The 144,179-nt window shown below is 43.4% G+C and overlaps 1 protein-coding gene across 1 annotated transcript; it reads left to right on the top strand.

Moving 5' to 3' along the window:
• The first annotated feature begins 22,737 nt into the window (after positions 1-22,737).
• Positions 22,738-81,699, top strand: FGF9 (fibroblast growth factor 9). The gene is made up of 3 exons (XM_036252466.1): positions 22,738-23,112; positions 31,813-31,916; positions 80,948-81,699. The coding sequence occupies exons 1-3, from the start codon at positions 22,836-22,838 to the stop codon at positions 81,191-81,193; spliced, it is 627 nt and encodes a 208-aa protein (XP_036108359.1). The 5' UTR covers positions 22,738-22,835; the 3' UTR covers positions 81,194-81,699.
• The last annotated feature ends 62,480 nt before the right edge of the window (positions 81,700-144,179 follow it).

The following is a 144,179-nucleotide window of genomic DNA, read 5'->3' as shown; positions in this document are numbered from 1 at the left end:
ACACACCATATGTATAATTATGTTTAAAGTTTTAATAGTTAAACTATAATCAATAACAATAATTGTCACTTAGAACATTAGAATTTTCAGCTAACTAAAAAATGGACGTATTCTCTTCTTCTTACCCTTCCAAAATCACTACAAGTCTGCCATGATTTTAAAGGGCAATTTCAGCAGTCTGGAAACAAATGGTGAAGAAAATTTAACAAGCGTCTTTTCTTCATAGATCTAGTTTTTGAGGATCTTGATTGGAATTTGTAGCAGAATTCTCACTAGTATGGTCTAGACCAGGGTTCTTGGCCCGATGGACATTGGGACTGGATACTTCTTTGTTGTGTGGTCCTGTCTTGTACATTGTAGGCTGTTTAGCAGCACTTTGACCTCCACCCTGCAGATTCCAGTAGCACCCCACACCCCCTAATTTTGTCAACCAACAAATGTTTCCAGACACTGCCTTCAGTCCCCTGGGAGGCAAAATGCCCAGTTGAGAACCACTGGGGGTTAGATATGTAGGGCATGAGAAAGACCAGCCATGTAAATAAGTAAGGCACCACAGCCTAAACTAAATTTAAATAAATAAGAAATTGTCTAATAAAAATAAAGTTCAATAAAGGAAAACTATCACAAAGTGTTTGGAGCCCACAGTGTGGGGTACACAGCCAGACTCCACATTTTCTCTCCTGACATTTGACCTCATGGTTAATAGGAAGTGGATGTTGCTTTTCATTGACTTTTTTAATGCCCCTCTCTCTTGGTTTCAACCAGTATTAAAGCAACAGCCTACCCAAAATAAGAATACTGGCCCTGGCTGGTTGCTCAGTGGTTAGAGTGTCGGCCTATGGTCCAGAGAGGCCCGGGTTCGGTTCCCGCTAAGGGCACGTACCTCGGTTGCAGTTTGTCCCCAGCCCTGGTTGGGTCGTGAGTGCGGAAGGCAGCCACTTGATGTGTCCCTTTCACGTTGATGTTTCTCTCTCTCTCTCTTTTCCTCTCTCTCCCTCCCACTCTATCTGAACAAAAAATGGAAAAATGTCCTCATGTGAGGACAAAAATAAATATAAAAATAAAAAACAAAATAAGAATGCTGTCCTAATTTGTTAAGGCATTCACTAGCTTTTAAACCTCAGTAATGATGACTCTGTGTTTGAGTTGAGGATGGTCCAGCAAGGTGTAACTTTCCAATCCACCCAGTGTTGTGTCAAGTGGGCCTTGGGAAGGGAGATGGGGTGCAGCAAGGACAGTATTTCCTGAGTATGCTGATTTTGGTGGGGTCTGATGAGCCGAGATTTGGTAGCTTTAAATAAACTAGGAAGTTGAAGACAATAAAGGAAATGTTGAGTGACTGTGAGGTTCAGTTAGATGTGTCCACTTAACCAGGCTACAGACTCCAGTTCTTTGAACAGCCGTCTAGGAGTTGCACAGTTGTCCTGCAGATGTAGGTGACACCTATGGTCAGCTGATTTTAAGTAAATGAGAGTGTCCCAGATAAGCTGGTGGGCATGATCCAATCCATTTCATGGCCTTAGAAGCAGAATTGAGACTTCCCTAAGATAGGAGACATTCAGAGTTTGTAGCCTGCAGGCCTGCCCTACAGATTTTGAATTTGCCCCAGCAGCCCCCAGTTCTTTGGGGTCTATCTCTCCTCTGCCCCCACTCCTTCTGTACCCCTGTAAGATGTAATGAACACACTGATTTATAACAGTAGAAGCACTACCATCCTTATTATCAAGGGGCATAAATGAGAAAAAGACAGTATTTCATTTATTTTGTGTCTTCTAGAGTCTGGTCCAGGCTCTTGATAAATGATGAATTGAATGAAATCATTATTAGCACTCATGTAAAACAGCTCTGAAGTATATAGAACAATATTTTGCATGTCTTTGTTAGGAAGTAGATAATTTCTACAAAAAAAGACATCATTTAGCTTTCAAGATTAAAAAAAATACATATTTTTCCATTATATAAGTAACATTAAGCACACTATTGAAAATCTTGAAAAAGAGAACAGGGAAGATGGCGGTGGGCAGGGTGGGAGGGAGGGTGAGTGTGTGAGAGAGTGTGAATGGACGTGAAGGTGGACGACCAAACCTGAGCAGTGCAGAGCCACGGAGCAGAAGGTCCCTGTGCTGTGGATGGAGCAGCCGGCTACCGCGGTGAGCAGCCCTTCAGGGCCCTTCTCCCTGACCCGCCGGGAGGTCCTACCATTTTGGAAGATTCCAGGTCTTCCCTGGGAGGAGGCAGTGGGAGCGGCTAGGGCCCAGCAACCTGAGCCCACCAGCACACGAGACACCATCGGACCAGTGGACACTCTATGTCAACACAGACAAGAACACAGTAGTGGAGCTGTCAAGGTGCTGGTCTCCAAAGCCTCAGACAGCTGGGAGCCCAGCACCATCCCCCATAGTAGGAGCCTGATCAGAGCCAATATATACCCCCAGCAACAGAGACTGGGGAATAGACATCCATCCCCAGGCAACAGATGCACAGACCAGCAGTTGAGACCCATCCCAAAAAACTACAGCAAAAACTGAGCAGGAGTTGAGTTTCATATGGCAGCAGCACTCCCCAGCCACCAGCTGCAGGACCTGGGGCTCCACATAGGCCTGTGCAGTCCAGTAGCCCACAAGAACAGTGGGAAGCCGGAAACCTAGAGAGACTGGTGTGATCCAGCTGCTTGCCCATGGGAACTGCAGGGTGACGGGGCACCAGAGAGACCTGTGCGACCCAGCAGGGACTGTGCCATCCAGTTACCCACAGCACCTGGGGGGTGCTGAAGCACCAGAAAGGCCTGTGCAACCCAGCAGCCCATAACATAGGCATAGAGCCCTAGCCCCAAAGGGATAGTGCAATCTAGTTACCCAGGGGACCTGCAGGGTACGGGGGCACCAGAAAGGCCTGTGCAATCCAGCTGTGCACAAGATAGGCATAGAGGATGTGAAAATGGAGGCGGAGTGAATAGAAGCTACGCAGATGATCTCCCAGGACCAAACAGGAATTACAACTAAAATAAAGACAAATCCTTAGAAAAAAGCAACAGAAAAGCAGCAGGACAGGACCATATAACCATATAACAAAACAGGGACACTGGTAGGATATGCGGAGGCATGGGAGGGTGGCAAGCTGGGAGCCCACCGATAGCAGCAGTTTAGCTGTGAGCAGCGCCCTTGGGGAATAAAAACCAAGCCTACTCCACAGCGCAGAGAGCTGGGAGAGTGCTAAAATAGCCACAGCCACTCACCTGGTGGCTATGGCAGAGGGAGGACAGACTGGGATGGAACTCTGTGGGGACAACCGGGATTTGGAGGGTACTAAGAGTTTTTGCTGAGTTGTAGCCACAAAGGACAATGGCCAGTGTGCTCTTTCCCAGAGCTGTGGGGAAAAGCAGCTGTCCCCCCCCCCCCACACACACACCTTGGAGATTCAGCCTTTCCCAGGTGAGGCAAAGAAGTGCAAATTGAGGCTCATTAACAACCAGCCTCTATCCCCCCTCTGGAAATCCTCTTATGCAGAACGCCAGGGCTACATTCCAAGGCACTGAGTAACTGAGACCATTAGCCACCAGAAAAAAGCTAGAGGATAACTGAACCTTTCCTGGGCTTGCAAATCTACCCAGGAAAGTAAGAACTGACAGTGGTGTTTAACGTGTACCCACCCAGGCTCATCCAAACCCAGTAGAGGGAGCCACAAACAGCAGAACACCAACATCCACAGGGATTTGACAGGTTCCAAAACCCATTAAGATAGCCAAAATGGTGAAACAAAGAAACAAATCAAAATGAAAGAACAAGAGAACTCTATTGAAGATGAGATCAATAAAATGCCGCTAAGCAAATTATCAGAGATAGAGTTCGGAGCCATGATCTTGAGGAAGCTCAACAGCATGAGTAAGGACAGCAGCACCATGAGTAAAAATATAGAAACAATGAAAACCAACCAAGTGGACATGAAGAATGACATAGTGGGAAAAAGGAACACATTGGAATGGCTAATCAGCAGAGTAGAGGAAGCTGAGGACCGGATCAGTGAGTTAGAAGACAGGGTAGAAAAAAATCAACCAATCAGAAAACCAAAAGGAAAAAACAATTAAAAACCAGAGAGACAGCTTAAGAGAACTGTGGGACAAGTGGAAACGTAATAATATGCACATCATAGAAGTCCCTGACGAGGAAGGAAATGGGCAAGGGTTAGAGAACATATCTGAAGAAATAGTGATAGAAAACTTTCCTAACTTGGTGAAGGAAGAAGGCATTCACATTCAAGAAGCACAGAGAGCCCCTAGTAAGAAAAACCCAAACAGGCCCACACCAAGACACATAGTAATTAAAATGCCAAAATTTAAAGACAAAGAGAGAATCCTAAAGGCAGCAAGAGATAAGCAACAAGTTACCTACAAAGGAAACCTCATAAGGCTCTCAGCTGACTTCTCAACAGAAACACTACAGGCCAGAAGGGAGTGGGATGAAGTAATCAAGGTCATGAAAAACAAGAATCTCAATCCAAGACTACTTTATCCAGCAGGGCTATCATTCAAAATAGAAGGTAAAATAAAGAGCTTCCCAGACAAAAAAAGGCTAAGGGAATATATTAACACCAAACCAGCACTGCAAGATATAGTAAAAGGACTGCTGTAATTGGTAGAAGAAATAGGAAGGAAAATAGACCACACTAAAGAAAAATGGTAATAAATAAGTACATACCAATTATCACCTTAAATGTGAATGATTCGAATGCTCTGATAAAAAGACACAGAGTAGCTGATTGGATAAGAAAGCATGACTCACATATATGTTGTTTACAAGAGTCCCACCTCACAACAAAATACTCACAGAGGTTGAAAGTGAAGGGATGGAAAAAAATCTTCCAAGCAAATATGAAGGAAAAAGAAGCTGGGGTAGCAATACTCATATCTGATAAAATAGATTTCAAAATTAAGACCATAACTAGAGACAAAGAACGCCACAACCTAATATTGAAAGGATCTATCCAACAGGAAGACATAACCTTGATAAATATATATGCAACCAATATAGGAGCACCAAAATATATTAAAAATCTTCTGGAAGACTTCAAAGGAGAAATCGATAGCAATACAATCATAGCAGGGGACTTCAATACCCCGTTGACAGCACTGGATAGATCCTCTAGACAAAAAATTAGCAAGGAAACAGAGTCTAAATGAAGCACTAGACCAAATGGATTTAATAGATATCTACAGAGAATTACACCCCAAAACTACAGAGTTCACATTCTTCTCAATTGCACATGGGAAATTCTCAAAGATAGACCACATGTTAGGACAGAAACTAAGTCTCTATAAGTTCAAGAAGACTGAAATCATATCAAGCATCTTCTCAGATCACAATGGCATGAAACTAGAAATCATTTGCAACAAGAACATGCAAAGACATTTGAACAAATGGAGGCTAAATAGCATGTTATCAAACAATGAATGGGTCACTGAGGAGATCAAGGAAGAAATAAAAAACTTCATGGAAACCAATGAAAATGAACACACAACACAAAACCTATGGGATACAGTGAAAGCAGGTCTGAGAGGGAAGTTTATAGCACTACAGGCCTACCTCAAGAAGCAAGAAAACAACAACAACAACAACAACAACAAAAAACAAAAAACCCAATTCAAAGGATCAATGAAACAAAGAGCTGGTTCTTTGAAAAGATAAACAAGATCGATTGACCCTTAGCTAGACTCACCAAGAAACAAAGAGAGAACCCAAATACACAAAATCAGAAATGAAAGAGAAGTAACAATTGATACCACAGAAATACAGAAGATTGTTAACAACTGTGAACAATTATATGGCAACAAATTCGACAATCTAAGTGAAATGTACAAATTTCTAGAAACACAGTCTCCCAAAACTGGACCAGGAACAGATAGAAAACTTGAACAGACCAATAACAACAGAAGAAATTGAAGATGTAATCAAGACTCTCCCAGCAAACAAAAGCTCAGGGCTGGATGGCTTCACAGGGGAGTTTTACCAAATATTCAAAAAAGAACTAACACCTATTCTCCTCAAACTATTTCAAAAAATTCAAGAAGAAGGAAGACTCCCAAACTCATTTTATGAAGCCAGCATAATTCTAATTCCAAAACCAGAAAAAGACTCAACAAAGAAAGAAAACTATAGGCCAATATTCCTGATGAACATAGACACCAAAATTCTGAACAAAATACTAGCAAATCTGATCCAGCAACACATCAAAAAAATTATTCACCATGACCAAGTGGGATGCATCCCAGGGATACATGGCTGGCACAATATTCACAAATCAATCAATGTGATACACCACATATACAAAATGAAGAATAAAAACAACATGATCATATCAATAGATGCCGAAAAAGCCTTCGACAAAATCCAGCATCCATTTCTGATAAAAACGCTCAGCAATGTGGGAATAGAGGGATCATATCTAGACACAATAAAGGCCACAGATGAAAGACCTACAGCCAACATCATACTCAATGGGCAAAAACTAAAAGCATTTCCCTTAAGAACAGGAACAAGGCAAGGATGCCCACTTTTGCCACTCTTATTTAACATAGTACTGGAAGTCTTAGCCACAGCAATCAGACAGGAAGAAAAAATAAAAAGGATCCAAATTGGAAAGAAGGAAGTGAAACTGTCATTATTCGCAGATGACTATACGTAGAAAACCCCAAAGACTCCATCAAAAATTTACTAGACTTAATCAATGAATTTGGCAAAGTAGCAGGATACAAAATTCACGTCAAGAAATCAATGGCATTCTTATATACCAATAATGAACTCAAAGAAAGAGAAACTAAAAAAAACAACAAAAAAAACTCATTTACCATAGCGACAAAAAAGAAAAAGAAAAAAGATACCTAGGAATAAACTTAACCAAGAAATAAAGGACCTATTCGCAGAGAACTACAGGTCTTTGAAAAAAGAAATAGAGGAAGATATAAAAAAGTCGAAGCACATACCTTGTTCATGGATTGGAAGAATTACATCGTTAAAATGTCCATACTACCCAAAGCAATCTATAGATTCAAAACAATGCCCATAAAAATACCTACAACGTATCTCACAAAACTAGAACAAATAGTTCAAAATTTCATATAGAATGAACAAAGACTTCAAATTCTTCTTGAACAAGGACAAAAAAGTTGGAGGGATCACATTACCAGATTTCAGGTTATACTACAAAGCCACTGTAATCAAAACAGCCTGGCACTGGCACAAGAACAGGCACATGACCAGTGGAACAGAACCCAGAACCCAGAAATGGACCAAAGGCAATATGCTCAATTAATATTTGACAAAGGTGGCAAGAGCATACAGTGGAGTGAGGACAGCCTCTTTAATAAATGGTGTTGGTATAATTGGACAGCTACATGCCAATAAATGAAACTAGACCCTCAACTTACACCACACACAAGAATAAACTCAAAATGAATAAAAGACTTCAATGTGACCCATTAATCTATAAAATCCTAGAAGAGACTGTAGGCAACAAAATTTCAGACATCCACGCAGCAGAATTTTCACTGATACATCACCTAAGGCAACAGAAACAAAGGAGGAAATGAACACGTGGGACTACATCAAACTAAAAAACTTCTGCACAGAAAAGATAGTCATCAAAATGGAAAGGCAACCCACTGTATGGGAGAGCATAATTGGCCATGATATATCAGATAAGGGGTTAATTTCCAATATATATAGAGTGCTTATACAACTCAACAAAAGGAAGACGAAGAACCCAATTAAAAAATGGGCGGAGGAACTAAATAGACACCTCTCCAAACAGGACATACAAATGGCCGAGAGACATATGAAGAAATGCTCAACATCACTAATCATCAGAGAGCTGCAAATTAAAACAGCAATGAGGTATCACCTCACACCTGTCAGAATGGCCGCCATCAACAAATCATCAAGTAACAAGTGTTGGCGAGGGTGTGGAGAAAAGGGGACTCTAGTACACTGCCGGTGGGAATGCAGACTGGTGCAGCCACTATGGAAAACAATATGGTGTTTTCTCAAAAAATCAAAAATTGAACTTCCATTTGACCCATTGATCCCACTTCTAGGAATATACCCTAAGAATCCTGAAACTCCAATCAGAAAGAATATATGTACCCCCATGTTCGTAGCAGCACTATTTACACTAGCTAAGATCTGGAAACAGCCCAAATGTCCATCAGTAGAGGAATGGATAAAAAAGCTGTGGTACATATACACAATGGAGTACTATGCTGCTGTAAGAAAGAAAGATCTCTTATCCTTTGAGATGAGATGGAGGGACCTGGAAAGTATTTTCCTAATTGAAACAAGCCAAACAGAGAAAGTCAAGTATCATATGATCTCACTTATTTGGAATATAATGAACATAGCAGACTGAGGAATGGGGTAGTCCCAGAGACATGGAAGTGGGGTACAGACTGACAATCCCCAGAAGAGGGTGGGGGGAGAGATAAAACACAGAACTTATATGTATGTATGCGTGAACAATGGACATGGACAGCAAAGCTGGGGACAGGGCGGGGAGGGAGGGGGAGTGGGAAATCAGTGGGGTAAAAGGAGAAACATCTGTTACAAAAATAAATAAATTAATTAAAAAAAAAAGGATTTTCAAAGGTAAAAGAAAAAAAAAAGAAAATAGAGAACAGCCCTGGCCGATTTGGCTCAGCTGTTATAGCATCGGCCTGCGGTCCGGAGAGACCCGGTTTCAGTTCCTGCTAAGGGCATGTTCCTCGGTGCAGTTTGTCCCCAGGCCTGGTTGGGTCGTGTGGGTGGCAACCAGTTGATGTGTCCCTTTTACGTCGATGTTTCTCTCTCCCTCCCACTCTCTCTGAACAAAATATCGAAAAATGTCCTCCGGTGAGGATTAAAAAAAAAGAAAGAAAATAGAGAACGAAAAAAACCAGTCAGTTCATGATAATAACCACTGGTGCCAGCATTCTGGTGTCTTCCCTTGGGCTTTGCTCCGAAATCTCCACCCAAAGCCGATTTAGTTTTTGTATATTACTAATCATACTGCATTTAAATTTTTTTCTGCTTTTCCCTTTGTTATTACATAATCTTTATAAATATTATTTTCTCTTTATTTTTCCCTGTTGAAAATAGCTTTACTATTTAGGTAAAATTAATGTATGCTCATAATGTACTTTTATTAAGCCCTTTTTGTTTTATTTTTAAATTTAGTTTAAGTTAATTATTGTATTTATTTTTTAATCCACACCCAAGAACATATTTTCCATTGATTTTTAGAAAGTGGAAGAGAGGGGAGAGGGAGCGAGAGCAAGAGAGCAGAGGGAGAGAGAGAAACAGTGCTATGAGAGAGACACATCTATTGATTGCCTCCCGCACCCATTGGGGGCTGGGAATCAAACCTGTGACCTTCCAGTGCAGTGAGGCAGATGCACTGGAATACACCTCCCAGGGCTTGAGCCGTTTTTAGGTACCAGGCATTTGACCTGGTCTATTTTCACCCACAAAACAACTCTGTGGCACGTATAATTATCATCCTTAGTGTACAGATGAGGACATTAGTCTTGGAACTGCTAATGAGCCTGTCCAGTCTGATAGCATAAGAGTCCTTGAGGAATCTGCTTTTTCTACTTTGCCATACTTTCTTGTTTTGCTCATTTCACATGATCTTTTCTTGGTGGATAAGAGGATTTATGAATTATGGGAGAGCATTTCTTTTCCTCTTGTTCTGTGGGAGAGACTGTGTGCAAAGACCCCATCGCTGCCTCTACACTGTATTGTGCACTTTGTTTTTCCGACACTCAGCAGAGCCTTTTTCCCTTTAGGTGCATGACCACTGATGTTTATGTTTTCAAATTTAGTCCACATTCCATAGTGTTAGGCTTTGGGTTAGTTACCAGTTAGTCAGTAACCAGTAACTGTCCCACTTGGAATTTGCATAGTCAGACGCATACTTGATAGTGCCAGAAACGTGCTAAGCAGACACCCAACCACGTGGAGTCTGAGAAGGAGAATAAGAGAGCGAGTAAGTCGACAGTAAGTAAAATGCAGTCATCAGAGCAACTTTCAAAGATTAGGCCAAGCAGGCACTGAGTCTCCCTGTAGTTTCCACATGACAGCTGATTCAAAATGCAGCACTCTCTGTGGCTGGGCACACTTAGAAACATAAGAAACTGTTTTGTCCTTTTACTGTGTGTTCAACACAAAGTAAATAGTGCCACACTAAACAACCCCACGTATGGTCAGTCCAGTTCAACACAGACATAACCAATTGCAGCATGGTGAAGGAGGCATCGCTGTGGCTGGCATTTTAAAACATGCCTTTGTTTCCTTTGACTTCAAGTAGGTCTTGTACATTGAAAATAAAAATGGCTCACCAACTACAACTGTCTGCAGCAGCTTGGTCAGCTGGGGTTGTCATCATTCCCTACTTTTCTTTAAACTCATGCTAATTAATTATTCTTGCTATTAACAGTGTATCTTCTGGGCTGGTTTTCTCCCCAAGATATTTTCTGAGTTCTTAGGATTCCTAGGATACTGGGGAGTGGGGCTGAAAGTTCCTAAAGGGCACATGAGAACTCCCACGGGCTATGTTCCTAAGAAACAAGAAGCCCCTAGACTGGAGGATGGGGCCTGCTTCAGGCACATGGTTGTTCTCCCGGAAGGCCTTGGCCAGGCTTTGAAACATTGTGTGGCCAGCTCCAACCCATTTCAATTCCTGCAAGATTCAGTTGCTCATTTCCTCACCTGGTCTAAGAAAATAAAAGGATACACTCTCCCATGGAATCGTCATTGTTAGTCTCCACTACTCCAAATACATTATCTGACACACAATCAGCAACATGTAGACATTTAAAGAAGCAAGAAAATATGAGTGATGATAAAGACACAAAACAAACAAACAAACAAACAAACAAACAAACAAACAAGCAACCCAGCAGAAGCAGACTACATGATAAAACTATTGGATTTAATAGATAAGAATGTTTGCCCAGCCGGTGTGGCTCAGTGGACTGAGAGGTCCCTGTTTAATTCCTGGTCAGGACATGAGACAAAAGAAAATTTTAAAGCATCCCAATATGAAAGACACATTATCTGCAAAGTAGCAACAATAAGATTTACCGCTGATTTCTCGACTGACATTACAGAAGCGATAAGAAAGAAAATGACAACTTTAGAGTGGTAGGAAAGAACTGAGTGCCAACCAGGAATTCTATACCCATTGAAAATATCTTAAAAGATGCAGGTGAAATAAACACATTTTCTAACAAAACAAGGAATTTGTGGCCAGTAGTGTTCACAAAAAACTACAGACAGTTCTTTAGGTAGGAGGACAATGTTTCCAGGTGGAAACCGCGAAAAATGCAGGGGAAATAATGAAAAGGATAGATGCCCATCTCTTTACCCTTCTTCTTTTTTCTTTTTCACTCATCCTTCACCACATTTGATTCATGGCTGCTAGAAATTTAAGCCACACCTCTAATATTACTTTATTCCTTTTATTTTTTATTCCTCACTCAAGGATATTTTTCTATTTATCATTAGGTAGAGTGGGAGGGAGGGAGAGAGAGAAAGAGACAGAGAGACGCATCGACGTGATAGAAACACATCAGCTGGTTGCCTCCCACACAACCCTACCAGCGCTGGGGACAAACCACAACCGAGGCATGGGCCCTTGACCAGAGTTGAACCTGACACTCATCTGTCCATGGATCGACGATCTAACGGCTGAGCCAGCCTGGCCAGGGCACTTTATTCCTTTTAATATAATTTATGCTTTTTATAGTTTTTCTATTTTTTTTTATATCTTATGTTTTTAGGTAATTATTAAAAAAATGGTAATTTGGTAATTATCCATTGAATCACTAAAAAGCATAGGACTGTAACAAATGAAACAGATAAATGTTTCATTAAACTTAGCATTCTTATTAATGATAACAAAAAGCCAAGTTGGAAAACATTGAGAATATAAACAGATAACTCAGTGGGAGACTGATTACACATCAAGCTTATTTAGGGAACAGAAGGGGTGGAGAAATCTGGGGAAAAACACAGTCTTAGAAAAGAAGCCTGAGCCATAGAACTGCTGCTTAGAATCTATGTTTGAACGTGAAGTAATTGCATTGCGTCATCTGTGGATTCTTTTGAGGGCATCATCGTCAATCACCACGGTTGTCCATCACACTTGCAACAACACCTAACTCCTAGAAAATGTTGTTTAGGGGAAAGGAAAGGGCTGTAGTTGTAATCTGGGAAGTCTCAGCTAATGGATTATTTAAAGCCCTGGGAGATAAAATATAAAATCCTCTTGGAAGGGAGCACAGAGGAGAGTCTGAGGACCAAGCCTTTGGACACTAAACACTGGATGTTGAGCAGAGGAGGCTGGAGTAGAGGAAGATGCACGGGACACTGAGCAGAGGGTTGGTGAGCTGGGAGGGAAACAGAGAGGGTCTAATCGTGGAAGGTTTGAAAACATGTATGAAAGCCGAGAGTGATTAACAGTTGAGGTCAGCCAAAAGAGAGCAGTGCAGCAGACTAACTGACCCCTGGATTTACACAGTTGGACATTAATTTCAGGAGAATATGGGCAGCACCAATGAGAAGTAATTTGATTTTTGTTTTTAATCATATGTTGAGAATCCTGAGAGCATTCTATCAGCTATCAGGGAGAAGCAAGTGTTGAAGAGGCCTTTAGAAAAAAGGGGGAAGGAAGCTTTTTTCCCTTCATGGGTTAGATGTAAAAACCCCTAAGCTACCTATTTAACAGAAAAAACAACAACCCTATTTTAACTAAATTCCACAGGGTATTAAAGCAGCTGAGAACCCAGAATTTGATGTTGGAAGATGTGTGTTAGAATCCTGCTCCATCACTTCCTAGCTATGTGGCTTTGGTCAAATGTCTTCATTTGTCTAAGCCTCAGTTTCCTCAACCTTAACAAGCAGAGATAATAATGTCTAATTCATAGCATAATGAAGTTTAAATTAAATAATGTATGTGAAATATTTTCTATATAGTGAGTGTTTGATAAATGTTGTTGTTATCAGTTATACCACATGTATGTTCTAAAAGTAGGGAAATAGGCAAGAAAAGAAAAGTTAAAGGAATTATGCTAGAGTGACCTAGAGGAAAATGAAGAAAGAGGGAAAGAGGAGGGAAGGTCACATTAGGAAGGTGCTGGCTTTGCTGGCCACGAGGATGAACTCGGAGTGGGAGGCAGGTCATTTTGAACCAGCAAAATGATGTAACATTGGGACAATGGTAAGCGAAGGAAGTCCCAGGGCTTCATCAGCCACATTTTCTGAGAAACAGGCAGAGAGGCAGGAAGGTAAAGGGACAGGACAAAAAGCTGGACATGGCTAAGAGAAGACAAGAACGATGGGAAAGATGGGAAAGGGCAGCAGTTTGCAGAGCTTCCTTGGAGGCTGGATGAGTTCGGCTTTATTGCATTTTCAGTGATTGTCATTTGTGCACCTGGGCTGGTGTGGAGGCAGGTGGACCTTCATTCCAACATTTTCTGCAGTTGCTCTCGAGTTCTTTGCATCATGCACTGTACTTCCATTCTTCAAAGAGGAATATGTAGTTATTTTTAAAAACAAAACTGTGTTTATGTTTTTGTAAATAAATACTACATTTATATGGTTGAAAAAGGTAAGAAAGTGCATATAGTTAAAATTCTCCCTTCTGCCCCTTGTCCCTCAGCTCTATACAATCTCTTTTCCCAAAGGCAACCAAGGCTATTGTATTTGTTTCTTGTATATATTTCCAAAGATTTTACTCATATATGTATAAATATAAACGTTTACCCATTCGGACACAAATGATGGCATAACTTCTACATTGTTCAGGATTGTGTTTTTTCCTTAGCAATATTCTTTCAAGATTAGTTTATGGCAGAATACAAAAAGCTTCCCTATTTTTCCCCCTTTAACAAGCTGCTTAAGATTCTATTTTATGGGTTTATTATAATTCATGTAGCCAGTCATTCTTGATAGACACATGGGTTGTTTCCAATGTTTTGCTAACCACAAAGAGTGCAGTAATCAGGTGTCTTCTACACACATTATTTTGCACATGTATGCATAAGTATTTAAATATTAAGTTTTCAGAAGAGAGATTGCTGAGTCAAAGGAGCTGTGTATTTGTAATTTTAGTATATATTACCAAAGTGCCCTTCATAAAGTCTGTGTCAATTAAAAAAATATTTTTATTGATTTTTTTTTAGATAGAGAGGAAGGTAGAGAGACAGACAGAAACATCTATGTGGAAGAGAAACATCAATTGGCCCCCTCCTGCATGCTACCTACTGGGATCGAGCCTGAAACCTGGGCGTGTGCCCTGACTGGGATCAAACCAATGACCTCTTGGTGCATGGGACAACGCTCAACCACTGAGCCACACTGGCTGGGCAAGGCTGTGTCAATTTTTTTTTTTAATCCTCACCCGAGGACATTTTTCCATTTTTTATTCAGATAGAGTGGGAGGGAGAGAGAGGAAGAGAGAGAGAGAGAGAGACATTGACGTGAAGGGACACATCGAGTGGCTGCCACCCGCACGACCAACCAGGGTCGGGGACAAACTGCAACCGAAGTACATGCCCTCAGCGGGAACCGAACCCAGGTCTCTCTGGACCACAGGCCGATGCTCTAACCACTGAGCAAAACTGGCCAGGGCGAGGCTGTGTCAATTTTATCTCCACAGTAATATATAAGAGTACCTGAATTCTCTAAACTCAAACACAATGTTTTATATTATTTAAAAATATTTGTCAAATTTATAGGTAAAAATGGTATATCAGCACAGTTTTATTTTTCATTTTTTAAATTATAAATGGAGTTGATTATGTTTACTAATGTTTAAGAAACATTTGCCTTTCCTTTTCTGTAAACTATTTTATTCTATTGTTAGTATATTTTTTCTTTCAATATTTTAAATATTTAATTTTACTCTTTTCTTGCTTACCTTGTTTCTGAAGAGAACTCTGAAGTAATTCTTACCCTTTTTCCTCTAAGTCAGGGGTGGGGACAGGTCTGGCTCTCGGGCTGTATAAGGCCTATGAAATCATTTGGTCTGGCCCTGCCAAGGCAACCACAGGTGGGACTTGAAATTCAAAAATCTAAGAGCTTTTTTCATAGCAACATAAATTTATGTCAAGTGAATTATAATAATAACGTACATATTGAGGGACAAGCAAGGAATGTCCATTATGGGATAGACAGGACACATACCAGTACATGACAGGACAGACACGTGCTTCTCGTTGGCTGCCCGCGGCCCGTCTGCCTGTATTACAGTGACTCAGAGGACAGTGCCAGGCAGGTGGGAGTGTACATGGTGTAAAACTGTTAGCACACTGGAGAAACTATGGCGATCTGGTGATGATGAGATGAGATGTGATGAGATAATTCCTCACGACATTGATGACCTTGCCTCCAATGATTGACCACAATGTTGTCCACATATTCTCCATCAACAATCTTCTCAAAAACTGAATTTCAGGTGAAGATGAAGGAAATTACAGCACACAGAAAAGACCTCAAAATCGATGATATGAATGTTGAATATGTTCCAAATCCAAAATGCAGGATTAGAACAGAGATCAAAGCAAAATAATCATGTTGCTGGTGACACACACACCGGATAGTTATTAAAACTTAAGTGGTGTGACATCCTACAAATGGCGACTACAAAGAAAAAAAAAATTGATGCAGAGTGTTGATCTTTCCAAGAGAAATGGACAACTAATTATTTTTTTTGTTGAAGTCAAAGGCAAACTAGTGTGTGTAGTTTGTGGCAATGCATTAGCAGTAATGAAAAAAGCCAACCTGGAGCATCATTACAGCTAAACTCAAGGAATTGGGAGGCCAAATGCATCTGGATAAAATCAGTGCTCTTCACTGGAACTTGGAATCACAACAAGCCGATTTCACTGGGCCTCACTGTGACAGAGACAACGTTATTCAGATGAGTTATGTAGTGAGTGAACTAATCACAAAGCTGAGGCTCGTGCAGAGGGAGAGTGTGTGAAAGTGCATGGTGGCTGCTGCGGAGTTCTTAGCACCAGACAGAGTAAAATTGTTCCAGTGTTAGTTTGTCTCGGAGAACGGTCTCAGATCGGATTCCTGACTCAGCACAAGATATTGAAAAAGCACTTAAGGATTCTGCAGGAGATTTCCAAATTTTCTCTGTGGCTTGTGCTGAGATAATGGACATAACAAGTACTGCCCAAGTGGCCATTTTCGTTAGTGGGATAACTGCGGAGTTGGACCTGCAAGAGGAACTGCTGTCCCTGGAAGCCATGCGTGGCACTACAAGAGGTAAGGACTTGTTTAAGAGACTTGCTTTATCAATGAAAATACTAGAGCTAACATTTGAAGAGTTAAGTGGCCTTACTACAGATGGAGCTCCAGCCATGGTTGCCTCACAAAAAGGGTTAATTGCATTTGTCAAGAAAGAACTGAATCGTCTCAGTCTTGATCCAAGTGATTTAATTCTATGCCACTGCATCACACACCAAAAAAGTCTCTGTGCACAGACGTTGGGGCTCAACAATGTGATGTCAACAGTAGTGTCATGTATACATTTTGTCAAAAGCAGAGGGTTTAACAACCGCCAGTCTAAGGAGTTACTGAATGATCCTGACTCTGAGCACAGTGATCTTGCTTATCACTGTGAAGTGTGGTGGCTGAGTCTCAGGAACATGCTCATGAGGTTTTACAAACTGTGGGATGAAGTCAAGCAGTTCATGGAGATGAAGGGAAAACTTGTCAGGGAACTCAGTGATAGCAAGTGGCTGCGTGATTTAGTGTTCATGGTGGACATTGCCAACTACCTCTCAGAACGGAATGTCAAGCTGCAGGGCCTTATCCAGCTTCTCAGTTCCCTGCTTTCAAACATGAAATGATTTGAAACTAAATTAAAGCTGTAGAAAGTGCAATTCAAAAGGAGTAACATATTGCATTTCCCCACTCTGGAAGGACAAATGCCTTCTACGACACTTGAATATGATGGTGAATGTGTGAAAGTAATAGAGGCATTTAATTAAAGATTCAAGGACGTGAAAAGTAAATAAATGGAACTGAGCACCTTTGCTACACTGTTCAATGTGGCTGATAACCTACAACACAAAATCATTCAGTTGCAAAGCAATGATGAGCTGAAAGCTACGTACAACCACCTCCCACTGCTTGAGTTCTATAAATCTTACACGAGCAATAATGAATTTCCCACTTTGAGGATCATGCATTGAAATATGCATCTGTGTTTGGAACAACTTACTGCTGTAAGCAGTTCTTTTCAAAAGATACCATAGCAAAGAGTCAACTGCGCTCCAGACTGACTGACACAAACTTGGAAAAACAGTTGTGGTAGCAACATCATCAATACCAGCTAACATCAAACACCTCACCAAAGAGAAGCAGTTCCAGTCATCACATTAGGGGTGAGTTAAGTGAATGTTTGACCAAACACATCAGGCTAATTTTTAAATTGATAATTTTGAATGGCTCATGAATAATGTTATAAATACTTAAATGACCCTTGGCAGAAAAAAGTTTCCCCACCCCTGCTCTAAAAGCAAGTTTTTATCCCCCTCTCTGGACTTCTCCAAGATTTTATCTTTGTATTTGATTGTCTACACTGTAGGTATGGAATATATGTTGAATATGATAGACAGTGTAGATGTTTTAGTATTTGTCAGTTGTTTCAGAACCATTTGCTTAATAGTTCACTTTTCCCCATTGATTGATTATCATGTATTAAATTCCAATATGTATTTGGGTTAATTTCTGTAAATTTTATTCTATGTTATTGCTTTATCTATTTTTCATATGCTGATATGAATAATTCATATGATAATACTACTCTGTTTTAGTTAGTGTAGCTTTACGATGTTTAAAAATATTCTATGGCTAGTTACCCTTTTCTTTTTGTCAATTTCAACCTTTTTCTGTCAATTTAATTTTCTATATAAAATTTAGCATTAGTTTTTCCAATTTAAAAAAACTTTTTGGGCCCTGGCTGGTTTGGCTCAGCGGTTGGAGCTCCAGCCTGCAGACCAGAGAGTCCCGGGTTTGGTTCTCGCTAGGGGCATATACAAAAGATAGAAAGAAAGAAAGAAAGAAAGAAAGAAAGAAAGAAAGAAAGAAAGAAAGAAAGCTAAAATAATAATAATAAAAAACTTGTTGGTATTTTTATTGTGATTATGTTAAGTTCAAGTTTTTATGTTAATTTAGAACTGAGTATATATTTATGAAAATTGAGTTCTTTAAAATCTAAGAGTATTATATACCTTTCAGTTTGTTCCAAGCTTTCCTTTGTGTCCCTAGAGATTTAAATATATTTCTTCTTATAGATCTTGCACATTTTTGTTAATTTTGTTTCTAGAAATCTTACCTTTCTTTTCTTCTTTCCCTGTTGTAAGTGAAGTCTTATTCTTTCATTATGTCTCTTAACTTGTTGTTTATATATGTATGTAAGTTATGTATGTCTATATATTTATTTTTTGGAAACATGCTATTTATAAAAATTTAAAAGTATATGCTATTATAATGGAGGTCAGTGTGGCACAATGGAGGGCTGAGGTCTATGAACTTGGCTGTACCATTGATTAGCCCTATGGCAGTCGACAAGGTACTTCATCTTTAAAACCCAGTTTCCTCATGTGTCAAATGGGATAATAATAGTACTTACCTCATAAGGTAGTTTTGAGGATTAAAAAGATAAAGCACAAGATGCTTAGTAGCGAGTCTTAAACGTAGTAAGCAGTGAGTAAATGCTACAACAGTTCTGTGCTCTTACCATTGCAGCTTAGATCTAGTGCATGGGAGTCAGAGGGAGAACAGGTGTCAACTGTCCCAAGCCTCTCCCCTCCACGCACACTGCTCAGCTCCCAAACAACAGCCTGGACTGAACTGAGGGCTGCAGAGTGGGCAGGAGAACTGGGGGATGGAGATGTAATGCTAGAGGCCCAGGTACACCTTGTTGTGATAGAAAAGGAATAAAATGATTTGGTGGTGATTTGCATTGGGGGTGTCTAAGGAAATTGGAGGGGGAGACACATGTTTACAAACAAAGTAGTGGACGTGAACTGAGTACCTTTTCAAAATTGTTACCTTAAATTAGAAGGGACTTGATAGCTTACAGGCTACTTATACATACTTATATCATAAACCCATCTTGGCAGCAGCTCATTCGACCTATGAGGGAGGGGCTGGAAATCACAGGGTGTTGGGGAAGCCAGGTCCAGATCTGCTGACCTATGCTGGTGATCATTCCTCTTCATGTCTCTCTCTACTTCCCTTGTCATTTATTCCCATCTGGGTCTAAGTACTAAATTGTCAGCAGAAAAGACAGAGGACAAACTGGAAGAGGGGAAAACAGGAAGGATTAAAATATTTTGAGAAGAGATAGCCTAAGAGAGCTTGGGGTTGCAATAAAGAATAGTATTTGCTGAATACTCCTATATGCACAAATCCCTGGGGAACTATGTTAGTAATAGTATAATAATAGCAACCATGTCTTAAGTGTCTATTGTGTGCTGCCTGTTTTATGTGCATTTTTTCTTTTATTTTTAACAACAGTCTTTCAAGGCAGGTGTTATTATGCCAATTACACCACGTGTCTCTAGAAAGCCAGGCCTCAGTCTTCTTGGAGCTTACCATCTATACACTAATTGAAGAATACTTGTAAAACACACCTACAGGCCTGGACATAGGAGCTCCTAATCATGGCACAGCTGGTAGGGAATTGTGAAGAAGTCAGCCATAGCCAGTGGGGTGAGCTTCCAAGAAATGTGATGTGAGCAATGGAAAGAAGGACTGTGTTTCTATGACTGTAATAGGAAAGCAGGGAGAGAAACTGGATGGGTAAGTTAATGTGGCAAGGAGGCAGGGAAGTCTTCCTTCCTGCAGCTGGAGTTAGGGATGCGGATGTAGTGTGCACCAAGCCAACTGCAGTGGAAAAGGGATGCTCAGAGGAGCCTGCCTCTCAGTGGGAAAATGCTCCATCAGCACTTAGCTAGCTCTCCCCTTGCTGCATTGCTTTTTAAAGTGACAGTCACAAGGTTTCAGGATTCGTAAGCTGAAATGGTCTTTGGTCGTTGGCTGACAATCTAAATTCAGATAGAATGTAGTGAGAGACAGCTGGTAGAAATCGTCCCAGTCCAGCCCTCATTGGAAATGTCCACGTGCTGCTCGGCTGTCTCCTGGTCAAGTGTCTCCTCTCCATCTGTCTGTCTGACTGGCTCTCTTCCTTCATCAGTTTCATAAAAAAGTAACCACCCGGCACATTGTACCCAAGTGGTCCAGGCACACCCCTGCTTAACTCAGCATGGCTGGCTACCCCTGAGATGAATGCAGGCTACTCGGCTGGTTTATGGGAAGTGACACTTGCTCCCCAGCTTCTTGTATCCGCCACTCAGCAGTTAACGTGAAAGCCCACAGTGGATGTGACTGCTGGAAATACCCCTGAGCAGGGCGCTGGTGCTTCATGAACACGTGAGCAGGACGCGCAGAGGCAGCGCCAGACACCCCATGACCCAGGACTGCGACAAATGGGTGTGGGAATGGGAAGAAGGGAGGGTCACTTCGTCCCTGTCCTTGCTCCTCGCCCGCCCGAGCATGTCGTCCACGCGGGGGCAGGGTGAGGTCACCCCAGGTCGCCAGAGAATCTGCAATTTCATCGCTGCTTTTCATCTCCACAACCTTCCGTCCTGAGGGGGCCAGCCCGGCCCTTTCCCTTCAGCCCGAGACTGCCGCTAAGGCAGGTCCGACTTCTCCCCTAAAAAGACTCCGATTCCCCTTCCCGCCGCAGGGGTCCAGTCTCGGCTCAGACTTCGCTTCTCACCGCTCGCCCTGCAGTCTGGGGCTGGACGCAAGTCTCGCCAAGTTTCCCCATCCTGACCCGAGAGTCGGGTCCTTTCTAGGACAATGTGAACAAAGAGGAGCAGGGAGAGGGGCACGCGCACGGTTGCGGGGCGAATATGAGTGTGAGTGTGTGTGTGTTTGCGAGCGTGTGCGGTGGGGAACCACCTCAGGGACAAGGCACAGAGAGCGCCTAGCCTGGCCCCGCAGTGCCCCTCGCGGCTCCGGACGGCGGGTTGCTTTGTCCCGACCCAGCAGGGCGCAGAGGCCCCTCGCCGCGAGCAGAAACCCAAGTCCGGCTCTGGAGCCCAGGCTTCCACGTTGTCCCCGGGGCGGAGCGGGAAGCCTCCACGCGCCCGGCTCTCCCCGGCTCCAGCAGTGGAGGGGACCTTGTCCAAGCTCGCCCCAAGTAGCGTGGTCTGGGGACAGAGGGACCCACTGTAGCTCCCCACACCCACTCTCTGCGGACGCACGCTGGTCCAACTCCGGGACAGAGGCGGGTCTTGGGCGCCCCCCGCCGCCTACGCCGAAGCTGCCCGGACCGCGCGGGCGGGACCTGAACAGTGTCTACCGGAGATGCCCGGCGGAAAGGTCGGCCAAAACCGACCCGGAGGCCACATCTGTGTGTGTGTGTGTGTGTGTGTGTGTGTGTGTGTGTGTGTGAGAGAGAGAGAGAGAGAGAGAGAGAGAGAGAGAGAGAGAGAGAGAGAGAGATTGGGGTCGTGTCTGTCCGTCTCACCTGCAGTACAGTTTGCCTAGCAGAGGAATAAAAGAGAAACTGCCATGTCCATGCAATGTCATTAAATCAGCCCCATTCCCTCCAACACTCACAACTAAGTTGTATTTTTCATGCAACATTAGTGTCCAGCGAAACTACTTTCTCACTCCTGCCTGAACCTTCATCACTGCGCGGAGCCAGGTTTCAGGCTCCAGTTCCATAGGAAAACGTGGAGTCTCAGGGCTCGCGTCCTCTGCCTCTCTCCAGGCGTCTTTGTAACGCGGGGTTCCCTGGCGGTCCCGGGTGGTCGCGCCGGGCGGGCTGCGCTGGGCCTGCCGCAGCGCTTCGTGGAAGGGCAGGCACTAGGACCGCGGGGCGCGCGGGCGGCGCGGCGCTACCTTAAACCCGGCCCAATGCCGCTGCTGCGCCACTCTGCGCGCCGGCGGGGCTGCGCAGGACGAGCGCTCCACCCGTCACCAGGCTGGAGCCCGCGCGGCAACACCTGTTCGCGGCCGCAGGGCGCACGCGATCTGTGGACACCGCTCCCTCGCTCGCCGCTGGCCGCCCGCGCTGAACCAATGGACCTCCGCCGAGCCGCCGCACGATTCCGGATCCCAGCTTTGGACGCCTAAAGTTTTCTTCTTTTTGTTTTATTATATTATTATTGATTTTTTTTTGGAGGGGGAACGGGGAGGGGAGAGTCTTCAGCACCACCAACGTGAGGTTTTTTTTTTCTCCCTGGAAGGATTCCTGCTGATGTCTGCAGAGTCGGTTAGAGTAAAAACGGCGCATGCCTTCCCCGGAGTCAGGACCCGTGGATTCTGACGTAGCCCGTGCATCTTAAAATCCTATAATAACGCCTAGGCGTTGAAGTTGCTATGGTCATTCCGATCTGGAACCAAATGGAGAAACTACGAAATTTTTCCCGTCTGACGGCCGGCTGGGATGCAGACCTTCTTGACTGCTAGGAGCCGAGGCTCTACCCATAGAAATACATAGATGTGTTTATCAGTGTGTCGGTGTGTGAGTATACAGCGCTGGTTTCTTAGGCTATTAGTGGTTTGACCTTGAACCTGTGCCAGTGAAACGGCAGATTACTTTTATTTATGCATTTCATGGATTGAAGAAAAGAACGTGTTTTTTTTTTTTTTTTTTTCTTTCCTCTCTGCAACCGCAGTAAGGGAGGGGAGTTGGATATACCTCGCCTAAGATTTCCCGGGTTGGCACCATCATTATTGTTTATCCCTGTGCTCCAACAGCCCAGCCTTCTGATGGCTCCCTTAGGTGAAGTTGGGAACTATTTCGGTGTGCAGGATGCAGTACCGTTTGGGAATGTGCCCGTGTTGCCGGTGGACAGCCCGGTTTTGCTAAGTGACCACCTGGGTCAGTCGGAAGCAGGGGGGCTTCCCCGGGGACCCGCAGTCACGGACTTGGATCATTTAAAGGGGATTCTCAGGCGGAGGCAGCTCTACTGCAGGACTGGATTTCACTTGGAAATCTTCCCCAATGGTACTATCCAGGGAACCAGGAAAGACCACAGCCGATTTGGTAGGTATACCATTAACACTCTCGTGTCCGTGCTGTGACACATCGGGATTGTAACTACCAAGAAGGGGTGGCAGAAGCGTGGTGCGGGAAGGGTCTGTCCCTCTTTCTGCCTCTGTCTTGCCAGCTTAAAAAAAAAAAGAAGAATAAAAGAAAAAAAAAAGCCTCCAGAATTGCAGGTCTTCCGCTGGCACTGATGCAAGTCTACATTGAAAAGCTTACTTATTTATTTTTAAAGAAGGGCATGATTTATCAATAACACACAAGTCCACAAGTCCCTCTTCTTTTGCATCAGATAGTCAGGGAGATTGGGTTTAGGAAGTTGTGTGTGTGTGTTTGTGTGTGTGTGTGTGTGTTGTCCAGGAGTTTAAAGCTTTAATCATTAACCACCAAGAATTTAAAAATGCATTTTCCTGAAGGCATGGGTTATTATAATCTGATGCCCTAGTGAAGTTTTTGCCCCTTTCCCCATTTCTCTAACAAGTATCCTGCCTGAATTATAAATGAAACGTACTGATTCCCACTCTGAGGATCTGAAGCCCTTGTGCTAGGCTTGCTGACTGAGTGTTCTGGGAGAAGGACTAAAGTCCCATATTGGATTTGGGAAGGGTTAGGACTCTCACTGGGGGCGCTTGTCCTTCCAGCCATCAAGTTATCACCAATGCTCTGCAGTTTCCATAGTGTGCAGCCTACTTGGGGTTCCTGGGTGGCTCTCTGGTGTGAATGTGAATGTGCGCGCTCGTGCAAAAGCTGCTAGCTAATTCTAAAAGATTTCACTCCCTGAGGAGGGTACTTGTGACTCAGCATGGAGGCTACAGACCAGAGGGCTGGTGGGCGTCCTCTTTCATTTCTGCACACATGTGCCCACTGGGCCACCCTGAGCCCAACAGCCAGCACAGTCCAGGTGGGGGACTCTGGATTTTTTCCCCCTCTTACTTATTCAAAAAATAAATAAAAATAAAAAGCGCCAGTTTGGGCAACCAGGCTTGTTGGAAGAAGTTGACTTCTGAGTGGACCCACCTGACAACACTTAAAGTGGATCGTAAAAAACAAAGTCCCGCGGTGATTTTTTCCCCCTCAAGTTTTCATGCCAGATGTTGACCACAATCTAAACTATCTGTTTTAGGTTGGGGGCTGTAGATGAGGCCAGAAGGCAGGCAGGATTAAGGCCTGGGATGGGATGGCCCAGCATTTTGTCCCTTTGCTCCCCCGGAGCCTTAGCCCCAAGCTGAACCTGCTAATGCAAATATTCCTGGCTATCTTAAAAAAAAAAAAAAAAAAGGTAACTATTAGTCTTGCAATTATTCGGTTGAAAATAAATCCTCCCCACCCCCCAAGTAGACGCAGCTTGGGTGGTTGCACAGCAGACTAAACTTTACAAGTGCTGCCCTGGGGCCGCTGTGGGGGCTGCCACCCTGCCCAGCGTTCGCTCCAGGACACGGGCCTTGGGTGCTGTGCGGGGGACTGCGGGAGTGTCAGGGTCGCAGCCACCGCCCTGCGTCGAGGCAGCGCCCGGGGGGACTAGCGGCGGGGGCGGGTGCCTCCACGTGCCCAGCAGCCCAACGGGGTCCTTGCGCTGTCGGCTGGCAGGTGCCGGCTCTGCGGTCCCGGCCCGTGGCGCTTTCGGCGGTTGCCCGGCCAGCTCCGCGCGGTCCTAACGCGCTCCACGTGCGGCACCCTCTCCCCAGCTAGTGCGCCCTGCGGTGTTGCGGGGACTCCGGACTCTAGTCTGGGGGCCACGGGAGGTGGCTTGAGCACTTATGGCCGCGTTTGGGGAACCAGGTGTTGGGCCCGAGTTGAGCCTCTTCGTTTCTTTGTGTGTGTGTCCGCGGGGCTGACAGCCGCCGCCCCAGTTGCGCGGTGGTTTTCGGTGTGGGAACCACTGGAGGCGCGCGCCGCGGCGGGAGACTTGGTGGAGGGCACTGAGGACCGATTGGATATCGGAGCCTGACCTCCACCGTCCCATCCCGGATCCTTCTCCCTCTTTCGGAAGCGTACAGGCGGGGCTCCGAGAGTCGCTGGGCTCCGCGGTGCCCGGGAGGTGGGTCGGGGCCCCGGCCCCACAAGGCCGGAGCGCCGGGGAAGGGATGGGGAGACAAAGGCCAGGCGGAACGGCGGCAAGCTGTTGTTGCACTTCCCAGAGCCCAAATTACGGCCTGCGGCCCTCTGCCCGCTTTCCTGAGCCCGGGTGGACCGGATTCTAGGAGCGGGGATTCCGGGAGCACCGCGAGGGCACACCCCGCAGGGCAGGGCCGGGCCGGGTGCATTGTGTGAACTGGCCGAGTATGGTCTGTGAGGGACTCTCGGAACCAAGGTGCAGCGCGACTGGGCCTGGCTTGAAGAGATTATGGGATATGCCAAAGGGGCTCCCCCACATCTCAAGTTTATTATTATTATTTTAGTGCAGTCACTTTTAGGGTAGGACGTTTGCTACACGCAGTCGAGCCATTAGAAATCCAGTAATTGCCACTGGGAGAAAAGGATGCAAGGGAGAGGACGTGGGGACCACAAGAGTGGGGAGGAACCCGAGAGGCGCGTTCTAGGGTCAGCGGACAAGGACTGCTGGTACAGCGACTTGAATAAAGGCCGCAAAACAACGAAAAAACTAGACCTTGTCACCCCCCCACGCCCCCACATCCTGGAGGTGACATCTCTACCGTTTAGACTCGCTGGGCACTGTTGGCCCGGTTGGCAGGGTTATAGCGTGTGGGAAGGCGGGTAGCGGAGGCCCCCCGCCCGGGTCGGGTGTGGGGGGCGCGAAGCCGGGAGCTGGAGGGTCAGCAGGCGCCGGCGGCGGGGGAAGGGCGCGCCTGGCGTTCGGTGGCGTTGCTCTCTGCGGCTTGGATGGAGCTGAGTGGGTGGCTGTGCGCAGTGGGGGTGGGGAAAGGGTTATTTAAGTCTTTCATCCGGTTGCAGTGAGAACCGCCGCCAGGGTGACAGTAGTGCCGCGGTCTCCTGCTGCTAACGCTGCGGCAGGTCCCAATATTAGCAACCTCTGCAGCTCCGTGCGAGAGCCGGTCGCCTCCAGCTCTCCTTGCGCAGCCGCGCCCGGAGGAGCACGGCGGCACTAGGACCCGGCCCAGGGCGGGCGAGGGCTGCGGCAGCGCGTCACACCTGGCACGCGGCTCCCCACCTCTAGGCTCCTACCCCCGACTCTCTCGGGGGACAGCGTTCGTACTCTGTCTCCTCCCAGTCTCCAGGAAAGAGTAGTTGTGGGGCAGGGGTGGGCTGGTTTACAACTTGATAAATATAGAAGGTGCATCTTCCACCTGAAATGAGCCGGCAGGGGGAAATGTGCTGGAAAGTGCCCCCCGCCCCCACCCGCAGGTGACTGCGGCTTCAGGCACGCCAGGAGGTGACACAGCAGCGGTAGTGCAGGGGATGTGGGGGTGGGGTTCTTACCAGCGTCCCAGCAGGGGCCGCGGCGTTGACAACTTAGGTGAGACCTTGAGGGAGCCCAGTGTTTTTCTTTTTGGGAATGGTGGTGTGGAGATAAGGAATTGGGGATTGTGTCTCTGGGGTACAGGCTGGGGGAGCCAGATGTTTCATTTCCTATCTTTTTTTCTGTTTAAAGCACTTGCTAGGCAGAAAAAAGAGAGCAGACCATGGAGAAAATGGTCATGTAGAAGAATAAAAAAGTGAGCGTTGGGCCCAAACCTCTATTTTACTGCCTGAGCAGTTGACCCTGGCCTTGGTGGACAGATGGTCTGCTTCTCTGGCTGAGCCTTGGGGGCTGGCAGTGGTGGCCCTTCAAGGACCCCAGATGAGTACCCTAACTGGGGCTCCACTTCAAAGGGGCAGGTGTCAGGTGGAAGTTGTATTAGAGGGGAGAAATGATTTATTTTTTTAGAAGAGGTTAAAGCAATCTTATTTCCATTTATTTTTTCACTTTAAAAAATTCTGTGTATCTGGCTCTTTAGCATCTCACTAAGGGAAAGACCTGCCTATTTAAGGGGCTGTTTAGGACTGGTCCAGATTCTTGAAAAATTGGTGGGGTTGTAACTACCATTCAGGTAGTCATTTCTTAAGTAACTCTGAGATTTGCTCAAATTGCTCCTGACTGAACTTTCTGGGATGCAGGCCCTGAGATAAATGACTGGGCAGCCCTGGTGTGGGGTTGCTGACTGAGCAGGGCACTCTCTGTAGCAGGAGGGTTAACCTGTTTTCAAAGCCTCATGCCATGCCTCTCCCCACAGTCTGCATGCATTCTTGTCGTCTGAAGAATGCAGCTCTGTGAAGTGTTGGGGGCTGTTAGGCTGAAGGGCTGTTTAACATGGGCCAGAGTGGAGCAGCCTCTGTCCACCCTCCCTCTGCCCAGGGCTGGCCTTGTAATGGCCTTGGAGGTGAGGCCCAATACAGGGGGCTCTTGGGAGCTGGGTCAGCTTTGGGTTAATTGTCCATTTGAACAGAGCTCTGGGGCTGCTGATCACTATTACCTATTGAGTGCGGAGCAAGGATGAAGGTCTGGTGTGGTCATTTTCCTGAAGTGGTCCCAGGAACTGACCTGGCCTCTTGTGGACCAGGGATAACCTCAGATAGCATGAGACCCCCTGGAGCCCTGTGAGCTCATCCACATTGGGAACTTTTGGCTGCTGTGAAAGGGAATTGCCAAATGAAACTAGACATGGACCCTCTAGGTCCATGTTTTTCATGTACCTCCATCAATGCCCTTTACTTGAGAATGTCTAGGTTGTGTCTGCCTAAGAGGAGAGACAAGCCACAATGGTACACTCGTGAGGATCAGAGTTCTAATTTTAGACACAATTCCACCATTCCTTTCCCCCTTTCCTTCCTTTCTCCTTCTCTTCCTCTTTCCTTTTTTTTCCTTTTCTGTTGATCATTAAGCATTTAAATGTTTCTACACAGAAGCCTTCTCCTGGGCCTCCTCTGTGCAGAACACTCATATAAACAGATAATGGGCAGGGGGGTCATACTCAGATGAGTACAGTTGGAAGCATGTACTTAGCTGTGGCTCAGGCCAAAAGACAGGTGAGTTGACCTGGTTGAGGTTGTATGTTCACTGGGGACCAGATGGTACAATAAGTGGTAAGAATTCTACTCTGGCCTGGGTGTGTGTGTGTGTGTATGTGTGTGTGTGTAGATCTTGTTGCCAAGATGCTAGGTCTTTCTGACCTGGGGGAGTGGCCATGACTCAAACATTCGGTGTTCCATTGGCTCTCAGAGCTCTGAGATGATCTCATGAAAAGCTAGGCTATTCTTTTGAGGTCTTTACTTTTCAAGGAGTTGCAGAGATATGTTTAAGGTGATGAAATCTTTTCCACCTGCAGTCACTAGCTAGTTCCTTTTCACATGATGAGCCCATTGGAGACTTGTCCCAGGTGCTATTTTGTTTAAGAAGCCTCTTGACTCCCTTCCCAAGCCCATGTTTGGACACTGACTGCTCCCCAAACAGCCCCTCACTGCGTTCACCACATTTTTACCATATCCGTTTATTCGTTCTTCCTCCCACTTCATGGGGTGGCCTTTGAGGGTATAGGGCCTAGGTTATATCTAATTTATCCTTATACACTCAACAAATGGCCTGGTGCTTGGCTTACAGCAGTCACTCACTAATAGTTTGTTGATTGAATAAGTCAATACAATGAATTATAGTTATCTTGATGTGAGAAAAGAAACAGATATCTTAATACTTTTATTTTCAAAGTACATAATAACTTCAGAACTCAAGTTTTTTTTTAACAGAAGAAGCTATGTCCTATGTGCACATAAATGATTTGGGTAACCGTCTACACACAGAATATGCCTACCTTCCCGTCTGTGTGAGGAGGGCCCTGGCCCAGCGGCTGCCTGTTTTCATCTCCTCTGCTCCTCCCCGTCCTGCCCTGGGGTCTGTGGACTCTGACCTCGGCAACATCTTCTAGTCATTAGTCACAGAATAATCATATAAAAATAGTACAGAAATCACAGATCTGTGAGAAAAAGGTGAAACCAGTGGTAAGATGTGTGTAATGGATGAGGAGCTAGGCTTTTGAGTCTGGTTTCTTGGGGGCAAGTTACTCAACACCCTTAAACCTCAGTGTCCCCATTTGTAAACTGGAGATTAAAATATTGTAATGAGCCCTGGCCAATTGGTTGGAGCATCGTCCCATACACCAAAATACTATGGGTTCAATTCCCAGTCAGGGCCTATACTTAGGTTGTGGGTTTGATCCCCAGTCAGGGCGTGTATGGGAAGCAACCGATAGATGTTTTTCATTCATTCTCATTCTCCCTCATTCTCTCTCTCTCACTGTCTCCTCCTTCCTCTCTCTCTGAAATCAGTAAAACATACCCTCGGGTGGGGATTACAGAAATATTGTAATGAACAGGGTTGTTCTGAGGATTGAATGAGACGGCCTCTCATTTGGCACAGACTAAATTCTCAAGTGTTCTAGCTATTAATTAGATTGTCGTTGTTGTTATTCTTGATGTTCTGCATACCAGCCAGGCATGTGGTTTTGGGGGGTCACATATGCCCTGTTTCTTGTTGGGCCTGGTGGTCACCATTGGCCAGTATTCATCATTAGTTCTCAGAGCTGCTTCCTGTCTCAGGAAAGAAGAAAGGCCACCAGATACCTTCTTAGAAGAGGTGAGCATTTTTCAGTCTTATGATTGAGCCTTTCTCTATTGACATAGTTTACCTAATTGGCCAGACTTCCAAGGGAGCACTGTGTTTCCTGTCTTTCATTTCATAATGACAATTGGACATTCATGAATTCCTAACACTAATTTCAGGGTAACTGTGACTTATATTGTGCTGTGTTTTCAGGTAGCTAAGAAGAGATTCTCGTGTATGTGACTCTGAATAGAAATTAAATGCCACAGTTTTAATTTTTTTCAACCATTAGAGTTAGAAATAGTACAATAAAACAAACTGATTGCATCAGTAAGGGTGAAATGAGTCTCATGGAAATATTGCCTTATTTATCTTTTCATTTGCTTTATGAGGTAGGAAAGATTATTAATCAACTTGTTTATTTTTGGTGTATCTTCCATTATAGAGTCACAGAATATCAGATCCAAATATAATTTGTAATTTTGCTTTCTATTTTTCCATACAGTAGTTCACTGTCTATAAAAATAATTAGTTTGCAGGTTCTTTATAAGAAATATCTTGTCTTTCACATCACCTTGAAATCTTTGCTTTGTTATACTTATGTAGTTCATATATTTTATTTTTAAATTAAATTAATTGGGGTGACATTGGTTAATGACTTTATGTGAGTTTTAGGCATACAGTCTGTACTGTCATCTGTATACGTCGCTGTGTGCTCCCCACAAAAGTCTTGCCTCCTTTCGTCGCCACATTTTTGCCACTTCTTCTTCCTGCTGTAGCTCAGCCTGTTTGTGAGCGCTGAAAAATGAACTGTTTAGAAATCCATGTAAATGCTTTTTTATTAGTCATGTGAGACTAAGTATAGGCCAATGTTATTCTTAGTTTTTTTTCTAAACTCTAAAATGTAAGTAAATTTTTCAGCATTTGAATATTTAAAAAAATCTCAGTATTTGGTGTGCATGAATGCAAGGTCTTCACAAAGTCTAGCACTTTATAACAAAATTGAGAAAATAGCTAAGCACAAGTAACATTAGCATTGTCCCAAAGACCCTGTTAGGTAATCATGTTAAAACAACAATATAGTTAGAGAAATTGAAGCTGTTGTATGGCCATAAAATTCTGGATTCATGCCCAGCTTAGGTGTTGTTATTCTTAGAGAGGTAAGTAAGCAGAAACAAGGAAATAAAAGAAGATCATTATTTGTTTTTGGGATATAGTATTCCATGACTATTTTAATCATGACTATTTTGGAATCTACATTTTTTCCAGAATATTGTGCTATCTTAATTGCTTAAGTATCTCTATGAAGCATAGATAACTACAGCAAAAATAAATACTTTGTTTAAGCAGAAATACTTGGGATGTGTAAGCTATTTTAGTGTTCCAGACGGAGCTTGATGCAGTCAGTCATACAACAGATAGCTGGATAACTCCTGCATGAGCAAGTCAAGCCAGCACCCCATACTCTCTTTTTAAAAAAATATTTTTTCTTTATTGATTTAGAGAGAGAGAAAGGGAGAGGGAGAGAGAGAGATAGAAAGGTTGATGAGAGAGAACATCGATGGGCTGCCTCCTGCGTGCCCCCACTGGGGATCGGGCCGCAACCTGGGCATGTGTCCTGACCAGGAATGGAACCGGAACCGTGCACTTGTGGAGCAGGGTCAACGCTCCACCACTGAACCACACCGGCCGGGCAGCACCTCATACTCTTATTCTGAGGCACATAAGACCATTCCCTGAATAGAAATTTTTTCTGACCTATGCCCATACACAAATGCTTAATTCACATTTATCAACTAGAAGTAAAACTGGATGTTTTTCTCTCCAATTATACTCTTTTAAGTTAGTTAGAATACGTACACCGGTTTATGTCATATCATTTCTCAGTGTATCTACGTAAATACTAGCCCTTTATTTTTAAAATGTTATGCGTCATGCTGATAAGTATTTTTTTTATTATTATTATAAAAGTCAATTCTTTTAGACAGTTGTTTTAAGAGAAGACACTTTCTTGGTGAGTGTGAGATTATCCTGTTGGTAGCTAGTCTCAGACGTCTTTGAAACTTCTAGTGATGCTGAGACTCTGAGGTCTAAGGCAATGCTGTGTGCTCTGACCTGTCCTTCGCCCTCTGCCCTTTGTCTTGTAGGCATTCTGGAATTTATCAGTATAGCTGTGGGCCTGGTCAGCATCCGAGGCGTGGACAGTGGACTGTACCTCGGCATGAATGAGAAGGGGGAGCTGTATGGATCAGTAAGTACTGTGAGAGACTTCACAACCTCTGTCTCACATTGGCTTGAACACACTTTCTCTGGTTCTAGTAGCCTAGATGAGTTCTTGGGAAGCTTTTACTTTTTTGAGGCAAATTTAATTTTTATAAATAGATATTAGCCCTGGTACTTCAATAGACCAAAGTTTCTAAGAAAATGCTTTATTCATATGCCAAACCATTTTCATTATCAAGTACGTACAAAATTATGTGTGAAAAATCTAATCTTCTTGTATTGAATGGGAGTTATTTTTGAAATGAGCTGAAATTATTTTCTTCCAAGCTTTGCTAAGCATTGTAATTAAAACTAACAATAGACCATGCAGGGAGTATAAACCCTTTCTCCTTTCTCTGAGCTATATGAGATTTTCATTATAGAGTCAGAAGGGAGATGAAAATTATTGTCAGATATTCTTGTATGTGTATAAGAATATAAATATAATTATTTGGAAGTATTGAATTTCTTTTTTCCCCATCACTTCTCATCTTCATTGGTTGCAAGCTGCTTCAGGAAGGCAGTGAAGTATTTATGGTACCTACCAGGTGCCAGGCATCATTCTAGGTGCTCAGGGAAAGCCGTAGGTGACACAGGCCCCCTCGCAGTAAGAGGAGGGCCGACTTGGCAGCTTTGTATCTCTCAGTGGCGCTGGGACGGCTTCTGAAGTGGTGATGGTACATGGCGGGATTCAACACGTTTCTGCTAAGCTTATGAATCTGAATAACGGATCATTAATTAGCAGATACAAAGTTGAGTTTTCAACACAAAACTTGTAGTGTAATCAACCTTTAGTTTCTCATTCCCTTTATTGGTGGTTACATGGGAATTTAATCCGCATTCTCTGTCATATGAGAACTTGGAGTAGCATCTACAAAAAGTTGAAAAGAAGCTCAGGATGGAAGAAGTTCTGGAGCCTCTGTCGACAGGAATGAAGGGCATAGCACGTAGAATCAGGAGACATTTTCTGGAGCTAGCTCCCTTCCTGTCACATACCAGTAAGTGTGTGTGTGCCCACGTGCAAGGATTGGAAATAGTATCACATTTTCACTAAAAAATTCCAGATGACAATAAATTATGGCCTGTGTAATGTGAATATAGCACACGCCATTTTTAATGACACAAGGATGATTTTCCTGCCTTGGTAAAATTTGAACCAGGATTGGTTGATTTTGTTAGATAGTTAAGTCTTTTTTTTTTTTTTAATCATCACCCGAGGACATTTTTCCATCTTTTGTTCAGGTAGAGTGGGAGGGAGAGAGAGGAAGAGAGAGGGAGAGAAACATCGACGTGAAAGGAACACATCGAGTGGCTGCCACCCGCATAACCGACCAGGGCCGGGGACAAACTGCAACCGAGGTATGGGCCCTTAGCAGGAACCGAACCCGGGTCTCTCAGGACCACAGGCCGACGCTCTAACCGCTGAGCCAAACCGGCCAGGGCTAGTTAAGTCTTTTTAAAAAAATCTTTCCTTGAGAGAATAGATTATTTAAAAAAGTTTTTAAAAAATATTTTTTCTTTTTTGATTTTAAAGGAGGAAGGGAGAGGGAGAAAGAGATGAGCGAGAACATCAATTGGCCACCTCCTGCATGCCCCCCACTGGGGATTGGGCCCACAATCTGGGCATGTGCCCTGACCGGGAATTGAACCGGTGACCTCCTGGTGCATGGGTCGATGCTCAACCACTGAGCCACACTGGCCAGGCTTAAAATGTTTTAAAGCATAGAATTGAGTTCAGCTTTTTAAAAACAGTTCTTGGTTCTGATAAATTTATTTATTTCCTAAATTATTTTTGTTAGCATTTTAAGTGCAAAGACACAAGATGTAAGGAAGCTTTTCAATTTTTAAGTATAAACTGATGTTCTCCTTTTGTTCCCCCCTCAATTTTTTTTTAGGCATATAATGTGGATTTCAGTTGGTCCCAGTTAAATTCAATAAAATGCTTTTTGGCCCTGGCTGGTTTGACTCAGCGGTAGAGCGTCAGCCTGTGGTCCAGAGAGACCCAGGTTCGGTTTCCGCTAAGGGCATGTACCTCGGTTGCAGTTTATCCCCAGCCCTGGTTGGGTCAGGGCTGTGAGGGAGGCAGCCACTCGATGTGTCCCTTTCACGTCGATGTTTCTCTCTCTCTCTTTCTCTCTCCCTCCCACTCTATCTGAACAACAACAACAAAAAATGGAAAAGTGTCCTTGAGTGAGGATAAAAAAAAATGCTTTTTGTGTGTAGGATACAATCTGACTGTCATTGGATGGCAGAGACTATGACTTATCACTGTGATCTCCAAACATTTAAAATCATGCACCATCCCAAAATATGTTTTTGAGTATGGATTTCAACAATGTATATTAAATTATTTCAAAATTGCATATGTGAGATATAGTTCACGGGTGTTAGATTATAAAACATGTATTAAGGTAAACACTTTTCAAGGGTGTGATGACTGAGTCAACACAAATGGAGGCTGGACTGTTTGCCTCCTACTCTGGGGACCACCTTGCCCCTGCCCCTAGAGAGATACCCGTCTTTTAGATAAAATGGCTGCGTGACCGCCCCTGTGGTTTGCTGGTTGACAAGGAGCAGATGGAACTTTATATTCAGCACAGGAGCCTTCCGTTTGTTGTCCAGGCTCAGCCTGTCTCTCCTTCTGGATTCTTTTGGTGGCCTCTTTACCCTCCTCTCCTCTCCCCCAGCTGCCTCCTGTCTGTGTGGCCCAGTCTGTAGCACAGGCTGGGTACACAGTGAGGGCTTGGGCTCAGGGGACACCAGTGACGAGAGTTCTGGTCAAAGTGGCCAGGGACAGGAAGTTGGAGAACCCCATTGTGGCAGGTTTTCTGTGACTCCCAGCTGCATTGTTTGGGGCTTTTGGGGCCCATGAGTGGGGCTAAGAGTGAACTTCTCACCTCCAGTGCCCACAGCCACGTGGCCACGCTGCCACAGGACTAGTTGACAGTTCCTATCACAGCAAAGGAGATGAAGCTCTTCTTCCTTCTTGCTTGAGAAGTACCTGCCTTCTCACGTGTCCCTAAGGTTGGACACTCTCGGCGGAAAGTGTGACAAGGAACGTGTTTCTACACAGTGTTTCCTTGGTGGAAAAGTGTCTCAAGTGGCCTCTGTGCACCCTGCCTCCTCCATCTCCAATTTGTTCTCCACATGAAGGGGAGAATCACCTCCAAAACCCAGAGATGAATGTCCGCCTCAGCTCAGGCCCTTTCCCGGGCTTGCCTTTGAAGGCCAGTGCCCGTATTCTTTGGTGATGCCATCAGTGTTATTACAAACACCGTGCCAGGCCCGTCTCTTGTCCGCTTTCCCCATGAAATTTGAGTTGTCCCCTTGCTGTTATGTCTAATTTGTATGTGTGGTTAAGTTAACCCTTTTCTCCAGCATGTCTTTCTCTTATCTATTCTACCTGATGAGACGGCATTCTTTCTTTAAGATTCAATATTGCTTCTTCTGCAAAACCTTCAGCACACACCTAACTTGAACCCCAGTTATTCTGGTTAGCAGTCTGGTGTTTTCCTTTGGGCCCCTGGAGCACTGCCTATGGTTCCATGGTCACTGAAGTAACAGTACGACGTCCAGTGTAGTTCATTGTGTTACTGTATTCCCTAATGTTGCCCGACACATAGCCTTGGCCCTTGTGCATGGTAGGTGCTCAATAAATGCTTGTTGGGCTGAAATGAATGAGATATTGTGATTTCTTTTCATGCTTCATTAAACATCCAGGTGTGGAGCTCGTGGTCAGTGTGCCCTAGGATTCTGCTGGAAGGAAGAGTTGTATCAACCACAGCTATGCTGGGTCTGATAGGGATATGTCGTCCCTGGTGTGTCAAGCCCCAGGGGGATGTGGCTGAGCCTGGAGACAAAGAAAGGGAAGTCCTGTGAGCATGGGAACAGGAGTCAGGAGACCTGGGCTCTCCTCCTGTCTCTGCCACTAGCGAAGGGCTGGCCCTCGCTCTCATGTCTAAAACATTAAGTGTCACTTAGCTGTCTGGAATGTCTCCTCCTACTCTGCATGCCAGGAGTTTATGGTTTGGCTTTTTCAGGTCCACTCCTGAGGCTTGTCTGTCTGACCTGTGATATTCTCTGTGCACAGGAAATATGTGTGCATAGAATTTTCCCTCCTACATACAGAGCTGGGAAGAAAGCTCCCTGGGCAGCCAGGTTGCTTTTTCTGCAGTCTGTACCTGATGCAGGTGAACAGAAGAGAAAGGGTGACATCCACGCTCCTCTTGGCCAGGGACCACATTGTCCGTTGGCCTTGTTGTCATCACACTTGGCAATGAGGAGTGACCCAAGCATCACATTTCATTGTGATAAGATTCAAAGAAGGAAAGGAAAGAAACGGGTGATGCTTCCACATGAAACTAAAAATTGTGGCTTGAAGAATTTGCACCTGTGGGGAGCTGTGTGGCACTCAGTAAACTGAAGTGGAGGCTTAGTTTCCAAATGCTGAGGAAACCTCAAAAGGACTGACCTCATTGTGAAGGGAGGTAAAGAGAAGATGTGGAGAAATAGCAGTCACCTGTATAAAGCAAGTGAATGTGCAAACGTAGCAGAAATTAATTTAAGATGTGTTTTGGAAATTTGGGATTGTTTCTGTTTTCATCTCTGTCGTTCATTTCCAAGTTCACTTTAGGAATGGATTTAAAAGGTCGGAGGTGAATGTGGCGCTGTTACTTCAGAATAATATACATCTGGGATTCTGGTTTCCTGTTCGAATGTGGAAGTAGGAAAAACTGTATTGCTAATGTATATCCTGGTGTGTGATTTACAGAAAACATGAGTAATGCTAGCTCTGAGTGGAGCTGGATTATTGTATCATATGTTAATCATCCATGCACTCAGTGGCTCACTTATTCACAAACATTTATACCTACTGTGTTCTAAGGGCATACCAATGCAACAAATATGTCAGATTCTGGTAGGAGAAATGTAAGTAGTTCAGTGCAATGTGAAATGCACTATATTAGAGAAATGCAGAGGTATCTTGGATGTCCAGATAGTATTTGGGGAAACTGGGTGGTCACATTTAAACTGGGTCTTGAGGGATAAATAGGAGTCTCAGAAAAGGAATGGGACAATTTAGGGCACATAAGCCAGATGTAAAGATTAGAATATCATGCCTCTGTGAAGTCAAGAGAGCGTGTTAAATCTCTCTCTCTCTTTCTCTCTCTCTCACGCACACATATTTGGCCAGAAGATAAAAGTATTAGAATATGTTTACATTTGCCACTTCTGTTCTTGTCAAAGAGACTATAACGTTCAAATAGTTACTTTTAGGATCTTAATTCAAATTATCTGAGCGTTATCAAGATACTTCAAGAATAATTGACTGGGCTAAATATCTCATTAAAAAAGAATTCCATGAAAAAATTATTTTCCTTCAAAAAGCTTGAATGTAATGAAAGATATTTGACGTTTTCATTATAAAAAGGGGCATAGTGACTAAAGCCGTGAGGATGTGGGGAGGACGGCGGCCAGGACCCGGAGGAGCTGCGGAGCCGGGTGAGCAGCCTGCTCATGCCGCCTGCCGGCCGTGGGAGTCTCAGCGCTGTGGTCTTTCCCACTGTGTGCTTTGGAGCCAGAGTGTCTGTAGTCGTTCATTTCTCGGAGGCCCAGCAGGGCACATATGTGCGGAGGCACGTGGTCGCTCACCTGCTCCTCAGCCTGTCACTGCCCCCACACTGAGTCTGGCTGTACTTTGGTTTCCTGGGTTGACACACGACCTAGTATGTGGTTGTCCAGTTTGGAGTCTGGTGTTTCCATAGGAGGTACCTCATTCACTGGAACCGAAAACAAGGCAGGCGGAGTGCCTTGCTTACAGCTCGGAGCCGTGGGTGTCGGAGTGGGGATGGAAGCTGGTCCCTGGTGGGGTGCTTGTGAAATGGGTGTGCACTAGAGGGTTAGGTGGGACACGCGCAGACGCAGCTGGCCTGTTTGTGCATTCGCGTATCCAGTCGCTGAGGGTTGGTGGATTTGACTGCATTTGCCATGGTGTTTGCACAGTGTGGGGATCACAGAGGGGACCCTGGCAAGCCGCCTGCCCTAGATTGAAGGGGAAAACATCTCTCAGATCCTTGGAACCCCATATGGACTTAAATGATTTCATTATGTTATTTAAATATGCATGAACACGAACTCCTTATACCTCTTGCCAACGGCAATTCAAAACATACATTAAAACCCAGACTAACCTATAAGACCAGTAAAGGTCAAATTGGCATGCTTGGTCGATGAGATGGCTGGTGTTACCTGCTAGGGCTGTGGGGCCGCTGCATGTTTGTGTGGCTCTGTGCTGGGGCCCAGCTTCTCCTTAGCCAGCACACCTGGCACCTGGGAAGCCATTCTCTCCTACGTCTTCCTGTTCCTGTGACTGGGAGGCCAGGTGATGTCATCTGGTCTTCACCGATGTTCCATGCACGTTACTGCCTTTCCCCTTTAGTCCTGAAAGTAACTTTAAGAACAACTACACACTTGGGTGGCAGTACCTGGTGATAGGAGGTCATCTGCAGGGTCTAGAATAGCCTCACAATGATCCCTTAATTTTTTCATGAAATGAGAAGACAAAGTGAAAACATTCTTGTGGAAAACTTATAGCCCCAGGTTAGGTCCTTTGTCCTCTGGGACCCGCGGATCCAGTGTTGGAAACCTTGAGGTGGTGGGAGGTCCGAGCAGGAAGGATTTGCGCGCCGGGCCACAGCTCACCCTGGCTGTGTGCGGGATGCTGTTCCCAGTGGTGCTCTGCTGTGGCAGTTGTGAGCGAACTCTGACGAGCAGAGTGAGCTCTGTGCCCATGGAACAGGACACCGTAACACATCGCGTGTACCTCCCGGCTCAGCAGGGTGTCGCTGTATGTGCCACTTCGGGTTACTTTGACAGTAGACATCCAGGCATGTCCTATGTGTGGAGTTTCCAAGGAAGGTAATTCATATGAAGGAGATGGAAAGGGTCATTGTTGGCTTGAAAGCAGGCATGCTCAGGGGATGTTGGTTTTACACGCAGGTTCCGGGTGACGGAGCATCACCTTACACTGCATGTGTCTTCAAAGGACTGCGTGGTCTCTGAGGGTGGCAGGGCAGTGCCTCGGAAGAACATCGTCTGCCACACTGTTTGATTTTGTCACACAGTGCCCTTGTTTTAGGGATGAGGGTGACAGTGCCGTGGCTAGTGACATAGTCAAGGTCACACAAACAATAAGTGACAAATGATTTGAACGTGGGTGAATTGGTAAACCATGTCCAACATATATGTATAAGAGTGGCCATCCATTTCTGTGAATAAAAAATATTTTTTTACCAGAATTAACCACATATTAGAGCAGGATTTTAGTATCTCCTTGACAGATATGATTTGGAACAACTGTTTTTCTTTCTAGTAGCCTAGTTTTTATATACTGGTTTATTTACTGATCCTTAGCATCTATACTGCTGGCCATTAGTTAGTGGAAATCATCTTTTTAATAATGTATGTATTTATTTAATTTTAGTTCAGTTTATGTTGCTTAGCAGGGTAGCTACATTTTCTGATTGAGGCATGTTTAAAATGTCCAGGTCAGTAATGGCCAAAGTCGCAGGCCACAGGTCTGGAAACCTCACAGGCTCTGCAGAAGATTTGGTTTTAAGAGCTAACAGCTCCCTAGGTGGCATCATCCCCTTGGTGGTGAGGGTGCTGGGTGCCAGGGACAGGCTCTCTTCGGGCTCAGGAATCCCAGAGCAGTCTTCCTCCTGACCCGCACGGTTCTTAGATTGGTCCCCGCTCCTCTCTCCTCCTGCCGGTGTGATGGGTGTGATCGCGGTCCCTGCGCCACACCTGCTGCTCAGAGCCCCCGGCCAGGGGTCCGGGAGAGCCGGGGCCTGCTGGCGGAAGCCCCGCTGGGCAGGGCAGACTGGGGCCTGCAGTGGGGCCGGCCTCCCGCCCCGAGTTCTGCGGGGAGCGCGGTGCTCACCCCTTCCAAGGCGCTGCGTGCTTGACCGCGTCTTCATGCAGTCGGTCCTGGGTAAGTGTTGAACGTGAGACCACCGTCGATGGGATTTAGGTGCGTTATTTCTTGTTTTCCGTAGAAGAACAGGTAGCCCGTGGCTTACAGCCCCTCGTTTATGAATAGGTGTTTGAGGCTGGAAGAGGGGACGCAGACAGAGGGTTCCTGGTCATTTTGCATAGAAGGCTTCATTTTGGATAAAAAGTGGCAGGGAGTCCTCATGATGGTAATTGTACTTGTAAGTATCTTTTGACTGAAGAAAAACCTTCTGACACAAACTCCTGAGAATTTATGAGCATTTTTAAGCGAGTTGGTCACAGAGCAGCCCTTGCACACACTCGGGCGAGCAGCCCGTCCACGAGGTGTTTCCTTCAGGGCCGCTGCCTGTAGCCCCTGGTTTCCTGTCCCGGCCCGCACCCGCCTCCAGTGTTTGTAAGGGACGCGGAGGACACTTGGGACAAGCAGCCCTGGCTCCTGCCTCCCAGTGCGCCGCTCTCGCCCCCCCAGTCTGCCCGTCCTGGGCTCCTGGGACCACCCCACCCACCTCACCTCACTGGGCCCTTCCCCACAGAGGGCGGCGCTGAGCCTGTGCCGACCCCAGCGGCGTGCTTCCCGCCCCTCTCAGGGACAGGCTCCCCAGGCCCCAGCGATGCTGCGTGAGTGCTGGTCCGGAGCCCGGTGCTCTCAGTCACTGCCCCGCGCCCTGCTTCCCTGGCACGCCACGGGCTTGCTCACTCGAACACTCAGCCACGCTCACTCCCCGTTCACGGGCGCACCCACTCCCCTCTTCATCCAGTAGCACACTCACTCACGCTTCCATTCACTCACGTGTGCACTCACTCTTCCCTACACGCCTCCATTCACGTGCACGCTCACACTCATTCACTTGCACACTCATGCTTGCTTGCTTTCACAAAGTCCACAAGCATTATTGATGTCACCCCTTACTAACACGTACCAGGTAGTAGGTGCTAGAAAGACAGTTGATTCTCCTTATTTCTAGATTGCGTATTTGCCAATTTGTCTACTTGCCAAAATTTGTTGGTAACCCTAAAATGGTTCCTCGTGATACTTGGGGGTCATTTGCAAACATGCACAGCTGAGGTGCAGCCAGGCACCTCTGCCTTATCGGTTCAGTGCCCACTGTACACAGGTGCCTCGTCAGGACCTGGTGCGCCCACGCTCTCCACTTCTCTGTGTTTTTGTTGGTGATTTAAAATGCTCCCAGCATTGTGCTGAGTGCTGTCTGGTGTTCTGACAGCAAGGAGGCTGTGCTGTGTCTTACTGGGCAAATACATGTGTTCAAGCTTCGTTCAGGCACAGGTTACAGTGCTATTGGCTGTGAGTTTATTTTTACAGAATCAGCAACATTAACTTAAACAAAAACACATAAAACAGGGTTACGTATTGATTATTAGACACAAATGTCATGGCGAGAGGCTGGCAGGAACCGAGCCCTTTTCCCCTCAGGGCACGTGGTTCCGTTTTCACTAAGTCAGTGTTCACGAGACGCTGCAGAGCTCAACTACCGTGATGACAGGAATGGCCACCTGCAAACAGAAAGGGCACCTCCTCATGTGGGTGACCCTAGAACCGATTCCAGAAGAACTTGCAATTTTGTTGGGGAGTCAGATATGCAAACCAAAGATTATATTTGGTATGATAAATATTATAATAGAATTATTATGTACAAAAAGGGGCTTGGAGACACGGGCTGTTAGCTGTCTTCTGAAGATGTTATCTGTATTTTTTCTCCCCTGCCACGGGTCCTGTCTCTGCTTCTGATTCTCCAGCTGCTGCTGGAGGTAACTCTGCTGACATTGGGAGGGTCCTCCTTGCCTTTTGCCATCAGGGATGGTGCTGCTAAGTTGCTCTGTGTCCTGGCGCGGGAGGTGCCCTAGTGCTCTAGTGGAACCAAGTGGGAATCACTGCCCTGGGGGCAGCTTCTGCAGTGGCCTGGCCACCTCATCTCGACCTCCCGCAATGCCAGGGACCAAAGTGTACTCGTGCAAAGATCTTTTGTCACTCTGTTGACCTGGTGGCCTCAGCACATCCCAACAAGTGCTGAGAAAAGTGTCTGTATCCTTGCCACGCCTGCCACAGAGGGGTCTCCCAAGGACGAAAAGGTTGCAGCATTAAGTGGGAGAGACATGCATAGAACTGTCTTTCTTCGTCCTTTGTAAATGCTTCAGATCCTGACGTAAGTCGATCCCCCCTTTCCTAATCTCTTTTCTTGTGCTGCTGTGATTCTTCATGAGATCTCCAGTGTGATCTGCCTTTCCTTTGTGAAGTGCTCAGAGCTCGGTGAAGTATTCAAGAACAGGCTTGCCAAGGTCATGCCAAAGACACCCCTGTCCCTGCGGGGCATCTTGTTTGCGTGCTGTAGCACGGAGTGCTTTTTGCCTATTTAGCTGCCACATTACACTGTATATTCTCACGTAATTGCTGTTCCCTCTCAGCTGTAGGCTTCTTTCTAGTCTTCTGGTCCTTCTCTTTCCCTCCCCTCCCTTCCTTCCCTTCCTTCCCTCCTCTTCCTCCCCTCCTCTCCTCCTGGTTCCCTCCTTCCCTCCCTCCGTTTTCTACATCAATTGCTGTTTCAGATAGTTTTCTCTTGGCTTTTATTGTTCTTTTCTCTCTAGATCCTTCAAGTGGATTTTCAGTTTGCTGTGTTTTGATGGATTAGTCAAGCCCACACTTGCGTTGGGACCTGGTTGGACTTGAGCTAAGGCATGGCGTGGTGGGGCCCCAAGGCTCTGCTGGACTTGCTGAGGAGCCGCAGGGTGCACTGCGTGGGCAGCGGAGCGGTGTCCCGCTCACCGGGGCTGCTCCATGTCTGCTCAGCCCTGCTCCCCTTGTGCTCCTCCTGCGTGATGTGGAGATGACAGCAAAGCTGTCCTGTGCAACCTCTGAGACTGCTTCCCGGGGGGCAGAGGCACAGACATGATGCTGCTTGCAAGTTTCAATTTTGAGATAAGTATTTATGACATAGTCTATAAAAATAAATAAACATTTTTCTTCAGGTCAAATATGGCATCCCTCACCCGGCCCAAGTGGCTCAGTTGGTTGAATATCATCCTGTGCACCGAAAGGTTGCCAGTTTGATTCCCAGTCAGGGCACGTGCCTGGGTTGCAGGTTCGGTTCATGTGCGGAAGGCAACCATCAATGTTTCTCACATCGACATTTCTCTCTCTCTCTCTCTCTCTCTCTCTCTCTCTCCCATCCTCTCTCTAAGCATGTCCTCCAGTGAGGATTAAAAAATGACATCCCTTGAATTATACTTGAAAGTGTCATTTATCAATATTAATGTTATTTATTTATTTATTTTGCATTACAGTTATTGGGGTGACATTGGTTACTAGATGATATAAGTTTCAGGTGTACAGTTTTGTACTACATCTTCTGTAGATTACACTGTGTGCTTAAACCCAAAGTCTACTCCCTTTTTGTCACCGTACATTTGAACCCTTTACACTTTACTCCCTCCACCCTCTTTCCTCTTGTAACCACCATAACTGTTGTTTCTGAGTTTGTTTTGTTTGTTACTTTCTATTAAATATTCTACATATGAGTGAAATCATATGGTTCTTGCCCTTTCCAGTCCGACTTATTTACTTAGCATGATATTTTTAAGATCCACCCATATTGTCATAAATGACAGTATTTAATCTTTTTATGGCTAATATTCTATTGTATATATGTACAACATCTTCTTTCTTTAGTTATCTATTCATGGACACTTAGGCTGTTTCCATGTCTTGGCAAGGTTAATTTTGTATACTTTAATTGATTTGAGAAAGACAAAGACAAAGAGAAAGAGAGAGAAACATCAATTTGTTGTTCCAGTTATTTATGCATTCATTGAGTGATTCTTTTTTTTTTTTGTACATGCCCCTAGTGGGAACCGAACCTGGGACACACTGGTCCACAGGCCAATGCTCTAACCGCTGAGCCAAACCGGCCAGGGCCATTGGGTGATTCTTATATGTGCCCTGACCGAGGATTAAATTCACAACCTTGGTGTATCGGGATGATGCTCTAACCAACTGAGCTACCTGGCCAGGGCTTATTATTAATGTTCACATATTAGTGAACTCGCTAGGCTGTCACAGAGCCTGAAATATCTGCCATCAGCATTGATATTTTTCAGGGTTAAGGCTGTTTCAAAAAGGCCCATGTCAGCATGTGAGTATTGTGTCTTAGAGGAGGAAATTATTAGTCAATGGTATCAGCCCTGATAAGTGGGCTATTATGCACAAGCAGAGAGAGGGTCCCCAGGGAGATACAGTCACCTAGGTATGGCAGAGAGGAAGGGATGGAAGCCCTTGTCACTCTGAGAGAACAGGGTCATTCATATAACACACATTGGGGGTTGTGAGGAAGAGTTTGGTTCCAGACAAATCTGAGCTGACATGAATATAGATGGAACTAGGAGCTGGGGACCCACAGAGTAGAGAGGATGTTGGAGATAAACTTCACCTACCTGTGGTTTTATTAGGATTTCTCTGTGGGTGTTGGGCAGATGGGGTGCAGAGGGGCCATGCACATTGGCTGAGCGCATTTGAGAAATTCAAGAGTTTTGATATGATTTTTTCTTTGGTGTTGCATTTTATGTGCCTTGTACTTGTGTCCAGCTTCCCCAGGGTCTGTGACATTGCTGTCTTTTTTTTTTTAATCCTCACCCGAGGACATTTTTGCATTTATCTTCAGATAGAGCAGGAGGGAGAGAGGGAGGAAGAGAGAGAGAGAAACATCGACATGAGAGAGACACATTGAGTGGTTGCCACCCACATAACCCCAACTGGGGCCGGGGACAAACTGCAACCAAGGTAAGTGCCCTTAGCAGGAACTGAACCTGGGTCTCTCTGGTCCACAGGCTGATGCTCTATCTACTGAGCCAAACTGGCCAGGGCCATTGCTACCTTTTTGTTTTCTTACAGGATTTGGTGTTTCTTCCAAGTAAGTTCTTGTAGGGCAGCTCATGAGATAGGGTGTATTGTCAGGCATACATTCATTAGTGGGCCATGTTGATGGAGGTCAACATTGGGAAGAGGACAATAGCAGGTTCCAAATGCAAAGAAGTAGGCAAGACACCTCCCGGTGTCTTTAATGGTCTCTCAGGGAGGAGAGAGATTGGGCTCCCTGTACCACAGCAATATCTTCTTCCTTGTCCTTTGTTCCCTGAAGTAGCAACCTCATCCCCTTGGCTGCATTTCTGCCCTGCCGCCCTGAAGTGGGTAACTGATGCAGCACATTTTATTTGGGCTTCTTTCCCTGGTTTCCAACTACACTGCCGTTTCTTTGTCCATTTCCTATTTAGTGTGTCCTAGAGTTGTTTTGGGTACAACTCTGCTTTCCATATTTTGATCTAAAACCAGATCACTAGAATCTTAGAGTGAAAGAGACCTGAGACATTTCTTGGCCCAAGTCCCTAATTTTCTTTTATAAAAATGTATCTTTATTGTTGAATGTATTACAGATGTCTTTTTTTCCACCATTGGCTCCCTCCTCTGCACTCCCATCCCCCTTACCTTCACCACAATGTTGTCTGTGTCCATTGCTTATACATATATGCATATAAATTCATATCTTTCCCCCCAACACACACTCTTCCCTCAGAGTTTTGTCAGTCTGTTCCCTACTTCCATGTCTCAGGATCTATTTTGTTCGTTAGCTTATTCTGTTCATTATATACCACAAATAAGTGAGACCACGCGATATTTGCCTTTCTCTGGCTTATTTTGCTTAGCACAGCGTTCTCCAGGTCCCTCCATGTCATCTCAAAGGGTAAGAGAGCATTCTTTGTTATAGCTGCATAATGTTCCATTGTGTATATGTACCACAGCTTTTAAACCACTCATCTACTGATGGACATGGGCAGTTTCCAGATCTTAACTATTGTAAATAGCACTACTATGAACATGGGGTTGCATATATTATTTGGATTGGTGTTTCAGGCTTCTAAGGATGTAGTCCTAGAAGTAGGATCACTGGGTCAAATGGCAGTTCCATTTTTAATTTTTTGAGAAAACTCCATACTGTTTTCCATAGTGGCTGCACCAGTCTGCATTCCTACCAGCAGTGTACTAGAGTGCCCGTTTCTTCACACTTTTGCCAGCACTTGTTTGATGATTTGTTGATGGTGGCCATTATGGAAGATGTGAGGTCATTTTAATATGCATCTCTCTGATGATTAGTGATATTGAGCATTTTTCCTTATGTGTCTTGGCCACTTGTATGTCCTCTTTGGAGAATGTCTATTTAGGTCCTCTGTCCATTTTTAAATTGAATTATTTGTCTTCCTTTTGCTGCCTATTGAGTATGATGTTTGCTGTAGGTTTGTCATATGTGGCTCTTATTATGTTGAGGTATGATCCTTCTATTACCACTTTGCTGAACATTTTTATCAAAGATGGGTGCTGGATTTTGCCAAATGCTTTCTCAGTACCTCTTGATATGATCATATAATATTTATCTTTCACTTTGTTTATGTGGTGTATCACATTTATTGACTGCAAATATTGTACCAGCCTTACATCCCTGGAATGAATCCCACTTGGTTGTGGTGAATAATTCTTTGTTGGATCTGATCTGCTAATATTTTGTTGAGAATTTTGGCATTTATGTTCGTCAGGGATATTGGCCTGTAATTTTCTTTCTTCAAAGTGACTTTGTCGGTGTTGGAATTAGGATTATGCTGGCTTCATAATAATAGCTTGGAAGCCTTCCTTCTTGTTGAATTTTTTGGAATAGTTTGAGGAAGATAGGTGTTAGTCCTTCTTTGAATATTAGGTAAAACTCCCCCGTGTAGCTGTCTGGACCAGGGCTTTTGTTTGCTGGGAGTTTATTGATTAATGCTTTAATTTTTATTAGTTGTTATTTGTCTGTTTAGGTTTTCTGACTCTTCTTGGTTGAGTTTGGAAGGTTGTGTGATTCTAGGAATCTTTTCATTTAACTTAGGTTGTCCAGTTTGTTGGCATATAATTGTTCAAAGTATTTTCTTACAGTCTTTTGTATTTCTGTGTTGTCAGTTGTTACTACTCTTTCATTTCTGATTTTATTTTTTTAGGACCTTTCTCTTTGTTTCTTGGTAAGTCTGGCTAAAGGTTCATCAATCCTGTTTATCTTTTAAAAGAACCATCTTTTGGTTTCATTGACCTTTTTTTTTAGTCTCTATGTCATTTATATCTGTTATGATCTTTATTATTTCCTTCCTTTACTTACTCTGGGCTTTTGTTCTCTTTCTAATTCTTTAAGTTGTAGAGTTAGATGATTTATTAGAGATTTTTCTTATTTCTTGAGGTAGTTCTGTAATGCTCTGAACTTCTGTCTCAGGGCTGCTTTCACTGTGTCCTATAGATTTTGTGTTGTTGTGTGTTCATTTTCATTTGTTTCCAGGAAGTTTTTGATTTCTTCTTTGATCTCACGAATAATGCATTCATTGTTTAATAACAAGCTATGTAGCTTTTAGGTGTTTGAATGTTTTTATTGTAATTAATTTCTAGTTTCATGTGATCCAAGATAATGCTTGATATGATTTCTGATTTCAATCATCTTGAACTTCTAAAGACTTAGTTTGTTTCTTAATATATGGTCTGTCTATAAGAATGTCCCATGTGCATTTGAGAAGAATGTATACTCTTTAGCTTTGTGTTGAAATATTCTGTATACATCAATTAAATTAATATGATCTAGTGTGTCATTTGGGGTCTCTGTTTCCTTGTTGATTTTTGTCTAGAAGATCTATCTAGTGATGTCAGGGGTGTTAAAGTCCTCTACTATGATTGTATTGCTGTTGATATGTCCCTTAAAGTCCTCCAGCAGTTTTTAAATATATTTTCTCTTATATTGAGTGCATAAATGTTTACCAGTATTATATCCTCTTGTTGGATCGATTCCTTCAGTATTATGTAGTGCCATTCTTTGTCTCTTGTTATGGCCTTCATTTTGAAGTCTATTTGTCTTCAAATCTGAATCTGAGTATGAGTATTGCTACCCCAGCTTTTTAAAAAATTTCCATTTGCATAGAAATATATATATTTTTCCATCCCTTCACTTTCATCCTGTGTGAGTCTTTTGTTCTGAGGTGGGTCTCTTGTAGACAGCATATATATGGATCATGTTTTCTTCTATCCAGCTACCCCATGTCTTTGGATTGGAGCATTTAAGCCATTTACATTTAAGGGTATTATTGATAGGTACTTATTTATTGCCATTTTAATTCTTTATGCCCATGTTCTCTCTTTATTTCTTCTTATTATTACAACAGTCTCTTTTAGCATTTCTTGCAGTGCTGGTTTTGAGGTAGTAAACTCCTTTAGTCTTTTCTTTCATCTGGGAAGCCCTTTATTTCACCCTCTAATTTGAATGATGGCCTTGATGGATAGAGTTGTCTTGGATTCAGTCCATTCCTTTTCATTACTTTGTATACTGCATGCCTTTCCCTTCTGCCATGAAGTGTTTCTATTGAGATATCAGCTGAAAGTCTAATGGGAATTCCCCTGTGGGTAATTTTCTGTCTCTCTCTTCCTTTCTTTATGATTCTTTCTTTGTCTTTAACGTTTGCCATTTTACTTATAATGTGTCTAGGTGTGGGTCTTTTTGTGTTCATCTTAATTGGGACTCTCTGTGTTTCCTGGACTTCTGTGACTTTTTTTTTTTTTTTTTTTTTTTTTACCAATTTAGGGAAGTTTTCTGTGATTATTTTTTTCAATTTGTTTTCTTTTTTTTTTTTTTTTTTTGGTATGTGCCCCTAGCGGGAACTGAACCCAGGACACTCTGGTCCGCAGGCGAACGCTCCAACCACTGAGCCAAACCGGCCAGGGGATTATTTTTTTCAAACAGGTTCTCTATTCCTTTCTTTGATTTTTCTTCTTCTGGTACCCTTATGATGCAAATGTTGTTATGTTTTCATATTGTCCCACAGTTCCCTTAAACTCTCCTCTTGCTTTTTAATTTGTTTTCCCATTTGCTGCTCTAATTGGGTGTTTTTTCTACCTTGTCTTCTTCTTATTTTTTTTTAAATCCTCACCTGAGGATATTTTTCCGCTTATCTTCAGATAGAATGGGAGGATGAGAGAGAGAGAGAGAGAGAGAGAGAGAGAGAGAGAGAGAGAGACCCATGTGAGAGAGACACACTGATTGACTGCTTCCTGCATGACCCTGACCAGGGCCAGGGACTGAACTGTGACCAAGATACATGCCCTTGACTGGAATCAAGTCTGTGACTCTTTGGTCCACAGGCCAATGTTCTAACCACTGAGCAAAACCAGCCAGGGCTCTTCTAACTTGCTTATTTGGTTTTCACCTTTTTTTAATGTACTGTTGAGTCCTTCCAGGTTATTCTTTTTTTTTTTATCCTCACCTGAGGATATTTTTCCATTTTTTGTTCAGGTAGAGTGGGGGGGCGGGGGGGGGGGGAGAGAGGAACAGAGAGAGAGAGAGAAACATCGATGTGAAAGGGACACATCGAGTGGCTGCCACCCGCACAACCGACCAGGGCCAGGGACAAATTGCAACCGAGGTACATGCCCTTAGCGGGAACTAAACCCGGGTCTCTCAGGACCGCAGGCCGATGCTCTAACCGCTGAGCCAAACCAGCCAGGGCCAGGTTATTCTTTATTTCAGCTATGTCATTCTTCATTTTCACTTGATTCTTATTCACAGCTTCTACCTTTTTTCCTTATGCTGATGTAGTTCCCACCGAATCCTTTATAATTCCCATTGAGTTGCTTGTAATTCTCACTCTGTTTTTTGAGCACCCTTATAACCATTACTCTGAATCCTTTATTTGCTAAATTGCTTTCCTTTGGTTCATTTAGTTTCTTTACTGGCAATTACTCTTTTTCTTTCATTTGAAGGTTGTTTTTTTTTTGTCTCATCATTTTACTGGTCTGTTCCTCCAGACCAGTGAGGCAGGCTGGGTCATGGAGAAGGTTGGTTCATCTTGTGGTATCAGACTACAGTGGATCATGTGCTCTAGATCTTGGATCTGGTCCAGTCATCTAGGGGCACTTGCAAGTCTCAGAGGTAGTGGCTGTGGTGCTGAAGGTTCTTGGTGGCGGTGGCAGTAGCTGTTGGTGGTGGTGGAACCAGGGCCAGTGGTTCTTGGTGGTGGCCACAACATGGCCAGTGGCTCACAGCTGGCCCAGTAGCTTGTGCTGAGGCTGGTGGCTGCTGTGGTACTTTTGGTGGCTCTTGTTGACAGTGGTGGTGGTAGTGGGTCTGGTGGCTCTCTATAGCAGTGGTGGGGGACCTGCAGCTCTCTGCTGTAGTGGGTCTTGTGGCTCCAGCAGCCCTCTGGTGCTGTTGGGTCCCATGGGAGTGGGGCCCTCTGATGTTCTTAGGTCCCATAGGGGCAGCAGCCCTATCTTGCCAGAGGAGAGGCAGTGGGGCTGGGCATACCTGTCTGTGGCCATCTGGTGGCTGGGTCTCTGCTCTTCCTTTCAACCTTCTCCCAAGGAGGAGATCCTCCAAAATGGTGTGCTCTCTGATTACAAGCCGGGAGATGTGCCCAATCGGGGAGCATGCCTCTGTGACCAGTATCTCCCTCTGCCCGGAGTGCCCAAATAGCCTGCTCTGAGTTCCCCCACTGACAGGTGATGCCCATCCACACTCACACACTCAACCCTCACACACTCTGTCTCACACATGCTCACCCACTTACACTCTCGCCCACACTCCGGTCCTATCTGCCACCATGTTGGACTCATCAAAGTCACTTGTTTTTTGGAGAAGAAAATTGAGGCCCAGGGTCATTAATCAGCCAGCGACCAGGTTGTGTGTGTGTGTTTGTGGAAGGTTGGCATTCCTTTACTTAAGATAATTCTGGGAATCTTTGAGGTCTTCAAAAATTGTCTTTGGGCTTATATTGGCATTATATTGTTAATCTTTTACTTTCTCTAGTTGTGCTTCTACAAACCAAGTCCTGAATTTAACCATATATTTTTTTTATCCACTCATCTACTGATAGGTACTAGGGCTGCTTCTTGAGCTAGGCCTGTAATGCTATGAACTTCCCTCTCATGACTGTTTTTGCTGTGTCCCATAGATTTTGCATTGTTGTGTGTTCATTTTCATTTGTGTGTAGGTAATTTTTTATTTCTTCCTTGATCTCTTTGGCAACCCATTCATTATTTAATAACATACTATTTAGCCTGCATGTATTTGAATGTTTTTGAGTTTTTGTATTGTGGTTGATTTATAGTTTCATGCGATTTTGATCTGAGAAGATGCTTGATATGATTTTAACCTTCTTGAATTTGTTAAGACTTATTTTGTGTCCTAACATGTGGGCTATTCCTGAGAATGTTTCATGTGTACTTGAGAAGAATGTATATTATACTGCTTTGGGATGACATGTCCTGTAAATATTAATTAAATCCCTCATATCTAGTGTGTTTTTTAAGGTCATTGTTTCCTTGTTGACTTGTTTGTCTGGAAGATCTATCCATTGATGACAGTGGGGTGTTAAAGTCCCCTATTATGACTGTATTGCTGTTGATCTCTCAAAGTTCAGCAAGAGTTTTTAAAATGTATTTAGGTGCTCCTATATTTTGTGCCTATATGTTTATAAGGGTTATATCCTCTTGTTGGATTGATCATTAGTGTTATGTAGTGACCTTCTTTGTCTTTTGTCATGGCCTTTGTTTTGAAGTCTATTTTGTCAGAAATAAATATTGCTACCCCAGCTTTTTTTTTGTTTTCATTTTAATGGAATATTTTTTTCATCCCTTTCCTTTCAGTCTATGTGAATCTTTTGTTCTAACGTGGATCTCTTGTAGAAAGCATACATATGGGTTCTGTTTTCTTATCTATTCAGCTACCCTATGTCTTTCGGCTGGATCATTTGATCCATTTACATTTAAGGTTATTATTGATAGATACTTAACTTATTGCCATTTTTTTCTTTATGCCTAGGTCTCTTTCTCTCTTTATTTCTTCTTTTTCTTAAAGCAGTCCCTTTATTATTACTTGCAATACTGTATTGGTACTGAACTCCTTTAGTTTTCCTTTTCGGGAAGCTCTTCTATTTTACGTGATAGCCTTACTAGATAGAGCAGTCTTAGTTGCAGGTTCTTGCCTTCTATTACTTCAAATAATTCATGCTAATCCCTATTGGCCTGAAGTGTTTCTGTTGAGAAATCCACTGACAGCCTTATGTGAGCTACCTTATAGGTAATTAACTGTCTGTCTCTTGCTGCCTTTCAAAATCTCTTTGTTTCTAACCTTGGCCACTTTAATCATGATGTCTCTTGGTGTTAGTCTCTTTGGGTTCATCTTGATTGGGACTCTGTGTGCTGCCTGAACTTGTGTGACTTTTTCTTTCACCTGGTTAGGGAACTTTTCTGTCATTATTTCTTCTAACAGGCTTTCTAGTCATTGCTTGCTTACTTCTCCTTCTGGTACCCCTATGATGCATGTGGATGTTGTTTTATATTGTCCCAGAGTTTCTTTAAACTATCCTCATTATTTTTAATTATTTTTTTTCTGTTGTTGCTATGATTTGGTCTTTTTTCTACCTTGTATTTCAAATCACTGATTTGATCCTTTGCTTTGTCCTGCTTACTTTTAATTCCTTCTAGTGTATTCTTGATGTCAGATATGATATTCTTTATCTCTGACTGGTTTTTATTCATGGTTTCTGCATCCTTGTTCATGCTGATGTACTTCCCACTAAGTTCCTTATAGTTCTCATTAAGTTTCTTATAATTCTCACTAAGTTGTTTGAGCATCTTTATAATAATTACTTTGAATGTTACGCGTGATAAATTTGCTTACCCCCATTTCATTTAGCTCTTTTTATTTTTATTTTTGTTAAAATCCTCACGTGAGGATATTTTTCCATTTATCTTCACATAGAGTGCAAGGAGGGAGGGAGGGAGAGAAGGAAGGGGAAAGAGAGAAAGAGAAAGAGAGAGAGAGAGAGAGAGAGAGAGAGAGAGAGAGAGATACATTGATGTGAGAGACACACATCAACTGGTTGCCTCTCACATTACCCCAACCAGGGCTAAACTGAACCACAACCGAGGTATGTGCCCTTGACTGGAATTAAACCCACAACCTGACACTCCAACCACTGAGCCCAACTGGCCAGGGCCATTTAGCTCATTTTATGAAGATTTTTTCTTTTCTTTCATTTGGGGGTTTCTTTGTATCCTCATTTTAGCTGTCTCTTTGTGTTTGTTTTTCTGTATTAGGTAGAACTGCTATGCCTCCCAGTCCTCATAGGCTGGCCTTATGTAGTAAGTGTCCTGTGGGTCCCAGTGGTGCAGTCTCTTTGATCTCTTGTGCTGGATGCTCTAGGAATGACCATTTAGGCCATTCTGTTTTAATTGGGATTTGATTGCTGTTGGCCCCTTTGTAGGTAGAGTTAACCCTTCATGCTGGATGTCTATAAGGGTGAACATTGATTACTTTGTATGTGTAGGTGTGCAGAGTCTGCCCCATGTGGTGTAGTTGTTCCCAGCAAGGTCTGATTCTCCTTTCAGTGTGTCATTTCTGTGGGTGGTTGAGTTGAGCTCTGGTATGGTCTGAAGCCCATCACTGATTGTGTTGGTTCTGAGTCCATTTGGGTGGGGTTCAGTTACAGATTGCTGTCAGATGTTGTGTGTCACCAGGTTTGGGCTACTTGTGTGGAGCTTCCATGCCGTTCAGTGTTTGTGTCTGCATCTACTAAACCTGGGTGTGTATGGGAGGGGCCAGTCTGTGTAGGTGGGTCAGCTTACTGGAGCTCCGAGCTGGGGTCAGATCAATAAAAGACCAGAGCTCCCTGAGGTCGGTCCACCTGTTGGGTACTCGGCTTCCCCTCGAGGTTGACTAGGCTTCCTCCAGTTTCCTATGCAGAAAGGCTGTAGAGTGGGCCCAATGTGACCACATCCCACTGACCCTTCCACAGGGCTCAGGCTTGGTAGGTGGCGGCAACCAAGTTGGGCAGACAGGATTAGTGGGTCCCTCAGTTGGGGAAGCATGGTCTGGCTCTCAACAGGGAGAATGTGGGCCCTATTCCAGAAATATGTCATTCACATTCTGCCAGAGTCTTCAACTCCTTTTTCCCCAGAAGGAACACACTGCAGGCTCAGGTTGGGTGTAACCAGCTGCCTTCACTGCAGGAACAAGCTCAGCAGGACAAGATGGGTTAATAGGGATTTGGGCAAACAGATAAATAAAGCCTTCTTCTGGGGGTGACACCAGCTGTGCCATGGGAGAGTGGTGAGCTACTCTCCTTTTAGCTCCTTAGCCACTCTTGCTCAAGCCCTGGACAGGAGCCTTTGAGGTAGATGCACTCTGAATGTCCCAGCTCTGAGTGGAGCCTCCTTTCCTCCTCCAAACTGAGCCTAGCAGGATGTGGTCTGCTGGACTTTTGAAAACAGAGCAAGTCAGTTTTATGTTGTTGGTGGTGCAGGCCCACACGAGGAGAGAAAACTGCATGCCTCCTCCCCCTAGCTCTGCAGCCACACCTTCAGAGACCCTGATGGAGCTGCATTCCAAAACTCCTGGCTCTGAGCTGTGCTCCCGTTCCCCCTGCAGGACTCAAAGGAACAGATCAGGGTAGCCCTCCACTGGGTGTGGCACTGGGCCTCAGGAGGGGTGACAGCCATTCCCCTCCTTTTAGCTCTGTGGTGCACTGCCAGAGACCCTGATGGAGGGCTCCGGGGGGTCATGTCATGTCAAATGTTCCAATCCTGAGTTGCACCCCTTCCCCTGTAGAAATGAGGTTATCAGGATGGGGCCAGCATGATTTGGGGATGCAAACCAAGCCTACCCTTTGATCGCGGTGCTATGGGCCTTCAGACCTCGAGAGGGGAGCTGGCTGCTCACCTTCTCCTAGCTCAGCAGCACGTCGCCCAAGCTGATGGGAGGCTCTGAGGGGTTTGCGCCCAATGCCCCATTCTGAGCTGTGCTTTCCCCACGTGGAACTGCTCTTGGCAGGCTGGTGCCAACAGAATTTGTGAATGCAGCTCAAGGCAGGTCTTTGTTAAGGGTGGCGCAGGGCCATGGGAGGGCTGCAAAAGCACACCTTTTCCTAGCTCCACATCCACCCACTGCCTGAGACCCTGGTGAGGGAGTGTTCCATTAAGATTGGTGCTGGCCTAACCAATGGGAGGGGAGAAGGATTGGCCCTTTTCTAAAGCCACTCAGTTCAGTGATCATCTGAGAATTTGTCTATAGTTTCTTCAGAAAAAGTGCACACCTCAGGTCCCTGTTGGGTGCAGCCAACAGACCTTTATGTTGGACTCAAGCTTGGCAGTGTGGTGGTGCCAGTATTTGGAAAATGGGATTAGTGCACTTTCTCCAGCCTGTGCTGTAAGAATAGAAGTGCTTGACCCTGAGAGATGGCGCTGAGGGTGGTGAGGGATGTTGACTCAGGATCGGGACCTCAATAGCCTGCCTTCCAGATCTCTGAAGCTATGCTACCCACATCTTCTCTGTATGTCTTCCATATGCTCTGAGTCTCTTTCCCTCTTCTGGAGCCCCCAAGTTAGTGCCCCTGCACATTGGCCCTTAAGGAGAGCAAGTGGGATGCAAGCACACTCCCTTCTATTTCCAGCAGACCAAGTCCTCACTTACTTTTGTTGTCACATTCTACACAGGCTCTTCTTCCTGGCCTTGGTGCTCTGGTTTGGGGGTCCTGGTGTGTGGTTGAGACTCCACTTACCTAATGGGGGGCTTTTGCAGCCACAAAATGTCCCTGGTTTCTCAGCAGCTGCCCCTGGTGCAGAGACCAGCCTTCTCCATGTGTCTGCCCTTTTTACCAGTCTCTGTGTAACTTCTTTTTTTAATCCTTGGATATAATACTCCTATTCAGGTGTCCTTCCATTTCTTATTCAGGTTCATTGCTCTAAATTTTAGCTGTGAATTGGATGGGTACTGAGAGGAGGTGTGTGTTGCCTTCACCTTCTCCACAGCCATCTGGAACCCTGGACGTATTACTCTTATCAGATAATTGTCTAAGGGGAGAAACATTACAGATGGGGTTTCAAGATGGTAACAGAGTAGATGGCTCTTTCTTGCATGTCCTTCCAGAACCAAATTGGAAATAAAAATAACTTGTGGAACGTTCACCTTTAATTATTAACTGAAGACTAGCTGAACAGGAGACTTTTAACAGGGAAGGGCAGAAACCACCTCGAGACTTGTGGGAAGGGCGGGACTGTGAGTGGGCTGGCCCAGTGCCCACAGGCAGCAGACTGAGGTGAGGGGTGATGTCTCTTCTGGGGGCGTGGTTCCATGAGAGTAATGAGGCTCAGACCCTGGGCGGGACGCCCCAGCCTGGAGCACCAGAACTGAGAATAATGGCCATGTGACATCCAGCCATGAAAGGTGGCAGGGCTTCTATCCGCCAGGGAGAGGAGGAGCCTGTTGGAGATAAAGCTGAAAATATAAAGTAAGAAAGGGAAAGGGAAGCATCTGGGGGAGACCTGTGCTTGGATGTAACCCACATGCCATCTTTCCTGAGAAATGCAAGTACTCCCAGCAGCAACAGCCTGGGGAAAGGCAAACATCCCTCCATTGGGATATAGTTCCCCCACCTTCAGGAGTATTGCTTGCCCATCGCTACCTCTCAACCCTTGACGAGGAGGCAGCAGCAGAAGCCAAACTGTCTGGACAGTCTCAGGTGCACTAGTGACTGAATTTTGGGTGGGGCCATTTTACCCACTGTCCAAAGAACCTGAGTGGTGCTTCCCTGTCATGGGAGAGCTGACAGAAACCCCAAGGTTTTAGCAGACCCCTCTGGACTGCATAAGAGGGGCTCCACCCTGCCAAGGTCAGGGAAGTATTTCAGGATAGACTGACACATGTGGCCTGGGACAGGGGGAACACATGATCTTTCCTGAAATCTGAATGTCACCTCCCCCTCATGGGCGACCCAGAGGTATCATCATCCCGATTTCATCAAAAGCCCGTTCAGAAACAGCCTTTCCAGTGACTAAGTCTGGCAGCTGGCCAGCAGGTGTAAGCGAGTGGAGGTGGATCTGGAGGTGCCTTGGGATGTTTGCTGACATACTCTTAGGGTCCATGCTGCTAACAAGCCAGCCTAGAGTACAGCGTGGCTCATCCCATGCACAGCCAAGCCCAGTGGGGGCAGTCACAAACTAAATCTCTTGAAGCTGTGAACAGGTTGCTGAGAGCTAAACGTGGACAGCTTCTGATGGTACCCAGCACCAGAGTACCTCCAGGAGGCCCAGAAATGCATACAAAATAGTCAGCCTCAGTCAACATAAGAGCATGATCCAGTGGGAGCTCCCAGGAGGCACTAAACTCTGCAGAGTCAAACTCCACTTTGCTATTTTTCTTTTTTTTGCATTATTTACTTTATTTTTTTATTGCTTTATTATTTTTTCTCACTTTTAAAATATATTATTCTCTTTTTCCCTTTCTTTATATTTTTCCTTTTTCATTTCTCTTCCTTTTTATTTCTTCTTTCTCTTCTTTTTAAATAATATTTTTTGTCTTCACTTTTATATAATTTCATTTTACTATTCTGTATTTTCATTTTTTTCTTTCCCTTCTTTCCTTTCATATTCTTTTTCTTCCCCCATTTATTTTCTCATTTTCTTTTCTTTTATTATTCTTGTTCTCTTTTTTAATTATTTTTTCTTATGTGGTTGTTTTTGTTGTTGTTGTAGTAGGTCTTGCATGTTTTGTGTGTGTGTGTGTGTGTGTTTGGTGCATTTTGTTTTGTCCTGTCGGGGCTTGCATAACAGAATGCACAATGTGGTCAGGGTTGAGCCTTACAGTCATCCAGACAGATGGGAGACCCCACTCATGAACAGGACAGCAACAATCAAGACCCAGTTACAGAAGGAGAGCCCCAAAAACACATACAAAGGACATTCCCTAGAGCATTTATCTCAGAAGATCAAAGAGACTGCACCACTAGGCCCCACAGGATACTTACTACATAAGGTCTCACCATGAAAACCATCTAATACATAGAAATAAACACAAAGAGACAGCAAAAATGGGGAGACAATGAAACAACCCTTAAACAAAAGAAAAAGAGAAAATTTCCCAAGAAGAGCTAAATGATATGGAGGCAAGCAGTTTATCAGATATAAAGTTCAAAGCAGTGCTTATAAGGATACTCAAGGAAATTGGTCAGTATTATAAGGAACTTAGTGATAACTACAACAGCGTGAAAGAGAAAATAAAAACCATGGCAAGAACCAGTCAGAAGTGAAGAATACCATATATAACATCAAGAATACACTGGAAGGAATTAAAAGTAGATTGAGTAAAGCAGAGGATTGAATCAGTGATTTGGAAGACAAGGTAGGGGAACAAAAACCCAGTTATATCAGCAAAAAGAAAAAATAATTAAAGAGCAGGAGGATAGTTTAAGGGAACTCTAGGACAAAATGAAATGAAACAATAGCTGCATCATAGGGGTACCAAAAGTAGAAGACAGTGAGCAAGGAATAGAAGGCTAATGAATTATATTACCACAAAACCAGCATTGCAGGAAATGTTAAAGGGACAACTTTAAGAAGAAGTAGAAACTGAGAGAGAAACATAGGTATAAAGAATAAAATAGCAATAAATAAGGACCTAGCAATAATAATCATAAAGGTAAATGAACTAAATGCACCAATAAAAAAACAGAGTGGATGAATGGATAAGAAAACATGACCCATATATAAACCTTGTAAGCATATATGCACCCAACATAGGAGCATCTAAGTATATAAAAAAAACTCTTGGTGGGCTTTAAGGGAGATTTCTATAGCAATACAGTCATAGCATGGGATTTTAACACCACACTGATGTCAATGGATAGATCTTCAAGACAAAAAAATCAACAAAGATATAGCAACCTTAAACAACACACTAGATCTGATGGATTTAATTGATATTGACAGAACATTTCATCTTAAATCAACAGAACAAACATTCTTCTCAAATGCACACAGGACATTGTCAAAGTTAGACCACATGTTAGGACACAAAGTAAGTCTTTACAAGTTCAAAAAGATTGAAGTAATATCAAGTGTATTCTCGGATCACAATGGCATAAAACTAGAAATCAACTAAAATAAACTCAAAAACATTCAAAGACATGGGGGCTAAATAGTATATTATTAAACAATCAATGGGTTGTCAGTAAGATCAAGAAAGACATAAAAAAATTACCTGCAAACCATTGAAAATGAACACACAACAACTCAAAAATCTATGGAACACAGAAAAAGCAGTCATGAGAACAAAGTTCGTAGCATTACATGCCTACTTCAAGAAACAAGAAAAAGCTCAAATAAACAATCTAACCCTACAATTTAAAGAATTAGAAAGAGCACAACTAGAAAATCCCAGAGCAAGTAGAAGGAAGAAAATAATAAAGATCAGAGATGAAGTAAATGACATAAGGACTAAAGAAAACAAAAGATCAGTGAAACCAAGAGATGGTTATTTGAAAAGATAAAGAAAATTGATGAACCTTTAGTTCAGAATTATCATGAAACAAAGAGAGAGGACCCAAATAAATAAAATCAGGAATGAAAAAGGCAAAATTACAACTGACATCACAGGAATACAAAGGATTGTAAGAACATACTATGAACGACTATATGCCAGCAAAAGGGAAAACCTGGGCAAAATGGACAAATTCTTAGATCATACAGTCTTCCAAAATGCAATGAGGAAGAATCAGAAAATCTGAATAGGCCAATAACAACTAATGAAACTTAAGCAGTAGTAAAAACAAACAAACAAACAAACAAAAAACCCAGTGAACAAATGTCCTTGAGCAGATGGTTTCACAGGAGAGTTTTAATAAACATTCAAAGAACTAACACCTATCCTTCTCAATCTATTCCAGAGAATTCCAAGCTCTTTTTATGATGCCAGCATTACCCTAATTCCAAAATAAGATAAAGACACTGCAAAGTAAACACAAACTATAGGCCAATATCTCTGATGAACATAGATACTGAAATCCTCAACAAAATATTAGCAAATTGGATCCAGCAATACATTAAAAACATCATACACCATGACAAGTAGTATTTATTCTAAGGATGCTAGGTTGGTATAATATTCACAAATCAATAAATGTGACACATCAAATAAACAAAATGAAAGATAAAAATCACATGATCATATCAATAGATGCATAAAAAGCATTTGACAATATTCAACATCTATTTTTTTTTGTTAATCCCTACCAGAGGATATTTTTTCCATTGATTTTTAGAGAGAGTGGAAAGGAGGGAAGGAGGGGGAGAAGAAGGAGAGAGAGAGAAACATTGACATGAGAGAGACATTGATTGGTTGCCTCCTGCACACATCCCGACCAGGGCCAGGGATCAAACCTACAAACCAGCTACATGCCATTGACTGGAATTGAACACATGATCCTTTAGTCTGTGGGCCAATGATCTAACCACTGAACAAAAACCAGCCAAGGCTCCAGCACCTATTTTTGATAAAAACTCTCAGCCAAGTGGGAATAGAGGGATTATACCTCAACATAATAAAGGCCATATATGACAAGCCTATAACCAACATCATACTCAGGGCAATAACTAAAAGCATTTCCCCAAGAACAGAAACAAGACAGGGATGTCTGCTTTCACTGCTGTTATTCAATATAATGTTGGAAGTCCTAGCCATATAAATCAGATAAGAAAATAAATAAAGCCCTGGCCAGTTTGGCTCAGTGGTTAGAGTTGGCCTGCAGACCAATGAGTCCTAGGTTCAATTCCAGCCAATGGCACATGCCTCAGTTGTGGTTCGTCCCTGGCCCTGGTTGGGGTCGTGCAGGTGGCAACCAAATGATGTCTCTGTCTCTCTCTCTCTCTCTCTCTCTCTCTCTCTCTGTCTCTCCACACACACACTCTGTCTGAAGATAAATGTAAAAGTATCCTTGGGTGAGGATTAAAAAAAAAGAAAAGAAATAAAATGCATCCAAATTGAAAAGGAGGATGTAAAACTGTCATTATTCACAAATGACATGATTTTGTATATAGAAAACCTTAAAGATACCACCAAAAACCTACTTAAGAAGTAAATTTGACAAAGTAACAGGATACAAAATTAAATCCAAAAATCAATGGCATTTTTATATACCAATAATGAGCTCTCAGAAAGATAAACTAACATAAATCCCATTTACCATTGCAACAGAATAATAGGATGTCTGGAAATAAAGTTAACCAAGGAGGTAAAAGACATGTATTCACAAAACTATAGGACACTAAAAAAGGAAATAAGGGAAGATACAAACAAGTGGAAGCATCTACCATGTTCATGGATTGGAAGAATTAACATCATTAAAGTATTTATACTACCCAAAACAATCTACAGATCCAATGTAATCCCTATTGAAATACCAATGGCATAATTCACATATCTAGAACAAAGACTCCAAAAGTTTATATGGAACCAAAAAAGTCCCCAAGAAGCTTCAGCAATCTTGCAAAAAAGAACAAAGTTGGAGGGAATCACAATATCTGATATCAAACTACACTACAAAGCTATTGTAATCAAAACAGCCTGGTTTGTGCACAAATAGAGGCATATGGAAGATAATAGAGAGCCCTGAAATCAACCTATGCCTTTATGGTCAATTAATATATAACAAAGGAGGCAAAAACATAAAATGGAATAAAGACGGTCTTTTTAATAAATGGTGTTGGGAAAATTGGACAGGTACATGCAAAAAAAGGAAGCTAGACCATCAAATTACACCATACACAAGAATAAATTCAAAATAGATAAAAGACTTAAGTGTAAGTCATGAAACCACAAAAACCCTGGAAGTAAAATCTCAGACATCTCATGTAGTGGTATTTTCACAGATACATCTTCTAGGGCAAGACAAACAAAGGAAAAATTAAACAAATGGGGCCACATCAAACTAAAAAGCTTCTGCACAGCTTTTAAACCAACAAAATGAAAAGGGTACCCACTGTATAGGAAAACACATTCTCCAATTATACATCTGATAAAGGGTGAATTTCCAAAATATACAAAGAACTCATATAACTCAACACCAAGAAGACAAACAATCCAATTAAAAAATGGGTAAAGGACCTGAATAGACACTTCTCCAAAGAGGACATACAAATGGCCAAGAGACATATGAAAAAATGCTCAGTGTCACTAATCATCAGAGAGATGCAAATTAAAACTGCAGGAAGTTATCACCTCAAACCTGCCAGAATGGTTACCACCAATAAATCAAGAAATAAGTGCTGGTGAGGACGTGGAGAAAAGGGATCCTTAGTACACTGCTCGTAGGAATGTAGACTGGTGCAGCCACTGTGGAAAACAGTACAGAATTTTTAAAATAAATAAAAAACGGAATTGCCTTTTGGCCCGGCAATCCCACTTCTTTGAACATATCCAAAGAATTCAGAAACACCAATCAAAAATAAAATATGTACCCCTATGTTTATGGTAATGTTATTTACGATAGCTAAGATCTGGTAACAGCTCAAGTGCCTATGAGTAGATGACTGGATAAAAAAGCTGTGGTACATGTACACAATGGAGTACTATGCAGCTGTAAGAAAGATCTTTTGCCCTATGCCACAGCATGGGTGTACCTGGAGATTTTTATGCTAAGTGAAATAAGCCAGTTAGAGAAAGACAAATATCACATGATCTTATGTATGGAATCTAAGGAACAAAATAAACTGATAAACAAAATAGGTCTAAAGGCGTGGATGCATAGAGCAGACTGACAGATTTTAGAGGGAAGCAGGTTGATGGGAAACTATAAACCAAAGAATATATATGCATATGGACAAAGACAGTAGTGTGCAGAAGGCCTGGTAATTGGGTGGAGGGGGATAAAGTGGGGAAGGAAGATGGGGGAAATCTGTAATACTGTCAATAATAAATGGAAAAAGAAAAAAAAAAAAAAGCCCGGGTGGTGTGGCTCAGTGGTTGAGCATCGACTCCTGCACCAAGAAGTAGCTAGTTCAATTCCCGGTCAGGACACATGCCCAGGTTGTTGGCCAAATCCCCAGTAGGGGCATGCAGGAGGTGGCCAGTCAATGTTCTCTCTCATCAGTGCTTCTCTCTCTCTCTCCTTCTCCCTTCCCCTCTCTCTAAAATCAATTAAAAAAACAGAAAAAAAGAAATGCTACATAAGATTTTTCTTTAATTTGGTGCTCTAAGATCCTAAAATCAATTTTGTAAATTTTTCCTGTGGTGTTCTTTATGGACGAATTAAATGTGCATTGTCTACATATTGACAGAAGAAAAATTATTTCTTAAGGTGGATATTGAACTTCTTAGATTTGAATTCTCTTATACCCTCAGCAAGGTTTTCTTTTCCTCATGGGGCAGCATCTCTGAAAAGGTATAGAACGTTTATGAGCTAATGTGATTTGCTAAACAAATGCCTATGTCTATAGGTAGTTTCTTAGGAAGCCCTACATTGTCTAGCCTGTCCTGTGGCAATGTGGCAGGTCTGTCCTTGGTGTCACTGATGATGGCACAAGGGTGGTGAGCGCACAGCATTGGACATGCCTGCAGGTGCCCTTGGATTCAGACTGTGCTCATCCTTGAGTCCCCAAATGCCTAGGTCAGCAGCTTCTGGAGGGAAGGTATTTTCTTTCTTTCTTTTTTACATGTCATGTATATATGTATGTATGTATGTATGTATGTATGTATTTATTTATTTATTGTTGTCATGTTGTTTTGGTTTGGTAGGAGAGGAGTGGAGACAATAGGAATTCCTAACTTTCTATGTCTTTTGTTGAGGCAAAATGAAAAAATTTCTGCTTACTTGCTTCTTGTAGTTTACATTGACCAGACACAACTGCTTCAGTTCCCACAATTCTGGTGGCAATCCTGACGGTCAGGTTGATAGATCTGAAAGCAGGCCCACCTGGAATAGGGGGGATTTTAAAGTGATTTTGAAAAGTGGGGATTAAGGTGAGCCGTATTAAGGGCACAAGGGGGTCAGATCCGAACCAGAGCTTCTAATAGAACAGGGAACAGTACTGCCTGCATATTCTCTGTGTGCGTTGCTGTCTGTCTATGTGGGGCCTTCTCCAAGGAGAGAAGAATTATAATGACCATGAATAATGGTCATTGTATTTAACCACCTCGATCCCTGCAACGACTCTCATGAAGACATTACTGCTAGATTATCAATGAGGATGAGATCACAGGTATGGGTAATTGTGGTTCAGGGACATTTAGATACATGACTAATAAACGGCAGGTATGGGAGCTAGTTATTGCATCAAATCAACTTGCAGCGTGTTTGGGAACTCTGCAGTCCCGTCAGCGTCTGATCTTGGATTCATACAAGTAGCTGAAGCAACTCCTTGAGCTGGATAACTGTGACCATTTTGATAGTGTGGTTAAAGCTACACTATCTCTATTTACATGTATATATAAACATGGAAGCCCCATTTTAAAATAGCAGCGTGATAAAATTTATTTTCAAGGGTAGCAAATGAGTCTTGAATTTTGAAAAATTTTGATTTCAGTTTTTTAAATGACTATAGGTATGAATTAGGCATAGCCAAGCCCATGTGGATTACACATTTTCAGTTGCCTAATATTTTAAATTATTGTCAGTATGAGTTTATGTCTTATAATGTCTCTAAACTTTCTCTGGGGTGTACTGTAATTTTCACATTATTATCTCATACTTTGGTTTTTATAGGATTGGTAAAAGTTTTGAAGTTTTAATTTCAGTTTTTCCCCACTGCTCAGAGTTTGGTGATATAAAATGAAGAGAGGTTTCCATAGTTGCTAACATTCACCAGATTTTGTTCCAAAGCATGGGCTTTAGTAGACATTTGAATTAAATCCACATTCTTCACCCAAGCCTAGTGATACAATCCAACATTTCAAAGATAGGTATGCCATAAACAGCTATAGTTAAATAATCTTAAAAAAATTAAAACATGGAAATACAATAAAATAAGAATTGATCACTTTATAGTGGAATACTCTATAAACTGTCTGCATTGGAAACATGTGGTGAGTTTTCAAACATCTGACTTCTATAAATCTAAAGTATATAGTTTATTTGAAGGCAGAAACTGTTTTTTCCCCTCTGCATATATTTATAAGAATACAGGTTAATGTTTTTTGTTGTCCAAATTTGCATTCATTTATTATTTTTAACTTAAAAAAGTCACTTTGGAGTACAAATACATAACATAAACATATTCCCCTCAATTAAATATTTTATCACTAAGTACTGAAGTGTCAGCATAAAGAGATTAATTCTGTAAATCTTACTAATTTTATTGATCTGTTTAAAAACAAAATCACACATGAACATAATCCCCAATAAGAGAAATAAATTATTTAAAAGAATATACATAGTGCAGAAAAGTAAAAAGACCTTCAATTTTTAATAATCATTAAAATTTTAAAGAAATATAAGCTTACCTGAGTGGCATTATACCAACTGTAATAATTACAGGAGCTGAAAGATCCCAGTGATTTTGCAATGTGATGTGTACACTACCTCATTTAACTTGGTAAGGGTAGTGACAACCTTCCCATATATGAGACAACTGAGCTCTTAACCATCAACAAATGTAGGCCTTAGATTATGCTTTTTAAATGGAATATTTTCTGGGTTGCATAGAAAGTAATATTATGTGTATATAAATGATGCTAAAATAGCCTGTTAGGGGAAATACTACCGAGTTCACTGAACAGTGAAAAACCTGTTCAATTTCTTATCTTATTCAACTTTTTAGTTTTTTTTTGTTAATCCTCACTTGAGGATATTTTCTATTGATTTTTAGAGAGAGTGGAATGGAGGGAGGGAGAAAGAGAGAGAAGGAGAGAGAGAAACATTGATTGGTTACCTCCTGCATGACCCAACCAGGGCCATTGCTGGAATCAAACCCATGACCCTTCAGTTCACAGGCTGATGCTCTAACCATTGAGGGAACTGGCCAGGGCTACAGTTATTATTTTATTTTTTTAAATCTTTATTGTTTAAAGTATTAGAGATATCCCTCTTTATCTCCCAATTGACCCATTGCCTTCACAGAACTATTGGTTCTGTGGCCATTGGTTCTGTGGCCATTGGTTATACATATATGCATATAAGTCCTTTGGTTAATCTCTTCCCTCCCCCCCGCTCTTCCCTCTGAGATTTGTCACTTCATTTCCTGCTTCCATGTCTCTGGATCTATTTTGTTCATTAGATTCCATATATAAGTGAGGTCACGTGGTACTTGTTTTTCTCTGATTGGCTTATTTCACTTAGCATAATACTCTCTAGGTCTGTCCATGCTGTTTTAGAGGGTAAGAGATCTTTCTTTTTTACAGCGGCATAGGGTTTCATTGTGCAAATATGCCACAGATTTTTTTATCCACTCATCTACTGATGGACACTTAGGCTATTTCCAAATCTTAGTTATTGTAAATAGCACGGCTATGAACATAGGGGTGAACATATTCTTTCTGATTGGTGTTTCAGGTTTCTTAGGGTATATTTCTGGAAGTGGGATCATTGGGTCAAATGGAAGTTCAATTTTTAATTTTTTGAGGTAACACCATATTGTTCTCCATAGTGGCTGCACCAGTCTGTATGCCCACCAGCAGTGTACTAGGGTCCCCTTTTCTTCACACCTTCCCCAACACTTGTTGTTTGATGATTTGTTGATGGCGGCCATTCTGACAGGTGTGAGGTGATACATCATTGTTGTTGTAATTTGCATCTCTCTGATGATTAGTGATGTTGAGCATTTCTTCATATGTCTCTTAGCCATTTGTATGTCCTGTTTGGAGAGGTGTCTATTTAGTTCCTCTGCCCATTTTTTCTCTGGACTGCAGGTCAATGCTCTAACGCTGAAGCAAACAGGCCAGGGCCCTCTGCCCATTTTTTTTTTTTTTTTAATCCTCACCCGAGGACACTTTTTCATTCTTTGTTCAGATAGAGCAGGAGGGAGAGAGAGAGAGAGAGAAACATCGATGTGAAAGGGACACATCGAGTGGCTGCCACCCGCACGACCAGCCGGGGACAAACTGCAACCGAGGTACATGCCTTAGTGGGAACCGAACCCGGGTCTCTCCGGACCGCAGGCCAACGCTCTAACCGCTGAGCCAAACCGGCCAGGCCTCTGCCCATTTTTTAATTGGGTTCTTTGTTTTCCATTTGTTGAGTTGTACGACTACTTTATATATATTGGAAATTAACCCCTTATCTGATATATCATTGGCAATTATGGTCTCCCATACAGTGTGTTGCCTTTTCATTTTGATGATTGTATCTTTCGCTGTGCAGAAGCTTTTTAGTTTGATGTAGTCCCATGTGTTCATTTTCTCCTTTGTTTCTGTTGCCTTAGGTGATGTATCAGTGAAAATTCTGCTGCATATGATGTCTGAAATTTTGTTGCCTACAGTTTCTTCTAGGATCTTTATGGATTAATGAGTCACATTTAAGTCTATTATCCATTTTGAGTATATATTCTTGTGTATGGTGTAAGTTGATGGTCTATTTTCATTTATTTATTTATTTTTTTGCATGTAGCTGTCCAATTTTTCCGACACCATTTATTAAAGAAGCTGTCTTTACTCCACTGTATGCTCTTGCCACCTTTGTCAAATATTAATTGAGCATATTGCCTTGGGTCCATTTCTGGGTTCTCTATTCTGTTCCACTGGTCTATATGCCTGTTCTTGTGCCAGTACCAGGCTGTTTTGATTACAGTGGCTTTTTAGTATAATCTGAAATCTGGTAATGTGATCCCTCCTACTTTGTTCTTCTTTTCAAGATTGCTGTGACTATTCTAGGTCTTTTTGGTTCTATATGAACTTTTAAAGTATTTGTTCTAGTTCTGTGAAGTATGTCGTTGGTATTTTGATGGGGATTGCATTGAATCTATAAATTGCTTTGGGTAATATGGACATTTTAATGATGTTAATTCTTCTAATCCATGAACGGGGTATGTGCTTCCACTTTTTTATATCTTCCTCTATTTCTTTTTTCAATGACTTGTACTTTTTTGTTAATAGGTCCTTTATTTCTTTGGTTAAGTTTATTCCCAGGTATCTTAATTTTTTTGCTGCATTGATAAATGGGATTTTTTTTAGTTTCTCTTTCTGTGAGTTCATCATTGGTGTATAAGAATGCCATCGATTTCTTGATGTTCATTTTGTATCCTGCTATTTTGCCAAATTCATTTATTAAGTCTAGTAAATTTTTGATGGAGTCTTTGGGGTTTTCTACATACAGTATCATGTCACCTGTGAATAAGACAGTTTCACTTCCTTCTTTCCCATTTACTTTTTCTTCCTGTCTGATTGCTGTGGCTCAGACTTCCGGTACTATATTAAATACAAGTGGCGAAAGTGGGCATCCTTGTCTTGTTCCCATTCTTAAGGAAAATGCTTTTAATTTTTGACCATTGAGTATGATGTTGGCTGTAGGTCTTTCATATATGTGCTTTATCATGATGAGATATGATCCCTCTATTCCCATATTGCTGAGCATTTTTATCAGAAATGGGTGCTGGATTTTGTCGAATGCTTTTTCAGCATCTATTGATATGATCATATGATTTTTATCTTTTATTTTGTTTATGTGATGCATCACATTTATTGATTTGCGAATATTGTACCAGCCTTGCATCCCTGGGATGAATCCCACTTGGTCATGGTGAATAATTTTTTTGATGTATTGCTGGATTCAATTTGCTAGTATTTTGTTCAGGATTTTGGCATCTTTGTTCATCAGGGATATTGGCCTGTAGTTTTATTTCTTTTTAGTGTCTTTTTCTGGTTTTGGAATTAGAATTATGTTGGCCTCATAAAATGCGTTTGGAAGTCTTCCTTCTTCTTGAATTTTTTGAAATAATTTGAGGAGAATGGGTATTAGTTCTTCTTTGAATGTTTGGTAAAATTCCCCCGTGAAGCCATCCGGGCCTGGCTTTTGTTTGCTGGTAGAGTCTTGATTACCTCTTCAATTTCTTTTTTTGTTTTTGGTTAGTTCAAGTTTTCTATCTTTTCAAAGTTTAGTTTTGGGAGACTATGTGTTTCTAAAAATTTGTCCATTTTGCATAGATTGTCGAATTCGTTGCTGTATAATTGTTCCTAATATTTGTTAACAATCAGTTGTATTTCTGTGGTGTCAGTTGTTATTTCTTCTCTTTCATTTCTGATTTTGTGTATTTGGGTTCTCTCTCTTTGTTTCTTGGTGTGTCTAGCTAAGGGTCCATCAATCTTGTTTATCTTTTCAAAGAACCAGCTCTTTGTTTCATTGATCCTTTGAATTATTTTTTGGTCTCCATGTCATTTATTTCTGCTCTGATCTTTACTATTTTCTTCCTTCTACTTGCTCTGGGGTTTTCTTTTCTTTTGATTTCTAGTTCTTTAGGTTTTCAGGTTAGATAGTCTATTAGAGATTTTTCTTGTTTTTTTGAGGTAGGCCTGTAGTGCTATGAACTTCCCCCTCAGAACTGCTTTTGCTGCCTCCCATAGATTCTGTGTTGTTGTGTTTTCATTTTCATTGGTTTCCAGGAAATTTTTAATTTCTACCTTGATCTCCTCAATGACCCATTCATTGTTTAATAATATGCTATTTATCTTCCATGTGTTCAAATGTCTTCGTATGTTCTTCTTGCAATTGATTTCTAGTTTCATGCCATTGTGATCTGAGAAGATGCTTGATATGATTTCAGTCTTCTTGAACTTGTAGAGACTTAGTTTGTGTCCTAACATGTGGTCTATCTTTGAGAATGTCCCATGTACACTTGAGAAGAATGTGACTTCTGCAGTTTTGGGGTGTAATTCTCTGTAGATATCTATTAAATCCATTTCATCTAGTGCTGCATTTAGAGGCCGTGTTTTTTTGTTAATGTTTTTGTCTAGAATATCTATCCAGTGATGTCAGCTCGGTATTGAATTTCCCTGCTAAGATTGTATTGCTGTTGATTTTTCCTTTGAAGTCCCCCAAAAGATTTTAAATATATGTTGATGGTCCTATATTGGGTGCATGTATGTTTACCAAGGTTATATCTTCCTTTTGGATAGATCCTTTCAATATTATGTAGTAGTGTTCTTTATCTCCAGGTATGGCCTTCATTTTGAAATCTACTTTATCAGATATGAGTATTGCTTTTTTTTTTTTTTTTTTGCTTTCTGTTTGCTTGAAAGATTTTTTTCCATCCCTTCACTTTCACCCTACTTGAGTCTTTTGTTGTGAGGTGGGTCTCTTGTAAACAACATATATGTGAGTAATGCTTTCTTATCCAGTCAGCTACTCTGTGTCTTTTTATCAGAGCATTCAAACCATTCACATTTAAGGTGATAATTGATATGTACTTATTTAATGCCATTTTTGTTTAGTGTGGTTCTATTTTTCTTCCTGTTTCTTCTCTTAATAACAGCAGTCCTTTTAGCATATTTTGCAATGCTGGTTTGGTGTTAATATATTCCCTTAGCCTTTTTTTTTTGTCTGGAAAGCTCTTTATTTGACCTGTTTTGAATGATAATTTTGCTGGATAGAGTAGTCTTGAATTTAGATCCTTGTTTTTCATAACCTTGATTACTTCATGCCATTCCCTCTTGCTTGTAGTGTTTCTGTTGAGAAGTTAGCTGAGAGCCTTATAGGGTTTTCTTTGTAGTTAACCTGTTGCTTATCTCTTGCTGCCTTTAGGATTCTCTTTTTGTCTTTAGGTTTTGGCATTTTAATGACTGTGTCTTGGTGTAGGCCTGTTTGGGTTCTTCTTACTTGGGGCTCTCTGTGCTTCTTGAACTTTAATGCCTTCTTCCTTCACCAAGTAGGAAAGTTTTCTGTCATTATTTCTTCAAATATGTTCTCTAAACCTTGCCCATTTTCTTCCTCTTCGGGGACTATTATGATGTGCATGTTATTACATTTCCAGTTGTCCCATAGTTCTCTTAAGCTGTCTTCCTGTTTTTTAATTTTTTTTTTTCTGATTAGTTGATTTTTTTTCTACCCTGTTTTCTAATTCACTGATCCGGTCCATAGCTTCCTCTACTTTGCTGGTTAGTCCTTCCAATGTGTTCTTAATTTCTCCTGTGACATTCTTCATTTCCACTTGGTTGTTTTTCAATGTTTCTATATCTTTACTCACGGTGTTGATGCCCTTACTCATGCTGTTGAGCTTCCTCAAAATCATGGCTCTGAACTCTCCCTCTGATAATTTGCTTAGATGCATTTCATTTATCTCATCTTTGATAGATTTCTCTTGTTCTTTCATTTTGGATTTGTTACTTTGTTTCATCATTTTGGCTATCTCAGTGGGTTTTGGGGCCTGCCACATTTTCCCTGTGGGTTTTGGTGTTTTGTTGTTTGTGGCTCCCTCTACTGGGTATGGATGTTCCTGGGTGGGCCCACATTAAACACCACTATCAAGTCTTACTTTTCTGGTTAGATTTGCAAGCCCAGAAAAGGTTCAGTTATCCTCTAGCTTTTTTTCTGTTTGGTCCTGGGAGATCATCTGCATAGCTTCTGTTCACCCCGCCTCCATTTTCACATCCTCTATGCCTATCTTGTGCACAGCTGGGTTGCACAGGCCTCTCTGGTGCCCCTGCACCCTGCAGGTCCTGCAGGTAACTGTATTGCACAGTCCCCTTGGGGACCTGGCTCTATGCCTATGTTATGGGCTGCTGGGTCACACAGGTCTCTCTGGTGCTTCAGCACCCCGCAGGTCCTGCGGGTAACTAGATCACACAGTCTCTGCTGGGTCACACAGGCCTCTCTGGTGTTTCAGCACCCCGCAGGTTCTGGGAGTAACTAGATTGCACAGTCCCTGCTGGGTTGTACAGGCTTCTCCGGTGTCCCTGCACCCTGCAGTTCCCACTGGCAGGCAGCTCTCTTAGGCTCTGCCTTCCCATTGCTCTTGTGAGCTACTGGACTGCACAGGCTTCTGTGGAGCCCCAAGTCCCACCATTGGTGGCTGTGCAGTGCTGCTGTCCCTTGGGGCTCAACTCCTGCTCAGCTTTTGCTGTAGTTTTTGTGGATGGGTCTCAGCTGGTGGTTTGTGCTTCTGTTGCCTGGGGATGGATGTCTGCTCCCCAACCTCTGTTGCTGGGGGTGTATCTCGACTCTGATCAGGCTTCTACTATGGGGGATGATGCTGGGCTCTGGGCTGTCTGTGGCTTCTGCGACCAGCACCTTGGCAGCTCCACTACTGTGCACCGGTCTGTGTTGACACAGAGTGTCCACTGGTCTGATGGTGCCAGGTGTGCTGGTGGGCTCAGGTTGCTGGGCCCTAGCTGCTCCCACTGCCTCCTCCCAGGGAAGACCAGGGATCTTCCAAAATGGTAGGACCTCTCTATGGAGCAGGAAGAAGCACCCCAAAGGGCTGCTTACCGTGGTAGCCGCTGTTCCTGTCCACACCACCGAAGTTTCTGCTCTGTGGCTCTGCACTGCTCGGGTTTGGTCATCCACCTTCACATCCATTCATACTCTATTACACACTCGCACACTCTCTCACACACTCACCCTCCCTCTGTTCCTGCCCGCCACCATCTTTCCCTGGGAATTTTTTAAATTCTTCATTGATTTCATTGGTAACCTATTCGTGGTTTAAAATTTTTTTTTCCTTTTACGAATTTTAGAGAGAGGAAGTGAGAGAGAGAGAGAGAGAGAGAGAGAGAGAGAGAGAAACATTGATGAGAGAACATTCGTTGGCCACCTCCTTCATGCTCCTCACTGAAGATTGGGCCCACAAACTGGATGTGTGTCCTGACTGGGAATTTAACTGGCAACCTCTTGGTGCATGGGTTGACGCTCAATCACTGAGCCACAGTGGCTGGTCCTGTTCATTGTTTAATAACATGCTGTTTAGCCTCCATGTGTTTGGATGTTTTTGGGTGTTTTATTGTTTCTTTCTAGTTTCATTCCATTGTGATTTGAGAAGATGCTTGATATGATTTCAATCTCACTGTGCTTGTAGAAATGTAGTTTGTGTCCTAACATGTGGTCTGTCTTTGAGAGTGTGCCATATCCACTTGAGAAGAATGTATATTCTCAGCTTTGGAGTGAGGTGTTCTGTAAATGTCAATTAAGTCCATTTGATCTAATGTGTCCTTTATTTTTTCTGTTTCCTTGTTCATTTTTTTGTCTGGAAGATCTATCCATTGATGTCATTGGAATGTTAAAGTCCCCTACTATGATTGTATTGCTGTTGACCTCTCCCTTAAAGTCTTCCAGAAGGTTTTTTTATATATTTGGGTACTCCTCTATTGGGTGTGCATATGTTTACCATGGTTATATCCTCCTGATATATCAATTCCTTTAGTATTATGTAGTGACTTTACTTGTCTCTTGTTGTGGCCTTCATCTTCAAGTCTATTTTGTCACATATAAAAATTGGTATCCCAGCTTTTTTTCATTTCCATTTTCTGGTAAAATGTTTTCTATCCTTTCACTTTCATCCTGTGTGCTTTGAGGTGGGTCTCTTGTTGACAGCATGTGTATGGGCCATGTTTTCTTTTCCATTCAGCTACCATATATCTTTTTGATTGGAGCATTTAGCCATTTACATTTAAGATTATTATTGATAGGTACTTATATATTGCCATTTTTATTCTTTATGCATATGTTTCTCTCTCTCTCTCTCTCTCTCTCTCTCTCTCTCTCTCTCTCATTTCTTCTTCTTATTACAGCAGTCCCTTTAACATTTCTTGCAATGCTGGTTTGGTGGTAATAAACTCCTGTAGTCTTTTATTTTGAATCTGTGAAGCTGTTTATTTCACCTTCTGTTTTAAATGATAGCCTTGCTGGATAGAATTCTCTTGGTTTCAGATCCTTGCTTTTCATTTCCTTGAATACTTCATGCCATTCCCTTCAGTCCTTTAGTGTTTTTGTTGAGAAATCAGCTGACTGCCTTATTGGTGCTCCTTTGTAGGTAAAAAGTTGTTTTTCTCTTGCTGCCTTTAAGATTCTCTCCTTGTCTTTAATTTTTAGCATTTTAATTATGATGTATCTTGGCATGGGCCTCTTTGGTATGTTCTTGCCTGGGACTCTTAGTGGTTCCTGAACTTGTGTGACTGTTTCCTTCACCAGGTTAGGGAAGTTTTCTGCCATTATGTCTTCAAACAGGTTCTCTATCCCTTGCTCACTTTCTTCTTCTTCTGTTACTTCTAGATGTGGGTGTTTTGTTTTATGTTGTCCTAAAGCTCCCTTAAACTCTCTTCCTGTTTTTAAATTGTTTTTTCTCTTTAATTCTCTCATTGAGTGATTTTTCTACCCAGTCTTCTAATTCACCGATTTGATCCTCAGCTTCCTCTTATGTGCTGTTTATTCCTTCCAATGTATTCTTTATTTCTGCTATGTCATTTTTCTTTTCTGACTTACTGTTTTTCATAGTTTCTGTGCCTGTTTTCATGCTGCTAAGCATCCTTATAATTATTACTTTGAACTCTATATCTGATAAATTGCTTATCTCCATTTTATTTATCTCTTCTTCTGGAGAATTCTCTTGTTCTTTCATTTGGGGCTTGTTTTGGCTGTCCTGAATCTATGTATTAGGTATATCTGCTATGTCTCCCAGTCCTGGTGGACTGACCTTCTGTAGTGAGTGTGGGAACCAGTGGTGTAGTGTCCTTGATCTTCTGAGCTGGGTGCTCTAGTAATGACCCCTGTGTGGGTTTTGTGGGCCCTCCTATTGTAATTGGGTCCTAATTGCTGTTATATCTTTTGTGGGTAGGCTCAGTTCTTGGGCTGGCTGTCTATGAGGCTCAACCCCAACCACATCATGACAGCTGTTTTACGGTGCTGATAGAATAAGACAAGGCAAAGCAGGACCAAACTGATAACAATGACACACACACACACACACACACACACACACACACACACAGAAAACGAATAACAGAAATCAAAGCAACCCTACCCACCAACAAAAAAGCATAAGAAGAGACAAGAGGGAAAAAGTGAAATAAATGGAAATATTATAATACAAAAGACTTAGAGCTTTAGAACAGAAAGATGAAAATGAATGAGGAGAATGTGAAAAAAAAGAAGGTAGAGAAAATAAAAAATAAGAATAGAAGTGAAATATATGTATATGTGAAATAATAATAATAATTAAAAAGGTGATAATACTGAATACAATATATATAACAGGAAGAGAAAAAGAGAAAAGACAGAGAGATGGAAAGAAATAAGTAAGAGATATGAGGAAAAAAGAGTGAGAGAAACAGAAACAAAGTAAAATTAAAAAAATAAATAGATTGTATACAAAATAATATTCAAGAAATAAAAGAAAAAGAGAAAGAAAAACAAGTGGTGTACAGCTCTGCAGATTCCACTGTATCCCCCCACCTGTTGCTACATGGGTTTCCCCTTCCCTTCTCTGTTGTTCTAAATTGGGGATCCCTGTGAGGGGCTTAGACCTCATGCTCTTAGGTGCATGGGGGCCCCACTGCCACAATATCTCTCTGGTTTCCCTGCTGTGCACTTGTGTAAGTTGGCTCATCCTCTTGGTATCTCCTGTCTCTTCTCTGCATTCCCTGTTCACAATATTTTAGACCAGCTTCACTTCAGCTGGTTTTTCAGGCCAGTTGCCCTGCAGTTCAGCTGCAAACCCATTCAGTGTTGGGAGCAAGTGGTCAGAGGTTCCCTGTATTCAGCTGCCATGATGGATTCACTGTACCTTTTTAAAAAAAAAAAAAAAAATTTATTGTTGAAAGTATTATAAATGCCTCCCCTTGTCCCCTATTGACCCTCTCCTACCCACTCCCATACTCCTCCTGCCTTCCCCACACTATTTTCTGTGTCCACTGGTTATGTGTATATGCATTGAAGTTCTTTGGTTTATCTCTTACACCACTCCTCCCCCCTTCCCTCTGAGGTTTGTCAGTCTAACAAGTGTCTACTTATTAATCCTTTCATCTTTCTTATCCATCCTCCCAACCACCCTCTCATCTGGCAACCAACAAAAAGTTCTCTTTATCTATGAGTCTGTTTCTGTTCTGCTTGCTAATTTTGTTTGAAGATTCAATTGTTGATAGATATATATTTATTGCCATTTTATTGTTTTCTTCTTCTTCTTCTTCTTCTTCTTCTTCTTCTTCTTCTTCTTCTTCTTCTTCTTCTTCTCCTTCTCCTCCTCCTCCTCCTCCCTCCTCCCTCCTCCCACCTTCCTCCTCCCTCCTTCCTTCTTCTAGAAGACCTGTCAACATTTCATATAATACTGGTTTGATGGTGATGAACTCCTTTAGCTTTTTCTTGTCTGGGAAGCTCTTTATATGTTCATAGATTGTAAATGATAGCTTTCCAGGATAGAATAATCTTGGTTGTAGGTCCTTGCTTTTCATTACTTTGAATATTTCTTGCCATTACCTTCTGGCCTGCAAAGTTTCTTTTGAGAAATCATCTGACAATCTTATGGGAGCACCTTCGTAGGTAATGAACTGCTTTTCTCTTGCTGCTTTTAAGATTCTCTCTTTGTCTTTAACCTTTTGTTTAACCTTGATGATGATGTGTCTTGTTGTGGACCTCTTTGGGTTCATTTTGTTTGGGACTCTCTGTGCTTCCTGGACTTGTATATCTGTTTCCTTCACCAAGTTAGGGAAGTTTTCTGTCATTATTTTTTAAAATAGGTTTTCAATTTCTTGCTCTCTCTCTTTTCCTTCTGGCACCCCCATGATGTGAATATTGGCACGTTGAAGTTGTCCCAGAGGCTCCTTACACTATCCTCGTTTTTTTTTTGGATTATTTTTTCTTTTTTCTGTTCTGATTGGATATTTTTGGCTCCTTGTATTCCAAATCGATGGTTTGCTTCTCAGCTTCACCTACTCTACTATTGATTTCCTGTAAATTATTCTTTATTTCTGTTCGTACATCCTTCATTTCTGACTGTGCATCCTTCATTTTTGACTGGTATTTTTTTATGCTCTTCAGGCCCTCACTAAGTTCACTGAGCATCCTTGTAAGCAGTTAGTTTGAACTCTGTATCTGTTATATTGCTTATCTCCATTTTGTTTAGTTCTTTCCTTGGAGTTTTGTTCTGTTCTTTCATTTGGGACATGCTTGTTTGTCTCCTCAGTTTGGCTGCCTCCCTGTGTTTCTATGTATTACATAGAGCTGCTATGTCTCCTAGGCTTGGTAGGGCACCCTATTATAGTAATTATCATGTAGGGTCCAGTGGCACAGCCTCTCTGATCACCTCAGCTGGGCACTCGAAGTGCACACCTCATGTGTACTGTATACTTTTCAGTTGTCATTGAGTCTTGATTGCTGTTGGCACATCAATGGGAGGGATTTACTCAGGCTGATCAGCTGCAAGGACTGGCTGTGCCCACTGACCACTGACCTCACCATCTTGGAAGATCAGCTTTGCAGGGTTCCACCACACGGAGCAATAGTTACTTCAGCAGGGCTCTAGTATCCACTGAGCCTACCCCTTGAGTGTGTCACTTGTGGAGGTGGTTGGGTGGTGGTGCTTTGACATGGTTTGAAGATGTCTACTGGGTGTGTGGGCTCTGGGGCCTCCTGGGAGACCCAGGCCAAGGTCAGCCACTACCTGTGTTCTACCTGGGGCCACCAGGTATAAGCTCCAAAGCCATCTGCAAATGGCTGCTGCTAGTGATGAGTTTGAAGGTGCTAGTTGTACCTTTTTCTAAAACTTTTTAAAAAAACTAAACAAAGAAACAAACGAAAACAAAACTCAAAACATGTGAAGTGAGAATCTTTTCTTAAATACTGAAAATAAATGTGTTTCATTGTTAGACTGCGATATTTCTACCAGTGTAGAATTTTGTTCATAATTTGTTTTTTTTCATCTGTTCTTATTCCTCCTGTAAAATGGTGTTTTTATTCTTTTTTTTTTTTTAATCCTTGCCTGAGGCTATTTTTCCATTTATCTTCAGATAGAGTGGAGGGGAGGGGGCAGGAAGAGAGAGAGAAACACTGATGTGAGAGAGACACACCGATTGGTTGCCTCCTGCATGACTCAACCAGGGCTGGGGACAAACTGCAACCCAGGTACGTGCCCTTGGCCCGAAGTGAACCTGCGACCCTTTGGTCCTTGGGCTGATGTTGTAACAGCTGAGCCAAACCAGCCAGGGCTAAAACTGTTTTTAAAAAGGTGTATTTTTGAAGTAGAGAAGGGGTGTAGCATGGATGAGTCTTCGGTTAGGGTGCTGACCCCAAGCCTTCTCCTGCACAGCACCCTGTGCCAGGCCCCTGGGAGCTGCGTCCGGGGCTTCAGGGACAGACTGACCCTGGGTCAGGAGGCATCACACTGCATAGTGACAAGTAGGACACAGAAGGGCCTATGTCTCCAGTGGGGAACCTGGAGACTTCTAGTGGCTTCATTACTGTTACAAGATCCTGCGGCATGGATGGGGGCAGATCACTTCGCACATGTTTGACGGAAAGTTGCACCAGCTGGCTCCAGCTCCAGGGCTGTGGTGCCACCTGAAGCACTGTCTGTGGGGGACTCCTTCATGCCGGAGGGTGCTCTCTGTGTGCACGTTTGTCATGGCCTCCTCTCAAGATCCCTACTCCTCACCTGCTTTAATGGTGGGATTCTGAGACTTGGGAGGGTGATGATTAGTTTTAAATGCCCACAGCCAGTGAGGGGCAAAGCCAGGGTCCGCACAGGCCTCAGACTCCAGAGCCATTGTGCATACCGGCTGTCTCCTACTGCGGGCACTCATGTGTTCCTCACCCAGGACACACCAGTGTGCACAGCTAGGTGGATGTGTGTACAAGCTAGTGCACAGCTCATGCTCCGGAAGAGGAGGAAGAGGTCTGGTTTTTAAGGAAAGTGTCTGTCAAGCAATGTGATTTCCATCTGAGAAGAGGAAAGCTTAACTTGAATTAGCTTTTCATGTCTTGTAGAACTAAAGGCCCATTATACAATCCCATAGTTCTTTCCATTTTACGAAGTTAAGAAAAAGTGAACAAATTTTGTTTAGAAAATGTAATTTAATCACATAAAATCCAAAGCAGACATTTTTAGCCATAAGTAATTTTGTCTGTGAAGATAATATTTATTATACAGATGGAAGGAAATATTGAAATAGCTGTTAGTGTCTTTAACACACAATAAAAAATACTTTTTCTTTATTGATTTTAGAGAGAGAGGAAGGGAGAGGGAGAGAGATATAAACATCGATGAGAGAGAAAATTGATTGGCCACCTCCTGCACGCCCCCCACTGGGGATCAGGCCCACAACCTGGGCATGTGCCCTGACCGGGAATTGAACCGGCGACCTCCTGGTGCATGGGTCAACGCTCAACCACTGAGCCACTCTGGCTGGGCTAACACACAATTTTTACTTTTGTCAGTTTTAAGAGAGATTCAGCCTCATCTCCCCATTGCAGAGGGTACAGGAGGGTGTCACCTCAGAAGAATGTGCCTCTAGTTTATGTTAGAGGAGGCGAAGGGCCCCTTCCTGCAGGTCCCAGCCTCCCCTGGCCAAAGGGGAGCTGTTTTCCGGAGGAGGTGTGGATCACTTCTCACACACTGCCGCCACTCGTTCCCATACACCGGCATCAGCAATTCAGTTTTCTTACCGTTTCTGCCCTTGCTAGATGCATTGTTTTTTAATTTTTGCTTTCTTCTGTTTCTACTCACTTAGCAGAAACTTGTCCAATGAGATGACACTTTGATGCAGACCTACGGGGTGTTTCCCGATCACCTGGAGGGCACTGTGGGGAAGTGCAGGCCTCCCTCCTGCGCTTTTGAGGGGGTTTTGACCTTCAGTTGATTGAAGAAGAGAAGGCAAGAAGGTGGCCTTTAGTGGACTACTGATTTTGTCGGCTCTCTCCCTCTCTCCCCTCCTTTGCTCTCCTGACTTACTCCACAGCAGTTGGAGAGGACGGGTTCTTCCCAGCTGTACCTGGGAGGGCAGTGTCCTAAGTCGCATGGTCAGATGGGCGCACGTGGGGAAGGACCTGTGTATTTGATGATGTATAGTTTGCTGTCTGTCCTCTGGTATGAATGACAGAATTGGAAGCATGTCCAATGTCCTGACCTGTTCTGCTGTTTTAACTTTGTGTGTGGGCATAGATTTGTTTTTTTCTTATTTATGTAAGGTCCCAGGTGGGCAAGAGCAAGGGGAAGATTTTAAAAAGACATTTTTTGTTTATTTTTAAAAAGTACTGTCAAGGAAGGGATTGATTTTAAAAGTTTCAGGAGAAGGGTGAGGAGGGCAGAAAAGCCATGGAGCCTATTGTGTCAGGTGTGCACCCGAGGCTGTGAGTGGAGCCTCGCTCGTGGCTCCGGGATGGAGTGTGCAAGGTGTTTTGGCTGCAGCTCCAGCCCGTGGCAGGCAGCCCCAGGAGCCCCGGATTCGGGGGTGGAGGGACCTTTTTACAAATGTGGGAATTGGTGCAGCTTTTCTTTTGGTAGCTGTGTGTCTGAGAATGTGGCTTTTTAAGCTGGGGGGTTCCTCTTCCATCAAGTTCAGGGAAACAGCAGGGCTAGAATATTGTTTTTACTTCAGTCATGACCAAAGACACTATATCTTAAAATGTGGATCAGGGAATATCTGTGTCAGAATTTCCCCAAGGACCTGTTACAAATGAATATTTCCAGACTTCCTGCGTCAGAATTTTAAAGGATTAGGGATTGGAAATCTGCATTTTAAAAAGCATCTGAGGTGCTTCTTGTGTACACTGAGATCTGAAAAGCATGCTCATGGAGGGATAAGCAAACCACTGGCCACAGGTCAGACCACATCTGACATCATTGGTAATGGTGCTCATGGTGGTCTTTGTAGCAAGTACTTTATGGAAATCATAGAAAAGACAAAACAGTTACCTGAACCTTGGCTTCTGCTGGGATGATCATTACCCTAATTGCTATAGTAAAAAGGAGAACAACTCATCTTGTTAGTTGTCCTTTGCCTGTTTGACTCATTCTGATAACAGGTGGGTGGAAAAGTGTAACTAGAAAATTCTTTGAATCTTTTGTGCTTTAATCTTTCATTCTGAATAAGAAATCAAATGTGTTAAATTTATACAGTTAAGCAATTTTGACAAAATGTGTTAAAATGGTTATAGTGGGTTAAAATCACCATTTTCTCAGTAGAGTTATAGTGTGTAGCAATTGAATATTGTTGTAAATACAGAAAGTAGCTAATTTTGCAAAAATACTTATTTATTTATTTTTTTTAACAGGAAAAATTAACTCAAGAGTGTGTATTCAGAGAACAGTTTGAAGAAAACTGGTATAACACATACTCTTCAAATCTCTATAAACACGTGGACACTGGAAGGCGATACTATGTTGCATTAAATAAAGACGGGACCCCAAGAGAAGGAACGAGGACTAAAAGGCACCAGAAATTCACACATTTTTTACCAAGACCAGTGGACCCCGACAAAGTACCCGAACTATATAAGGATATTCTCAGCCAAAGTTGACAAAGACCATTTCTTCACTTGAGCCCTTAAAGAAGTGACCACTCTAGAGGCTCCGTGCGGGGTTCTTATTGACTGGCTGCGTCATCACATCTGCTCCACTGTTGCCAAACTTTGTCGCATGCATAATGTAGGGTGGAGGCCTGGGGGACATGCTGGTGTGTGGCACTCACAGGCCTGTCCTCCGCGCCTGCCTGTGCCCCTTGATTTGTTGTGGGAACAGGCGAGGAGGCACGAGTGTGTGCGTGCGTGTGCGTGTGTGTGAGTGAGAGCAGCAGGGAGTCAAAGACAGGAGCAAGCAGAGGATGGTGGCCTGATGCATGCTGGGGAATAGACACACTTTCACGTCCGATCAGCTGTCCTTCAGCCAGTGTCTGCACAGCTGCCACGCTTCGACTTGTGGTGTCTCGGCTGGTGGCCTGCGCAGGGTACACTGCATTTTCAAAAGCATGGAGGGTGCAGTCTTACTTAAGAGACCTTTTTAGTTAATTCTCACTGGTGCCATCCCAGTGAATTTAAAGCAAAGACCTCTTAGTAAAAAAAAAAAAAAAAGTTAAATTTATTTATAGAAATTCCAAAGGCAACATTTTATTTATTTTATATATTTATTTATTATATAGAGTTTATTTTTAATGAAATATGTACAGGCCAGATAGGCATTTTGGAAGCTTAGGCTCTGCAAGCATTAAATGGGAAAGTCTGCTATGAACCTGTGGTGAACTCATGCAAGTGAAGATATCTTTGCATGGATGTGAGAAGTTCTAATGACCCTTAATGTACTAAAGGCGACAATCTCTTTTGTGCCCGTGTTATTGTAAACTTATGCACAGCACCCATGACACTGAGTATTCACTCTTCAGACTGCTTGTCTCATAGCTTATCCCAGAGGATTAAAGATAAACTGGGTCTCAAACTTTTATTCTGTGTCTATACTATTTATTCACTCATAAGTGACTGATGCCATCCTTGCAATGTCATGGCTGGAAACACGAAGGCCGGCGTATGTCTGCCGTGTCTGCACCCGTTGCAGAACGTTCCAAAGCTGAGCAGCAGCCATGCTTTCGTTCTGGACGGTCTCTGGAACAACAGGACGAACATTCAACATTGTCTGATACAGAATTCTTGAAAAGGAAAAAAATTTTCTTACATAGCACAGATTTTTTTTAAAGGGACACCTGAACCAGATTTGTAGGATCATTCTTGTGAACTTTTTGTTTATGCATTTGGTTATCAAATATGAAATTATTCAAGTACCATAGGGGTCATTGTAACATCCTTTATAGAAAATTGCTTTTGGTGGGCACTGTCAGAATTCATGGTGATAGACCCTTCAAGCAAAACTTGCAAATGAAACTAGTAAGTCTTCATCAATAATGACAATGAGGGGGAAATATTACACTTATTGACGGTGTTTTGTTTTTAAAGAGATCTTCACAAGTGCTCCTGTTTTTTTAGAGGGGAGGTTACTGTATGGACTGTCTTTTACAAGGCTTTTATACCATTTTATGCTGAAAAGCATAAGAATACATATTTCTTTAGTAGCAATAATTTTGGAACTTGCCCTTGGGCAAGAGGGACTATTCCTTACTCTATCTAAGGAGAAAAGAGCCACATTCTTAAAGCAATATTTAAGAAAAAGGAATGTATAACAAATTCTCATACCACAGAGAACAGGTTTTAGTCAGTTACATTTGGAAATTGAAAGTGACAAAAAATGTGTTGGGATTTATGTAGCTAATTTTAAAATTTAATATTCCAACTTTGTTTTGCTCTGATGCACATTCTCTATGAAAAATAAAGTATGTCACTGGTTAAAGCTGTTTGAAGCAGAAGCCCATGACTTATTGTCATGAGCACAGTGGCCCTTCGAAGGTCCAGGCTGGAGCACACAGCCGAGCCCGCCTGCTGATGTGCATTGCGGGGAAAACAAAGTCTAACCTTTGGAATTAAGAAATACGGTGGGGGGTGGGGACTGAAGCAGTGTAAGATAGTTGATTTATGATAAAGGTCAGAATGTTCTTTTCATTTCTTTTCTTTTTAACTTTCTAAAGAGGAACTGCATTTAATCCCAAGATGTAGTAGTCTTATTTATTACTTAACTCTTTGCTGCTGCTAAAATGTGCACATATTCAGGCTTTAGTTTTTCCAAAAGGCATTTAATATTTTTGACTGAAAAACATTAAGCATCTGACCACAGGGAAGAATCAAGTTTCTAGGATGTCATAGGACAATATTTAGCACTGAAAAAGCTGATTTTAGGTGATAACCAAAAGTAATCTTAAAGTAGCATGAGGTGCTAATTAGCCCAAAAGAAAGAAAACCGAAAGCTCCATGCATTCCTAGAAAATGCTACTTTAATGTCTACATTTGGAGTTATTTTGTTTTGGTACCTATTTTTTTTAAAAAAAGAAAAAAATGTTATATGCTTTTGGCAATGGATACAATAAACTGTAATGGTCTGTAAATAAATAAATATTGACTTATGCAATTGATGTAAATAAGTGTTCTGGGAGAGTAGGTGGCTCAGGTTTTGGTGGGCACCGTCCTGTTGGGCAGCAGAGCGAGTTGCTCCCAGCTCATAGGTTCGCATCTGGTTCTTGCCCTAGAGACTCAGAGTCCTTTGGATGGCAGCCCTGAGCTGCTGTGGAATTGGTGGTCCCAGTTTTCACAAGCAGATGCTCAGACAGTACTACCACTATGTTATTGGTGCCAATGTGTGCACCTTGGTTAAAGACTTCACAGGCATGACTGAACCACCCTCCCATCTGTCTTGTGAATTTCCCAGGCAGAAGTGAAGGACATTCCAGGTTGGGGAACCTGTCCCTACCAGGTCCTGTTGTGTAGCTAAATGAATGGATTCAGTGTATGGTGTTTTCATTCTGTTTCATCTCATGAACACTACAACCTTGCGTGATTTCCTTGATAATCTGTAATTGTATGTAAATACATACAGGATTATGTAATTTGTGTAAATACATAATTATAGACTTTTGAAAACTGGTATTTTTTTTTTACTTGATGTCCATTTTGGAGCTGCTTCAAGTTGTGTGCCGATGGAATTTTAAAAACATGCTCTTGCTCTTACAGCTGTTGCATGTGTATTGAGAGGGTGGGGGTAGAGCATGGAGGGGGAGGAACAGACACATCCAGATGCCTTTTCTTTCTGTAAGCCTTAGATGGAGAAGCAGGTAACCTTCTCGGATAGACATTTATGGAGTCGTAGCAAGGAAAACGGAGTGTGTGTGCACATCTAGGTGGATGGGTGAATGGACAAAGTCACATTGTTTGAGGTCAAATTCTGTTTGCTGAATCATTTAACCTTGAAATGTGCCAAATTTAGATACCCTGTTTCCGGTCACTTGCACCAAAGAGCATGCAGTGATGAGGGCGAGGGAATACGCCAGATGGATTCAGATGTGTTGGCCACCAGCCCCTCTCAAGGGCATGTGTGTGTAATACACGTTATATAATACCCACGTGTGTCCATGGACATTGCACATTTTATTTAAAACATTTTTTATTTTTATTTTTGCCACTTCGATGATTTTGAGTTCTGGTAAAATTTCTGGGAGCATACTGTGGTGTAGGAACATATTATCATAGCATTTCCATAAAATTAAAACTATATTTCTTGAGCCTCAAAACACTTCTAGACAATTTAGGACATACATTGCCTAGGTTAATTTAATTAAATTATTATTTTTATCCCCATCCCCCCATCCCTGCCCCTTTGCCAACCATCAGCTGTATCTATGAGTCTGTTTCTGTTTTGTTTACTTATTTATTTTTAGATTCCACATATAAATGAGATCATATGGTATTTGTCTTTCTCTGACATTTCACTTAGCATCATACCCTTCAGATCCATCCATGTTGTCCCAAATGACAAAATTGCATTCTTTTTTTATAACTGAGTCATATTCCATTGTGTATACAGACCACACATTTTCTTTATTTGTTCATCTATCAATGGACACTTGGGTTGCTGCTGCAATGAACACAGGGGTACAAATATTTTTTCAAATTAGTGTTTTGGGCTTCTTTGAATACATACCCAGAAATGAGATTGTTGGGTCATAAGATAGTTCTATTTTTAATGTTTCGAGGAATCTCCATACTGAATTCCACAGTATTTCACTAATTTGCATTCTCACTAACAGTGTACAAGGGGTTCCCTTTTCTCCACATTTTTGCCAACACTGTTTGTTGATTTATTGATGATAGTCATTATGACAGGTGTGAGGTAGTGTCTCATTGTGGTTTTAATTTGCATTTTCCTGATGATTAGTGATATTGAGCATCTTTCCTATGTCTGTTGGCCATCTGTGTGTCCTCTTTGGAGAAATATCCGCTCAGGTCCTCTGTCTATTTTAAAAATTGGATTAAGATGTTTTTTTGGTGTTAAGATGTATGAGTTCTTTATATATTTTGGATATTAACCCCTTATCAGATGTATCATTTGCAAATATGTCTTTTGATTGAAGCATTTAATCCATTGAATTTTAGAGAAATTATTGATAAGTATGTACTTACTGCCATTTTGTTAATTGGTTTTAGGTTGTTTCTATAGTTCTTTCTTCTTTTCTTGATCTCTTCCCTTGTGGTTTGCTGTTTTTTTCTTTAGTGTTTCGTTTAGGTTCCTTTCTCTTTGCTCTTTGTATGTCTTTGGTTTATGGTTTCCATGAGGCTGTGTCTATCATCCTTTCCCTGTAGCAGTCTAGCTTAAGCTGATAGGCATTCACATCAGAATGTATTCAACAAGGGCCATATTTCCTCCCCTCCATGCTTCGTGTTATTGATGCCATATCTGAGATTTTTCCATGTTGTGTATTTAGCTACTTATTGTAGTTTGAGTTGATTTGACACTTTAAAGTCAGATTGCTCTGTTTATTGAATGCTTGGCTCTCCCTGTGAGTGTTTTCCCTTTCTCAGATTTTGAAAATGTTCTGGCTCTGGCCTTCCCTTTTGTACTGAAAGAAGACCCTTTAACATTTCTCGTGAAGCTGGGTCAATGGTGATTAAGCCCTTTAGTTTTTGCTTGTCCCAGAAAATCTTTATCTTGCCTTCAATTCTGAATGATAACCTTGCTGGGTAAATGGTCCTAGGTTGTAGGGTGCTAGAATAATTCAGGTCTGCTAGGTTCTTTCTTATACTTTCTAATTCTTTGTTGAAGCTTTCCCTCAGTTCCTCTATTCCACTTTTGAGTTTGGTGAGCATCCTATAACCATTTCTTTGAATTCTTTATCAGGAAAATTACTTATTTCCGTTTCCTTAGGCTTTCCCCACCCCCTGTGAGGATTTTTCTTGTTTCTTCATTTGAAAGATATTCATCTGTCTTTTAATTTTTTTAAATTTTGTTTGATTTTCTATGATTTTTTTTTCATAGTTTATTTATATGAATTAGAAAAAATAGCTCTTCTTCTAGTCTTTGGACACTGGTCATGTAGAAGACGTCTCCATGTGAACTGTGCACACTGGTTGTTTTGACAGGCAGGCAGGTGGGAGCCAAGTAGGTGCTTAAGGCGTCTGGTCTGTCTGGCTGGAGCCGCTCCTGGTGGGGAGGGCAGGGGAGTGTAGCAACGCCCTGTTGACCCTGCCTGCTCCCCTTGTTTGGGCCATAAGGGATTCAGGTGATGTGTCCAGGACACACTGCAGCTACCTTGCAGGCAGGCCAGAGCACCTGTGTGGGACCCCTGCCTACCCCATGGAGGTGGGGGGTCATACAGAATAGCAGAGAGCTCCCACGACTCCCAGCCTCTCTATTGGTCTCTTCTGTTTGTGGTCAGAAGCTGTTCGTCCAGCGCTTGGTCGCCTTGCAGCAGCAATGCTGCCCCACACGCGCATGCTTGTTCGCTCACAGAGCGAGGTCGGCACCCCGACTTGGATGCCATTTCCTGGACCTCCCGAAATCGCACATTTTAAAATGGATATTTTGTTGTTAAAAGTGGAACAGGGAGGAATTACAAGCATAAACTGTCCTACCTCCTTTAGTATACAGTCCCCAGTTCTGGGCCTCAGGTTGGTTGCAAAGATGTGAGCAGAGGCTCACCACGGAATCTCGGCCGTTATTGCAGCGTGCCTGCGGGCTGCTCTGAGGTCTTTAGAAGACTTTCTTCCAGTTTTATTTAGAGGTAATTAGCATACATCATTGAGTAACTTCCAGGTGTCCAGCGTATGGTCTCAGTGCATATTGAAATAATGACCACAGTGACTTTAGTTAACAATCATCATCGAGCAGAATTTTTTATGTAACATTTTCTTCACAGAAACATGCTGAAATAAGCTAGTGCCTTCTATAATTTCATTCGAAGAGAAAGTGAAATTCTTTGCAGCGTCCCTCCCCTCGCTCCACCGCCCGCAGTCGCCGGGCTGAGGGACATCCGCTCCGGGCTGGCCATCCGAGGGCCACGAGAAGCCCTTTGCTGTTTTGGTTAATAGTAAAAGAGAAAATTCTTACTTAGAAGTCTTATTATTCTCCTACTCTATTCCAGCTAATATCTTGGAAAACATTTTAAAAACTTGATTTTAACTTAAACACTGTGTAGGCGCACTGACGGCTCAATAGCGCAGGGCTCGTTGTGCTTGTATCGCCCCCCCCCCCCCATGGAGACCCTCCTGACTCCTCGTCGTTTGGCCATGATTTCCATCGTCACTGGAGGACCTAGCCCGGACCACCGACCCTGAGGACGAGAGCAGGAGGACATGCACTGAGGAGCTCCACAGCCAGGGAAGGGCCGCCAGCGACAGGTGGCGGCTCAGCTTGCAGAGACTTACTTTTGCCCGAAGCATCTGGCGGGATGCTGCACCGGGCTGTGGTCTCAGGGCTGGTGAGGGACAACATTGTGGGACTTCTGTTTCTGATGAATAAAAAGAGGGCTTCTGCTAGTCTGGGAGGACAGTAGAGTATGGCTGCTCTTTCTCAGGAAGCCATAGTTGGAACATCCCTTTGCTCTTTGTTGACCAAGTTTACCACTGTCCCTCCCTCCTTCTCTCTTGCTCCTTTTTTCTGTCCCTCCCTCATCCCTCCTTTTTTTGTGTAGCACCAGCATCAGCAGTGAAGACGCTCAGTCCTGGTGGCACACAGTGTAAACAAGCAGGCATCTTGGCAGATCATGAAGAACATGGGCAGAGGGAGCCGGGGGCTTGGGACAGGTGTGCCCAGTACACACTGATGAGGTCTGAGGTGAGATGCAAAAGTGAGCAGGAGGTCCGGATGAGAGCTAGCATCTTTGGCATTCTAAATGTCCAAGAGAGTGCTTTGTACTTGGAGAATGCGGGCACATCGCCTCTCTTCTCATGTTTCCTGGATGCCGTGACCCAGCCTGACCGGCCAGCATTCACTCTGGTCCCACCGTGCAGGGCAGTGGTGCACGAGCTGAGCAGGAGCCTCTGGGAGTCAGGCCAGCTCAGCGCCCTGCACTTTCCAGGCTGTGACCAGAATGCTCTTTGCTACTCTTGGTTTCTGTCCAGAGGGAGCTGACTGTGTTAGTTTTCGTTAATATGACTCACTTCAATTTTCCTTCTCACATTTACCTTATGTCACAGGCAACATTCACAACATAAGAGCAATTAAAACATAGGATAATAAAAGAGGTAGGCCTGGCCGGTGTGGCTCAGTGGTTGAGCGTCGACCCTGCACCAAGAGGTCACCAGTTCGATTCCCGGTCAGGGCACATGCCCAGGTTGTGGGCCCGATCCCCAGTGGGGGCATGCAGGAGGCGGCCAGTCGATGTTCTCTCTCATTGATGTTTCTCTCTCTCTCTCCCTCTCCCTTTTTCTATCAAATCAATAGAGAAAAAAAAAAAAATTGAAAAAAAAAAAAAAAGCCACAGGAAGTTGTTGGATTCTGTAAAAAAAAAAAAAAAAGAGGTGAAAATATAACCTAATATTTAACATATCCACTTCATTCTTTCAATAAGTGGGTACTGAGCAATTGCTACCCAACATGGAACAGAGTTGAGGACATAGTGAGAAGACGACAGAAAACATTCTGACCTTGTCACTTAAATACTGGGCTGGGCTCTACGGCAGTGACTCTAAACGCGTGCAGTACTTGTTTCAGACACTGTGGGGTTGGGAGGCCTATGTTACAAGGACATTAGGACGATGTTGGCAATTTTCCATAAACTTCCCAGGTCTTCAACTATGAATTCAACTTATATTTACATACAAAGATATAAGAACTCAGTTGGATGCAGCCCCATTCAAATCCTTTGTTTTAAATAGGACAGATTTTAAAAGAGTCCTCAGATTTGATTATACAGATTAAACAGATGTGCTCCATCTTGGCAATAAACGAGTAAACAGAATGGAGGCTGCCCCATTCTTTCCTCGCTGGGGAAATTCAAAGAAAAAGGCCATGACATAGTAGAAGTTTGTCAACTGTAGCTTTGTGATGTCTTAAGGTTGCCAGAACTCAGTGATGCTAAAAGAACTAATGAAGCCTTGGAAAATACTTTATTCCCCATAAAATTCACCTCGCTGATGCAGAAATGGGCAAATGACCATGGCTTTAATACTAGAGAGATAAAATTATGCATGTTGGTCAGAGGGATAACACTTCTCACTTTGTTCATCGTCAGCAGAATTACATGTGTAGTTAATCAGCTTCTAGCTTCCTTGTGGCTGGCTCACTTTGATTTCCCCTTCTAGTTATTGGGGTATTATGACTTCACACACCCTTACCAGATCCCGTAATTAAAGAGGAGACGTGTTTAGGCACATATGACAGAATGACTGGAAGTGACAGAATGTGATGGTTGGTCTTTAGAGTTTCCCCAGAAGAGTTTCATGATCAGAAACTTAGGAAATGAGGGCTAATGAGTTAGAGCAGGATTCGCAGCGGGCGGCCGGCAGGAGAAGAAGCTGTCCACCCTTCAGGAGGCATGTCGTGACTGTTGCTGGTTGGGTAGAACCTAAGAGCAGAGCAAGTCCATGACGCCACCATGTACCTGATATTTGAGGTGTCGTCTAGAGAGAGATTCAAGCCATGAATGTGTCATTGGTAAGTGGACACAAAATTAGAAGTCAGGCCACTTTTTTCTGACAATATGACTTAACGAATTTAAATTTCATGGTGATTCTATGTTAACATATCTGCTTCCTGTTTCACCCTCCTGGTGTACTTCCTGTACAGTAAGGCTGAGTTCTACTACCCTCATCTCAGACCTTCATTTTCTTCCAGATAATAAATGCTTATTTTTGTTAAAATGTAGATTATTAAGTAGAATAGTTGTATTAACAATGCTTTCTTTTGAAGCATGTGGATTAACCTGCCTAAAAATACAGTCCCATCAATGTAGCCCATAGCTATGTGCCCTGGCCCCATCTGTATTCTGCATGATCCCAAATTATTCCAAAATGCATCAGCACCTTGAAATGGCCAACCTGAACCTCAAATGAGTTGTTCTGTGTCCTAATTAGCTGGTTGCTATAGACATTTGGGCCATACATTTTTACTTTTTTTTTTTTTCAAATAGCAGAATCTCAGATTATAGGAAATAAAAATAAAATAAAAATAATATATATTATTGTAGTTTTGGAGAAATAGAAGTTATTATTTGTAGTCATTGGTCACATTTGGTGCTTTTTAACACAAACCTTTTAAAATTGATCAACTATTAAGTTTTATTCTTAGACAAACCCATGATTTTTCAACATGTCTATATAATACCCAATAGATGATTTGGAACCTGAGCAAAATTCAAGCAAATACAACTTTTTATTGAAACTCATTAATTATCCAGCAATTGTTGATATGTACTGTATTTCAGGATTATTAAAGTAGACACAGAATTGTTGAAATTTGTCTTTATATCCAGTATGAATGTATACTGACCTTATGTTTTGACTTATGCCTATCCCTTGTGAAAGTATCATGAACTAATTGTCATAAGCTTTTCTTCTTGTACCCCTTATATAAAATATCACTTCTTTCTGAAGACGTGGTTTGGGATAGGTTTAAAGCAAAATACCATCTCTTTAAAGCAGTTACTTTAAATAACACACTATTGGCATTTGGAGATCTTCTTTGGGTCCTCATTCAACCGGTGCTTAAAACTGTTCCCAAAGGAGTTCCTTTTTGATTTGACTTTGAATTGAAAAATGTCTCTAAAAAATAAAACACAGATGAAGTTGATATGATGTAATTTAGCATAACTTTGAGGGCATATTTTATAGTTATTAGTTTATATTTTTAGTTTAGAGCAGTAGATAAGTTTTAGAATCCCTGCGTGACTGTTTTTATCTCAGCAACGTGATGGCTGTCATGAAGCTGTCTTACTTAGGGACCACACCCAGTGGTTCTGAGAACACTCAGGGAACCATGTTAAGGAGCATGTAAGAGATGTATGAACAATTTATAAATACCTTTGATTAGTTACTGCTCCCTAGAAAGGGACTGTGTACTGATTAGAACACGAGGATAAGGAGACCACTGAGGACAGAGGAAGAGCCACCTGAGAACCCCTGGAGCTCACAAAGGGCCAGAGAGGCCTCTTCCCGCCGAGAACACCTTGATACAGAGAGCAGTAGGTGGAGAGTAATTATTTTTAGCTAAACACAGTTCCAATCTTATCTAATATATTTTATAAGAAACACCAAAAAAGATCAAACTATTTTCAACTAAATATAAGCCCAGTAATAGTTATGGGCATGAAAAATGTCCAGCACTCAGCAAGATTAAAATACATAATGTTTGACATCCAGTCAAAACTCACCAGACATGTAAAGAAGCAGGAAGATATAACCAATAAGGAGGAGAAACAAAATCATTCAATTCAACCTGACCCAGAACTAACAAAGTTGTTAAAACGAACAGAAAAATACACTGAAACAGTTATTATAACTATATTCCACATTTCAAAAAAGTTTGCAGTATAGAAGTTACAAAAATACATTTAAATTTGACTTCTAGAGATGAAAAGCACAGAGTGTGAGGTAAAAAATTCATTGAAGGGGATTAATGGCAGTGTAGACAATGCAAAAGAAAAGATGCATGAAGTCCAAATTAGCAATAGAAATCATCTCAAATGGAAGACAGAGAGAAAAGGGAATTTAAAAAATTGAACAGGGCATCATTGCTCTGTGGGAAGACTCAAGAAGCTGAATATCCGTGGGATTGGAGTCCCAGAAGAGAGGAGTCAGAGGAGGAGCCAAAATTATTTGAATAAACAAGGGTCAGAAAGTTTCAAAATTTAATAAATACTATAAAAACACAGACCCAAGATGCTCAATAAAACATTAGAAAAATGAAAAACAAACAAGAAAACGACACCATGTCACATCTTAATTATATTTTTGATATAACCAGTAATAAGAGAAAAATCTTAAAAACAGCCAGTTAAAAGAACTCACATTACATACAGAGGAACAAAGTTAAGGGTGATAGTCGGTTTCTTGCTAGAAACAATGTAAGTAAGGAGACAGTGAAGTGACATCTTTAAAGTACAATATCTACACAAATGTGCAAAATCAATATGAATCCTGATACACAGACAAAAATTTTAAGTATAAATAACACATAAATATTTGACTTCATTTCTGATTTTCTCCTTAAATTATACATCAAAAAATGGTTTATTGAATTAAAATAGGTAAAAAATTTTAAGGCTTTTATCCAACGATGTTCATTATTTATTTATTTTATTTTTATTAAAAATAATTTTTTTTCTTTATTGATTTTAGAGAGAGATGAAGGGAGAGGGAGAGGGAGAGAGAGATAGAAACATTGATGAAATAGAACATAGATTGGCTGCCTCCTGCGTACCCCCCAGTGGGGATCAGGCCCACAACCCGGGCATGTGTCCTGACTGGGAATCAAACCGGTGACCTCTTGGTGCATGGGTTGATGCTCAACCACTGAGCCACACCAGCCGGGCCATTATTGTTTTATTTAAATGATAACTATAGGATGGATGAGATAAACCAAAGAACTTCTATGCATGTATGCATAACTAATAGACATAGACAACAGTGCTGGGGGAGTGGGGGGACAGGATGCGGAGGAGGAGGTCTAGGGGAGAAAAAGAAGAAACATCTGGAACAAAAATAAATGAATAAAAATTTAAAAAAAGATTAAATGACAACTTATAAATTTGCTGCCCAGCCATAAAGTAGTTAAGCTAATTATTATACATATATGAGATATAAATATGCAGTATACAAAAATTAATTGTATTTCTACCTATTATTAATGGAGAATCAGATTTGAAATAAAAATAACATTTGATAGGATAACAATATTTAGGGATAAATATGACGAAAGATGTCAAAGAGCACACTGCAGACTATATAGCACTGTTGAGAGAAACTAGGGAAGACCTGAAGGGCGGTGCGCTGTCCCATATCTATGCACGATGAAGATGCCAGTTTCCTGCAGACTGATCTCTTGGTCAAAGGCAATCACAATAAAAATCTTGCAGGCTTAAAAACATTTTGAAATTAACACACTAATTCTAAAATTCATATGGAAATGCAGAATATCTAGAATAACCAAAACAACTCTTAAAAGGAATAAAATTGGATGCATGACACCATTTGAATTCAGACTTACAAAGCTACCATAATTAAAATGGGAAATGGCATAAAGATATACAGGTGGATCAATGGAACAGAATACAGAGTCCATAAATAGACCCATACATAAACAGATACCTAATTAGAAGTTATCTTTATTGCTCTCTATTTTACCTTGAAAAGCAAATACCCAGAAAGAAAATGCAATTTAGCAACAGAATCACTGAAAAAGAGATCTGACACGCTAAATCTATTATTTATAACTCTATACTTTTTTTGAAAAACAGACTTTATTTTTTTTAGAGCTGTTTTAGGTTAACAGCAAATTTGAGGGAAGGGTTCACAGGTTTCCCACATTCCCCCATTTACACACAGGCACAGCTTCCACATTATCAACATCCCCTATGCAGAGTGGTAAATTTGTTACAATCAATGAAACTATATTGACATAATTACCCAAAGTCCATAATTTACATTATGGTTCACTCTTGGTGCTGTGCATTTTGTGGGTTTGAACAAATGTATAATGAAATGTACCCATTGTTATGATATAACACAAAATAATTTCACTGACCTAAAAACCCCGTGCCTGGATGATTTATCCCGCCCTCCCCCAAGCCTCTGGCAACACTGATCTTTCACTGTATGCAGTGTTACCTTTTCCAGAATGTCAAGTCCTTGGAATCATATAGTGTGCAGCCCTTTCAGATTGACTTCTTTCACTTAGTAATACGCATTTAATTTTCCTCCATTGTCTTTGTGTGACTTGATAGCTCACTACTTTTAATGCTGAGTAATATTCCACTGTCTGGATGCACCACCGTTTATTTACCATCATCTAGTGAAGGAAATTGTGGCTGCTTCCCAGTTTCGGCAATCATGAATAAAACTGCTATATGTGTGTGCAGGTTTTTGTGTGAACATAAGTTTTCAAGTCCTTTGGGTAAATCCCAAAGAGCATGATTACTGACTTATACAGTAAGAGTAAGTTTATAGTTTTGTAAGAAACTGTGAAACTGTCTTCCTAAATTGCTGCATCATTTTGCATTCCCATCAGTGATGAGTGGCAGTTCCTGTCGCTCCACATCCCCACCAACATGGACAACTAATTTTTGACCAAGATGCAAAGGGGATTCAGTGAAATTACAACTTTTCAACAAATGGTGGGGAAAACTGGATATACATATGCAAAAAATTCAATCCATACCTTGTACCATATACAGAAATTAACTCAAAATGTATTATGGACCTAAACATCAAGCCCCAAACTATAAAACTTTTAGAATTAAAAATAAGAGAAGACAGCCTGGCTGGTGTGGCTCAGTGGTTGAGCGTCAACCCATGTACCAAGAAGTCGCCGGTTCGATTCCCAGTCAGGGCACATGCCAGGTTGTGGGCCCGATCCCCAGTGGGGGGCGTGCAGGAGGTGGCCAGTCGATGTTCTCTCTCATTGATGTTTCTATCTCTCTCTCCCATCCCCTCTCTCTAAAATGAATAAAGAAAAAAGAATATATATATAAAAAAAGAGAAACATCTGTGATCCTGGGTAAAGATTTCTGATACAACACAGAAAGAGCACAATCTCTGAAAGAAACCATTAATAGAATGAAAAGTAAAACCACTGGCTGGCAGAACATATTTGTAAATTATGTCCAGATTTACATGTCCAGGGACTTATATCCAATGTGTGTAAAGAACTCTCAAACCTCAAGAAAATGGGAAAAATATTGAACAGATGCTTCACCAAAGAATATATGAATAGCAAATAAGTACATAAAGATATTCAACATCATTGCTCATTAGGGAAATGCAAAATAAAACCACAATGAGATACCACTATACACCTGTTAGAACAACTGAAATGAAAAAAACTGGCCATTCATAGTGTTGGTGAGGAAGTGGAGGAACTGGAACTCACATACACAGATGGCAGGAATGTACAACTGCACCATCTCTTTGGAAAACATTTTGGCAGTTTCTTAAAACATACGTCTTATTATGTGTCTGCTATGTGATTCAGCCATTTCAGTCCTATGTATGCATCCAATAGGAATAGAGGCATATGTTCATACAAACACATATGTAGCTTTTTAGATAATAGCCAAAGATTGGGAAAACTCCAAATGTGTGCTACAGGTGACAGAATAAACGGTGGTACTATGGAATACTGATCAACAATAAAAACGAACAAATTACTGATATATGCTGCAGCAATGATGAACTTCAAAATAATTGTGTTGAACGAAAGAAGTTATGTTTCCGTTTAAATGGAATTCTGAGACAGTAGGTCTAATGCAGTTTCAGAAAGATCTGTGGTAGGACAGCAGGATGGGAAGGATTAGCAAGGGGCCTGAGGGGACTTCGGGGGAATGGGTATGTTAATGATCTTGATTTGATGGGTGTAAAAATATGTCAAACTTATCAAATTATACATTTTGTGCAGTTTACTGTATTCCAGTTATACCACAACAAAAGTTTTAAAAACTACTCTATAAAATGATTGCAAACAAGCCTGAACGTCCAGAGCTGTCAGGTAGGTATGTGAGGCAGCGAATGCATTAGGGTATTCATCCCTTTACCACCATTTCTAAAACGCAGCTCTTCAAACTGCAGTCATTGGCAGGGAGGCCGGTGAATCGGCACAGGACAGCATGTCCTGGTGGGTGGCGACTGAGTCCCCCATCTTGGGGGACAGCACACTTTCAGGAGGAGGTGGCTTGGTTACAACATACAAACAGGAGATGTGGAAGCAAAACAAACAAAAAAAACCATGAAAATGGAGATATGCAATGTCATATAGAATACCGATTTTTAGCATGCTTGTAATGATTAGTTCTTTATTTTTAGTTCTTAACAGAAGTTAAATCTCAGAATTCCTGTTTAGCTGTTTTTATCTCAGAAACACATGACAGTTTGTCATGAGGCTAAATTGGGAGCCACACCCGGTGGTTCTGAGCACATTTTGAGAGCTGCATTAAGGGTCACACGACAAGGGCATGAACAAATTACAAGCCTATTTGATCGGTTACTGCTCTCTAGAAAGGGCTGAGCATTTGCAATAAATGCAGAATTGGACTCTGCTGTGCAGTTCATGAGAGATGAACGGAGAGAATTAATACAGTGTGTGACCCAGAGCTGGGACTGCTCATTCTGGGGCTGTAGGATTTTATATTTAAGATATGACGTGAAGGTCAAAGCTGGAGGGTTATGGATGAAAGGTCTGAAAACAAGTTATACATAAAGGAGAGGGAGTTCAATCAAAGACTTCTTTTTGTTTTCTTCAATTAGAATGAGAACTTCTCATTTGGAAGGCAGCAAAGACATCAGCAACAGGTTGTTTCAATAGAAATCAGGCCGTTTCGTGCCACGCAGTGTGCAGTACTGTCCCCACAATGCATGGGGTCCGTGCTGCTTAACTAAGTGAAGAAACTGGGCCTGCTGACATAGTAGTCATGTGTACTGGTGTTCCTTCACATTGGGCAATACTGATTCAGAAAGAATATTTGTGTTTTCTCATGGGGTGGAAAATGAATGAGATTGATCAATATTTTAAATATAGTAAAAATTAACTCTAGTGTTACTTTTCAACATTTACTTATTTATTTATTGAATTTATTGGGGTGACATAGGCTCATAAAACCATACAGGTTTCAAGTGTACAACTGAACAAACACCATCTACACGCTGCATTGTGTGCCCAATGCCCAAAGCAAAGCTGCTTTCCATCCCCATTTATCCCCTTTGCCCACTTCCACCTGCCACCCCTCCTCTGACTGTCACCACATTGTTGAGTGCTTCTCTGTGTTTATACAAATAAATAAATATTTTTGCTTAAGCCCTTCATCTTCTTCCATCCGCCTCCCCTCCCCCAGCTGCCAGTCTGTTCCCTGTATCCAGCCTCTGGTCCTATTTTGTTTGTCAGTTTATTTTGTTCATTAGATTCCACAGATAAGTGAGGTCATATAGTATTCTTTCTCTGACTGGCCTTCCTTCCTTCCTTCCTTCCTTCCTTCCTTCTTTCCTTCCTTCCTTCCTTCCTTCCTTCCTTCCTTCCTTCCTTCCTTCCTTCCTTCCTTCCTTCCTCCCTTCCTTTCTTCTTTTCCTTTCTCTCTTTTGTTTTAATTGATTATTTTAGAGAGAGAAAGGAAGAGGGAGAGGAAAACAGAAACATCAATGAGAGAGAAACATCAACATCAATTGGCTGCATGGAGGTGAAGTATAAATGGACCTAGAATATTGATAAGAGGGGACTGGGCATGTTATGGGATACATATGTGAAAATTAGAGTCTTTGTCTTCTAGGGTGGTCTGACTGTGTCTCACTCCTGGTGGAAACTGAACCAGATCAAGTCGCTTCACTTCTCTTTTACTTGTTTCCAACTCAAAAAAAAAAAAAAGAAAAAGAAAAAAGAAGGTAGTGCCGGACCATCACTCCCCTCCCTGGAAAGTGGCGAAGGCAGGTGAGATAATACTGCTTGCCCACTGCTTCGCATTCCGGGGGATACCTGAGGGTGTGCCCCGGCTGGGAATGCAACCAGTGACCTCTTGGTGCTTGGGTCAATGCTCAATCGCTGAGCCACGTGGGCCAGGCTAACTGGCTTATTTCACATAGCCTAATAATGTCAGGTCTATCTGTGGGGATGCAGACTGGCGCAGCCACTGCAGAAAACAGTATGAAGTTTCCTCAAATAATTCAAAATGAAACTACCTGTTGACCAGTGATTCCATTTCTGGAAATATATCTGAAGAAATCTAAAATACTAACTCAAAAGAATATATGCACCTCTATGTTCACTGCAATGTTATTTACAATAGCCAAGATCTGGAAATAGCTCAAGTGCCCATCAGTAGATGAGTGGATAAAAACATTGTGGTACATGTACACAATGGAATAGTGCTCAGCTGTGAAAAAGAAGAAAATCTTGCCTTTTGTATCAACATTTATTAAATACCCATTCTTCACCAAGCCATTTAGCACAGTATTTAAAAGCATAGACTTTATGCCCTGGTCAGTGTGGATCAGTTGGTTGAGCATCATCCCATGGACCAGAAGGTTGCCAATTTGATTCCTGGTCAGGGCACATGCCCAAGTTGCAGGCTTGATCCCAGGGGCGTGCAGGAGGCAGCTGATGGATGTTTTGCTCTCACATTGATGTTTCTCTGTTCTTCTCTAAAAAATCTCAAAAAAAAAAAAAAAAAAAAAAGCATAGACTTTGTAACCAGCTTGCTTAGATTTGAATACCATTCTCACCATTTATTCTAACTCTGGCCTGGGACAAAGCTATGTCCCTCTTTGTGCCTTAGCTTGGTCCTCTGTTCCTACCTCGGTAGCATTGTTGTCAGGATTGAATACGAGAAGATTTGTAAGGTATTTTCTATAGTACCTGGCACACAATAAGCACTCATCAGGTTTTGGCCATTCTTACATACCTTACATTTGAATCCTTCCAACAAAATAAGAAGGAACTGGTCATCCCTGTTTTGTAGATAAACTATCTAGTTCGTGCTATATCTGTGTCTGGATCGAGGCTTTCTGACCTCAGTCCTAGCTGTTCTCTTCGACATTGCATTGTGACATGGGAGGGGTACGGTTCACTAAGATTTCTGTTTTCTGGAAACTCCCACCTAGCATGTTCCGTACCTCATAATGGATTCCCATGTGCTCCTTCTGACTGCGTGGCCGTCCAGATGTGCGGCCTGCAATGTCCTTTGCAAGCTGTAGCATCCCTGGGAATGCAAAGCAGTGGGTAAGCACCTCTCTCTCCTGCCTTTGCCACTTTCCAGAGAGGAGAGTGATGGCCCGGCACTAGCTTCTTTTCTTTCTTTTCTTTTGAGTTGGAAACAAGTGAAAGACAAGTGAAGTGACTTGATCTGGTTCAGTTTCCACTGGGAGTGAGACAGTCAGACCACCCTGGAAGGCAAAGACTCTAATTTTCCCTTGTGTAGCCCATAACATGCCCAGTCCCCTCTGATCAATATTCCAGATCCGTTTATACTTCACCTCCATGTGGAGAAGACCTGGCCAAGTGGGTGGCCCAGGAATCCTGAGATAGGGCCTGCCTGGGCTGAACTTGTTTCTGGGCTTCATGGGCAAAGGCCACAGGTTGTCAATTCAGGTCCATTCTTCTCTTTTTTCACCTAGTGGGTAGCTGGGCCCATTGTGATCCAGCTAGAGACTCCATGTCCCACATTGGGCTGGGTTGACCTCCTGGTTAATTTTTAGACATGGAATGCAAGCAAAAGAGATTTATGGCATTTTGAGACTGGGTCTCAAGCATCCCACACATATTCCCTCATCTTTCTCCTTCCCATGAGTTGGAACTTATGCGACCTTGAGACTCAACATGCAGACAAGCCCAATATCCTGGGGGCTAGTAGGACACTGGGGGTGTGAGAGGAAACAAATTCTGGTTCCTTCAATATCCTGGTGGGGGCAGAGAATCCAGCTCACCTGCTCTGGGCTGTTGAGAGAGAAATCAGCAAGGACATTACCCACACTACATCATGAGATCTCTCCATAATGTGTCAGTAATGTCAGTAAAGAACAGAGTCCTTAGGTCTTCATCTTTAGCAGCTGTCTGCTGGGTTTTTCACAACAGAGTTTTGTACAGTTTAAATGAGTAACAAATTCTAAAGAAAAAAACAGAAAATAGCCCATTGTTATCTACATCTATTGAGTGAGACTTTGTTTCACAAAAAATGACTTTGCAGTATTTGGGACTTCCACTTTTCCTCTCCAGAACTGTGTGTGTGTGTGTGTGTGTGTGTGTGGTATTTTTAAATCCTTACCTGAGGGTGTTTTTTCCATTGATTTTTTAAAAAAATGTATCTTTATTGTTGAAAGTATTACAGATATCTCTCTTTTTTCCCTCATTGACATCCCCCTCCCCACTCCCCTTTCCTCCCCCACACTGCTGTTTATGTCCATTACTTGTGCATATATGCATGTATGTTCTTTGGTTTAACTCTTACCAGCTCCACCCTCCCCTCCCTCTGAGGTTTGTCTGTCTGTTCCCTACTTCCATGTCTCTGGATCTATTTTGTTCGTCAGCTTATTTTGTTCATGATATTCCATAAATAAGTGAGATCATGTGGTACTTGTCTTCCTCTGACTGGCTTATTTCACTTAGCATATAATACTCTCCAGGTTCCCCCATGTTGTCTCAAAGGGTAAGAGATCTTTCTTTTTTATAGTTGCATAGTACTCCATTGTGTAAATGTACCACAGCTTTTTTATCCATTCGTCTACTGACAGACAATTGGGCTGTTTCCTGATCTTAACAATTGTAAATAGTGCTGGTATTAACATATGAGTACATATATTCTTTCCTACTGGTGTTTCAGGCTTCTTAGGATATATTCCTAGAAGTGGGATCACTGGTTCAAATGGCAGTTCCATTTTTAATTTTTTGAGGAAACACCAAAGACTCAAAATGGATAAAAGACTTATGTGTAAGTTGCGAAGCCATAAAAATCCTGGAAGAAAATGTAGTCAGCAAAATCTCAGACATCACACAAAGTGGAATTTTCATGGATACATCGCCTAGGGAAAGAGAAACAAAGGAAAAATTAATAAATGGGACTACATCAAACTAAAAAGCTTTTTCATAGCAAAATAATAATAATAAAAACAATTAACCAGCATCAAAATGTAAAGGAAACCCACTCTATAGGAGCACATATTTGCCAATGATTCATTGGATGAGGGGTTAATATCCAAAATATATAAAGTACTCATGCAACTCAACAAACTAAAAAAAGAGACAAACAATCCAGTTAAAAAATGGGCAGAGGACCTGAATAGATGCTTCTCCAAAGAGAACATACAAATGGCAAGAGACATAAGAAAAAATGTTCAACATTACTAATCATCAGAGGGATGCAAATTAAAGTGACTATGAGATATCACCTCACACCTGCCAGAATGGCCGCCATTAACAAATCATCAAACAAGTGTTGGCAAGGGTGTGGAGAAAAGGGGACTCTAGTGCACTGCTGGTGGGAATGCAGACTGGTGCAGCCACTATGGAAAACAGTATGGGGTTTCCTCAGATCTACACTTTTGAATAAAGCCACCTTGTTAACGATTCTTTGGCAGATGCACTGTTATGTGTTTTCTCTGGTTTGGAATTTGGTGGTTTATTGCTGTATACCCCACCTGTATTTTATAGAAGACTTTGACACCATTCCAGAGATTGTCTAGAAAAGACTAAAAATATGTATGAAGGAATCAAGCACGAGAAAAAGTGTGGTGGTGAAAGGTTATGTGGTTGTCTTATTATTATATCTACCTATACTTAATAAAAATCAGCTTGAAGATCCTGGGACTCCTTATCATACCAAGTGTGGAAGATGCATGAATCACAGTCTCCCACCTCTATAAAGCAATGGAAAGGCTGACAATGTGTTTCTACTTTATTGCTACATAATGATGCTTGAATTGCTGCCATGTTGTTCATCCAATAACTTGTCTCTTTGGGATTACCAAAGGGGACGTGGATGATGGCACCCACTGGGAAGCAGGAAAGCTATGCGAGGAGTTGTCCGGGTGCTAACCACGCTCAACGGGGCCGAGCAACTCTGCATGACGAAGCTAGCACCGGGCAGGCAGGAGGGAGAGGTGTCAGGACAGCTGCACAGCCCTTTCTCTGCTCTCCCGCACTTGCCTCTGCATGTTTCCAGAGAGCCTGGCCAGATGTTTTCTCTCCGCCATTGCTAGGTGGGAAACATTCTGATTTGTCTTTGTTCAGTACCAACCTGTGAAATTTGTTTCTTTTTTTTAAGCCTGACCTGAGGATATTTTTCTATTTATCTTTAGATAGAGTGGGAGGGAGGGAGAGAGAAACATAGATATGAGAGGCACAGATCAAGTGGTTGCCTCCCGCACGACCCCTACCAGGGCTGGGAACGAACTGCAATTGAGGTACGTGCCTTTGACCAGAATCAAACCCATGACTCATTGGTCCAAGGGCCAATGCTGTAACCACTGGGCAGAACCAGCCAGGGCCCAATCTGAAATTTCAGTTTGCCACCATGCATTGCCAATGATCTCTCCTGAGCTTGCTGTTTGTATATCCGTAACCATCCTTGTTGGATGGTTCTCTCTGGATGTCTCCTTGGTACTTTAAACTCCATATGTTCAAATGGAACCATCACTTTACTCCCTAATCCTGTTCTGCTTTCTGTGAACACCATCTCAAAGGTGCTACTACACCCATACAAGCACCCAGGAGGAAACTTGGGCATCCTTGTCCCCATCCCAACCCTACACTTCAAAATAACCATACACCATCCCAACCATACACCTCAGCCTTGACCCTTCTCGTTCACCATTCACAAAGTTGCCAGAGTGGGGCGCATCTGTAGTCAAGCCACTGGGGCATCCTAGGTTTGGGGCTGTTCCAGATTTAGAAAGGTGATGGGTATACACACCACACCTGATGTAATACCCTAGCAAGGTCTGAGGTAGCACTGCAGCTTCCAACACATTAATATTTCTGCTCAGAAAAACTGGTCACACAAAGCAGGTTAATAAAGTCTACATATAGCTTCAGATTAGCAGGTTGGATTTTGTGGCTTCGTGTTCTGGACTTTTGGGTGCCAGGTTGCTGGTGCTCAGTTGAATGTCACTGAATGGCCCTCTCCACATCAGGAACTCCTGTGGGCTCCCGGTACCTCCACGTGGTGACATTTGCTCCTCCTTCTGTCTCTGCTCCAGTGACCCAGAAAAGCTTGTGGCGCCCCAGACGCACCCAGCTGTTTCTTGACTCCAGGCCTCTGTTTATGCGGTTCCTTCTGTCTGCTGTTCCCTGCTTCCCTGCTGGCCACATTCTGAGACTCACTTCAGACTCAGTCACCTGTGTTAGGTGGCACGTACCGGCCTCATGGCACATCGGCGTGGAGTGGTTTGTTTCTGGCCGGTTTCAGGGCAAAGTGCCTGGGGCCTTCGTTCACGGAGTAAATTGGAAAAATGGCTGCGCCTCCTCGCTTTCATCCTGGATTGTATTTAGTGTCTCATTGGGGTGCTACTGGGGCATTGGGGTTCTGTGGATGGACTTCAGGCTTCGAGGCTGACTTTTTCAGAAACACATGTATTCATGCAGGACATCTGGACTTTTCCTCCAACATTTGTAACTACAGCTCATAAGTATTGGCTACACTGACAAAGTAAATTCTGTGTTCCCCACAGTTTCTCCGAGGGGTGCTCTGTGGCTCTGCTCCACGAGCTGGTGTAGAGGAAGCCGGGGTGTGGGTAGGGTCAGGCAGGTGGGCTCTGCGGGGGCCTGGTGGGCTCCACCTTAGCTCTGCCACTTGCTTGAGACCATTATTTAACGTCTTACAGCCTCAGTTTCGTCACTGGTAATTAACAGCATACTCAGAATGGCCCCTGGCGAGCTCCGTACCTGCAGAGTGGAGCGCGTCCCCTAGTTTGGCTGTGCAAGGATTGGGTCGCCTGGAGCAGCTTCCCGCTAATCTGCTCTGGCAGAGCTGAGCTGCACGGGCAGTCCCCGCTCCATCGCCACGCAAGAGCAACAGCAGGTGCGGCAGGGAAGCAAATAATTTTGTTATGCAAAGCTCCAGATATGTCCTTGTGCACCTGGCGATGTGTGGGTCTGTGTCAGGGCTGGGTGCTCCTGCCCACGTGGAGACTGAAGTACAAGGGAGATGGGCTGTGCACAGGCAACACCCAAGGGTGCTCGGGAGGCCCACTAAACACCGCCTGTGAATTGTTTACCTTGTGTTTGTTTAAATCTTTTAATTTTATTAAATTTATTGGGCTGACATTGATTAATAAGATCATATAGGTTTCAAGTGTACATTTCTGTGATACATGACCTGTCACTCTATACTGGGCCCCCCTTTACCTCTTTGTTTTTAATATATTAGAGTGGCTTTCCAATTATCCATGTGCAATGGCACTCTCATGTTCTTACATTTTGATAAGCATGTGTTACAGTGGAAATGAAGAGATGTAATTATATTAGTGTGCTGGAAATTGTGTAAACCGGGGAGCACACCCGAACTGGTCTGGAAAAATAAAGTTAAGAATCACTGAAATAGAACACTTTCAATGGCCCTTCTAACCCTAAAATCTGATATCCTACAACCCATACCAAAGTTCCTGCTAGATCTCCGGCACTTCAGTGTTACCATTACTACATATCTTTTTGGGTAACAAATGCTTTATTTCATTCTATTTCTTTGCAAATAGATGCTCTTTCAGTCTTTCATTTAGCCAGTGCTTATGGGACAGTGACGAGGTGGGCACTGCACTGGGTGCGCGGTGTCGACAGTGAGCTTGACCAAGGCAATACCAGCTTCTCGAAGCTTCCGGTTTCCAGCGGGGAAGGACTGACAATAAATGAAATATAAGTTGGGGCAGTAGATGTCCAGGGTGGACTGGAAACCAATATAATTTAGAAAAATAGGATTTCCTCCTGCTGAATTGAAACGTTACTTTTTGGTATCTTAAATTTCTGTCTGTGTCTTAAAAAAATCCGACACAACTTTCTCAACATTCTTTATAAATTGTCCTTTGCTTCATCTCACACTCATTACCGGCCTGTGCCTCCTTGTACCAGCTAAATAACTCTTCCTGGGGGTGTTTACATGTTTCCATTATTTATAGGCTGCTATGTTTTCCCCTTTGCTCTCACCAGTCACCACCCAGACGTGCTGTACATAGTTAGTTATTTTAATCTTTCCTAGTAAATCAATTCTCCCAACCTCCCCATCATTTTTATTACTCTCTCTGAACTCCCTTCAGCTTTTCTACATCTTTATGGTATTGAAGCGCCTGGAATTTAGTGTAAGTTTCCAGGTGGGGTTGCAGAGAGGCACGAGGACTCTCCTCCGCTGGTTCATGATGGAGCCGCGGGGACAAGCCCAGACGCCACCGCGTTCGCTGCTGCATCGCGCGGTCCACGCAGGTCTCTCCCGTCACCCTGGCAGCTCGTGCTCCCGGCCTTAGTGGCTGCTCAGCAGACAGAACGGGTTGTGCTGTTTCTACAACGGTCTTCCGAGCTTCTGGCCGGGCCTGCGCCGCGAGCCAGAGGGAGCACGCGGAGAAGGGGCCGGAACAGCGGCCTGGGAGGACGGCGCAGGGTGCGGCCCCGCGAGCCGGGCCGCCACGACTGCGGTCTCCGCTCCCCGCCGGCCGCGTCGCCGCCCCGGTGGGTCTGAAGGCCGCCAGCCTTCCCACAGGCCTCCGCGCCTGGGCACAGGGCCGGCAGGTGCGGCGCTCCCGCCCTGCACGCGGGGCTGCGCGCGACGGCGCGGTCCTGCGGCCGGGCCTTCCCGGCGCGTGCAGGCCGAGGTGCGGGAGGCCGGGCCGCAGGACCCCGCAGCTCTCCCTCCTCGCCCCAGCCCACGCCCCACGCAGGGCAGGCCTCTCCCCGGGCCCAGGACGCCCCGGCCGCCGCCGGCTCTGCGGGAGCGCCCCTCCCCACGCGACTTCGCGCTTCCCCTTCGTAGGTCGGAGCGCAAACGCAGCACTCACCTTCACGTGCCCTCGTCCTCACGGAAGCTTCGTCAGCAGCACGTGGAGAATGGAGTTCATGGGAGAAACTAGGCGCCAACGATATAATTAGTGTCCGAAGCGTGACTCTTCCTGAGCAAACAGTTGGTATCCGAGGCCCTGCTGCAGGGAACCGCCGCCGCCACCTCCGGCTCCGCGGCTCTTGCTGCGCAGGCGCGGCTCTGGGGGCCTGGAGATCTTCCTTCGTGCTGGAGAACGGGGGTCATTTGATTTATTTGATCTTCATTGTTTCCATCTTTAAGTTAGAATCTGCCAGCGAGCTGTTGTGAGGTATGAATGAGAGGATGCAGGGGGCGAGGGCACGTGCGCGGTGTGCGCACAGCTCACTCTGGCGCTCGCTCCTCGCCGCAGTCCCCGCACGCAGCACCTCCTCTCGCCGCCGTGCATTTTCACGCTGCTCGACGGTGAGCAGGCGCTCCACAAACACTGCTCCTCACTTCTGCTTATTTTTACCTATTACTCTCTCTTTTCTTGTTAATCCTCACCTGAGGGTATTTTTTTCCATAGACTTTTTTTTTTTTAGAGAGAGTAGAAAGGAGGGAGAGAGAGAGATGTAAGAGACACATAGATTGATTGCCTCCCTCATGCGACCTGACTAGGGCTGGGAATTGAACCTGCAACCCAGGTACATGCCCTTGACTGGGAATTGAACCCACGACCGTTCAGTGCCCAGGCCAACACTCCAACCACTGAGCCACACCCACCAGGGCTACCTTTTCTTCTCTTTTTAATTCATGTAGTATATGGTTTGCCAGATGATCCATATATCAGTGAAAGCTCCTAAATGACTGTGCTCAGAACTGTATGATGTATACTACTCACAACCATCATCACCACTTAATCACCACCACCGCCAGCACCAGCCTGACCTCCGCCAGCACCAGCCTGACCTCCGCCAGCACCAGCCTGACCACCACCACCACCAGCCTGACCTCCGCCAGCACCAGCCTGACCACCTCCGCCAGCACCAGCCTGACCACCACCACCACCAGCCTGACCACCACCGCCAGCACCAGCCTGACCACCACCACCACCAGCCTGACCACCGCCACCAGCAGCCTGACCACCACCACCACCAGCCTGACCACCTCCGCCAGCACCAGCCTGACCACCACCACCACCAGCCTGACCACCACCGCCAGCACCAGCCTGACCACCACCACCACCAGCCTGACCACCGCCACCAGCAGCCTGACCACCACCACCACCAGCCTGACCACCACCGCCAGCACCAGCCTGACCACCACCACCACCAGCCTGACCACCGCCACCAGCAGCCTGACCACCACCACCACCAGCCTGACCACCACCGCCAGCACCAGCCTGACCACCACCACCACCAGCCTGACCACCTCCGCCAGCACCAGCCTGACCACCACCACCACCAGCCTGACCACCGCCACCAGCAGCCTGACCACCACCACCACCAGCCTGACCACCACCGCCAGCACCAGCCTGACCACCACCACCACCAGCCTGACCACCGCCACCAGCAGCCTGACCACCACCACCACCAGCCTGACCACCACCACCACCAGCCTGACCACCTCCGCCAGCACCAGCCTGACCACCACCACCACCAGCCTGACCACCACCGCCAGCACCAGCCTGACCACCACCACCACCAGCCTGACCACCTCCGCCAGCACCAGCCTGACCACCACCATTAGCACCAGCACCACTTTCTGAACACTGTGTGCCAGGAACTATGCCAAGCCCTTCATAGACATGTTCCCATTTATTCTTCACAATGAATGTTTAAAGTAGGTACTATTATTATGCAACTTTTGAAAATGAGAATATTAATGCTTGGAGAGGTTAAATAACTTATTCAAGGTCATAAAGGACATGAGAGATAGAAAATGGAACATGAGCCCTGAGCCCTGCCCTGAGGAAGTGTCTGATCTGTTAGGGAGCACAATTAAACCACATGCAAAATTAGTGACCTTGGGAAGACATACTAAGTGCCAGCTCCCATGGTGCAGGCTAGAAATGCTGCAGAGGTTCAGGCAGCAGGGGCTGATGAAGGTCCCCGTCAAGTTCTGTTTTATAGAGTTAACACTTAGTAAGGTTTCCCTGAGCACTGTGTGGGCATACTGGGGGCAGGAATCAGACAGTCCTTCCGAGTGCACACGATTTCAGGAACAGGTCTATAGACAGTTTCCCAGGGAAAACAGAAATCGAGTGAGACCTGTCCCATAGAGACTGGGCTTGAGAGGTTGTTCCGGATCCAAGGCTGCTCTGGTGACAGGGTGATCTTGTGGTCTGGTGGCAGCAGGATCCTGGCTTCTTCTCTAAGGCTCTACTGTTAGCAAAACTCGACCACTTGCTGCTGAGGTTTCCACTCCTGCTCCTGTGAGTTCTCTTCCCCTCTTTCCCCCTCCCCCGCTCTCTCTCCTCTGTTCAGATTGCCAAGAGAGAGGACCTCATCGGTCGGCCTGTACCTCATCATCCTTATTTAAGCAGAGCTTTTGCACCTGGCAAACTCATTTGCCATTGGCCAGACTACTGACTGTCTGGCTTAGATCAGAAGCTCACATGAATCCAGTTGGTTTTGGCCAAAGGAGCCCCTTGAGGTTTGTGTCCCAGGGGAGCTCTGGGTGTGGCAGGCATCTTGACCGGCCTATTGACCGCAGCTGGGGAAGCCTTTGTGAAGGGAAGGAACTTGGTGGGCAGGAGTTTTAAGAGGGGTGTTTCAGTTTGGGGGAAAAATGTCTTAGAGAAGTCCACAGAGGATGGACTGAAATTAGCTTTTGGTAGCTAAGGACACAAGCAGAAGGATAGTGGGAACTAGGGTCAGTCACGTCAATCCGATCAGGGGCCGAACAAGCAGGCAGAAATGTTTGGACAGCATTTGTGAGGCCCTGGGGAGCCATCAGCAGTTTCAGAATTCAAGAGTTATGTGAAAATAGTACCGAAGGTGAACCCATGTGGCAGAAATGAAGCAGACACACCAGGGTTGGGGATCCCATCAGGAGGCAGCTACATTCATCTGCAAGTGTGACCAGGACCTAAGAAATCAGAGTTCCCTCTCAGAGCGATTTCACCCCTGTGCTTAGGCCCCTCCCAGGGTTTCCAGCCCTCTTGCAGACTCAGGCAATTAACATGTTCATGTGACAGGCTGTTTATTAAATAACTCACACAGTCCGGTTTAAAGAACAAAATACCCATTTGAATAAACTCAAATCAATGAGTTACAGGTTGTTTTAAAAATAGCTGTTTTGTTTACTGAGTTTACCTGCTTGCTAAATTCCTGAACTAACCTTCTATAGCTCTTGCTGTCATATACTTTCTCCTATATTTTCTGTTTTATTTCATACCTTTCCTTTTTAAGAACTCCATTCTCAGTTTCTGCAGAAGCCTCCTCGATTTTTATTTTTTAATTTTATACATTCTTGCATGCACCTGGCAAAATCCACCAAGTCAGCTACCCAAACCTCAAGGTCCCTCCAGAAAACACTGCACTGAGCACATAAGTGAGTTTGATTAGCTTTTCTTCAAGAAAACACTTCATTGTCTCTAAAAGCTTCTGTGAGATACACGACTTTGAAATCTGATGAACACATACCAATGATGGTTTTGCTTCCTCTGGGCCCACATGAATCATTTGATTTTCTATTGTGTTTTGCATGCACTCAACACATCACATAAAGTGTAAGATGCTACTGATGGGAAGGCCCACCATTATTTAACGTACTGCCATTGCTATGAATAAATATACTGCAACTAAAGTAAGACACATAGACATGTTTAAGACACCTCCTAAATTTACAGGTATAAAAAATGAATGAGTAAAAAATAGATATGCTAAAATGTGAAAAATAATGTCTTAGAATTGGTGAGTTATGACATTTCAAATAGGAAGTAAACTATCAGTGGAGTTAAACCAGTGGCGGCCTTCATCCTGGGCCAACCCCGAGTTTTGATGGTCACCTGAATGCTACTGAAGCCTGACTAGCCCATTCTTAACCCTAACCAACTTCTTATTCTCTCTCCCACTGTTGGTATTTAGCTGATTACTCAATTCTTTTACTATTAGGGTAGAAAGTGTACCTATTTGATGACTTTCGCCTGTCTTAGTTTGTGCTGCTGTAACACACCACGGACTGGGTGGCTCACAAAAAACATTCACATCCCACAGCTCTGGAGGCTGCACACCCAAGGTCGGGGTGCTGGCAGTCGGTGCCTTTGGAGAATCCCCTCCCCGGTTGACAGACGACCGACCTCTCGACAGCGCTGTGCTCTCAGTGGGCATAGAGGGCAGAGAGAAAGCAAGCCCTCTAGTGCCTCCCTAATAAGGCCACTGATCCGATTATGAGGGCTGCGCCCTCACAGCTTATTACCTCCCAAAGCGCCTTCCAATACTGTTGCATTGTGAGGGGGTAACATTTCAACAACGAACCTTGGGGGTCACAAACACGGAGTCCACACACCACCTGTGCTACCCCTCCCTTCATGGAGTCTCATCCTAACTTGCTTCTTGTAGGCTGCTCTTTGGTCCCCCTGCCTTTGGTCCCACCCTCTTCCAACCTTCCATGTTGCAGCCATTTATCTTTCTAAAATTAAAATATTATCATGTCAGTTCTCTATTTAGTAATTTCTTTCCTCTACTTGCAATGTACTTTTCCCCAGCTCACCTGCCACCTTTGTGGCACCATAGCTGCGTTCTGTTGTGGTGTCCTATGCTCCCACTGGGCTTTGCCCAGAAATAAGACACGTAGCCTGGCGTTGGGCTATGGCGAAAACAGGACATGTGTTGGGTTAGTGCTGGTAATAGGTGAGAATGAAAAAGGGTCATTCTGTGGTCTGACTAGTAAGGTTTTGGGGGATTAACAAAGACCAAAAAATATGGTTACCAATTGACTGAGATGTAGGCTAAGAGGTGCCATGCCTTAGAAGGTCAGGGGCAGGAATGTGTCCCTGTTTGAAAGGCTGATGAGAAGAATTTCTTCACTTTCTCCGTTCTGGGGTTCTCCATGCTGGGTCAGCTCTGGATTTAAGGCAGGAGTTGGCAAACTACAGCCCACAGGTCAAATTTGCTTGCTGACTATTTTTGTAAATAAAGTTTTATTGGGACACAACATGCTCATTTGTTTATACAGAGTCTATGGCTGCTTTTACACTGTGACAACTGCAGCAAGCGGCTATGACAGAGCCGTGTGGCGGGCGCAGTCCCAGCACATCACTCTGTGGCCCTTCGCAGAACGTTTGCTGCCCCAACCCTAGTCTAAGGCACCTCAAAGGCACCATCCTACAGTGTGTCAGTTTAAGCAGTTGCTTCCTGTCCCCACTAAAAAAAACTATGTGAAAGATGAAATGATGACTTAATAATAATACAGAATAAATTAAAAGTAGCACAAAAAAGAAAATAGAAAAAATAGTAAAAGCAAAAGACCAGTGAAGCAACAACAAACCCAAGGTCCAAGCTAAAGCTGCTGTCCAAACCAGCCCCTCTGGAAGTGCCTTGAAGATGGCTCTTCATGTCAGTGGTGATGATGGCCTCTGGCCAGGATCGGTGGGGACCGGAAGAAGAAGACTTTGTGCCTTAGGAAAAAGCCTGTTTTCTAACTTACGGAGCCCACGTCCTCACCAGTCTCTCTTTCCTGTCCCCCGTCCCGTCCTCCTTGCTTCCCCCGTGCTCCCTGGGTAGGAATCTCGGGCATCTAGCCTGGGATGTGGACACTGTCTTCTTCTTCCTGTCTGTAGTCGCCCTCAGTGCTAAACTGTGCTTAGGAAATCTAGACACGCTTTTGGGGGAACAGAGGCTGGGGTGGGAAACTTGCCTTTTCAGAGACGATACAAACCTTCTGCCCAGCTGGCTGCAGAGCCCTGCAGTGCCCGGGAGAACATATGTCACTGGAGAAAGTCAGTGGGTTCACTGGGAAGTGAGCCTCAGAGTGGCCTGGCACCTGGAGAGACAGAATATTTCTACCTTCTCTCCCAACTCCTTTCTTTTCTATTTATACTCAAATGTCATCTTTTGTCCAAGGTCTCTGGTGAGGGGTAATGGGGTTCTCAGGTAAGCAGCTCACAGGCACAAGGACCAGTCAATCTGACAGTGTGGCTTGTATCCAACAGGGCCATATGTCATGTAATCCTAACCTGGAGCCTCTGCCAAGCCAAGCTATTCTTATTGTCATTCAGAGACAGGATCCAAAAGAAAAATCTAGAGGGGTTTGTGGCACTCAGGTACTGTAGAGAGTAAGCCCAAGTCAGAAGTTATAAAACGTGTTTCTGATCAAACACAAAGTTAAATGGCCCACTGACCATGTGGATAATGCCAGAGCTGCCCTGGGCCAGTTGAGGTTGGAAAGCAGGGCAGAGAGCGAGCCATGGACAAAGTGTGGTGATTTGATGGAATTGTTTGGTCCCTATATTTGGGGTGACATGGTTCTAAGAAGTGATGTAGAGATGGCTCTGCCCGCTCAAACAACAGATGTATAGAACCTTCTCACATAACTACCTTGTTCCCAGGCACGCCAAGACCTGGGAGGGGACTCCCCTTCCACACACTCCTCAGCCATTTCCTGTTCTCATGCGGGCGATTTACCTTCCTCAGTCCCATCAAGCAGGTTGTATCATGGGCCTGCTCTGTCCAGTATGCACAGGGCCAGCAATGTTTGGGCATAAAGCTGCCGGTGTGTGTGTGCATGTGTATTTGTGTGAATGTGTTGTGTACATGCATGTGTGTGTGCATATGTGTGTGTATGCATGTGTTGTGCTAAATATAATATGTGAGAAATGAATGAAATGCTGATGGAATTTAGAGAGACATCCGCTGTTGGGGTGATGAAGAACATTTTAAGGAGGTGAAATATGAGGATTGAGATGGTCTAGAGAGAGGAAGAGAATTTCAACAAGAGCAGTGTGAGAAAAGGCAGAAAGGTAGGGGAGTACACACATGTCAGGGAACAACATGTAGCTAGTTTAAGTGATGGATAGGATATGGTTAGGGCATTGGGAAGAGTTATATTAGGTGGGATATAATCCGTGGCAGAAAATCAAAAGTAACAATAGCTTAAATAAGATATAAGTATGCACAGTCCAGTGGTCCCCAGGGCTGCTGTGGCCTCTCTGTGTCAGGAACCCAGATTCCTTCTCTCTTGTTACTCCACAGTGTGGGCCTTTAGTTGATGGTCCGAAATTGTAGCATCATGTTCTACACATCAGGATGGATAACAGGACAAAGAAGAAGGGGATGAAGGGCATGTGTGTTCTGTCTCTTAGAGCAGATTCGTAGAAACTACTATTAAAGCTTACGTTCATTCCATTGGCTGGCCTTAGTCACATGGCCACACCTAGCTGCACAGGATCCCGAGGAATGCACTTGTTAGGCCAGGTGTCCACACTCCCTGCACATCACTGGGGGCTCTATTTCTTTTCTTTTCTTTTTTTTTTTTATCCTCACCCGAGGACATTTTTCCATTTGTTGTACAGATAGAGTGGGAGGGAGAGAGAGGAAGGGAGAGAGAGAGAGAAACATCGACGTGAAGGGACACATCGAGTGGCTGCCACCCGCACGACCAACCAGGGCCGGGGACAAACTGCAACCGAAGTACATGCCCTTAGCGGGAACTGAACCCGGGTCTCTCTGGACCGCAGGCCGACGCTCTAACCGCTGAGCCAAACTGGCCAGGGCTGGGGGCTCTATTTCCACAGAAGGAAGAGAGAATGGTTATGAAAGGGCACCTGTGGTATCTGCCCTAGGTTGTGTTGGGCCTTGACTGCTGGGGTATGGACACACTAAACCTCAGAGCTTGTAGGAGGCGGTGAAGCTCTGAGTGGGAAGTTGCGTGGAAGGAAGACTTTAGGAAGACTGGTCTGTCAGCAGCGTGTAGCTGGGTCATTTTGGGGAAACCAGTAGGTTGACTGCAGCACTGCAGTTGAGAATGGACGGTGACAGTGGGAACAGAAGCAGGGTGTAGGTTTAAGACACATTGTAAAGGTGACACAGTACAGCCTGTCTGTTGAGAGAGAATTGAAGAAGACGTTGAAAATGATGTGAAAGTTTCAAGCCTGGGTGTTTGGGGAGGGATTGACAGTATTGACTTAGCAACCAGGAAGAGGAGCTATAAGGGGAAGATTATGGTGGGATTTCGATATGTTAGATTTGAGGTTCCAGTGAGGTTTAAAATAAGTAGTTGGACTTGTAGGTCAAGAGTAATATAAATTAGGTGCTCACAGGCCACAGTTGGGCTTCAGGTGCATTTTGTTTGCCCTGAATGGGGCTGATGTGAACAATTAAAAAAATTAAATTAGTTGTTAATGAATTGCTCATAAAAATGTACATATCTGACTTCTTTAGAAAGATTGACGCTTTGGAGTCACGGGGCTCTCGTTCTCGCAAGGCAACGGTTGGCTCGAGTTGAGGTGAGGTCCGTGCTTTCCACTTTGTCATAGTCATTGCCCCACCCTCTTCCCTCCATCTGCCCAGCCCCTGTAGATATTTGGTTGTTGAGCCTCATTCCAGGGTTTGGAAAAGATGTCAGGGCCACAGATACAGAACCATGATTTTAGAACAGAGAGTAGATGCCACTGAAATAAATTACATGGATGAAGGGGAGAATACAAAGAGGGCGATGAGGCCTAGCAATGCTGGGTGTCTCATGTTCATGAAACAGGAGGTCACGTGGGGCCTGTAACACAGACTTGGAGGAGAAGCATCAGAGAGGAGGGGGAAACCAGAGCAGCATCCCAACACAGAAACCCAAAGAGAAAAAGCATCACGAACTGGGACTCAGCCTGTGAAATGTTGCAGAAAAGGGAGGAGAATGAGCTACAACCAAACGCCACTTACTGTGGCAGTAGAAGGTCTTGCAACATCTCAGTGGAGTGGCGAGAGCAGAAGTCAAACTCAGGTGCCACCTCGATATTCCCCATAACCCGTTTATTGGTGTGAAGATGTGGCGGTGAAGAGGAGGCGGGTGTACCGAGACTGGTGTGCTGTCACCTCTCCCCCTGGGGGGCCTGGCCAGGAGGGCAGCAGGCCTTCTCCAGGGAGGAAGGCACTTCGGTTCTCCACATCAATTTAAGTGCAAGCTTCCTTAAACATGTTATTTGACCCTCACAGAAGCCTTGGCATTAGTTCCCATTTCTTTTTTTTTTTTTAAGAAGTTTTTTTGTTGCTGTTGTTTTGTTTTAATGTTTTTCTTTATTAATTATAGAGAGGAAGGGAAAGGGGGAGAGAGAGAGAAACATCAATGAGAGAGAACAGCGATTGGCCACCTTCTGCATGCCCCCAACTAAGGATCGAGCCCAGAACCTGGGCATATGCCCTGACCAGGATTTGAACTGGCGGCCTCTTGGTGCATGGGTCAATGCTCAACCACTGAGCCATGCTGGCCAGGCGGTTCCCATTTCTTTTCAGTTTTTGCAGATAAAGAAATGGACGCTTGCAGAGGTTATGCGACCTGCTCAAAGTGAATCACACAGAAAAAGCTGAAGTTAGGAATGGCAGGTGACTTCTACCCTTTCTGTTCTTTTTACACACCAGCCAATTCCAGTCCTGGGGGGCATGGGCACCCCAGGGTCCTCTGTTCCTTAGATTTTAGCAGGTTAGGCTGCAACCCTGCCGACAGCCAGCAAAGAACACCCTCACTACTTCTTAGCACTATTTCTTCAGCCTCTTCTAGCTGTGCCCTGAAAAAGTTGAGACATTAACTTTTAAGGTGAAAAAAAGGTGTTTTGATTCTCTTTGTATTATTTAATACATGAAAGGCCTTTGCTTTGTCCCAGTTTCACTAATACTTCTGAAAAGTGTGTACCACAAATAACATCCACATAGCACCATGAAAAATGGAGACGGTCCACGGGAATACAGTCAATCGTGGACTGGATCTATTTTACTATAAGCTTTCACTATGCTGCTCATGAAATGCCTTGAGCTCAGGAGACATTCCGCTCACCTGGAATGAGTGACTGGTCCTCTCTGGCAACAGGCAGGACAACTTGGCACCTGCCCACCCTTCGTCCTCCAGCTGCGAGAAGAGAAGGTACTGAGAAGTCAGTGTTCTCAACTTGCCCCACTGCTGTTACTGTTTCCTCCTTGGAGGATTCACCAGTGTGGAGCCTGAAAACACCTAACGCTGCTTGAGCACATTCTGTGCGCAGATTCCAGGGTGAGTACCTGGACCTACATGTCCCGCTTTCATTTTCATAATGACTCGGCGGGTGTTCGAATCTCCTACATTTGACACCGGAGAAAACAGAGGGTCTGAGAGCTGGGAGGGTTTGCTTAAGGCCACTTGGTCAGGATTGAGCTGGAGTCGGGGTGACTCCTGTCCGTGTTACTGTGAGCCTGCTGCAGGGCCAGTGGTCGCACTAGGAGCCAGGACCAGCGAGGGTAAAGGGAGTCCTCCTTCTCAGGGGACACAGTGCCTGGCTAGACTGCTTGACAGGAGACCCCACACTGCTTCTCACAGCAGGTGGGCCGGCTTGCACTCCTCTGGGGAGATGTCTATTCACTTTCATTTTCAAAACGGGGGCATCTTGAGCAACCCACGGATTCCAATTTCTGAACCCAGAACTAGGATGTACAATCCAGCTGGGGCCATTACTTATATGGAAAATTTTGCTAAGGAGTAAACATGAAAACCATTTTCTTCTATATTGAATAATTCTGCTATGAAAAGGAACAAAATAACAAAATAATCGCGGCCCCTGGAAACCCGCGGAGCCTGCTTGCTGAGAGGGCGGCTGCAGCCCTGTGTCAAGTTGCAGGGCCCAGAGTGCCTGCCGACTCCTCTGTGCAGATGGCGTCTCCTCTGGGAAGGAGCCATGCTCCGTAAGGGACCCATCGTGTTAACAAGAAACAGAAGGTGGGGATGGGCAGGGGGCTTAAGCAGGTATTTATCACAGCGATTGTGCCCAGAGGTTTCTCGCAGTGATTGCTTCATAAATTTCAGTGCGCTTTCCTCCTCTGACCAGCGTGGCTTTGGAAAGGGCATTGTTCGTAGTAGTTACTGTGGGTGCTAAATATAGCTGCAGTGAGTGCAGCCCCTGGTGCTCGGCTGCCACGGGAGGCGGGCATCTGCCAGTCCATAACCTAGTTTTATTCCAGTCTTTCTTGCTGGAATATGTCGTGCTGCAGCGGCTATTTATATCCAGAAAACACTCTGAAAGTTGTAGCATGCTTCCTGCGGCCGTGCGAGGCCCTCCCAGGAGCTGCCGTCCGCGTGCAGCCAGGCGTCCTTCCCTGCAGCGCCCGGACTGGGGTGACCTTGATCCGCGACATCCTTCCCTTGAAAACAAAAACACCAACTTGGAATTTTAATTAAAAGGCAGCGAGTGGGCAGCTGAGCTCATGGCATTGGCTAAGCTGCTGTTAATGGCAGTGTGGATTTGAGGTCACCACTGTGAAGCCTGAAACATTAACTTATCAGGGAAAATGCATCAGCTGAATTTATCTCCAGGTTCACCAGGAGGCAGAGGCCCAGATGAACTTTTGTTGGTGTATGAAGCTGTCAAATGATGGTCCTTGGCACCAATTCAACACCAACAGGAAGCCCCAGTTTGGGATATGGTGAAAAAGGAAACTATTCATTGCAAAATAGCCCAATTGTGATACAGCGCGGCTGTGAAATTGCACTGTGGTGAAGTGGCCCCCTCCAGGCAGGCAGCTTTGCCCTGTCCCTGCTGGTCTGCTCCGCTCTGGGGAGCTGTCCCTGGGAGTCAGCCCAGCCAGGGAGCAGTGCCGGCTTCTGCGGGAGGGAAAGCACTCCTGAAGCTAGAGGGGAGCTGGCTTATACAGACAAAAGTCCCCACGCTGGTCCCTGATTGGTCCGTCCTCATGCAAATGAGGACTCCAAATCCTCACAGTTTGATTGGTTCAGAGACAGTGTCCTGATTGGTTAGAATAGAGTATCTCTGAGTGGTCGGAGATGCACATCTCTAGTTGGATGGGGAGAGCCTCCGGCCTACTGGTTGAAATAGGATTGCAGGGACTCCTCTCTGAGGACGGGCTCAGGCAGGACACAGGCAGGCGGGCAGTGCAGGCCTCTCCTGGAGCGCAGTTTGGTGAGAGGCCCTGTGTAGGAATGGCTGCCAGGCTCTGTTTTTAAAATTTGAGCCCAGTTAGCCACCAGGAGCCCTTCTAGTAGGTGTCTTCTCCCTGAGAGTCCACAAAACAGACACGTTAAGAACACAGGGAATTTGCCCTGGCTGGGCAGCTCAGCTGGTTAGTGTTGTCCGATATGCCGAGACGGCAAGTGTGATCTCTGGTTAGGGCACACACAAGAAGCAACAAATGAATACATAAATACACAGTGGAACAACAAATAGATGCTTCTCTCTCTCTCGCTTGCCCTTCCCCTCTCTCTCTAAACTCAATAAAACAAACACATACCTACAAGAAATTCTATTAGGACAATGCCACCTGCCGTCCCAAAGTGCAGCATGAAGGGAAACACACAAACACCGTCCTATTGGTCAGGGTGGTGCAGACCCTCCAGGTCTATTCACCTGTGTGATGGCAGGTGACTTCGTGGCTCAGTGTGGCTTTCGGGATGCCACTGGTTCTGCTGACACATAAACTGAATTAAGTCTGCTCCACTGGTTCGTTTTGCACTGAAAAAGTTATTTAAAACCCTTTAAAATAGCATTATTGGAGCCTGTTATTGGCTTGCATTACTTTGTGAAAAGGCACATGAGTTGTTTACTGCAAAGATCTCCCCAGTCCCAGATGAAAAAGCCCCCTGAGTGGTGTGGTGACTTTCACCCGAAGCTCTACACGTGGGGTCAGCAGCAGGATCCCCTGGGAGCTTCCTGACCCAGGGCAATCCTGGGCTCACCAAGGTGTCCTCCTTCAGGGTGTCTTTGCCTTTGTTTTAAGGACTTTCCCAGAAGATTTTGAGGTTTTAGATGGGTTGAGAGCTTTTGGTTAAGGAACTTGGAAAGTCCAGACTCATCACAGGATAAAAATAATGAGAAAATAAAGAGAAAAAGAAGAAAAGACCCAGAGGAGCCCGCGGTGACTTTCTCATGCTTCTCTTGAGGACCACCTGTGCGCGGGCCACTGAGATGCACCGGACGTTGCAAGGCTTAGTCCTTACAGTCCTTGAACAGATACTTGCTAGGAAAGCCAAGGCATGGAGGCTGAGGACTCAGCTGTGCACCAGGAGGAGGCAGAGACCCTGGCTCCTTCTCCTTCCTACCTCGTCCCCATCTCCTCCTGGGCCCAGCCCTTGCAGCCATGTCTTACTTATCATCCATAGCCACTTCTGTGACTGACAGCAGGAGGGCAGGAAGCTACTCCCACACCCCAATCCTCTGCCATTCACAGTACCAAGGTCCACACCTAACCCCAGGATTAGCAGAGACTCTGCCAACCTCCGCTATTTTTCAATTTTTAATTATTTTGATCTTTATTGTTGAATGTATTACAGATGTTCCTCATTTTTTCCCCATTGACTCCCTCTTCCCCACTCCCGCCCCTCCTCCCGCCTGTTCCCACTATTGTCTGTGTCCATTGGTCATGCATATAAGTTCTTTGGTTTATTTCTTCCCACCCCCCAACCCCTTTCCCTTTGAGGTTTGTCAGTCCAACAATGAATTTGTACTTCTTAATCCCTTCACCTTTTTCACCTATTCCTCCAACCCCCTCCCATCTGGCAACCAATAAAATGTTCTCTGTATCTATGAGAATGTTTCTGTTCAGCCTGTTCATTTTGTTTGTAGATCCATTGTCGGTAGATATGTATTCACTGCCATTTTGTTTGCTTATATATTTTATCTTTTTCTTTAAAAAGACCCTTCATTATTTCATATAATAACAGTTTGGTGGTGATGAACTCCTTTAACTTTTTCTTGTCTGGGAAAGTCTTTATATGGCCATTGATTCTAAATGACAGCTTTGCAGGATAGAGTAATCTTGGTTGTAGGTTCTTGCTTTTCATCACTCTGAATATTTCTTGCCACTCCCTCCTGACCTGCAAAGTTTCTTTTGAGAAATCAGCTGACAGCCTTATGGGAACTCCCTTGTAGGTAACTAACTGCTTTTCTCTTGCTGCTTTTGAGATTCTCTCTTTGTCTTGAACCTTTTGCATTTTGATGATGATGTGTCTTGGTGTGGGCCTCCTGGAGTTCATCTTGTTTGGAACGCTCTGTGCTTCCTGGATTTGTATGTCTGTTTCCTTCACCAAGTTAGGGAAGTTTTCTGCCATTATTGTTTCAAACAGGTTTTCAATTTCTTGTTCTCTCTCTTCTCCTTCTGGCACCCCCAAGATGCGAATGTTGGCATGCTTGAAGTTGTCCCAGAGGCTCCTTACACTATCCTCATTTTTTTGGATTCTTTTTTCTTTTTGCTGTTCTGATAGGGCATTTTTTGCTTCCTTATATTCCAAATCAATGGTTTGCTTCTTGGATTTGCTTCTTGGATTTACGTACTCTACTATTGAATCTGTGTAAATTATTCTTTATTTCAGTTAATGCCTCCTTCATTTCTGACTGTGCATCTATCATTTCTGACTGATCCTTTTTTATGCTCTTGAGGCCCTCACTAAGTTCACTGAGGTTCTCACTAAGTTCACTGAGCATCCTTATCAGTGTATTTTGAACTCAGCATCTGTTAGGTTGCTTATCACCATTTTGCTTAGTTCTTTTCTTCGGGTTTTGTCCTGTTCTTTCATTTGGGACCTGTTTCTTGGTCTCCTCATTTTGGCTGCCTCCCTGTGTTTGTTTCTATGTATTACTTAACGAGAGGTATGGGGCTATCTGAGACAAGATGCTGCTTGTTTGAAAGAATTTAGGAAAACCTGAAGCAGGATCCAAGACAGGCCAATCCTATGGTTAAGCAACTGGCAACAGCTTGGGTGGGCCTGAAAGTCAGGTGGGGTGGGGTGGGGCCTCAGGGAATCACCAGGGCGGGGCTACCAGTGTGAGCCAGGTTGCTGGAGTCCCAGGTATGGCGGCATCTAGTGCCCCACGGAGGGCTCACCAAAGGAACAAAGGCCTCTGACAGCATGTTTGTCCTGGAGAAAGCCCCCTCTCCAGCCCTCGCTCCAGTGCCAAACAGCTCAGTTCTTCCCTGTATGTCTCTGGTGCCCCTCGAGCTGCCTCCTCTCCGAGCTTAGAGGGAGAGAGTCCGATAAGTCCGTGCGCGGGCCCTTTAAGGAGCTGCCTGGGGCTCCAGCCGCCTCAGCCTCCCTGAGCCTCAGTTCCCGCTGGTTTTTCCAGCTAGAAGTGATGGGGATTCTCTTCCTGGCACTGGAACCCTGAGCTGGGTGCCTGGTGTAGGACGGGGACCCCTCAGTTCTCTGGGAGGACCTTCCCAGCCGAGGTGTCCTCCTGATTTTTATCCGCCACATGTGGGTGTGGGACCAGCCCGTCCCCCTCCGCCCCTCCTACCAGTCTGGATGTGGCTGCTGCTTTAATTCTGTAGTTGTAGGACTTCCATTCAGTTTGATGTCAGGCGGTTTTGAATGATGGTTGTTCTGTAGTTTAGTTGTAACTGATGTGGTTGTGGGAGGACGCCATACTGTGTTTACCTACCCGCCATCCTGACCGAAAGTCTCCAACCTCCACTATTGTGTGACCTGGTGTCCTTGTCCTGTGCTGTCCCTGCTGGGCCCCAGGAGAAGAGGAGAGGAGTGGGGCAGGCTATAGTGTTTCCCTCTTCCCTGCTGTTGTCAAGGAGGTAGATGAGCCCGGCTGGTGTGGCTCAGTGGTTGGGCATCAACCCTGCACCAAGAGGTTGCCGGTTCGATTTCCGGTCAGGGCACATGCCCAGGGTGTGGGCCAAAACCCAGTGGGGGGCATGCAGGAGGCGGCCAATTGATGTTCTCTCTCATCGCTGTTTCTATCTCCCTCTCCCTCTCCTTCCTCTCTCTTTAAACAATAAAGAAAAAAAGTTAAAAAAAAAAAAGGAATTGGATGAGGTGAGGGGTGGGGATGTCCTGTGTGGGACTTGCCAGTTTCCATGGCGGGTTGTAAACGCTCTCATCATGACTGATTGCAACATTCATGAAGGTTCCTGAACACATGACCACTGAGAAGTGCATGCCAACAATTAAAGTATGCCTGGTACCTGTGGGCATATGTCTGCAGCCTGCTGGTCTCCCTGGCCCACCAGTGCCTCTTACTGCCACGAGTCACACATTTCTGTGCTGTGGCCGTCGTGGCCTTGACCCGCTCTCCCAGATGGTGTGAGGCCCTGTGTGTCCTGTGTACACTCTGCCAGCACCAGGGAGTGGACCTGACCGCCAGGCTCTCCTCCAGCTGCAGCGCTACCCACTTCAGCAAAGGACCGGGATCTCACGCGCCTGTCAGGAGTGGGGTCAGCGTCTGGAGTCACACTTCGTTGGGTCCAGTGTGTGGGGACTAGAGGCAGAGGTCATTCCACGCAGGGTAGAGCAGGGAGTGGAATGAGGGCTCTAGGTGAGGAGGGTGGAGGACCAGCCCCCAGACCTCCTGGCACTCAGGTCCAGGATGTGGCCTAGAGGGGGGATATTGAGCTTCAGGGCAGCCAGGGCAAGAAAGGGCAGAGGGGGACCCATATGGGGCAGGGTGCCAAACGAGCTAGGTGCTGGGAGAGGACCACGGGGAGTGTGTGCTGGGAGTTGAACTAGCGACCACTTGGTGCATGGGTGGACGCTCAGCCACTGAGCCACACCAGCCAGGTGATCTAGTCATCTTTAAATGTCCAGTGCTCAGCGCATTTCTCACTCCGCATACAGCTGATGTCCAGGAGCTCACCTAAGTGTCTCCAGAATTCAGCTCCATATGTCCATACTGTGGCCTGTCAGTCCAGGGCTTCGTGATGCTCCCCAGGATGAGGCCTAGGTCCTGTCGTCCTCCTCCTCTGTCCTTGACCAGCTATGGCTAGCCCTTCCTCCCTAGGGAATTTTGTATAATGAAAATGTGATCATAGTCTTGATGAAAACCTCCGGTGTCTTCAGGATCAAGGTCTTACTTCCCGGAGTCGGCGGAACCCACTCCGCGCTGGCCCAGGGGCCCCAGGTGGCTCTCCGGCTCCACGCCCACCCACTCCGCGCTGGCCCAGGGGCTCCAGGTGGCTCTCCGGCTCCAGGTGGCTCCCCGGCTCCACGCCCACCCACTCCGCGCTGGCCCAGGGGCCCCAGGTGGCTCCCCGGCTCCACACCCACCCACTCCGCGCTGGCCCAGGGGCTCCAGGTGGCTCTCCGGCTCCACGCCCACCCACTCTGCGCTGGCCCAGGGGCGCCAGGTGGCTCTCCGGCTCCACGCCCACCCACTCCGCGCTGCAGCCGACGCCTGCCCTGGGTTGGGCACTGTGCGGCTTGCTCTCCGGGGCTGCCCGACCTGCCTGTGGCTGCTCCTGCCACCCGAGGGCTCTCAGTTCCAGCGCTAGCTCCTTTCCCACACCCCCACCCCTCTCCGCTCTCTGTGCGCCGAGGCTCCCTGTCACCCCGCTCTAGCACACCCTGCAGGGATGGGGCTGCTCTTTGTCACTGTGATGCTCGTGACTCAACAACATTGATACCTAACATGTGGCAGGCACAAGAAAATATGCTTTTTAAGTGGATTTACCAAGTGCACGATTCAGCTTTTGTATGTTTTCCAGAATCTTGACAAATCAGAACCCAGTCTCAATAGCTCTCCCAGGATCACTGGGTTGGGGAGGGGTGGGGGCGAAGACCCGCGGGAGCAGGGCGCAGTGGGTGTGCTGACATTTCAAGGGGGGTCGGAGTACCTGTGCCCCTGTTCTGTCGCTAGAACCAGATGTAATAATGGATTACATCTGTGAGCACTGCAGCGTTCTAGGGTGACCCCGAAGGGTGGAGAATGCCACACCTGGTTGGCTTTGCCTGCAGCCCGGCAGGGACAGGACAGAAGAGCCTGATGAACACTTGAGGACCCAGAGGTGACGTGTGTCTGGCTTACCCCTGGCACTGGGCCTACATCTCTGGGTAGAGCGTCAGCAACCATGGCCAGCCTTGTTCCAGTCAGGTGGCATTAATTTGAGCAAATCTCCACCAGAGAAATAAACATCAGTGGTGTTGTGTAACAGGCTTTCATCTTGCCCCCAGCAGAAAGTGGGTCATTGAAATGTGGGCAGAGAGCAGCCGGGTGATGCCTGTGCCCGGGAAAGACGTGATTCCAGTCCTGTCTGCTGTTCTGGTACCAGAGGCCGCCGCACCGTGACGCGGATGGCAGCGTTAAAAGGACATGACACAAGCCTTTCAGAAACCTTGGCCCTTCGTCTGATGAGTCAGTTTTGATTTTTATGATTGATGGTGCAGTGAGTCAGCAAGACAGCCACACACCAGCAGCCCCTGTGGGAACTGCTGAGGGGCCGTGTGGCCTTTGTGCTACACGCATTTCGCAGGCTTCTGACCCATATGATTTCATTTCTTTAAACTTCTTTTTTCTTTTTTATTGATTTTAGGGAGAAGAAGAGAGAGAGAGATCAGTTGCCTCCCGCATGTGCTCTGATGGGATCGAAACCACAACCTGGAAATGTATGTGCCCTGACCTGAAATCGAACCTGCCACTTTTGGAGGACAGGATGACGCTCCAACCACTGAGTAACCTGGCTAGGGTGACCCATGTGATTTTAGATGAGAAAACATACAAACCCAAATCTTTGCAAATCAATGTATCTTGATCACAACTGGCAATTTTCTGTTTTAATCCAGCATCTTCCTTTTAACCTGACAATGCGATCATTGGATTCTACTGAATGGGAAGTCTCTCTCTCTCTCTTTTTAAAGCAACATTGCTATTTTACTTTAATATGTGTGATGAAATCATATGACATTTCATGTGGGCATTTAATGGAACCATTTAAAATAGCAATTTTAAGTAGATGATTGAGAGTAAAATGAATCTGTGCCTCGACAACCAGCCATTCTTCTCTAGTCCCCGTGGAGACATATTGGTGCTTCGGTTGATCCAGGAGTTGTCCCAAACCACACTTCCTAGCTGCAAGGTTGTTTCGATGGGGTTCAGTGGTGTTGGAGGAAAGTTTTGGCTCACACAGTTATTAGGTTTGAAGCTATGTGATCACGTGGGGGAATGGTGCTCAGTTCTAGAGCACCAGGAGTCACGTTGTCAGTGTGACAGCAGCAGCCATGTGCGATGGCCATCAAAAAGTAAGTCATGTGGACCGAACGCTGGTGATGTGCCTGGAGCGTTCCATTTAACCCGCTAGGCGGTTCCTGCTACCATGCCCATCGCTTGCGGAATCGGAGGCTCCTGCACATTGTCTAAGATCACGTAGTAAATGATGATTTGACTTGAGAGCCTGCAAGAATGCTCACTCCCTGAAAATGTGTCACATACACAGAAAGGAGGCTCCGCTTTAACCTGTGCCACAGGCAGGACCACAGACTGAGACCCACTGTGCAGACAGCTCTAACGATGGCGGAGAAGACCTCTGCCTCTGGCTTCAGACTTCAGGGAAAAAATAAGATTTGTGTGTGTGTGTTTGTGTGTGTGTGTTTGTGTGACCCTGCCTCTAAAAAACTGAACTGTGCACACTGCTGGAAAGCTGGGTGGGTTGATGTACAAGGTGGACCTTGTATGTGTTCCAGAGAGAGTTCCAAGTGGTTTACCTCTGTCCACACCTGCTTCTCCCCAGGGTCACACCAGGTAAGCAGAGTCCCAGCCTACCAGGTGCTGTGTCACGGTGGGGCACTTGTGCCTTAATGGGCTATTAATGGAATCTTGATCCAGTTCTCAGAGGGTGAACTGGATTGAGACACTCATCGCCCTCATATCAAAACTAAAGAATGTCTTGTAAGTTCATTTCATAGAACAAAAGTATGTCTATTTGTTACTGTAAATGACAGATGATAATTTGTTACTGTAAATGATAAAAGAAAAAAATGCATGCTACTAGTTTTAGGAGAGGTTATAAAAGGAAAGCATCTTGATACACTGTTCTCTGGGCACCTGGCTGGGCTCAGAGGTGAGCATTCAGCTTCACACCTTGTCTTATCTTTATTACCTTCTTTATCTTTAACATTTTCATGTTGACCCAATGGGGGAGGGGGTGCTTTTGTTTTGAACCAAAAGATACAACCTAGTGGAGTTAGAAATATGTATTTTGACGTAACTCCAATATGATGGTATTAGGGTGAGGACTTTGGCAGGTAATCAAGTGTAGATGAGCCCAGGAGGACGGACCCCCATGATGAGGTTAGTGCCCTTACAAGGAGAGAGTGGTCAGGTTAGTGTCTCGGCTATGTGGCTGCCTGCGGCCTGGAGGGGCACGAGCAGGCCCCCTGTGAGAACGCGGGTCTTGGCCGTCTGGTCTTCCAGAACTGGGGGAGCGCAGCCGTGGGTGAGGCTGGCCTGCCCGGGGCAGTGGTCGCAGAAGCCTGAGCTGACTAGACACCAGGGTTTTTCAAAGGTCAGGGAAACCGTTTTATCCCAAAGCCTGACACTTTGACATACAAAAGGAGCTCAATAGATGTTTTGAAGCTGACGGCAGTGAAACAGATGTTCTCAGCTCTGTGTCCACTCGCGGTCCGGGGACGCCGCAGGGGCCAGCGTCTGCCTCCCTGCCGGGCCTCCCAGCGCGGAGCAGAGCGAGGCGCAGAGACCTGCCGCCTGCTCGCCTGGGCGCGGCCTCCCACCTGCCTTCGCACATCGCGCTGAGGAAAGCGGCAGGCAGTGGACACCCTAACCCTTTTTAAACGTTCAGTTCAGTAGTGCTAAATATATTCATGTTGTTGGAAAGCAGACCTCCAGAATTTTTGCATCTTGTAAAACTGAAACTTAATATTGTTACACAAAGCACGGTGCTCCCCCTTCCAGCTCGATGACCGCTTTCCACTTCCCGTTTCCACGGATTTGACTGCTCTGATCACAGTGTTTTCGTCTTTGTGTCTAGCTTAGCTCACTTGGGATAACATCCTTTAGGTTCATGTGTGCTGTAGCATGTGACAATGTTTCCAGATTTTCAAGGCAGCCTCACCTGCCACTGTAGGCACACCCCGCATGTGGCCGTCCGTCCTCTGCCGGGCCCTCGGGTCACTCCCACCTCCGGCTCCCGAATAGTGCTGCTGTGAATACGGGTGGGCAAACGTCTCTTTGGGCCTTGTTTTCAATTCTTCGGATAAATATCCACAAGTGGAATTGCTGGATCATATGGTAGTCCTATTTTTAATTTTCTGAGCAACTTCCATACAGTGCTTTTCCACATCTTCGTAAACACTTGTTATTTTCTGGTTTTCTTTTAAATTTTTGATAGTAACCACTCTAATGGGTGTGATATGGTATCTCACTATGGTCTTTTTTAAAAAAATTGTTACCCAAAGATATGCTTTAATTGATTTTAGAGAGGGAGGAAGGGAGATAGATACATGGAGAAACATCAATGTGAGAGAGAAACATCGATTGGTTGCCTTCTGTATACGCCCCACCAGGGATCAAACTCGCAGTCTAGGTATGTGTCCTGACCAGCAACCTTTTTGGTGCACAGGACACATTCCAACCAACCGAGCCACCTGGCTAGGGCCTCACTGTGATTTTGATTTGCATTTCTCTGATAACTAATGATGTTGAACATATTTTTATACACTTGTTGGCCATTTGTATATCATCTTTACAGAAATGTCTATTCAAGACCTTTGCTTATTTTATATCATTTAAAATATTAGATTTATTGTTAATTTGTAGGAGTTCTTTATATATTCTGGATATTAACCCCTTCTCAGATATATGATTTGCAAATATGTCCTCCCACTCTGGGAGGTTTCTGATGACTGATTAAATCTCTTTACGAGTAATTCGTCTGTTAAGATTTTCTATGTCTTCATGATTTAGTCTTTGTAGGTTGTATGCTTCTAGGGATGTATCCATTTCTTGTAGGTTCTGATTTGTTTGCATATAATTATTCATAGTACTTTCTTATAATCCTTAAAATTTCTGTGTTATCAGTGTAATGTCTCCTCTCAAATTTCTGATTTAATTTATTTGAATCTTCTCTTTTTTTTCCTTAGTACATCAGGAAAAGTTTGTCAATTTTATTTATTTTTCCGTAAAAGAAGCTCTTAGTTTTATTGATCTTTTAAATCGTCTTTTTAATTTCTATTTTATTTACTTCTGCACTGACCTTTGCTATTTCCTTCCATTTAGTAACTTTGGGCTTTGTTCTTGTTTTTCTGGTTCCCTGAGGTGTAAAGTTAGGCTATGTGAGGTTTTCCTTGTTTCTTGAGGGTAGTTATTTATCACTAGAACGTCGCTCTGTGGTCTGCGTCCACTGCATGCATAGGTTTGGTGTGCTGGACTTCCATTTTTATTCGTCTCAAGATATTAACACATTTTTCTTTTGATTTATTATTTGACTCATTGGTTGCTCAGGAACATCTCCACATTATCTGTGAAATTTCCAGTTTTCTTTTTGTTATTGATTTCTAGTTTCATACTATTGTGATAGAAAAGATGCTTGATATGATTTCAATCCTAGATTTATTGGGACTTGTTCCGAGGCCTGACACAGGCACTGCCTGGAGAGCGCTCCATGGCGCCTCAGAAGCATGTGTGCCTGGGTGTCCCGAGCCTAGACGGGCAGAGCCGACGGCCCTCTGCAGACCGCATCCCTCCCAGAAGTCGAGTTGCTGTTGTGCTCACCGCCATGTGCCTTGGAGTCCTGGGTCCCCCCTCACTTCTCTGCTTGAAATGTCTCCCCTACGGGCCTGTGGTTTTACCACTGAACATTCATTTGTTCATTTTTTTTTTTTTTTAATCCTCACCCGAGGACATTTTTCCTTTTTTTTTTTGTTCAGATAGAGTGGGAGGGAGAGAGAAGAAAAGAGAGGGAGAGAGAAACACCGATGTGAAAGGGACACATCGAGTGGCTGCCACCCGCACGACCAACCAGGGCCGGGGACAAACTGCAACCGAGGTACATGCCCTTAGCGGGAACTGAACCCGGGTCTCTCCGGACCGCAGGCCGACGCTCTAACCACTGAGCCAAACTGGCCAGGGCCATTTGTTCATATTTTGAAAGCTTATTGTGACCTCACACATTGTTAGTCATCTTAAGCCAGGCAGCAAACCTGTGGGCCATACGGCTCTTTGAAAAGTAGCTGCAAGGTCCCCATGTTTGAGAGAGTGAAGTACGGCGGAGAAAGCACATGAATATGGATTGAGAGAGCTAGATTCTAATTCTTGGTCTATTGTTGGCATAGGGCGTCCCACCCTAGCAGGTTTGTCTCAGCGGTTAGAGTGTCGGCCTGCAGACCCAAGAGTTGCAGGTTTGATTCCAGACAAGGGCTTGTACCTCAGCTGTGGTTTGTCCCCAGCCCTGACTGGGGTTGTGTGCGGGAGGCAACCAGTCAATGTGTCTCTCTCACATCGATGTTTCTCTCTCTCTGTCTCTGTCCCCCTCCCTCACTCCCACTCTATCTGAAAAACAATGGAAAAGTAGCCTCGGGTAAGGATTAAAAATACATGTATATATAGGGTGTCCCCCAAAATGTATATACACTTTGAATAATTATAAAGCCAGTGTTTATTAAAATACATTTCATTTTCAAAATGTGATAGACTCTACAGACCTCTTATATACATCTTTTGGGGACACCCTGTATACTGTGTGGCCGTCTGAAGTATTTTAACTTTTCTGGACCTCTATTTTCTTGTTTAAAGTGAAAATTAATGCTGAGAAATATTGACGCCTTTTGTTTGTTGGATGCTGACTCTGTGCCAGACTCTATAGGAAGTGCTATACATGCATTTCTTTTGATTGTCACAGCAGCTCGTTTTGAAGATTAGTTGCACTTATCCCCATTTCATGGCTGAAGGAATTGAAGCTCAGAGAGTTAAGCAATATGCTTAGTTAATAAGTGAGAGTTGGGATCAAAAGTCAGATTTATTCATTAAATTATATGATTAAGTCACCTCTAAGTTGTTTTCCATTTGTAATATTCCACAAATATATCAGATTTTAGAAGATCTGCTGAAATCTCTGAGCTCTGGCAGTTAATAGTATTTGAGCTTTAAGTTACATAAATAGAATAACTAAACAAAATCATACTGTGTATTGGGGGCCTAAAATATGTTAGGACACTTAGATACCTCATTTTATTTTGAATTTTTAAAAAATATGTTTTTACTGATTTTTTTTTTAGAGAGAGAGGAAGGGAGAGAGAGACAGAAACATTGGTGAGCGAGAACATTAATTGGCCGCCTCCTGCATGCCCTCCACTCTGGATCAGGCCCACAACCTGGACATGTGCTCTGACCGGATATTGAACCAGCAACCTCTTGGAGGATGGGTCGACGCTCAGCCATTGAGCCACACTGGCCAGACTCATTCTGATTTTTGGTTTTCTCTTCACTTCCAGACTTTGGAGAGTTACTATTTTTGAGAACTCAGTTATGCATCTCATATTAGGAATCTCATATTTTAATTAGCATTTTAAATTGTATTATGGTGGGAAAGTTTCCAGGTTATTAAGTCCTTTATGTTTTTGTAAATAAAAGTTATCTATTTATTTTTTATTATTTATTTATTTATTTTTTATCCTCACCCGAGGATATTTTTCCATTTCTTGTACAGATAGAGTGGGAGGGAGAGAGAGGAAGAGAGAGAGAGAGAAACATCGACGTGAAGGGACACATCGAGTGGCTGCCACCTGCACAACCAACCAGGGCCGGGGACAAACTGCAACCGAGGTACGCGCCCTTAGCGGGAACCAAACCCGGGTCTCTCCGGACCGCAGGCCGACGCTCTAACCGCTGAGCCAAACTGGCCAGGGCAAAAGTTATCTATTTATTAAACATAATTATCATAATAGTTCTTCAAGGCAAGCACAATTATCTCTAGTTTGCAAATAACAGAGTGCTTCAGAGAGGGTTAATGATTGGCACACAGCTAGATGCAGGAGTCCAGACCTGCCTCAGCCAGCGCTCTGTCCAATACACGCAGGCCAGGACTCGGGGCAGGGTTCAAGCCCCGAGTGGGAAGAAAGTGGCCAAGAAGGGCTGTTGTTTATGGCATACTTGCCCCACTTCACAGGTGTCCTACGACCAATGTGAAGCCCTAGCCTTCTTAGGGCTATAGCATTGGGGAACTGAAAGTATGTCATCAGGTGATAAACACGACATACTTGGGAAGAAAGAGCAGTTGGGTCGCAGAGGCAGAAAGCAACGGTAATTTATGAGCTTTTTATGAATTACCTGTCCCTTGAGAAAGAAGACACAGGTGCATGCAGCAGCATCCCGAGGAACAGCATAGCAGAGGGACGTCTGACTGAAGGTGACCTCAGGAGACAGGTGGGGGCCAAGGGCACAGGTACAAGGTCAGTGCTGCCTGCGGGTGGTGCCCATGTCTCCCCTGGGCATGGCTTTTTCCTCCAGACAGAGGCTCGCTCCCACAGAACCCTTCAGATCAATCCATAGCTCAGGTTAGGAAATTTAAAACCAGGAGCATTGAAAACAAATCCCTCATCTCTATTTTCAGCATCTTCTTCTCTTTGTCCTTGTATTTCAGTTTCCCAAGGGCCTTGGCCCCGATTAGCCGTCAGTTAGTAAAGATGTTAGCTTTAGACAGCGCTAGGTGACTCTGGACTTCCAGGCAGGGCTGGCGGGTGAACACCACACCGGGCTCTCCTACTGCCTGCAGCACCGCTACATGGACAATGAGATGATGTCGTCAAAAAAGCATGAACCACCAGGTCAAAAAGGAAAGGAAAGAAGACAGCATGCGTCTGCATTTGAATGTGCTGTTAGGAGGATTACAGAAACACAGGAGATTTGGAATTGAATTCATAAGAGTGCAGAAACGAAGTAAAGGAAAAAAGTATGAATTCCAGGGAAAGCAAATTATTGTGTCAGCAGAGAAAAATAGCTACTGAATAACAGGAATAGCATTTACACAGATACAGTCGTGTAGGCCCTGAGCAGTGGTCAAACAGCACAGCCACACTGGGAAGAAGGTGGAAAGGAAAGGTATGCTTCTCTCTGCAGGGGTGGCCGAGTCAACAGACAATACCTAAAGTGGAAACATTCAGAAAAGCAATATGTGTAAGTGATTTAGGGACATGGACACAAATACAAAAATAATTAGCTAAAAGATTTGAAAGTGGTGGCCTAGGGGAGCGAAAAGTGGGGCAGGATCTGTTACTGGTATTTTTCTTGACAAGTTTTGACACTGGTCTGAGCACATGTGTACTTTTGATAAAAATAAAAGAAAACAAAAATGAATATGTAATTTCATAATAGAAAGGATTTTATTAAAAAAATTAAAAAATTAAATGACTCTGAGCCTAACTAGATATTGGATTGTCTAGTGGAAATCCTGGTGGGACGCCCCAAGGGAGTGTGGACACGACATTAGTCCCACCTTGTCCTGCCCCAGTCCTGCCTGCTGGGCCTACTGCCTATTTCCATCTGAGGACCTCGGCCTGCCCATGTCCTGAGATTGGTTTCTGGACCTGCTGCTTTATCTTTTGATTCTAGTCTTCTTTTCCTTTTTCCTTCCTTCCTTCCTTTTCTTTTTTATTTTATCGTTGACAGTATTACAGATGTCCCTCAATTCCCTCCCTCTCTTTATTCCCCTTTTCCAAGCCCCTGCTCCACCCAAGGCCTTCACCACACTATTATCTGTGTTATGCATATATGTGTATAAGGTCTTTGGTTAATCTCTCTCCATCCCCCTGAGATATGTCATTCTGTTCAATGCATCCATGACTCTGGATCTATATTGCTGGTCAGTTTATTATGTTCATTAGATTCCACATATAAGTGAGATCATGTGATACTTGTCTTTTTCTGACTGGCTTATATCACTCAGCATAATACTCTCCAGGTTCATCCATGCTGTCTCAAAGGGTAAGAAATCATTCTTTTTTTTTTTTTTTACAGCTGCATAGTATTCCATTGTGTAAATGCATCACAGCTTTTTTAATCCTCTCATCTACTGATGGGCATTTGGACTGTTTCCAGATCTTAACTATTGTAAATAATGATGCTATGAATATAGGGGCGCATATGTTATTTTTGATTGGTGTTTTGGATCCTTAGTCTATATTCCTGGAGTGGGATTGCTGGGTCAAAAGGTAGTTCCATTTTTAATTTTTTGAGTCAATTCCATACTGTTTTTCATAGTGGCTGCACCAATCAGCATTTCTACTAGCAGTGTACTAGGATTTCCTTTCTTCATATCCTCACCAGCACTTATTGTTTGTTGATATAGTGATGCTGGCCATTCTAGCAGGTGTGAGGTGATATCTCATGGTGGTTTTAATTTGCATCTCTCTGATGATTAGTGATATTGAGCATTTTTTTATTTGTCTATTGGCCATCTGTATGTCCTGTTTGGAGAAGTGCCTATTCAGGTCCTCTGTCCATTTTGTTAATTGGGTATTCGTCTTCCTTTTGTTGAGCTGTATGAGTTCTTTATATATTTTGAAAATTAACCCCTTATCAGAGGTATCATTGGCAAATATGTTCTCCCATACAGTGGGTCACCTCTTCATTTTGATGATGGTTTTCTTTGCTGTGCAGAAGCCTTTTAATTTAATGTAGTCCCATTAGTTTATTTTTTCTTTGTTTCTTTTGCCCTTGTATATGGTGTAAATTGGTGATCTAGTTTCATTACTTTTTGCATGTACCTGTCTAATTGTTTAAGACCATTTATTGAATAGTCATTACTCCATTGTATTTTCTTTCTTCTGTTGTCATATATTAATTGACCATAATGATGTGGGTCAATTTCTGGGGTCTCTATTCTGTTCCATTGATCTATATGCCTATTCTTATGCCAGTACCAGGTTGTTTTGATTACATTAGCTTTGTAGTATAGTTTGTTATCAGGTATTGTGATCCCTCCAACTTTGTGCTTCTTTCTCAAACTTGTTACAGCTCTTCGGGGTCTCTTTGGTTCCATATACATTTTTGGAATATTTGTTCTAGATCTGTGAAGTATGCCCTGGTATTTTAACAGGAATTGCAATCTATGGATTGCTTTGGGTAGTAAGGACATTTAAATTATGTTAATTCTTCCGATCCATGAACATGGTATATGGTTCCACTTGTTTGTATCTTCCTCTATTTCATTTTTCAATGTCCTGTAGTTTTCCAAGTACTGGTCTTTTACCTTCTTGGTTAAATTTATTCCAAAGTTGTTTCTTCTTCTTCTTCTTCTTCTTCTTCTTCTTCTTCTTCTTCTTCTTCTTCTTCTTCTTCTTCTTTTGTTTTTGGCAATGGTAAATGGGATTGTTTTTCTAGTTTCTCTTTCTGAAAGACCATTATTATTATCTTTTTTACTTTTTATTTACTTATTTTTTTATTAATTAATTTTTGTTACAGATGTTTCTCTCCCCCTCCCCACTGAATCCCCCTTCCCCCTCCCTCCATGCCCTTTCCCCAGTTTGTTGTCCATGTCCACTGTTCATGCATACATGCATATAAGTTCTGTGGTTTATCTCTCCCCCATCACCCCCCTCTTTAGAGGATTGTCAGTCTGTACCCCACTTCCGCGTCTCTGGGACTACCCCATTCCTCAGACTGTTATGTTCATTATATTCCACAAATAAGTAAGATAATATGAAACTTGTCTTTCTCTGTTTGGCTTGTTTCACTTAGGATGATACTTTCCAGGTCCCTCCATGAAGTCTCGAAGGATAAGAGATCTTTCTGTCTTACAGCTGCGTAGTACTCCATTGTGCATATGTACCAAGGCTTTTTGATCCATTCGTCTACTGATGGACACTTGGGCTGTTTCCAGATCTTAGCTATTGTAAATAGTGCTGCTACAAACATGGGGTACATATATTTTTTCTGATTGGTGTTTTAGGCTTCTTAGGGTATATTCCTAGAAGTGGGATCACTGGGTCAAATGGAAGTTTAATTATTAATTTTTTGAGGTAACACCATATTGATTTCCATAGTGGCTGCACCAGTTTGCATTCCCACCAGCAGTGCACTAGAGTCCCCTTTTCTCCACACCCTCGCCAACACTTGTTGTTTGATGGCAGCCATTCTGACAGGTGTGAGGTGATACCTCATTGTTGTTTTGATTTGCATCTCTCTGATGATTAGTGATGATGAGCATTTCTTCATATGTTTCTTAGCCATTTGTATGTCCTGTTTGGAGAGGTGTCTATTTAGTTCCTCTGCCCATTTTTTAATTGGATTCTTTGTCTTCCTTTTGTGGAGTTGTATGAGCACTCTATATGTATTGGAAATTAACCCCTTATCTGATATATCATTGGCAATTATGCTCTCCCATACAGTGGGTAGCCTTTCCATTTTGATGATTGTATCTTTTGCTGTGCAGAAGCTTTTGAGTTTGATGTAGTCCCATGTGTTCATTTTCTCCTTTGTTTCTATTGCCTTAGGTGATGTGTCAGTGAAAATTCTGCTGCGTATGATGTCTGAAATTTTGTTGCCTAGAGTCTCTTCTAGGATTTTTATGGATTCATGAGTTACATTTAAATCTTTTATCCATTTTGAGTTTATTCTCGTGTAGGGTGTAAGTTGATGGTCTAGTTTCATTTTTCTGCAAGTAGCTGTCCAGTTTTCCCAGCACCATTTATTAAAGAGGCTGTCCTTATTGCACTGTATGCTCTTGCCACCTTTGTCAAATATTAATTGAGCATATTGCCTTGGGTCCATTTCTGGGCTCTCTGTTCTGTTCCACTGGTCTATATGCCTGTTCTTGTGCCAGTACCAGGCTGTTTTGATTACAGTGGCTTTGTAGTATAACCTGAAATCTGGTATTGTGATCCCTCCAACTTTGTTCTTCCTTTTCAAGATTGCAGTGGCTATTCGAGGCCTTTTTTGGTTCCATATGAACTTTTGAAATAATTGTTCTAATTCTGTGAAGTATGCCGTTGGTATTTTGATGGGGATTGCATTGAATCTATAGATTGCTTTGGGTAATATGGACATTTTAATGATGTTAATTCTCCCAATCCATGAACAGGGGATGTGCTTCCACTTTTTTTTATATCTTCCACTATTTCTTTTTTCAATGACCTGTAGTTTTCTGTGAATAGGTCCTTTATTTCTTTGGTTATGTTTATTCCTAGGTATCTTAATTTTTTGCCGCAATGGTAAATGGGATTGTTTTCTTAGTTTCTCTTTTTGTGAGTTCATCATTGGTGTAATAGAATACCATCGATTTCTTGACGTTCATTTTGTATCCTTCTACTTTGCCAAATTCATTGATTAAGTCTAGTAAACTTTTGATGGAGTCTTTGGGGTTTTCTGTGTATAGTATCATGTCATCTGCAAATAATGACAATTTCACTTCCTCCTTTCCAATTTGGATCCCTTTTATTTTTTCTTCCTGTCTGATTGCTGTGGCTAAGACTTCCAGTACTATGTTAAATAAGAGTGGCAAAAGTGGGCATCCTTGCCTTGTTTCTGTTCTTAAGGGAAATGCTTTTAGTTTTTGCCCATTGAGTATGATGTTGGCTGTAGGTCTTTCATCTATGACCTTTATTATGTCTAGATATGATCCCTCTATTCCCACACTGCTGAGCGTTTTTATCAGAAATGGATGCTGGATTTTGTCAAAGGCTTTTTCAGAATCTATTGATATTATCATGTGGTTTTTATTCTTCATTTTATTTATGTGGTGTATCACATTTATGGATTGGCAAATATTGTACCAGCCTTGCATCCCTGGGATGAATCCCACTTGGTCATGGTGGATAATTTTTTGGGTGTATTGCTGGATCCGATTTGCTCGTATTTTGTTCAGGATTTTGGCATCTATGTTCATCAGGGATATTGGCCTGTAGTTTTCTTTCTTTATTGTGTCTTTTTCTGGTTTTGGAATTAGAATTATGCTGGCTTCATAAAATGAGTTTGAAGTCTTCCTTCTTCTTGAATTTTTTGAAATAGTTTGTGGAGAATGGGTATTAGTTCTTCTTTGAATGTTCGGTAAAACTCCCCCGTGAAGCCACCCGGGCCTGGGCTTTTGTTTGCTGGGAGAGTCTTGATTACATCTTCAATTTCTTCTGTTGTTATTGGTCTGTTCAAGTTTTCTATCTCTTCCTGATCCAGTTTTGGGAGACTATGTGTTTCTAGAAATTTGTCCATTTCGCTTAGATTGTCGAATTTGTTGCCATATAATTGTTCATAGTAGTTGTTAATGATCTTTTGTATTTCTGTGGTGTCAGTTGTTACTTCTCTTCTTTCATTTCTGATTTTGTGTATTTGGGTTCTCTCTCTTTGTTTCTTGGTGAGTCTAGCTAAGGGTCCATCAATCTTGTTTATCTTTTCGAAAAACCAGCTCTTTGTTTTATTGATCCTTTGAATTGTTTTTTTTTTTTTGGTCTCTATGCCATTTATTTCTGCTCTGATCTTTACTATTTCCTTCCTTCTACTTGCTCTGGGGTTTTCTTTTTGTTTGCTCTCTAGTTTGAAAGACCATTATTGGTGTATAAAAATACTATTGCTTTCTGGATATTGATTTTGTATTCAATAAGTTTGCTGAATTCATTTAAATCTAGCAGTCTTTTGGTGGAGACTTTAGGTTCTTCTATGTACAAATTATGTCATCGTCAAATAATGACTATTTTACTTCCTCCTTTCCAATTTGGATGCCTTTGATTGCTGTGGGTAGGACTTCCTATAGTATGTTGAATAAGAGTGGTGAAAAGAGGCTTGTTGCTGTTCTTAATGGAAATGCTTTTAGTTTTTCCCATTGAGTATGACAACTCTGCAGGATGTCATATATGGCTCTCATTACGTTGAAGTATGATCCCTCCATTGCGGTTTTGCTGAGAGTTTTTATCAAAAATGGGTGCTGGATTTTGTTGAATGCTTTTTCTGCATCTACTGATATGATCATGTGATTTTTTTTCCCAATTTGTTTATGTGATGCATCTCATTTATTGATTTGCTAATATTGTATCACCTTTGCACCTCCAGAATAAATCACATTTGGTCATGTTATATGATCTTTTTAATGTATCTGATTGATGTATCTGATTTGCTAATATTTTGAGGATTTTAGTGTCTATGTTCATTAGGGATATTGGCCTGTAATTCTCTTTCTTTGTAGTATCTTTATCTGATTTTGGAATTAGGATAATCCTGGACTCATAAAAAGAGCTTGAAAGTCTTCCTTCCTTCCTTTCTCTTGGATTTTTATTTTTGAATAGATTGAAGAGGATCAGTGTTTGTTGTTTGAATATTTGGTAAAACTTGTCAGTGAAGCTATCTGGTCCAGGCATTTTGCTTGCTGGTTTTTTTTTGTTTTTTTTTTTTTGATTACTGCTTCAATTTCATTAGTTGTTACCAGCGTATTCAGGTTTCCTGGTTCTTCCTGATTAAGTTTTGGAAGATTGTATTTTTCTAGGAATTTGTCCATTTTATTCAGGTTGTCTAGTTTGTTGGCACATAGTTGTTCATAGCATTTTTTTTTTTTTTTTTTTTTTACAATCTTTTGAATTTATATAATGTCAGTTGTTACTTTGCCTCTTTCATTTCTGATTTTATTTATTTTGGTTCTTTCTGTTTCTTGATAAGTCTGGCTAAAGGTTCATAAATCTTGTTTACCTTTTCAAAGAACCAGCTGTTGGTTTCACTGATCTCTTGTATTATATTTTTTAGTCTCTATGTCATTTATTTCCACTCTAATCTTTATTATTTCCTTCCTTTTACTTACTCTGGGCCTTTCTAGTTTTTCCTTTTCTAATTCGTTTAGTTGTAGGGTTAAATTGTTTACTTGAGCTTTTTCTTGTTTCTTGAGGTAGGCTTATAATGCTATGAATTTCCCTTTCAGGACTGCTTTTGCTGCATGCCATAGATGTTGTATTGCTGTGTGTTCATTTTCATTGGTTTCCAGGAAGTTTTACTTGATCTCCTTGGTAACCCATTCATTTAGGGTTAGCCTCTAGGTGTTCGAATTTTTTCAGGGTTTTTTTTTTTTTTTTTAATTGTAGTTGATTTCTAGTTTCATGCCATTGTGATCTGAGAAGATACTTTATATGATTTCAATCTTCTTGAATTTGTTCAGGCTTATTTTGTGTCCTAACATATGATTTATCTTTGAGAATAATCCAAATACACTGGCAAAGAATATATATTCTGCTGCTTTTGGATGAAATGTCCTGTAAATATCAATTAGATCCAAATAATCTAGTGTGTCATTTAAGATTACTGTTTCCTTGTTGATTTTTTGTCTGGAAAATGTATTCAGTGATGTTAGTGGGGTGTTAAATTTCCCTACTATAATTCTGTTGCTGTTTATCTCTACCTTAAAGTCCATCCAGAATTTTTCATTATATGTAGGTGCTCCTGTATTGGGTGCATATATGTTAACACAGGTTATATGTTTCTGTTGGATTGATTCCTTTAGTATTATGTAGTGACCTTCTTTGTCTTTTGTTATGGCCTTTGTTTTGAAGTCTATTTTGTCAGATATGAATACTGGTACCCCAGCTTTTTTTGTGTGTGTTTGTATTTGCATGAACATTTTTTTCCATCCCTTCACTTTCAGTCTGTGTGAATCATTTGTTCTAATGTGGGTATCTTGAAGACTGCATAAATATGGTCATGTTTTCTTATTCATTCAGCTGCCCTGTGTCTTCTGATTGGAGTATTTAGTCCATTTATATTTAAGGTTATTATAAATAGTTACTTATTTATTGACATTTTCTTTATACCTTTGTTCTTCTTCTCTCTCATTTTCTTCTTCTTAGAGCAGTCCCTTTAATTATGATGTCTATGTGTGGATCTTTTTGGGTTCATCTTGTTTGGGACTCTGTGTTTTCTGAACTTGTGTGACTCTTTTCTTCACTAGGTTGGGGAAGTTTTCTGTTATTATTTCTTCAAACAGGTTCTCTACTCCTGGCTCAGATTTTTCTCCTTCTGGTTCCCTTCTGATGCAGATGTTATTACATTTCATTTAGTCCCAAAGCTCCTTTAAACTACCCTCCTGCCTTTTAAAATTTTTTCTCATTGCTGCTCTGATTGGCTGATTTTTTTCTACCTTGTTTTTAAATTTTCTGATTCACTCTATGGTTTTGTCTAATGTGTGGTTGATTAATTTCAAGGGTATTCTTTATTTCAGCTATGTCGTTCTTCATTTCTGATTGGTTCTTATTCTTGGTTTCTTTAACTTTTTTCATGCTGATGTAGTTCCCATTAAGTTTCTTGTAGTTCTCATTAAGTTACTTGTAGTTCTAAGTTATTTGAGCATCCTTATAACCATTACTTTGAACTCTATATTTGATAAATGCTTACCTCCATTTTATTTAGATCTTTTTCCAGTGGTTCCTTCCTTTCTTTCATTTGGGGGTTGTTTCTTTGTCTCTCCATTTTAGTGGTTTCTTTGTATTTGTTTTTATATATTAGCTTGTACTGTGCCTCCTAGTCTTTGTGGTGTAATTTTATGTAGAAAGTGCCTTGTGGGGCCAAGAAGTGTAGCCTCTTTATTCTCCTGAGCTGGATGCTCTGCTCTAGGAATGTCTCCTGTGTGGGTTATTTGGGCTCTCCTGTTGTTCTTGGGTCTTGACTGCTGATGTCCCATTTGAGGGTGGAGGTCTTTCCAAAGTCTTGCTGACTGTAAGGCTCAACCCCAACCTCATCATGCCAGCTATTATATAGGTACCTAACTACTGGTGGTCGGGCCATGGAGCCCAGCCTGGTGTAGAGTTTGGCAGTGAGGCCGGGTAGTAGCAGCGAAGGTAGGAATGCTGGGTCATGGCAATAGGACCAGGAGTACTAAGTCATTGATGCAGGTTCAGATGTGCTGGGTTGTGGCAGCAGTGGTGGTGGCAGGGCTGGAAATGCCTGGTCACAGCTGTGGCTCTGGGCATCTGGGGGTGTTGAGTCATGGCAGCAGGTCAGGGTTGCGGGTTGTAGTGACAGGGCTGGTTGGCTGAGGCACTGGGTCACAGTGTCAGGGTTGGGGGTGCTGGGTTGTGGCAGCGTGGCTAGGATCACTGGTGTGTGTCTACTCCCCATAACCCCCTCCAAAACAGCAGCTTTCCAATCCCAAGCAGGTAGAAGCTCCTAGTTGAGAAGTGTGTGGCAGTGGCTGGTGGATCCTTGGCCAGAAGAGCCTGAAGTGGCTGCCCTGAGTCCTCACACCAACAGACAGATGCCCACCCTTGTTCACGCACATGCATGCTCTCCCTCACACACACTCACCAACTCACACTCTCACACTCACTCCAGTCCTGCCCAATTCTAGCCTTTGCTTGATTTTCAGCAAGCAGGTCCCAGTTTTGCTCTTAACCGTTTTGTTTTTACCCCAGTGCACCCTGAACATCTAGGCTGGAGGTAGCAGAGAGCTACTAGGGGGTCAAGTTTCACCTGAATCTGTTTTTCTGGGAAGTAGAAAGTTTTTTAAAACCTTGATCTTGAATGCATCAGGCCAGGAATATGCTCCCCGATCGCTCCACCAGTGCCCTCTCTGTTTTCTGCTTACTTGCCAAGTTCACAGTTATTTGTCCTTTCTGGCTCCCAAAGGCCGTTGAGCAGGTGATCTCCATTCTCGATACTTGTGCATGAGCCTCTGTAGGCTCTGGTTTTGGTTCATTCCTGTGCTTCCTGGTGCCAGCTCTCCATCCTGTTTATTCCACTGTTGAGGATTAGAGCTCAGAGGCAAATACAAATGACCTCTTAATTTTCTGTTATTTTTCATGGGCTATCAAAAAATATATGTACTAATTCTCCAAAATCTGAACATTAACTAGTGTTTTCAGTAGGTAACCCACAGGCAAGGAGAGCTTGGCTGACTTCCTCTCGCTGAGAGCTCGTCCTAGCAGTGCGGTATGATGGGCGCGCTCCAGCCTTCTCCTCCGGACAGCATAATCGAGCTGAAGGCTGCTCTGGATTATAGCTTCACAACATTTAGTGCAAACCCCACACTAAGCCACTACATTAGCTTCACAGGCTTACATACCTACCTGTTCTGTGCCCGAAAACTCACCTTCTTGAGACCCCGGGGAAGGCTCTTCACCATGATGAAGTCCATTCTCCCGGTGCTTCCTCAGGCCACCTTACCAGTACCCTCTGGTTGTCTCAGAAGCGTCAGCCTTTAGTCTGTGAAGTGTGATGGGCAGTTCCTCCAAGGCAGACTTTTCTTTGAGTTCTTTCTTCTTCATGGAATACAGCCCTGTTTAGGCTCATATTGGGCTCTGGAGAAAATAGATATTTTATAATAAACTTTCATTTTTACTAAAAGCTTAGTAAAATAAAGATATCAATAACTTTTAGCATGGTAAATTCTGAACTTGACACTTATTCAAAGCTTCAAGGTAAGAAAATTTCTGTATATCATCCTCATCACTATTTCACATTTAATGCTGTTATGAACAAGTTGAAATCTGTGTTGTGCGGGCCAGAAACACTCAGAGAAGCCCATTTGCTCTTAACTCCATCTGGTGAAAAAGGGAAGCAGTAAAAACAATAGAGCTTCCGGTTCTGGGTTCCAAATCTGAGCTAAGATGATAGATTATTTTCCCTCTTTAGAATAGTTTTGAACATAACCATTCATGTGAATATAATGACTTTTGTCTTTATGATTTATAGTATAAACATGGATCACCTCATCAGTTCAGAGGAGTCTGTGACTACTGTCTCTCATATTCACTCATAACCACTATCAAATGGCAGTACTTATTTAACAATTGCTAAACGTTTCTTTATACTGCTATTTACCTTGATTTAATGTTTCTACCCAGTTGTTGATTTCCTTAAAGGCTAGAGATACTGTGTGACCAGTGGTGTGCCTTATGTTTTTCTTTTCCTTTTCTCTTTATTTATCAAATGCTTATTTGGGTCTCCTTTAACAGCTTTAAAAATGATAATTTATTTAATCTTCACAGGTACTATGAGGTAGATATCTTGGAATATCCCCATTTTACAGATGAGGAAACTGAGGCATAGAGATATTAAGTAATTTGCACAAGGCTACACAGTTAGTGAGTGGTATGGCCAGGATTCTGACCCAGGAGGTCTCTAGAAACTGTGCTCTTGACCAGTATGTTACCTTCGCTGTTGGGGATTTAAATTGAACAGAACTTTAACATTATGGGGAGGAGGAGGGAGAAAATGTCCTCCTCCCCATTCTCACACCAGGCTGGAATGTATGTATAGAATTGTACAATGTTTAACCAGGACACTCATGGAACTTTGCTGACAGTACACACGCATTTCATTTCCAGCTCTTTGCAAAACGCAAACAAGCTTTGTACTTGTTTGTCTCAGGGTTAGGTCCTGGCACAGGCTCCCAGATGCCAGATGAGAACTTAGAAGTTGCAAGAGCAGTGGTTTAATTTGAAGGGCTATAAAGTTAATATAGTCATTCTTCAGTGCCTTCTATCTTCCTTTCTATCTCTCTCTGGCTGAATGGGGACCGGAGTCTGGAGTGTCGTGTGAGGCGCTGGCGCTGCCCGAATGGGGTCACACGGGCCGCAGAGCAGGGCGGGAGGACGGGAGGGTTGAAGAGAAGTGCGAGGTTGTGTTGGTGGAGGATAGAGTTCATTTTGAATCCAGAAGTATTTGTGGGGATCTGTAATTTTTTTGTCCTCTAGCACCTAAGCAACAGAATTACAGTATCCAAACTTAAATGAAACAACGGTGGCTTTTTTTTTTTTTAGTAAAACAGACCCTGAGAGTATACATATTTTTCTTGCATATGTCTGAATATTTAGTTGTAGAGATAGTAAATGTGACACAATACTAGAGAGAAGGGGACGTTATTTAAATAACTCATTGTTAACATGTTTAATTATCAGGATTATATCCCTGAAAATATAGAAAAAACACTCATATTTTCTAACTTCAGATAATCCTCTGTATTAAAGTCATGTAAACAATTGTTTACTGTTTTGTTGGTGAAGGGGTTAGAACTAGCAGACAGCTTTAGGGTGGAACTAATCAGCTCTGAGAAAAGTCTAAATGTATTTAGTTTGGACTTTTGGATGTGGAACCAGAGGCTGAAGAGTCAGATTCTAATCACGGGGATGGGACGCCGCCCCGGCTTCGGCTCAGGTGTCTGCGCCAAAGAGCGGAGGGCCAGGAGCAGGGAGATCGT

Source organism: Molossus molossus, unplaced genomic scaffold (assembly GCF_014108415.1).
Source record: "Molossus molossus isolate mMolMol1 unplaced genomic scaffold, mMolMol1.p scaffold_m16_p_10, whole genome shotgun sequence".
Classification (NCBI taxonomy): domain Eukaryota; kingdom Metazoa; phylum Chordata; class Mammalia; order Chiroptera; family Molossidae; genus Molossus; species Molossus molossus.
Note: the sequence above shows the minus strand (reverse complement) of the source record. Positions and strands in the feature narration are given on the sequence as shown.

Bases quoted from the DNA above. Each gene is read 5' to 3' on its own strand.
- FGF9 (XM_036252466.1), top strand. From the start codon at position 22,836: ATGGCTCCCTTAGGTGAAGTTGGGAACTATTTCGGTGTGCAGGATGCA. The intron at 23,113-31,812 runs GTAGGTATACCA...TTTGTCTTGTAG, and splicing joins GAAAGACCACAGCCGATTTG to GCATTCTGGAATTTATCAGT. The intron at 31,917-80,947 runs GTAAGTACTGTG...TTTTTTTAACAG, and splicing joins AGGGGGAGCTGTATGGATCA to GAAAAATTAACTCAAGAGTG.